The sequence below is a fragment of the Dermacentor variabilis genome, chromosome 2 (assembly GCF_050947875.1).
Source record: "Dermacentor variabilis isolate Ectoservices chromosome 2, ASM5094787v1, whole genome shotgun sequence".
NCBI classification, from domain to species: domain Eukaryota; kingdom Metazoa; phylum Arthropoda; class Arachnida; order Ixodida; family Ixodidae; genus Dermacentor; species Dermacentor variabilis.
Window position 1 is genome coordinate 142,123,329 of NC_134569.1, and position 121,896 is coordinate 142,245,224.

At 46.1% G+C, this 121,896-nt stretch overlaps 1 protein-coding gene across 1 annotated transcript; it reads left to right on the forward strand.

Annotated features, from left to right (window-relative positions):
* The first annotated feature begins 26,657 nt into the window (after positions 1-26,657).
* Positions 26,658-120,362, forward strand: Myo31DF (Unconventional myosin ID). Its single transcript, XM_075682139.1, has 22 exons — positions 26,658-27,094; positions 69,486-69,694; positions 72,006-72,099; positions 72,577-72,742; positions 75,683-75,832; positions 79,165-79,284; positions 80,539-80,736; positions 81,466-81,608; positions 83,668-83,893; positions 86,913-86,972; positions 89,519-89,664; positions 91,676-91,730; positions 92,231-92,308; positions 97,515-97,681; positions 98,419-98,626; positions 101,856-101,977; positions 104,246-104,347; positions 106,519-106,663; positions 107,890-107,991; positions 109,516-109,629; positions 111,684-111,838; positions 114,636-120,362. The coding sequence occupies exons 1-22, from the start codon at positions 27,006-27,008 to the stop codon at positions 114,808-114,810; spliced, it is 3,024 nt and encodes a 1,007-aa protein (XP_075538254.1). The 5' UTR covers positions 26,658-27,005; the 3' UTR covers positions 114,811-120,362.
* The last annotated feature ends 1,534 nt before the right edge of the window (positions 120,363-121,896 follow it).

Consider the following 121,896-nt stretch of genomic DNA (forward strand, 5'->3'; position numbering starts at 1 on the left):
CAGATCCAACTTATGCATGTTGTTAGGAATGGCCGGACGGGGTGACAACGTGCCAGCTTTCAGCCCGCTGCACGTGTTCCAATCCAACCGGACCGGGCGCACTTCAGAGAACTGCGAATAACCGGCAGCCACGTGGCGCGGGGTCAGCTCAGGAATGTGGTACTCGGCCACGCCACCCGGGACGAAGCAGAGTTCTACGAAGCCCCTCTGACGTCGGCTCCGTACCTTTACACCCGTGTGTGTGTGTGCGGCACTGAAACTTGTGCAACACGTGTTTGTGAGCCCTCCTCCAAAAGGGCGGGTCACCTACGGTGACGTCGAACGGTGAGGTCGAACGATGACTGGACGAACGTTTCCGTCCACTGGGAATCAAGGGGGGATCAAGTGCTTATAAGCAGCGTTTGCCGGCTGCTAGTGTGTGCTCGTCGTAGTGAGCTGATTGCTCGTTGTCATGCTCGAAATGTACTCGTGCGCTGTGCGCTCGTAAGCTGTTTGCTGTATGTTAGTCTTGCAGACTCCATATGGGAGTCACGCTAGGCTGTCGATGTATGTCTTGTCTAAGATGTAAATAATGTAAATAAATCCTGTTCACCGAGTTCCTCTCTACGACCTTCAACTCCTTCAAATGGTGGCAGCGGCGAGATCATCCGACGACTCCTACATCTGGTTGACAGCGGTGGGGTCGTCCGACGAATCTAATAATGTTGGTATCTATGCGAAGCTAAGCTTTCATCGGTGTTGACGTCGCTCTCGCTGGGGTCTGGCGTGCGCAGGCTAGTAAGTATACGGCATCGGGTGAGGACTACCGGCGCCTGTTACGTCGGTATCTGCAATGCGACACTTGCGTACATGCCACTGTTGCATGAAACACTCACGCTGGAATTGTTTTTTATGCGCATGCGCCGGTGTATACCTATTCGTAAGTATGCCTGCTCTTGTACTTCATTCTGCACTTACGGACACTTTTCTATGGCAATGAAGGGAAATCCACGGAGGTAAAATACCGGACTCTTTAAGAGCGCTCCTGAAAGAAGTCCCACATTCCCGTTCGCGTTAGTTTTAAGCAGGAGAAGATAACGCATAAACGCCCGCCGTGGTGGCGCAGTGGGTTTGGCGTTGCGCTGCTATGGGCTCTACGTCGCGGGATCGAATCCCGGCCGCGTTATGGCCGTATATCTATATAAGGGCCGAAGTGCAAGAAACGCCCGCGTACCATGCCTCGGACGCCCGTTGAAGGACCTCGGGTGGTCGGAATTAAAATGGAGTCCCCCACTATGGCATGTCTCATAATTACATCCTGATTGTGGTGCGTAAAACAGAAGAATTTATTTTTAAAACATGCGTATTTACAACAGCAACGTTCCAGAAAAATACCCCACTGATTCTTCAATCTGACGTTGTTTTCCTTTTCCTTTTGGTCATTCGCGCTTGGGTAAGTGCGAGCTAGGCTATGGAACATTGAAGCTGCGCTGATTCAGCATATGTTCCCAGAGACCAAAAGCACTGACTAGGTACACACAGTAACACGTGGATCCACGCATGTAACTTTTTTTTATTATTAAAATGCTTTCCAGGCCTGACGACATTACATAAAACAGCGATATGCACAAACAACCAAGACCTACGTGTTTTCCTTTCATTGCCACAGAAAGTTGCCCGCAAGTGTAACGCTTCACCTTCATGTTGCAAGTGAGCAGCGCCTACAATGCGAAGCCCTGTTTCAAGCAAACGTTTCATGCTGCGGATGTAACATTCACCAACTCCGCACAGTGGTGCTAAAGACCACGGGTTCCGTCAGCCAACCAGAAAAGAGAACCTAAAGAAGGGATGTACTCCATAAGCGCTGTGTTGCAATATACGCAGTAGACGGCAAAGTTGACGGCTAAGCGGACATCGGCCATCTTAAGTCCCGTTCAAATCCTGACGAAGCCGTCACAGAAGAAGAAAGCCTCGCGAAGACAGCATCCAAGTCAGAAACGATGCAGGTTGCTTTGCTGTGCAAACAAGATGGCGGCTGAGCATGGAAGCTCGATTCGAAGGACCTCTGCGCGCAAGGAAACGTATAGCCCCGTTTTCCTGTGCGCTGAATGGAAGCCACGCGTTGTATATTTAATAGGCGCACACATGCTACGAGGTAAAATTTAAAAAAGAAATAGTATGTGCTGTTCTCAGCTTTTCCTAGTCGCCGTGGAGTGGCATCTGGTCACAGAGACATATACATGCCCGAGACGCGCTTCCAGAGACGCGTTCCGTTACTTTGGCTCGAATCTGTCTCCTTAGCTGTCTACGGAGACTGCCTCCGATACTGGCCAGAACTGAAACACACCCGCTGTCAGCATCTGATCGCCGTCCGCGTGACGCCTAAGGAGTGGAACCGTCACGGAAGGATTAGTCGTGTGCAATGGGGGCGAGCCCTTCTCCCTTCCCTGGAACAAATAGCCGGCTCCAGTTGTACTGAGTGGCTGGCAGAAGCCCCATATAGCGTTCGTACTGTTGTAAGTTGTTGGAGAGACGCCGCTCATCGCGGCTCATCGAAATTACTATCAATTCAGTGTTGTATATGTGTGGTCTGTGCATGCTCCCACGCTATCTGATAATTAAAATCACAAAAACTCTCGCGAGTAATTCTCTCCCTCTTATATTTTCCCGTGCCAAATTGTGGTGCAATTTCAACATACTGAAGAATGCCAAGTCAATCTACACGGATGAAGTACTCTCTGAAACCTCTATTTTATGTTGTTGACTGTCGCCGCGAGACCTTCATTAACATGCAGAGAAAGTCAGTCTCAGCATTACGCGTCACGAGTCGAATATACTGTCACATTGACATCATCAGTTTTGTCAGGCGGACGGGAACGTTTGTCACCGCGACGAGACGTCAGGTCTAGGACACGTATTTTAGTGCCTTAGACATTGCCCGTTGTCATTTTGCTTAATGTCATTCGTTCATTCGTTCCTTTATAGTGCAAGCACCCATTACAGCGAAGAAGGTGGGTGTGTGTCCAAACTAGAAAATGGTGACGCGTTGTTTGCATTTTTCCGGTGACCGCTTTTCACCGGCTAACCGCTATTATAATATAATCGCTCGGCAGAAGAAGCGCCTACATGTGTCGGAACTTTCCCGAATGCTGTCGCTGATTGTATGGCGAAACAATCTTATCTAATCGAATTGCGTGGGCGACGCGCATTAGGGTGCCCATTCTGGAACGTACGCGGGCACCAGAGATTACGATGGAATGTACAACGACGAGTCATATGTATAATAGCCGTCGTGCTTGACGCGTAGATAAGATTTCTACAACTTCAGCCGCCGCTGTGATTGTGTTATGAATAATACATGTTTTCCTGGGCTCACCCAACAAAGAGTTATCTTCTTAATTCGCGCCTTTGGCAGCGTCTTATTCTTCACCGTGACGACGGCGTAACAATGAAATGAGCAACGTGATATACATTCAAACTACGACACCACGGTAAACATGCTTGTAGCGAGTCAGCATAACAAACCGAAACTAATAACTGTTAGAAAGATGCGAAACAGCCAGCGTCCCTCCTCCTCACCCCACCCCCCCTTGGTCCATGGGGACATACTAGAAAACTGGAGTCCACGTCTGCAATACAGCAAATAAGAGACTCATATTACGTGCAGAAAATGGCTACCATGTTCACACTGCATGGGCAACTTTTTCCAACAGGCGGTTGTGGTTGGACGAAGGGACCAATATTTGAGGCTGGACAAACGGGTTAAAGTGAAAAAAATACTTTAGAGGGTCAAATTAAAGGAAAGACGGCAAATACGGCCTCCCGCATAGCCCATTCTGCTGCTGGCGATCGTCAAGCACAAAAATAAGTAGACTCCAAAAATATCTTCGGCATGTATTGAATGTCTCTTTTTTTTTCCTTCTGAACAATTTACATGTGCGCTAAAGCTGAATTGCAATTGCCTAGATGCCCTGATATAGACGGCGGACACCACACTGTAAAAAAAAATCTGTTCATTTAAAGAAAATTTAGAGAAATTTTCTGTACCGCAAAAGAAATTTTCTGTGGATGCTCTATGACAGAAACCTGTTAAAAAATGAAATTTTCGGTTCTTCTTGATTTCTAGCCTATAAATCGAGTCAAAACTAAAATATAACCGTTTCACATTATTGTAACTGCATAAAAAACAATAAAATAGAATTTAAGTTTTTTTTCCTTCTCATACACGCGGTTCTTTGCATATACCACGCACGACGCACTGTTTGCGGTACCGCTTTGATGTCCCGTGCCATAATCAAGATGGCTGCTGTTCGAGTCAACGCATGCCAGTACTGCTCCGTTTCTGTTTTAAAAAATCGTAAGAGGTGAGCGATTTTCTTTTCAAGTACCTTGCACACAATGCATGACGTATTCTTTTACCCAATATTTTCCGCGTGTTGATGACATAGAACAGGACAATGTAGCCCGCCAAAAAAATTGAGGCGGAGAGTGACAAAATTTAGCAACTACGTGTTCCGACATTTCAGCGTACGTTGTGCCTTGTGAGGTAACGAGGGATTTGGGTACTAAATTTAGCTTTAGTTTCTTTCTTATAGCACACGTATGGGCTAGCCAGTGGGCTTGACAAATCTATTATTGTCTATTCTTGCGTTTTCGTAATGTACTTGTTTTTGCAGTGCATGAGAGGAAAATAAAAGCATGCGTAAGCTCTGAACACAGCTCACTCAGCGACGTTAGCTCTTAGCTATGATCAAGTGTTTAGTTTATTGAAGTGACCGCCAAGTGCGACTTTTTTTCTGTTGTGTAATATTTTATTTGCTTTGATGCTGGCATATGAACCCGCCGCATGCATGCGAGGGCACATGGCATCCGGTATTGATTTTGTTGCTTCGTTAGCTGCGGTTCGAGTGTTAGTGCGTTACCGTCGGGAAAATATTTTGCCTGGTCACTGTTAAGAATGGCCTGCTCAGGTGCAAGTTTTGCCAGCCAGTTGCGACAGCGGCGGCAACCTTTGCTTGGAACGCCACCGTTACGCTCTAGCCTCGTCGCCATTGCGACTAAGCGCGGTCGGTGGACCAACTATTGTTACTGAGCCCGCCACCGCCCACCTGGTCGGCCGCGATCGGGGGAGTGCCCGCGGGAACGTCTACTGATGCCTCTTCCCGCGCGCCGTTCGAGACGCAAGACAATGGGCTACCGGCCGCGCTGCGGGGGTCAGCTCCGAGTTCTACGAAGTCCGTGTGACGTCGGTTCCGGACCATGAGCCTGTGTGTGTGTGTGTGTGTGTGTGTGTGTGTGTGTGTGTGTGTGTGTGTGTGTGTGTGTGTGTGTGTGTGTGTGTGTGTGTGTGTGTGTGTGTGTGTGTGTGTGTAAGCCGTCCCGCGGAGCGGCGGCTTGTTTACGATGACTGGACGAACGTTTCTGTCACCTTGGAACCGAGGGGGACCGAGCGTTTATAAACCGCTGTTGTGCGGATGCTCGAGGTACTTTCTCAAGCAGTCATGTTAGACTGATGCACTTTCTCAAACAGTCATGTTAGACTAATGCACTTCCTCAAGCACTCATGTTAGACTGATGTACTTTTCTCTCGCAGTCATGCTAGACTGATGTACTTTCTCAAGCAGTTATGTTAGACTGATATGAATACTGTAAATAAACCCAAAATCCTCGTTCTCGATGAGAAGCAGCCCTTCCCTTCAACATCCTCAGCGTGGATAAGTTGGACGACGGCATGGGCCAGCTACCTTCTAATTCATGCCCGACTCCAATCTTGACAACTGGTCACGAATGGTGGGATTGAGCATCACTAAATCACTTCATTTTTAATATAGCGAGAACACTGGACTGCGTGGCTTTGTGTACTATATGCGCATTTTAAAAGCACAGCGCGGAAGGTGGTAGTACTCGAGCCGCGAAGATATGCTGTTGTCACGCTCGTGGCCACTAGTAATTCCTTGCATGTTGTCTGCTAGCCTGAATTCCTGACTTTTACAAAGAATAACAAAATGTATGAATAGTGGAATGCTACAATCAGAAACAAACGGTCAATATTTGCATAAATTGAGCTGCTGCAACACATTTAGTAAAAGAAGTAAAAAGGCCGCATGTGTCATTGTTTCGCGCATCTAATACTATATAGTAGAGAATTTTAGTGCGTCCGGTATTCCGGCAAGCGCGGGTGGTTTGCCGGATGAGCGGGAGCGTAAACGTGAGCGGCCAGATTGGAGGCGCCAGGTTGTGGTGCAAAGCTCAACCACACAAACACAAAGCCAAATACTGTATTCTGCTTGGCTGCTGGTGTAAATTTTCGACTTCGGCGTAATCGTGTTCACAATTACGCCGCTGCCGAAAATGTGCACCAGTAGCGAAGCAGGATATAGTGGGTTACTGCAATTTTAGCTCTGTGTTTGTCTGGTTGAACTCTACGCCACCAGGCGGCTGCACCGCTCCGGCCGCTCACATTTACGCCCCCGCAAATCCGGTAATCTGCCCAAACCGCCCCCATTCGCCGGAATAGCGGAGGGGCTAAATAGAGACGTTTAGCGTGTCCGCTATTCCGGCAAACTGGGGTGGTTTGGGCGGATTACCTGATGGTCGGGGGCGTAAACGTGAGCGGCCAGATTGGTGGCTCCAGCTGGTAGTGCAAGGCTCAATCACCTAAACAAAGAGCCAATTACTATATTCTTCTTAGCTGGGCTGTAAGTTTCCGAAAGCGGCGTGATTGCGAGCACAATTACGCTGCTGCCGAAAATTTGCACCAGCAGCGAAGCAGAATAAAGTAGGTTACTGCAATTTTAGCCCTGTGTTTGTCTGATTGCTCTACAACACCAGGCGGCTGCATCGCTCCTGCCGCTCACGTTCATGCCCCCGACCATCCGGTAATCCGTCCAAACCGCCCCGGTTTGCCGGAATAGCGGACACGCTAAATGTCTCTAATGTTACAGTAACGTAATGCGTCCACCTCTTTCAATTATCAGGACTATTTTCTACCTTGTGCCATTCTGGTAGCATTGTTACGAAAATAGCTGACGCGTGAATTTGTTTGCGACTGCTCATTTCACGACCGGGCGCAAGAGTAACTGACGAAGGCAGCGCGGAAGGGAGGGTAGGCGGCTTCGACTCCGCCAAGTGCGTACATACTTTGCGCGCGCGACCGCGCGCCGTATCTTGAAAGCGATCTGTAGACGTCTCATGCCTTTGGGCGCGCTGTCATCTCGCCGCTCTTGCGTTGAACCGAGATAGATCGCACGAAGGTCGCTTCGCTCGCTGCTGCTGCCGCGCTTGCTCACACCAGCGTTTGGACAGCGACTGTCCGCGCTCATCGAATAAAATGTGTTCATGTTTTCATGTGCGCGCTGACACCGTGCTTGTTAATTCAGTTAGTAAGCGAATGTTTCCAAGTTTATACTTCCGATAAATCTTGTATCCTTACTTCTTATAGCTGTCTGCTAATTTGCAATCAGAATCGATGCTTCGCCTTTCGGGCGAAAGTGCGACTATTTTTTAGTTCAAAAAATAAAAAGAAAAGCGCATGGTGCGTATAGGACAATTCGGGCTATCGATATGGATTACATGAACAAGTGGACTTTACTTGAGCGACAGATTGCAATGTTTAGGTGTTTAAGTAAAACAATTCACTGAATAACTTCATAAGTATTCTATATGAAGCATATGTACAGATTCCGAAAGTAAGGCCCAGAAGTAATCAAGTCGTTGCATCACTTCTCCACTGTGCGGCTTCCATTCAGCAATTTCAACTTGTGCTCTCAAGCAAATAGTAAGATTAGTTTAGAAGTGTTATAAAAGAGGAAGTCATGAGAGAATGTGCATATTCGTTTTTGATATCACGTTCTAACTGGCTGCATGGTTTAAAAAATGTTTCAACCATAGTGGCACAGACGGTATGTTAATATTGTCATGAATAGGTGACACGCACAAAAATAACCAACAAAACCACTAAGATGGTGGCAGGGTGGCAATTACACTTGTAGCTGAACCGATGGAGACTAACCTGAGATCATTCTTTCTTTGTCTTCATTGACTGTTCCTTTAAAATGAAGCAATAGTCATTCTGAGTGTGTCCATTTTGTATGCTTAACTGTGCTTTAAAAAAACACAGACGCCTCAATTAACCTGAGCATATAGCTTAGTGCATATTGGCGATAATATAATGAAGCTTCTCTGTGCAATGTTTTGTATAGGCTTCGACATTTTTTAAACAAACAGCGACCACCAGCACGGAGTTGTGTGTGCGTTGTATGTGTGTGTGCGTGTGCATGAGTGTGTTGCGTACGTGTTGTGTTCGTGTGCGTTGTGTGCAAGGGGGGGGGGGGGGGGAGCACGTGTACACCACGGAAGGCGACGCGCTCCCGAACCTAAACGAGACGGCGCACCGGACTGCTCGAGACATGACCCGCCGCGCCGAACAGGGCAACGCCTCTCGCACGATAGCGAACGCTTCTCGAGCAGAACGGGACAGGCTCACGAGATACAACGACATAACCAGTGCATATTTGAACGCCAGAACGATATACCCACCACCGAGTCCCAAATTGAACAGGAGGCAGGCCGTCGCCTGGCGACAACTCCAGACGAACACCTTCCCTAATCCATTCCGTCTGAAACGTATCTTCCCAGATAAGCATCAGGACGACACGTGCAAATTGTGCCAGGAAGGACCAGCAACACTCAAACACATGCTGTGGGAGTGCAGTGTAGTTATAGGAGGGATGGCAGTTACTCCGGAGACCCTGTCGTCAAGGTGGGCCGCCGCTCTGCGCAGCTCATACCTCGGAATCCAGACGTGGGCAGTCCAGCAAGCCCGTGAGGCGGCGTTGAGGCAGGGCCTTGACGTTCCCCTGTGGGAGATCTGAGCCCGGTTCACGTCAAACCTTGCCGGACGTACAAGAAAGTTGTATCCATCCATCCATCCATCCATCCATCCATCCATCCATCCATCCATCCATGGTGAGTGCTGTTTGTTTCAAACTGTATACGGTGCCACTGACTGACCACGTACTAATATTCTGCAGTTAACTGAAACGAATAGTCGTCTGGCTGGAATAAACATTATTTGGAAGTGACCTCCCACACGGTACTCACATATGCACACAATGCAGGGTATTGTTGATCACTCTTCCAAAAAAAAAACAGGTCTTGTACTTCACTGAGCTCTGTACAATGATGCTACTGCCATGTGCATATTAAAGCACCCCTGTTCTTTTCAGGTCAGTCCGCAGCATGACACCCTGAGAGAGGAACCAAGGTCCAGCGCCCAAGCAAGCAGCACGGCCTCTCACCAGAAGTTGTCTCCATAATCAGGTGTATTCATGGTTGAGTTCTAAAGCAAAAGTCTTCACCAACGTAATGACGAGGTCACTTTGAGTTTTTTTTTTTTCTTTTTTCAGCACCAGTATGGTTTGATATATAAGCTGGTTCTCTTGCGCTGTAGTAAGAAGTTCGCTGTTTCTGTTTTGTCTTCATGTGACCTATTTAGCTGTGATTTTTACTTGCTTTAAAATAAAACGCCTTTCTATTTTTGCACGACACAAACTATAGCCTGGTTCTTCTTTGTAGCATCGTTTACCACAGTGTTAGTGCTGCCACGTGCTCTTCGTCACGCATGTCTCCATGAAATATCTGGTTCCTTGTTTTATCGAGAAAAGAAAAGAACACCCGTCGGGACGGTGGCTAAGCGGCTATAGTGTTGCGCTGATAAGCACGAGGTCGCGGGATCAAATCCCGGTCACGGCGACCGGATTTTGATGTGGAAAATGGGAAAACACCTATGTCCTGTGCATTAGGGGCACGTTAAAGACCTCCTGGTGACCAAAATTAATCCTGAGTCCCCCACTACGTCGTGCCTCGTAATAAAATCGTAATTTTGGCGCGTAACACCCCAGAATTCATTCATAGAACAAAAAATCGTTGGAGTGAAATTTGAGTAAACAATGTTCAGGTGAGAACAGCCTTGCTATTTTGCGGCTCAGCTACGATGGTTCAACCAATATCTGACTTTACACAACAACAGTTCACATCAAAAAAGCATTCCGTTGTATCTGCATTCTGAAAATACGCACATCTCCTTCAATGTGCACTTCACAATATCTTGACTTTATGGCATAATGCACACCTACCATGATGCCTGATACACACTGCACGCCCATCTTGAGGCTATTGTGTGTCGCAGATTTGTACATGAATGCATGCCGTGAGTAATTCAAAAGAAATTGACTGACAGGGTCGGGGGAGTTCCGTAACTTGGCCATCAGTGCCTATTATACGCAAAGATGTGCGTATTTCTTTACTTCGCTTGCCTTGCATTGAAAAGGCATGTACTTCTTTCTGTTCTTCCTTCTCTACGTACGCGCGCGATCCATAGCAAGCGGAAGCTTATCTATAGCCTGGGAAATTGACTTTTGAGCTGTTATAACACCTGAAGGAAAAGCGATGCTGCTTGTTTTTTGAACCTAGTGCGCATAAGCAGTTTTATTGATATACCTGTTTCCATATTTATCCAGCCAGTGATTTTTGATGTAAAATAAAACAAAAATTCATTTTCTTCTATTACGTCCTAAATTACAAATTATCTCTTACAGCCACTGAGAGAAAAAGTGCGGATCATATTTAGCAGCAGCGCAAGAAAACTGAGTAAAGTAAAAACGGAGACACGCACAAGCGCTATGTGTTGCCTTCGTGTTTTTGCGCTACAGTTGGATATTTTCAGCTTTGATCACGCAGCCTACATTTGGTTTTGAGACCAGCTGCGTATTTGCATGATATTTGTTTTCTTTTAATTCAAACATGAGAGAAGTCCGCAAGGAAATGGAGGCTAGAAGTGATAAACGCTGGTCGAAAAAGGAAAAGCGACTGCAGTCAACGTTTCTACACAGAAATTTCTCTTCGTGAGGGCAGTCGCCGCCCTCATGAAGAGAAATATGCCCTTCCAAAGCGTTGGCTTCAGCGACAGTCCTGGTTCGCCCATTATTTACCGCCACAGAAAATTGTCTTTACACATGACACTTCTGTACAGGGGCACAGAAAAAAATGCGAAGTAACGGGAAAATTATGACAGAAAACAACTTTTTCTGTGCTTCAATGTGGCTAATTGTTTTACACACACATTTGCTGTAAAATAAAATGGAAAATATTATTATAATAACAGAAAAATTTTTAACAGGAAACAGAACTTTTCCTGTGATAGAAAACAGATAACTGTCATTAAACACAAAATTTATCTTAATGTAAAATAGAAAGAACTTGTTAAATAACAGAAAAAGGAAAAATAGAGAACAGAGCTTTGAGAAATTTTTATGGCAAAACAGCTGCCACAAAATTAGTTTTTTTTTTTAAGGAAATTTTTTTACAGTGCAGCGTAGGCCAGAAGACTCGAAGTTTTAGAAAATACCATATTGGCTATATTCCATATTTATGTAAATGAGTTTCTCCTATCGCTCTGAGTTCTCCACTATCCTTTCCCTCTGTCGTTTTCCTCCCTCACCCTCAGTCACCCACCGCTGACTGCCGTCCAGGCGTCAACAGACTGCGTTGGACAAAGGGCGGTTCAGCAGTAATTTCCTTTCATTCCTTACAGCGTAAACATAAAACTACAACTATTCAAAAAATTAATGCGCAACTGTGCGTCGTCGCGTGGCGTCTCACGCAATTGGAAATCGGCATCTCAGGTATGTGCGCACGTGCTTAGCACGCGTACGAGGCAGGTCGACGAGCACGGACCCCCCACGTGACCTCCGCGGTGCTGAGGTCACATGCCATTCGCGTCGCCTTGCACGCTGCTCGCACATGTGCCGCCGCAGCGGCCCATGCAAATAGAATCGGGCCCCCGCAGACCCGAAGCGGAGAAGGATAAGACCGCGCTCCGACAAGAAGTTCCTTCATTCGACTTTCTGATGACGCTCACGTTCATGTTTGCAGCGCGCGTTTCGTAAACACTCACGCAGAATTAAAGGCACAAGCACACTGGACGAAAGCTGGACATCAACTGAGTTTACTACGCAGTTGCACACAAATGCGAACGTGAGCTCATGAATGCGACATGAAACGTGGATGTGGGCACCAGCAACCAACTAGCCCGCCTCACCGCACTGACTCCTCCTGGTGACCTTGCGAGGAAGGCGAGTTGGGGAGCTGACCATATTGTATAGCAGTCCAGCTACGAAAACAGACGGCTTTAGTATAGCATTATAGACAGATGATGATGATGATGTAGACAGCTACGTACTAAGCGCCACCCTGCATGACCTTGGGTTTTGCAGTGGCACGACGTTTGCAGCGGTGCGACGTTCCCACAAGCGCGGCCGACCGCAGAACATGCACCGAAGGGTAAAAGGCGAAGAGTGTCAGGCCGACACGGCGTTGGAGCGCCGACACACTGCCCCTCCGAAGGCACGGATCGAGAAGCGTTCGCATGAGAAAAGCTGGAATAGGCGACATCGACAGTTTAAGGATGGGGATCTATAACGACGTACCTCCTTTGAAACGAGGCTGTGACTTGAGCTATAGTCGAGTTTTGCGACGGCGGCGGGACGGCGCTCTCCCGGCCCGTTATGCTTCTCGTCGTCATTTCTAAACCCCTACCACCATACACTTCCATACAATAATTACCAGAGGGCGCTAGTGACTACGGCAGCTCAATGTTCCTCTATTAGGGGTGAGCTCCACCACTGGAGAAGCTAGCGCTGCCGTCGGCGTGACGTGGTATGAGGGATCACGTGGACACAACGGCCACATCGGCTGCTTCGGAAGCACCGAAGCAAGTCCCACCTGCACTGCGGTTCTGATGAAGGGGGTAGGTTTTCCCGCTTAGGGTGTCCACTTGACAACACTTCAAGCACGTAATAAGTAGCGGCGGCTTTTGAAGGCGTCCAACATGGCAGACTCGGTGCCGCAGTGCCGGACGTAGGCAACGGAGCCCGGTGTCAGCCTTCACGCGCACCCGTGGGACAAGAAGCTGCGTGAAGCTTGGATAACGGAATTTAGAACCGGCAAGCAGCCTTCGGCTACAACTCGGGTGTGCAGCAGGCACTTCCGAGACGAACATTTCTGCTACGGCGTCGGGGCAGCGATGTTCAGAGACTAGCAGAAGGCGCGCACTGAGAAGCTCGCCCGCTCGCGCGGCCTGGCCAATGTCATGAAGCTTTGATCTGTGAACTTGTTGATGCTAGACAGTGGCAAGTTCACTGAAATTGAAAGGGAACGGTAAGAAGCACGTTAAAAAAAGGCATGGCATATGCTCATGTTTCGGTTAGCACCAGACAATGAATTGGAGACTGGGTTGAATAGAAGCAGCACAATATTGTTCGCTGAGAAAACCGATAAACGCACAGCGCGATGCAAATTGAGAAATAATTATGTTGAAACATCCAAGAATTTAGAAGAAACGAAAAAAAAAAAGATTCAATCGTCGCGACGGCACATCCCAAGTCTCCGTAGGCGTCGAAGTCCCAAGTTAAAACGAAATTATTTTTGAACAGCTCTTGTAGCACGCACGCAACAATGGTTGTGTGAGTACAGTCATATACTGATATGCTACATACTAAAGCTGACGGAACGATGCGAAAAGGCGCTCGCAGCTAAAGCGAAAAATTGTGCGCGGACATGCATGGAGACGCGCAGTCGGTCGCTGCGAACCCTTGCGATCGCTGCATTGAGGCTTCATTCTGTTATGCTCCGTTTCATTATACAGACAGCACACTGTAAGAACATATTTCACACAGTTTGCTCTCAGCGACTGCCCACCTTTCACGCAAGAAACCGGTTCGGGGGTCTCCATCGCGGCGACCGCGCGCAGTGGGCGTTCACTGTACGTATTCTGTAAAGAGATAACGTCTGTAAACTATTCTGCGCTTTCTGTTTCCCCAAGATTATTATTTTAACAGTAAAGAACTTCAGTTGTTTCGATAGTACTTACAGAAATGTCCAGGAGGGCTCCCGCGTAGTGTTTTTATCGTGCGCCTACAGCCAAACCTATGAAGAGCACACCGCGTTATCCCTCATACTACACAAGGAAGGCGCTTCCGAGACATGGCGACTCCGTAAGTCCTCGACCCCAACATGCTCCCAGAGAGAGCAGATGCGGTAGAGCAGAGTTACGCATATATACTTCCGACTTGTAGCGTGGACAGGGAGCAAGGACGCGAGAGGATGTACTCTTTGTACTCGTGTACTCGTGCGTACTTTGTACTCGTGCGTGTGCTCCATAGGAAAGTTTCAAATTTACGGGGGGGGGGGGGGGGGGGCACGGGGGCCCGACCAGCTTCCCGAACCATATATATATATATATATATATATATATATATATATATATAATAAATATGCACCTCATTCGACTCTCACACTCCCAGTGCTAATGCTTTAAAAATGTGTCCTCCACTCAGTTTAAAGATAGCTATTCCTGACGCTTCATTCGTAGCTGTTCTGGTGTTTCGTACTGCTGTCATATAGCATCGTTTCTGAAGGCAACGGCCCTCGCATTGTCGACGTCGTTTGGCGTCGGCGCTGACCCTCCGAGTACGACGTCGATTCTGTACAGTCGTTGTCTTTCGACCTTCCGTACCGGCAGCGTCATCTGCCTCACAAAAGAGATTGTCCCATTGTTTCCGACCGACATCAAAAAACGCGTTTCGCATCATTAGGATTGTGTTTTGACAAACAAGCTCTGCGGAGTGAACAGGCTGGCCGTTTGGCGCAAAGTCTGTCACTCGCCAATTGCTGACTGAACAACTCCTCTGCGCTCACCTCGTTACGTCACCCGGCCGCATTTAACGAAACATGCCGCTACCTCAATGTGTAAGGCTGTTTCGTGGGGGGAACGTTTCATGTTAGAGTTATGCTGTATTTTGCTATATACACACTGAGTTCCTTCGAACTAACTTGCGATCAAGTTTTATACTGCTTCTGGGCAGATGTAACGCAACAATACTTTTTTTTCGGTTATATCCGTATGTTATGAATTGCCATGGCCATATACGCAGTTGTCAATAGCGCCGACAAGGTAGCACAAAAAGGGAAATGTTGGGCCCAGTAGGTCCACCTATAGTGAACCGATAGTCGATGCAAAGTGAAACGATAGTCGATGCAATTAATAAAGCGCAAGCCGGTAAGCGAGAACAGTATCTTATCACATTCGTGAGTTCATCCATATATACGTGCTTCACAATAGAATCGCCCACTCCAAGCAACATGGATGAGGTCATGGCTCCGACCCTCCAGCTCATACGTAATCTCAGAGGCATCGCTGGCAGATCCTTATAGGTTAACATAAACGCGCGACGGAGCCACAGAAGGACTTCAGTATAAGTTGCCCAAAAGTTGAGCGTTGGACTTCTTGGTGCTTCAGTGGCCAAGTTTCTCAGCGCATCGAACGCAAACAATTCGCGACTATAAGTAATCGCTCGCCCCCTAGTGGCTGCGCCGAGGACCAGCCGATCCAGGTTCAGGCTTGCAGCGAAAGAGAGTCTCCTATGCACGGCATCTACTGAATGCCCCGTTGTTCTCGAAATGCCGAGATACCGCGGCGCACAAGCCCCAAAAAGAAAGAAAGTGCGGATGTCGAAAGATTTTTTGCTGTATGCCATTAATAATTTTATTTTATTTATTTATTTTATTTATACATACTGCAGCTCGGTGAGGCTATTGCAGGAGTGGGCAGTGAACAAAAAACAAGGAAAGCAAGAAAACGAGATACAGGCACAAAAAATATGAATATCAAGTATAGGTAATTGTTTTCAAAAATTCTTGCGTAGGTAAAGAGCGGATGCTTCCAGGCAGTGAATTCCAGAGTTCAATGGCCAATGGAAAGAAGCTGTGCTTCAACATCTCCGTTCGGCAAAAGAAAGGGATAAGGTTGAGATTATGAGAACTCCTAGTGATAGAAGGTGGACTAAAGTTCAAATAATTATTTAGTGTGACAAGGCGCTCAGAATGAACCAGAGTGTGTAAAAATTTCATGCATTCTAAGCGGCGGCGAGATGAAAGAACTTTAAGACATGTAGCTGTATAATGGGAAGAAGGGGAAAAATCTCGGCTATAGTTGCGAAAAATGAAGCGCACTGATTTCTTTTGGACTGATTCTAACTTTTTAATATCAGATTTCTTGTGAGGATACCATATGATGCAGCCATAATCATGAATGGGGCGGATAAGTGTTTTATACGTCATCAGTTTGGTATCCTTTGGAGCCTTACGCAATGAACGATGGAGGTAACCGAGACGTCTAAAAGCTTTGTTACGTATGATGTCAATGTGTTTCGACCATGACATGTCATGGGAGAAATGAAGCCCAAGGTATATAAATTCGGTTACTCTTTTTAAATCTTGACCATGGAAAGTGTACGTGAAAAGTGATGGAGATGGGCGTCTGGAGAAGGACATGGAAACAGTTTTAGAGAAATTAATGTTCATTTGCCATTCCTTGCACCACCTACAAAATTTTGCAAAGGAGTCATTGAGTAAATCATGATCCATTGGTGTGGTAATATTATGATAGAGGACGATTATGCGTGTCATCGCGGTGGAAAGACAGCAATGTAGGATTTCATGGTTTGCGGAAAGCAGTATAGACGACGTCCATCGGAGAGCGAAACTTACGCATTGGGCAAAGGAGACTGGCGTGTTTGAAACATTTCATTCGGAACGACTTCTTTGTTCCTGACGACTAGACCATTGCTTTCTTTCTATGTATCTTAAATATCACGAGGTCGTTTCAAATCTCGGAGTGTACATTTGTTTAGGCAGGCGCTTTAATAAACTATAATGATGCACGCTTAAGCTTAAGTTGATTTTGTTAGTCTAGTTTTCTGCCCCAGAATTGATGTTACTGATAGCATGCTTTAGCTTGATGAAGTGACTAGCGCAAGAGCGGACGCGGGACACTAAAAAGGCGACAAGGACAAGCGCAGAATTCCAAATGGTGTTTATTACAAACAGGTATGTATATATATTTTCGCGCACTTCATCATAAGCAGTTGCACGATAATCTTGCATGATTACAACTGATTATGATCAAATGCGCGAGAGTATATATACATAACTTTTTGTAATAAACACCAGTTGGAAGTCTGCGCTTGTCCTTGTCGCCTTTTTAGTGCCTCGTGTCCACTCTTGCGCTAGTCACTTCAGCATGGAATACCAACTAGCCCGGTCTCACACCCCGCTTTAGTTTGACGGTGTAGGTAAAGTATCGGGCATTCGCTTGATGCCCTACCTTATCACAACAGCACGAACACACTCAGTGCTGTTGACTGTTATCGCGCTCTTGCCTATATAACTACATGACGATAAACTCCCTGCTCATTCTTGTTCGTGCCCCCCATCATGTAGTGCCTCAATCTTTTGCTAACAATACAAGCAATACTGCTTTCTCATTCAACGCAATGAGTTGTCAGTTTATCTGCTCGCAAAAAAACTAGAAGTAGCTGCGAACAGCTCTGGTTCCCGCTTTGGAACATTCGACTTGGCCACAGCGCTGCTAGTTTGCTCTCCGTCATGGTGCACACAACTAAATTTCATCACAACTGGTTCAAGTCATTTCCAAGTCATGCATTTACACCATAATACTAGTGAATTTGCTCAAAAACGAAACTCGCTAAATTTGGGGAACCCGCTGGAAGAAACGCAACTTTGTCCGAATTGTTGTTATTCACGAGAAACTCGACATCATCATCAAGCGAAAGAGTTGCCGTGACACTGCATGTCGTAGCCATCTTTGTTTATTTGGACAGCGTTGCCAGCACAAGGGACGGATTCTGGACTTTCCAAGAGGAACAGACAACGCACAGCGCAGAGCGCAGTGAGTACCGGTTGTCCCTGTCTCGTGCGCTAAGAAACTTCGGCATTTCATGACAACAGACATCCCTAGGATATGCCTCGCACTGGTCGCTTGCTGTGAAAGGAACACACACACACACACACACACACACACACACACACACACACACACACACACACACACACACACATTTGAAGATTTGTACATTAACAAAGATTAACATTCTCTCTACACGCTTATGTAAAGGCGGTCTACAATCGTCCAACAACTGCGTAACATCCGCGTGCAGTCGTAAAGCTTCCTCTTTGTTGAAAGAGAAAGAAAAAGAGCCAAAGAAGAGCGAGCTGAACGATGCTACACACTTTGCTGCATCGTGTCTCGGCGACTTCCTCGTTTCCTTTATTTATGTTTGTTTTCTCTCTTTCTGTTTCACTTCGCTTTAAATGATACGCGCCCGCCGCCATATTTTCTTCTTGTTCTTGGCGCAGCTCCTAATCGCACACAACACAGTCCGAGCGCCACCGACGCGCTCCTGCAAGCGAAGAAAGTCCCGTCGCCGCGGTGCTTCTTTTCTCCCCTCCACCCTCCTCCTCCCTCCACCAGCTTCTTTTCTTTTTCTTTCCGGGACAAAAGTAGGCCGCGCCGCCGCCGTGGCTTACCGTAATACCGCCGTGCCACGGCACCTCGAGGTCCTGCCGGAACTACACGTGCGGTGGCGTCATCTCGTGGCATTGCACGCGGGGCTGCTGCACCTTTCGAATGGCCGAAAGTGCGGGCGCGCGCGCGTGACCGCGTTAAAAGCCGTACGAGCATAAATAGCGCCGCGGTGCGCCGAGGTCTGGAAGCACGCGCCGATTCCTGGCGCCGGTAATGGCCGCGCGGTTACTTTCGCCCGACGTGACACGGATTCGCTTTCTGCTGCGTGGCCCAGCCTTTCTTTTTTTATTTCCTTCCTTTCTCGAACAGTTGGTTAGGCAATCAGGTTAGCGTCTCTTTCCTCTGCCCATCCATCTTCTCTTTCTTGCTCTCAATAAACAGTTTTAGTATAAGGGAGGGTGCTTGCCTTACAGCGTTAGCGGGCAACGCAGCGCTAACGCTAGCGCACGCGGCAGAGCAGGTCGCGCACGAATGTTTTAGAGTAGCGGAGCCTGGCGGAATGTTAACGCTGGCGCTAAGTCCTTTCTTTTTCTTTCTTTCTTTTTTGCTTTTTCTGTATGTGCTATACTAATATGTTATAATCTGTCTATTCTGCAGGCATGAAACAGGGAAGTAATTGAAGAAACTAAAACCTTTTGCAAACCTACGACGATGCGCCCTGAAAGTGCGTCGGATAAGCAAGGTGATGGTTAGTAGTAGTAGTAGTAGTAGTAGTAGTAGTAGTAGTAGTAGTAGTAGCGAATATTGCTTCATTGGAGAATGTCAGAGGAGTGCCGACACGATATTTCCGACTTGTCATTTTGTTTTGCGTAAACTTAAGGTGTCAAAGACCCTCTAAGCCCTAAAGAAAACTACGGACAAACGTGAAGGCACTCTACGCGGTTTACTATAACACTCGTTTCTACGATCCAGTTTAGGTATCGGTATACCCAGTCAGAAGATGAATGCGTCACTCATGACGTCATGAAACACTGACTCATTCCATACCTGCAAATGCTGCGGCTGCCATCCGCAAACATAGGCAGATGAAAACGGACGCAGCACGTTTTATTATTATTATTATTATTATCAGCAACAACGACAACAACATTTAAGAACGCCATTGTGACATCTAACCTTTTTAGTACATGAAGTCAGCCAATTTTTCTCTGTGACATGACGTCACGATAATGTCGACGATAAAAGGTCCGGCGCTTCGAGACCAACTTTGTTATTACATTGAAACATGAGTGTTTCCCAACCTGCGTACTTGCTGAGGGTCATCTTCTTGCATGCAAGAATCATCTGGTAGAGGTTTTACAACTTCTAAAGTATGTCAGTACACTTTTCCGAAGATGGCAGGTTGCCGAGGTTCGCTGTCCATGGCCTTGATTGTAGTTTCTGTTTTAGTGTTTCATGGATTAATTATTCCATGTATGCCTATGGTTCCGTTCTGTTTCACGTAGGTCAATGGTAGCAAAAACGAATGCCAATAGAAAGGACCATTAGAAAGACATAGAAAAAAATACAGTTGTTTCTTTGTCTTCGTCTACATTATGGGCTTTCTTTTTCCTCATTTCCTTTCTGTTACCATAAAACTAATAAAGCAAGCAAGTTGTTACCATAAAACTAATAATCACACAGTCAGCCAGACGATTCATTTATCAATCAATAAATCATGTAATCATTCTATCAAATAATCAATAAGGCCCCTTGGATTCACTCAGTCTCAGCCTAACCTTATATGAATACATAGGCTTTAGCGAAATCAAAATATTAGGCTCGCAATGAAAAAAAAAAACTGTTGTGCGATGAGTAGCGCTACGGACAAGGATACACGTACCAGTGACAATACAGCGCCCTGTGTCACCGTTCGTTTACGTCTGTCCAATTGTCCATTTAGCGCTACTCACTTTCCCAGTCTGGCACACCAGCTAGCCCGAATTACTCCTTGATCACTGGCTCAATAAGGCGACCACCTATTGAGCCACGCTTCTTGAGCGTTATGCAACCTTATTTGAATTCAGCCCGAAAGATTCCCCGCCACATAACGGGCTTATGACGTCGCCACAACTGGAGCTGTTGACGCGCGCCATCTTTATGCGAAGTGCGCAGAGATGCTCCGCAGGAAGCCTCAACGAAATTAGGACGCGAGCAGCAATTAGCCTATTTGGCCACGCAAACGAAATGAATGCTCCGTGCTGCGCCGCAGCTCATGCATAAACTTGGGCGTCCACACGGCGTGACTGCCAGCTTCAGCGCAAGTTTTTTAAACTCTGATTTCCGTGGTGTGAAGCGCTCGACAGCCGTAAGTACTGTGTATACGCCCTGCGGGCATACCCTGTGAGTCATCTACACAAAAAAAAAGAACGAAAGAAAGACAGAGAAAATAATCACACGCACGCACTGTAGCTGACCTTGTCCCCTCCTCTGCAACTTGCTTGCTTCGGTGCGCGTCAATGTACGGGCCTCAAAGTAAAAAAAGCGAGTTAGCGCCACCAGCGCCCCCAGCGGCCATCCTCGCTTAAGCGAGCGATTGTAAGTGGCCCGAAACGCGAGCGTGACCCGCTTGGCCTCGTAAGGGCGCGGCGGGCGGCTTCGTCTCTCCCGTCTCGAGACCCGAGCTCGCAACGCAAGCGGATAGCTAGCTCTTCGAGACGTTAGTATAGCGCACGATGGAAAGCAACTTGTATTCTCTGTTTTCGCCGCTCTTTCTGTCGAGTATATCATGCATCCTGGAAGTGTCGGCTAATGATCGGGACCGGAAAGTGTAACGATACGCCAAAGTAAAATGTGAAAATCTTTAAAACTGGCTTGCGTGAGCATACACAAAGGGCCCGGCGGTAAAAGTGGAGCACCCACTTCGAACGACACAAATGCTCATTAACGCCGCGGCCCTCTCCCACCGGGTGTACGTAGCTTTCAGCAGCTGTGACAAACGTGCAGTAGAGTGTACCAGAATGGGAGAGTGGGTCCAACGGAGGCCAGGCAAGCGGTGAGAGTGAAGCAAAAAACGTTGAACATTGCGGCGACGCTGCCGTCGCCTTCTTCTGAAGTTCCTGTCAATCCGGTGCCTTGGCGGCCCGGCGGAAACGCGCGTACCGCCGGTGGTTACGACGGCACCGAGCTGTCGTCTGCTCGACGCGCCGTCGTCAGCTCGACACACCCTCAAGCTTCTGTTCTTTCGTGACTTTTTGTGTGACTATAGCATTATAGTTTGTCTGGTAACTCGGCGCCTTTGCAGAGTGTTCGAAGGATGAGAGGATGAGCACACCACGGTGAAAGAACTACTGTTGTGTAGTGGCTTGCAAAACCGTATACAGCAGATTGAAAGGTCAGGCCAAGCTCTCGCTCTTCGGAGTCCCTAAAGGCGCCGGGTGCAGGAGCTGTTACGATTGGCGTGTAACATCCCGGGCAAAAAGGATGCTCAAAGACCATGCCTAATCGAAACGGAGGATGGATCCCTAATTTGCTATTGTTGTATCGAGTGGTTGTTAGCCTGGCAGGCGCCTCCCAGTGATGAAAGGCCTCCTTTGTGTGTGTGTGACTCTAGGGGAGAACCCTTTTCACAAACTGTGCGGCTCTAAGGGAGCACCCTCTCCGCGAACTGTCCGACTCTAGGGGAGACCCTTTCCGCGAACCAAACAGGGCCCTCGGGCGGCAGCCAAAGGAGGCAAGCACGTGCATCGTCGCCTAGGAGAAAGGATCAGCCGCCCATCCCCGACCAGGCTCAGTGCATGTCACGTGACGTTGACGTAAGCAAGATCCCTCCTACGATTTTAGCAGGTCTACTTAAGCGGCCGCGCAATGTATTTTTTATTCATTCTCTTCTTCACCAACCATTGAATAAACAGTGCAAGTTTCGTACTACAAATCGTCTCGTCCCTGCCTGGTCGCCATGGTCTAACGGACGCCTGCAGCCTGCCGACAACGCCACGCTACCCAATAGTAACGGCGGTCGAGGTTCGAGAAACAGGCGTCGCAACAGAGCTCAATATTCGCCGCACCGATCGGCCCTCTAGAAGCAACCGACTCCATTTGTGAGCTGCACTTTGATGCAGAGTACATACATACTGAGGCATTATGTGCATATCATTGAAGGTCAGGAAGCATCTACACAGCGTGGAAAGCCTGCGCTTCGGTCCGATGCAGTACCCACAATCTTTTGCCGTATCTTCCGGAGCATCGTACGAGCAGCCAACGCGCGAGCAGCCGATGCAAAAGAAAACGACCTCACATGCAACCGATGAAGGCCGGTCATCAAAGAGGACGCCCCCGCTCTTAGTTGAACCGTCATTGACATTGCAGGCACGTGACAATGGAAACCTGCGCGAGCTCGAAAACATAGACAGCCGATAACATGCTTCCTAATTCAAGCAAATATAAACAATGTGTTTTGTTTTATTCACCCAGAGGATCTGGAAAATCAACTACGTCTGAGGTCTATGACGCATAAATATAGGGGAAGAAACGGCTGTTCCGTAAATATCTTCAAAACACACAATTAACCTACAAAAAAAATTTGCAGCACGTAACGAATAATGTGGCCTATGTTCTCCCTAAATGTCGAATTGCTGCCGTTATCAGGGCATCGGGGAAATTTTGTTAGCATTCAATATGGCGCCTTGAGAAACGCAGAAAACGACGGTTTACCAATTTTTATTTAACACCTAATTAAGCCACACAGTTCATTTATTCCTGTACCTCATCCCGTTCCTGTAGATGAACCCCATTTCTTCCCAATATGAGCTCTGAATTTCGTTCCCCTCACGACACAGTGAAAACACACACATAAGGTTCAAAAAGGCAAGCAAACTACATACGCGATCCATCCGATTGCAGTCATGCTCGAGCGCAACTGCAACGCTGCGTTCGAGCGCAGCCGTTCGGCACGCTCCGGCGCACGCGGCCGTGGCGTTCAGAAGGCGATGGTGGCGCCATCTGGAATTTCAATAAAAAAATGCTTAACGCGGAGCCCTCGTTGGACTCACTCTAACTTCTAGTACATTCTACGTGCGGTTCCGAATAAAGAGAAGAAATGCGAAAATTTCCCCAGATGTCACTCTTCTTTTTTCCTTAATTTTCTTCTTTTTCTTTTTTGACAAGCAACGTTGTTTTCAGTTTGATCGCTTGCTAAAACCGCTTATAACGAAAGCCAGTAATCTTGTTGTCGCTTATATATTTGCAATCGTAATACTCACGTGCCTTACTTTCGTATCGTTGTGTAGAAGAAAGAAGCCATTACTCGATCATGCATGGTTTGCGTGCACATGAACACATCTCGAGGGGCAGTCGACCTTTCTATTGTCTAAGGAGTTTTACAGCTTCCACAGGGCATGCAAGCAACTTGTGAGATGGAGTATAGGTTTCATGTCGTAAATTATGGATAGTAGATTAGTTTTTTTATTCGATTAACGATTAATCATTCATCAATTTATCCTTTAATCGATTAATCGCTTTCGATGCAGGGTTTTTCATCGATTAATTGATGCATGCAAATTCTTGCCGGCACATTTGAAAAGCTTGAAACACCGTTATCTACTTCTGTAGGGCCCTATCTTCATGTTTGACAGGGGGAACTAAGTTTGACACACAAGTGTATAAACGTTTGATAAAGGACGATATTTAACTGGTTAAACGCTAAATGTAGTTGGCACTAGTGGCTTTCGAAACGATAAACAATATGTTATAAAAGGGCACTTAGCGCAGAATTAAATAATATTCGTGACACTAGCGAATCCCTGTAAAGTACAGTTAAACAAGAAAGAAGAAAATTACATGGCAAAAGTGAAAGGTGAAGTCCAACTGAAATACGCAAGAAATTGCTTTACGCACAGGGGAAAAGGAAATTGCTGGTTTAGGCTTTGAAATCGCGTGCCTTTTTCTAAAGAGCGAAGGAACAATGTCAACTGGACGTAACGTCTGGTTGAAACCGGAACGTTCTTTGAATGGCTACGCAACCAGCATGCGAGAATGGTCGCTCGGACGCTGTACATTTGCTCGAATCGACATCAACTGCATCGCAATGTCAAATACATGCTCCAAACCGGCTCGCATGCTGTACCACGTCTTTAGTGGACTGGGAGTAGCACGACGATGAACGACTGGGTTGCTCTTATAGCATGCCTTGAATTTTGCGGCCATTTCAAGGAAGAGAGGGGAAGCGCTCGGCTCGGCATCACAGGGACTAGCAGACGGCAGCCGCACAGTCGCTGCTCGTGCGCCGCCATTACAGCACGATTTCGAAACGTTTTCGCGCCACTACTGGCAAACTCTCGGAAAATAGTAATCGAACAGACCTAATCGATTAAGTCGATTAAATGAAAGGTAGACATCACTCTAAGAAACGTTTGCACCCTTTGAGTCGTATCGCTGCCACACAACGATAAACGTCATCTGTCTTACCCGCATTTACTTTCTTTAACGCGGCGAGCCCGGTACTTTCCAGTAACGAACGGCATGCGCGTTATCAGCATGACATAGCATTCCCGACAGGAAAGTAGCGGGCGCGGCGTTTTCAAGAATGGAAATGCAAGCAAGGCAGATGACGATTATCGTTGTGTGGCACAGATACACCTCAAAGGATGCAAACTTCTTTTAGAGCGATCTATTAAGGCAAATCGTGTTGCAGGATACGTTTAATCTATTAATCATTCGTTGATATTGCCTATTCTATCATGAATGCGTTATTTAAATGACTCAAAACGCACAGCACGAACAAAAGAAGACCGGGGTCACACGAATGACGTCGTGGATTGTGACAGCGTCTACACGGGTAATTGGTTACCGACTAAGGAACTTCATTGCACCCTAACGGAACCAAAGACTCGGCATAGCAAGTTTTGACAACCTTTGCTGTACCGCACGGTGCAAATATAAACAAAAAACAATACCTCGAAATGTGTGACGTCGCACTGAGGCTTCGTTGCCGAGTTTACGGGAAGAAATCCGTAAAACAGAAGTTGGGCTTTCATTTCGCGTAAGCACCTTAATTATTTGAACGTTGTCAGCGTAAACTTGGTCACCAAAAGAAAAAGTAATAAAGAAGTCTGTATTCGACACGGTATGTCTACAAAGCCTCGAATTCAAAGTTTCAGCCTGTAGTAGCTTTTGGGGCTTAGAAAGGGACCTGTTAAATCAGAAGCATGCCAAAACATGGCAGGAATTCGCATACGTTTGTCTTGCAATCCATGTCCCATAAATTTTCGTGGCCGGCTATGCATGTATTACACCACGCCTCCTAAACGTGATTACTGCCATCCCTGTGCGCGCGTCAAGGCGTCTACAAAACAATGCGTTTATGCTGGAAAATGTAAGGCAACAGATGTAAGCGTCTTTCAAATTATCAAGTGGTTTTAAGCATCTCAAATCCGTATCCAATTCAAACGGTTTTACCTTATTTTCATTCATTCTTTGACACTGATAAGAGTGTGAGAGCGATAATGCAGCATGCGGTACATGAGATCGTGTTAAATTCCCGTTAAAGATAGAAACAAAACAGCCACTGCTTTGATAATAGTGTTGGCCGCAAAATGAATAGAAAGAAATAAGCGTTCTTCCTTCGGTGTCTGAAGCGGAATTACGATCTGTTGCGGCAGGAACCAGGGACTAAATGAGGAAGCCCGTATCTGCCACAGCGTGCGAGGGGCCTGCGGCGACGGGCAGTACAGTAATGCACGTCCCAGTTCATTCCAATTTCGCCGACAAAGTGCTGTCACAGACCGCTGGAGCGGTCGAGACAGGACGCGCAATAAAAACTGCGAACCGCGCGAAGCATCAGCCACGCGCTGACAGACGAAACGTCAGCTACTACTCAGCGGGTACTCGCACGGCGCCAGTTGTTGACTCGGTCGCTCGTTTCGAGGGAACGCCGCTTTGAAACAAATAGAAATAACACCAAACAAATCAACCTACGGGGATGTGTGACCTTAGCTGCGGATGGCGCGACGGTTTGCGTTGCGCCGTCGGCTGAAAGCCCCCCCCTATCCGCCGCGCCGCGGTCTCGGCGAAAAGTCGTAACGGCCGCTTAGTAGCGTTGCGGCATCAAATAAGGAGTTGCGGCATTGTGGTTGCGAGTCGCGCTTGTTAGAGGGCGAGGAAGCTGCGAGAACCCCGCCGATCGCAAGACCCGCCGTGCCAACACACTAGCAACTATCAGCAGTCAGCAGACGGAGCGGCGGCGGGGCGGGGTTGTTGAAGCCCCTTGAAGGCGACCAGAGAGTGCCCGCCCTTTCCTCTAAAGGAGAAGCGAACGGGAGAAAGCACAAGGACGAACCAGGGGGAAGGAAAGCAAATAAAAGAATTCGAAACGCACAACGCGCCAAGCCCCCCAGTCGTACGCGCTCGCAAGTTCAGTTTCATTCTTCCCCTTCTGGTTGGCCCGTTCGTCGATGGGTGGTGCTGCTGTCGTTCGCGGCGCCGCCTGACGTCTCTTGCTGTGCTGGCCACTCTGTTGAGCTGAGCGGGTTCACTAGGTTCAGATCGGCGCAGCGTGATCGCAGGCTGCGCGTGTTGAATTTTGCGGTTGTGCACCGGCGGCGTTGAATTCGAAAACTGCGTGTTTGTGCTTCCTCGTGAGTGTGCTGCCCGCGTGAAATGCGCAATGGCCGGTTTCGACGACGTCGGGATCGGGGACTTTGTGCTCCTCGAGAACATCACCACGGATGCGTTTTTGGATAACCTCAAAGTCAGGTGAGCACGGACGAGCAACGGCAAAACCGCGCGCGCGCTCTCGTCGCGGACCAACCAGAGTCCCGCGGCCCGTTTTCAAATCGGCCGGTAGCTCACCGTTCTGCCGGCACGCCGTGAGCGGGAAAGTTGGGCGTGTACGTGCCGTTTGTCCCGTCGCGCGCTTCGGACTTCACACGCTGGTTTTGTTTTGTGTTTTGTGAAACGTGTGAAGTGGGTTCCTGGTGTAGTACAGCCGAGAGTTCTTCGGTTGATCGGTTTTCTTTCGAATCAAACGGGCGTCAGCTGCAGCTGACGTCTGACGTTCGTATTGCAGGTGCTCCTGTTCCTGCTAACAAATACTTGTTGCCGTTGTGTTTTAGAACTGCTGTCGAGCTTTTTTGCCTTGGCTGCTTCGTTGTCGATGTTTGTAACGATCCGTCTCGGGCTGTTGCGATTGTGAGTCATTTGCGCGGCGAAGCTTTCGCTTCGTCATCAATTTGCGGCGCGCTCGTCGGCAGATGAATCGCGTTGTGTAATAACCCCGCCCGTTGCCCTCTGACTCACTCCAGCCGGGTTCGACTAAGCGGCGGGGAGTTTACTAGGTGTATGTGCTGGCGCGTGCTATATTTACGCTCTTGCGTCGCTGACGGCAGCTGTCTGCAATCGCTGCTTTTTTTTTTTTTCTTTATCGCGGCCTACTCGACCCGTAACAGCGTTCGGGGAGGTGTCGCTGGTTTAAAAAAAAAGCATTTCCATATAAGGTGTTAAACTTAGCCGCTGCAGACGGGACGTATCCGAAAGGCTACGTCGGCGCCGCCCAACTCCGCGTTCACGTCAATAGGAAGTTCAATGCATGTTCGCTTTGACTCAAAGGAAGCGCGCCGCTGAATACCAGTGATTGATAATTCACTGCGAGTGCAAAAACGGATCAGAAACGTCCGCTATACTTTAGATATACGTTTTTGTTTTCGTTTTCTTTTCTTCCCAGCCATATTCAGGATGCTGAGGAAGTTCCGTGAACTTTTGACGGGAGGAAACGCATTGACGTGCGGTATTGACGTGCGGTACCTGGCGTTCCGCTTCACCCGTTTGTCGCACTTATACAGTTTTGAACCATGTTTGCATACTCGTCTAATATTCAAAGCCTGCTTCGCTGCGAACTGCTTTTGTCGCTAGAAGGTGCGGCTGTTGAAAAAGAATTCACATCTGTGCAGTTGCCGTATCTGCTTGTAGCATCTAAAACTGGCAGCGACAGGTCTTTCTGTGGTGACGTACTATGTATAGCATACGCTTCGGGTGAAATACGTTTTCCACTCGTTTTTGAGACAACCTTTATGATGCGCGCTTGTTCGCAGCCGCTCTTGCGAAGTGAAGATGGTAAAATGTGGCCGTTGCTGGCCTTGTTCGTCATTGCCGAGTAGCTCGAAGCTTTTGGCATTCAAGCAACGGCGCTTTCTTTGGCTACTGTGATAACTTCGGAAATTGAAGTTGTACTATAGCTCTCATGCGATTAATTATTGCTTCACTAACGCATTACCCTGCAAATACAGAGTTATTTACAGTGGTGAAATTTTAACTAGCAGTTTCTCCGTTTTATATCGGTATCACACGGCCACTTCCGATCGCGACCGAGCCTGATCCGGAGAGAGATCCAGATCGAAATTCTCAACCGTGATTGTGATAGGCTGCCTTTCTCACCTTGCTCACAGATGCCGATCGCGACCGAGAAATGTGACACTCGTCTAACTGGGATCCATGGTTCTCATGGTTATAATCTTCCCACGCATCTGTAACCTTCACTCGTTCCTTTTTAGCATATACTTTGCCTGACGTTAGTGGTCCTCTGCTGCAAAACATGTTTATATGTGCATGCAGGCACGTTTTGAGTCAGTTGATCATCGGTCATTATCGGGGCTTGAAATGTTGTTGGAAACGTTACACAGATTAGACTTCATAGCGTTTTTCACTCTGCTTGTTCTCACGTGCACATCCTGTTATCTACAACGTTTGCGCAGTGGTAACGGTCTTTTATCGTTAGTACTTCCGATGCAGGGCCCCGTAATATCGTGTAAAATTGGTAAGTGGCGTATGTATACGTTCCAAGGTACACGTGCAAATTGGTACGTTGCCGGCTTATTGCGACCTCCGGAAACAAGTGACAGTTGACACCTGCACCATTATTTATCGCCAAAGACAAGTTCGCAGAGAACAGGCTGTATCGCATTGTTAAAGCTCTGGCAGTTATACAATATAACTGGCAGGGAGCGGTACGTAATCAAGTTCCATACGATCCTGCGCTCGTTTAGTACAATGTTCGCCCATGTTAGGGCTTATTTTTATTGCCGGCTGCCCAAGAGAGTAAGAGAGAGACGCTTTCATAAAGGTCTTCCAGACTTCTGTCTGGAGCGCCAAATCGGTGGGATGCAAAGAAGTCGATACCTTGCTGGCTGGTTTGAGACAAAATGCTTGCGAACAGCAAGCATTTAGTGGCATTAGTATTCAGTCCGGCACTTCGAACGTAGCAGCGGTAGTTTTATACTTTTCATTGCTATGCAGCGTTGGAATGCTAGACAGACTTCATGTAGGTCCGCCATGTGTGAAAGAAACACAAATGGTGACATGATTCTATAGGTTCGGCCGGGATCTTTTCTATATATATATATTAGCTTGACGTTGACATAGCTCCTTCTCTTCGGGAAACCTTTCAATTCACCGTAGCATATATTACCCTTGAGAATCGCCTGCGACTGAATGTGGCCTACGCTACAAGGCCGGTTCAAATGAGTCGCGAAGCTTCGCGCGGCAAGCGGTCCAGAGCCAGTTGCCACCGACACCAGCAGGGTGGTTATGGGAGCAGCGATTCAAGCGCGACTAGGTGATGAGACAAGAACAAACAATTTTAAAGAAAAACCGTTTTATTGCGATAGCAATTGTACGGACACTCCAGGCTCATTATTGCCGTCGCCGTGACATTCGGTATAAAGTTTCAGGGCGATAACACCATCGCCGCGTGTTGTATGCCTTGCGTGCGCGCGAAAGCGCACGAGGGAAGCCGACGATCGCTCGTAAAGTCTATCTCCTACTACACACGTCCCCTTCACATGTTGTTTTGCTCGTCAACGTTTGTCGAAGTTCTGGTGGCGTTGTGCGCTTGCGAGGTGTGTTTCGTCGTAGGTGACGCGTCCAGCCAAAAGTAGTGAGCTACGACCGCCAGATTTTTTTTTTTTTTTTTGTCTCTTAGATGCCTTCGTGTGGCTGCGCTGGCTAACGACGGGCTTGGCGTCCGACGATGCGACCATCGTTCAACACCTAAAGCTTTTTTTTTTTCTTTTTCTTCAGCAAGCCCGCAAAGAAACAATGCTCCGTGCACGAGTGTAATAGCCACATGGTTGGCGTTTGGCGAAGCTCGAAACGGCCATCGCGCCAAATCGCGGGGCACTGGAAGATACCGCCCGCAAGAATAACGAGCAAATATGTCGGGCCACCAAAATAAATTACGCGCGTTTGAGAATTAAAATGACGTCAATTATTTATTTTTCTGCCGGAAGTGCTACCTCGCCAAACATATGGTGCTAAGCCCCACGAACCGCCACGTTATGAACCTACGGGCTTCTATATGGAAGCTTCGCTACCATGTGTATGTTTGTTTACTTTGTATATGCCCTGTCTTCGGACCGTGCAACCCAGGCGTTCACTGAACGCTGCCGCTGAGTGCTTTTCCGCGCACGAACCACTGTATACGATTGTCTCTGCGAGGCTGCCTGCGTTCGAAGGCTAAGCTGCTTACAGACGCAAACGTGTTGCGTCGCTCGCCATTCGAGTAAAGGAGGACCATTCGCGTAGGGATCGGAGGAGCTTAAGCGCAACTTTCTCCGATCCCTCTGCGAAAGACGCGGTTGCCTTTCCGTGAGCACAGTGCAGCGCAATATTTTGTTCTATACGCAGAAGCTAGCGCTTTGTCCGCTTTGTTACGCAAACGGGAGATGAGACACCTTGACAGCAGCGTGTGTAGCTCCGCCCTAAGCACAAGTGCTACAAGTGCGCCATACAAGCTTGGTGTACTCTCTGAGCAAATCATGAATCCATTGTCACGTGGGAGGATACTTGGGCCATGGTCAATTGGTTAGTGGCCGTGAAAAGACAGCTTTCAGTGTAGTTTGTAAGTACGGGCGTCTGCTAAAAATTCCAGGGACGATTTTGTGCAGAGGCCCACGTTCCTTGTTGTTTTGTAAGTACGCATGGACCGCAGAAGCTACAGGGAATGCGCAGTGAGGAGAACGCTATTTCTTTACGTATTTACGCTGTGCGTTTACGTTTAGCTGCAAACGCTACTCTAAAGCTCTGTATTGAACCTTGAAATTTAACCTGTACGCATGGCTTCTTGCGTTCACTGAAGATGGAGTTTTGCTGTATGCGAAAATCAATGTAAAGATATTCGTCTCGGAGCTAGTTCCCTTGCATTCGCTCTGCGCTTTTCTTTTTCTTTTCGCGTACACTTGCATAGCGAAAATATTTCCTGCGTGGCACACGTTGTACAGCATCGCAAACAGAGCAAGTTATAAGAGTTCAATGAACGATATGTCCGGTATGTTATGCGTTCGCTAGAGTATTGCTACAACCGATAACGTTTTATATCAGTGACCTCTGAGCGTCAACTACGCCACATCCGAAGCGGGAAATCGCCAATGCAACGAATGCTAGGAATTAATATCAGTTATCTACGAATTTCGTGACACATGCTCGTGAGGTACGAACACATAACTCGGTATCACTTTATTTAAAGAAATAAACCACGCAATTTATTTATTTATCCATCATTGTAATAAATATGTGACTGAAAAAAAAACTACACAAGGGTTATGCATGGCGTTGACTGGAACACACTTGGTTTATTTCTCTACACGCGCGCTTCCTCTACATGGTTCGCGGTACGTCATCCTGATGAATTGCCGTAAACCGTCACAAATACAATGGAAAGAGAGAGCGCGTGTGTGTTGCGCGATATATGCTGATTGTGACGATACACATTTCGCCATTTGCGTGAATGCGACAAAAGGGGTGCATCAACGGTGGTAATGCGCTTGAAAGACGAATCGCATTGATGCTATAAGGGAGAGAGGATATATAACAGTTCGCGACGGGAAGTCGTCTCTGGCGCGCATGCGCGTAAACGCTGACGTAATCCGCATTGAGGCACGTCCGCCGCGGTGCGCGCATGCGCACTTGACGGCGCGACGCAAATACCGCCGGAAACGAGTTTTACCGCTTATTTCGGACGAAGGGAGATGCGCAACACGTAAATGCTGCTTTCACGTGGTTAATTACCCCGATGCGCCGAGCAATGCTAAACACGCCACTGTCACGTTCGTGCGAACGCGTTTCCCTTTCTTTTTTCTTCCTTTCTTTCTCGTTTCTTCTTCTTCATTTTTTTTTTTTTTTTTTTTGCCGCTGCACGTGAACGAGTTCCGTTGAACACGGCTAATGCACCACCGCATGTGTAGTGGTGGTGCGCCAATTTTTTGCTTAGCTCTGCCATAAGGATGAATAGTTGCATGCCATGGCCTCGACGACGTGATGTGAGGGACGAACACAGTAAAAAGCCACACAGTTCTTAACTGCTGTCGCAGTAAAGGTGCCAGCACAAAGCGGCGCAGAACGAAACAAAAGAACGCGGGAATGATTAATGAAGACCGGTTTGCGCCCGCGTGAGAACCGGGAAGAGCGTAACAACTGGTAACGTGCAATTAGCGTTGCCATGTCCGCTTCTCTTATGCAAAACCCGACTCAATTAGTCACTGTATAGCTCCGAACGCTCGCACCTAACGTGGACGTCAATATTCCCATAGTCCAGTTAGCTGCTGCCCCGTCTTTGTTTTCTGTTTTTTTTCGCAAGAGGGAGAACAGAACGCCGCCAGTCCCGAGTTTTTAAACTTTTCCGATGAACAGTAGTGAACTAACCGTCAGCTACACTACCGCTGTTGCGTGTATGGGCGGGGCCTCGACGAAATTGATAAGAAACTAACGCAAACTAAATAGATTGCTGGAGAAATCACTCCCCCGTGTTGTTCACGGATACCGTTCAGCACTGCGTGTCACAATTCCATCCTGTGTGGCCGGGCATCGTGGAAACCTAGCATTCTCGCGAAGCTGATTGGTTGGCGGATCATTGCGTGCAGCAGCCATTCACGGGCTGCTTTCGCAAACTATGCAGCGGTTAAGCTTTCCCGGGGCAACCAGCACCCTGGCAGTTTTGGAGTTCCCAGTGCATCCACAAATCTGATTGTCTAAAGTTTTCAATACGAGACCGGAAAAAAGAACAAGAAAGACGCCAACAAGCGGTGTCCGAATGCACACCCCAGTGACGCCTGTCCTTGGACAACAGAAGCTGATCTCTAAGGCTATGCTTTTGCTGGCTGCCGGCGCAGCTAAGCGATTCGAGACCAGGAAATACATCAGCGCCGCCATGTTCCATCAATCTCCCTGCCTTGGTCGCGTTAAGAGTAATGGCGTGACATTTACGACTTGCGCCATTTTTGTTGCGTGAAGAAAAGCTTCAAACCCTTTAAACCTTAGAAAGAATATTGGCAAGTATCAGAGCGCTATATATAATTTACTCTAGTACTCGTTTATACGAACTAGTTTCTGTTCCAGTACGCGGAACGCACTACGTCATGACGTCGTGATACGCTGGCTGGTTGCATTCCTTCGATCGCATGTCCCGGTAGAAACGCGCCCAGCGGTTTTCTTTTCATTATTTTTTTAAAATTAGCAACGCAATCATGCCTGTTACGCGAGGTCATCAAAATATTGGCGTCACGTCAGGGTACACTTTGGTGACGCTATATCCCCGTTTAGAGGCCAAAAAAATTAGTATCATTAAAACATCCTATAAGCCTTTCCCAATCTCTGCACACTGGCAAGATGGCTTTCCTTTACGTGTCAGGGAAGCTTACAAAATACGTGTCACGCTGGCTTCGAAACAAAAATAGGGGCGAGACCAGACTGCGTGCAGGAGAATCAACTCCCTTTGCCCGTCCCGCCTCACTACTTTTTTGCGTGAACGCTTCAGCAGCTTAGGGTGGGACTTACCTGCATTTTTTTTTTTTTTCCCGCTTCGTCGCGGTTTGCGCGACGAGGAGGAATGCTAGGCACGCGGCGGCCTCTGGCGGGGCTTCCGTCCGAAAAAAAACCGGACCCGCGGGCTGCGGCGGAGCCGATTGCGGCGCTCTATCGGCCGCCGTGTCGCCCGCCGTCCCAGCGTGGGAGGAGGGAGTACAGCCACTGTAGAGGGAGGCCGTGTTTGGCTGAACGAGTCGCGTCTGGTGTGACCCCGCTTCCGCCCTAGGCCGGATGCGGTGCGTCTGTCTGCAGCTGCGCTGCACGCTCAGCCCTCCCGCCTCGCCCTTTCCCCCTTTTCTTGTTTTTTGTTTAATTTTGTGATGATTTTTATAGCTACCAGCATAAGTAGCCGACTGCTGCCGATAGGCTTGTCAAGTTTCTTATGCAGCATTTTCCCCACATGCTGAACGGGCAAATGAGTAACCTTTAAACGTCAATTTAGGGCGCTCTGAGACTTGCCAGTATATATGTTCAGGAACTTCCAGGACCACGGCACTTTCATTTAGCGCGAACAAATGTGAGAAGTCTCAAATGTCGTCAGTAATGCCGGTACTCCCATAACGCGAAGCTTCCTTCTCGCCCGCTCAGTGCTTGGTGAGTACGTGGGTTTGTCACCGAACGGATGACTCATACTCACGATCACGTGCTCAGTGGGTGAGGGATCGCGTGCAGCCTCGAGCCAGAAACACTGTTTGCACGGCCGCAGGAATTGGCCACAGATCGGTGACGGAGAGAGAGGCATATGCAGAGACTACTTTTCCAGACGGAAATAAATGTCGAGTATGCATCGTGAATACACTTCGTTGCTGGCATCGCTGAAAGGGAGAAGTGGCAAGCACGGTTTAACGTACTCGGGACGTGTGACTTATTATGTTGGTTTATTAAACACTAACCTCGGAGGTTCTTCAGAAAGCCCTGTGGTTTGAGCCTTTGATAGCTTTGAACAGATTTAAGCTGTAATATTCGGCAAGCAACTAAAGCCTTCTTCTTAAAAAAAAGAAAGGAAAAACGTACTGTTCATTCGCATATGGAGCACTTCAAAATAAAATGCACCACATTTATTGTGATGCAATAAATGTTCTTATTATCCGAGAATTTATTGGCGAAGCTATACATTCTCACTGTATATAGAGACGCGTAATATGGTCGGTATCTCTGCGCAAAAGTAATCGGGAGAATTTAAAACGAACACATGCATCTGGCTTCGTAAAGCATGATGTTACTACGGGGATACGATATTCTTCTTTGTATGCTTTAACAAATATTAGTGCCTTGTGTGTTTTGTGCGCATCAGAATGATAAAAGCCCCTTATCGATATTTTTCTTGTGGAACTATTCTCCGTTTTGGAATTCACTTCTAACAAGCGCCTACGAATTACGCAGTCTGTGAACACTTTTTATTTTTCCTTGCTACACTTTTTTTGTTTTATTACCGTATAACAAATATTAGGTATATTCTTGTAAATCTTGCTCTTGCGAAACGTTCATTTTTTAGAGCGAAGTTCTGCGTAAACCTTTCATGACTGTTGCGGCTAGGGGAGCGTCATAAAATCGACCAAGCCCATCGACTACGACGTCAAGTTGTAGAAAATGAAGGAAAATGGTTTTATTAAGCTTACTTACACGGCTCCAGTACGGGAGCCCACTCCATGCAGGAGCAAGTTAAACGTCTCAGTCCACATCAGGACCTTCTGTCCTCACTCTCGAACAGTATCTGATTTTAATCCCGTAGTCTTCCCTAGGCGAGTCGACTAGGGAATCTGAAGACTGTCCTCCGGCAAATCACCATCGTCGACTCCGTTGCGATACCACGCTCATGCTCACCATAACCCACAGTAACTCCGCTTCGAAGAAACTGGTTTGGAATTTGTGGCGAAAAGAAGCCATCCGCCGACACCTGGCTGGTTCGTAGTGGCCCACCCCGTTCTTTGCACAGTCTGCAAGGTGAAGGTCGGACTGAGGGCGTTTCGTGGAATCCTGCAGCAGCCGATTTGCAGGCTGTCCTTCTTCTCTCAGCATGCCAGGTGATTTGACTCGTCAAATGACTGCGCTTATCCATTCGTCGACGCGTTCCCTCCCGTTCATACTTTTCTCCGGTTTCCAGGTAATGGGGGTGGGGAGGGGGGGGGGAAGCGTTTTTAGTCGTTGTCCACGCCGCGCTGACGTCTTGTTAGGAGGTGCGGTGGTTTGACACGTGGCAAACGTTCAATTAACAACCTTAGAACGGGTTGAGACGTAACATGACATGTACGCTGCAAATGGAGGCGATCGCCGTTATTCCATACACGCGTTGTGTCCTATACTGCTCTACGAAATAAGAGAAAGAGGAGAAAGAAACGCTGCTGGATGTGAAATGTATCCTAGTTCGAGAAAGAAAAAAAGGCCTCTGTCCTATATTGTTCCGGCCGAATGCCTCGCGTAAACGCTCGCTATTGGCACACGCAATAAGCTTCCGGTAGACCTGTATAGTGGCGGGCGAGAGCGCATCCGGTTTTGATATCCTTTTCGCTTTTGTTTGTTTATTATCTTTCCGATGTTTTCTTCCACTTCTAGCGCCCGAGCAAGCCGCGTAGCTTCGGCGTCCGTCGTGGACAGAAAGAAACGCTGACCGTCATTTAATCCTGCGGGGGATTAGATGTAAAAGGCCTGAATATCTCCGCTCCGAATCGGAGTGTGCAAAAAAAAAAAAAAAAAAAAATGGGCGCAACTGAACGCGTGGATCGAATTGAAACTCGCCAAGGTGACTCAATGGCTGTGGCGTTCTGCGGCTCAGCCCCAGGTAGAAGGTTCGATTCCCTGCCGCGGCGGTGCACATTCCGATGTGGGCGGTTGGCAAGAAGGCTCGTGTATCGCACTTTGGGTGCGCCTTAAGGGCAGCCAGGATGGTCAAAATTAATCTCGAGCCCTTCATTACGGCATCTATAGCTAGCTGTCCAAAACACAGTGCGACGTCTTTTGGACCGAGGAAGGAGCGCAGTAAACCAAAAAGTCTTGAGCGTACAGGATCTTACTGAGGCTGGTGATCAGTCTGCTGTCGCAACAACGAGACCGTGGCCTACCTCCCGACGAATGAAAATAGGGTTTCGCGTCCTGCATGTCCTGAACGATAGTCGAGTGTATAATCATATTCGCAGAGCGTGTGAACTTGGTACCACCGGGGATAAAGACGGCATCGCAGGGCTCCAAACGATAAAAAATATTCGCTTGGCGCCAACAATTGGATAATAGGAGCTTGACAACGGGACAGCCTGACTACGGGACGGTTTGAAGGGACAGTGAGGCGACGGAACAGTGACACGATGAAACAGTGACACTATGAAACAGTGACACTATGAAACAGTGACACTATGAAACAGTGACACTATGAAACAGTGACACGATGGAACAGTGACACGATGGAACAGTGACACGATGGAACAGTGACACGATGGAACAGTGACACGATGGAACAGTGAGGCGACGGAGCAGTCACACGACAGAACAGTCACACAGCAGGAGGGTTTGACTACGGGACGATTGCTGCCCTGACCAAGACAAGTGCTCTTGTCGAAACGTTGGCTACATGATTGATGCTTCCCTTGTTCGACCATTCTTTATGACTGCATTGCAGTGAGTCCTTTAAGACAACATACACCCCTAGAATTAATGTTTATGCGAAAGCTGGACTACAGGGTCACACGTTTCGTAAAATACGATCGGCCAGCCAAGTATATCGTTCGCATTCGTGTATGTCGCGATGTTTGGTCGCTGATTGTAAGAGAGAGTCTCCAAAGGAGGGTGGAGATTGTTGGTAATTAGGATGAATTTTGCATCTGTGAGCGTCTTTGATTAACGGCTGACTTGTAGAAACATGCATGTATCAGCAACGGGGTTTGACTCTTCCCTCGTTTGCTCCTACACATCTCAATCGACGCAACAAAATTGCGCGGTTCAAGTTCATCGTTACTCCGTATATGGTATATATCAGCGGTGCAACGCAATTTTTGCAACCGCCAAGTGTGCGCTTGAGAGGTGGGCCTTTCGATTTAGAAAGAAGGAAGAAAATGCATACCTAATATTGGAAGCAAGACAAAGGTAGGGAAGAAAAATAAAGACTAATACATGGTACGTCCTACTGATGCCGGTGCTCGTGCAGATTATAACTGCTCGGAGAAAACGGAAGAACAGGGGCGCTTAATTGCTGCATTACAGTCATGGCTAAGTGAAGGCATGACGTTTGCGTTCCGTCACCGGCCATTTTCATACCGCTCTGCCAGTGAAATAGCCACTGTTGTTATCCCGAACAGTTTCACGATAACAATGGCCATATTGGATAATAGTGCATAAATAGCTGTTTTTGGATGACGGAGTCTATTTCACTGGAACAATGTTCCTCATATTTAGGTACTGTACTGTACTCAAAAGGTAAGAGGTTCAAATATACGGAACGCCATTCCGCTTAGGTTGATAAAAAAAAAATATTTGCAAAAATTCTCCAATTATACCTGGAACCTAAGTCCCACTCACCGCGTAGTGCGCACAGGAACAGCAAGGGTAGTCAGCGCATTGTGGACACTGTTCGCATGCAGCTAAGTTCTGTAATAGGGGCCAAATACGTCTCGCATGGTTTCGAGCGAAATTTAATGTAACGCAAGTTTCGCTCGAAACCACGTGAGCGGTGTTGGCCACTGTTACAGAACTTCGCTGTTGTGCTGGCTAACCGTTCTGTTTTTCAATAAAAAAAAAAGCTTTCTCTCTGTTTTACCTAAGGGCACCCTTACCTATCGCTGTAGTTGCTTCGATATTTGTGCACAGCTCCGGCGTGGTTATCGCTGCCTCCGCGCACCCGCCTCCTGTCTTTCTTTCATCTTAATATTCTCCTTCTTCTGTCAGACGTCATGGTATGTCCTGCTGTGTCGCAGAAGTTCGTGACTCACCAGTATGCGGTGACCCGACACACAGTTCAACGGCCGGGACATGCGCCGCTTTAGCGGTGAAGCAGTTCGTTAGCGATAACACCTCGTTGCTCGTCACATTCTTCGCATTCTCGCGAGGATATCGATATCGGTAAGCAATCCACGTGCGACCTGTGTGTGCGTGCGTCGTAATTTAACAGCGCGAAAGGGGCTCGCTTGTATAGCTTATTTTCTTTTTTTCTAAAACACGCTGCTTGTCTTCGCCTCCCCATCAGTTTGACTCTCCCATTACTCCCCATTGCTGATTCTTTAAATTCGCTTCGTCTATCTGGTCATCGCCTTTTTTTTACAGCGCGCCTAAATAAAGTTCAGGTCTCAACCTTGCCCGAAGTACTTCTGTCGAGGTGGTCGGCCTCTCTTTTTATCCGAACCAACAAGCAGCCGTTTCTCCCTATAGATACACGCTCGCTGGCGCGACATGTAGATATGTACATGTCGCGCTTGTCTGTCACTGTTTGCCGGCTCCATCGCAGTGTGCGCGGGTGATTGGGATTTCGCGTCGCCCCGGCGAAAGGCGGTGAAATGCCGCGTAGCTTGGTTGCACGAACTGAACGTAACACGGCGCTGGATTGGGTAGACGTATACTATATGTGCTGCATCCTGCAGGTGTTGCAGTTCGCAGATAAACGCAGGGACGGCACTGCAGTTGAACTACATTGAAGTTGAACTGTAAAAAAAGAGGAAGTCATGCGTGCAAAAGAAGAAAGAAAAAGAAAATTGTCGGGAGCCAGCGATTGACTTATGGGTTTCTTTTGTAGCAATTGCTACGACTGGGTGGACGTTTCATTTTCCCTTTATTAATTACTCCTCTCCCTCCACCTTGCGTGTTTCTGCAGAACTATTATGTCAAACTCTTGCCTTGGCTTCGAGTTGTTGACGAGTTCGAATTCGCCCTGCCATCTGCTAGCCGCCTGGCTAGCTCAGATGGTAGAGCGGCTGCCCCGGAAACGTGGTGGGTTCGAGTCCCGGACAAGGACGAATTTTTCAATTGCGAGGCTTTTTCTTTCGAGTAACCCGTATGGGTTTCCTTTGTAGCAGTCGCTGCGATTGTGTGGACGTCTCATTTTCCCTTTATTAGCCAGAGATTGATGAGGCGAATTAAGTAGTTACACGATCGCGCTAACCACGGCCAAGGCACGACCTAGCGCAATTAGGCTTGGGCACACGCACGTGCATAAAATCTCGCCACGCTTAATTTACTGCGGTAACCGCTGTAATAGCATGTATTCTTCACAGCGGTTTCTTTTCGTTGTGCCGGCTTCATCGCGTTTTCATTTTTTGTTTATCGCAGAGTGTGCGAATATACTATTTCTGCCTTCTTTCGTAGCTGTGATCAGCGTGACCGCGAACGTTAATTCATACGTAAACTGTAGCGGAGGGATCGAATTCGGGTGTACTCCGTCGCAGATGGCGCACCGGTGACGTCAGTGCAGCAGTCACAACTCCCGGCGACCTCGGCGAGGGGGGCAACTCCCGGCGAGGGGGGCCGGTCGCGGCGAGCTTCGTTTCTTTCACTAAGCCTAGGACATTATGCACACATCGAAGGAATGGGCCACTGAAGTGCCCTGCGACGCAAGTGTCTCGTAATCCATGTTACTACAAAGATCAGAGTAGGGATCTTGAATTTCCCTGGAACCCCGACACTTCTGCAAATTAAGACAGCAAGGAGATACCCATTTTTTTTCCGCACCTGGAACCGCCTTCTTTGGAAAGCGCAGGCAAACACGCAAGGCCTCGGGCCATCGACAAACGCCTCTCCCTCTCACCCTCTCGTCACGGTGTAGTGTGTTGCTGTCGAAGGGCGCGGCCGATCTGGGTCGATCGCCCTTCCGATCACTGTGCACAGTGCGCGGACAAAGTGCTGCCGGCGCAAGCGGACCACCGCCGTTGCGCAAGTCCCGCACGGCCAATTGAAGGGAGTTGGCACACTTCATTTTGGCGGCGGCGCCTGCAGCAACGGCTCCCACCACTTCTGTAATCCCCGCCGCGCCTGGCCTGGCTGGCTAGCTGACTTCGTCTGGCTGTCGTTATCCAGGCCACGGCTGTTGTCTCCGCTCTCGTTTGCGAGATCGCCCTTTCATCGTCTGCCACACTGTGCCCTCTCCCTTCCGCCGCTCTTTCGCTTTCCGTGTCAGAGGCTATCCTTTCTCTCTCTCTCTCTCTCTCTGCACTTTCTCTTGGCGCGCCCCTCTCGCGCCGTGATTGTCGCGGCAGTCTGGTGTCTCTTTGTCTTGCGAACGCGCTCGTTTACACGCAAGCCCGTCATTCTTTGTTGTCCTTCCGTCGTGTTCCGTGTCCGAGTGCGATGCGTTGCGGTCACGCTTTGTCGCGCGCGCGGTTGTTTCCCTGTAATCTGCCGTTTTCTACGCATTGTTTCTTTTAGTATGACAGAATTAAGATAGAAAAAGATAGAAGATAAAAAAAACTACGAAAACGGTGCGTCCGTTTCGTGCACGCGCTCGCTCGGCTTAAAGGGGCATCAGCGGAAGAAACTTACCTATCGACTCGCCCTGCATACGCAGTCGAACGCCTCTACAACGAAATTGCTTGTATAGCGAATAATCGCACATCTCCCGGCCGAATTGTCATCTTTCACTACATTGTGAGCACCTGTACTGCAAAGTCCAATACAACGAATTCGCGAGTACAACGAATGAATTTAGGCGTCCCCGACGGCGTATTTGTTGCTTAAAAAAAAAAAGAACCGTAACCAGGTGGCGGTTGCCACTGCCCTCCACAGGATTCAACGCAAGCCAGGTTCTCAGATTCTTTATCGCGAAACCTTCTACGTCGAAGCGGCAGTTTCGTACCCGTTTTCGGGCGGCGATGAGGAGGCCGTTGTGCGACGGCGTGCTCCGTATCAGCCAGCAATGCAACCTGCGTTACAATGCCGAATTTGTGCTTTGAAACGTAATTGTCAATTGCTATAAAATAAATGTTGCCTACTTTGCGTATACCTCGCTCGAATAGAAACTTCGCTGCGCGTTTTTTCTAGCCAGTAATTTTTTTTCTTCCCACGTTGTGTTTTACCGGTTACACGTTGGAGGTCAGCTAGGAGTTTGTACGACTGCGTCGGTGGATACTCACGGCATCGACTGTGAACCAAAAACGTCGCGAGCAATTATGACCACGTAAGTTGTAGATATGTTGCGGGATCCGATATACTTTATGCTAGATACCTTAATACAGCTTCACGGCACCGTCACTAACCAAAATTTGATCCGCTTCTGTGGTGCAGCCAAAAAGAAAGCGACGTATAGCATTGTATTGACTGCTACATATTAATTCTCCACTTTCCATCTTGTTGATTTCATGGTGCCGACAGTTCTGCCTCTTTTCTAGTTATTGTGCGAGTGGATGTGTGTGCGTTTCTCTTCTTTTCTCTTGTCCTTTCACCTCTGGTTATGTGTCAGACATGTAGTAGCATTTCAAGCCTTTTTGTTCACCTAACCTCTCCACCTATCACCAATATCGGCGAGCACATCCTTTCACTACTGGTTGATATTACGCTTTTCTTGCGATACATTTTGGAATACGCAAAATATGTACGCGGAGGGTGGACTATATTGCGGCGTGAATAACGCGCGGTGGCAGTGCGCGTTCAAGACGCTATTGTCCTGGGCTATAGCGGTCGGCCGTAACGCGGCACCAACATTTTGAGCAGTTTACCTTACGCGACCCATATGCAAAATATCAAATCTTTTGGCAGGACAAGAGGCAAGACGTGCGTGGAGCGAGTTCCTGAACAACACGTTGTTTCTGGTGCAAAGTTTGGAACATAAAAAAAAAGAGGGCACAGGTAAGAGAGAGAGATATTGTCTCTTATCTGTCCCCTCCTTCTTTTTTTTTTTTTTTTCATGCTCCGTACTGCGTGCGAGAAACATGTTTAGCAAGCTTTAGCAAGGATCCGAGACCTCAAAGAGGTGCGGCGTGATGTTTACACATTTCCCTGTCGCATTCACCTCTAAATTGCCGCTGATATTTTTTGTCCTTTAGCGCATTGCTCATGGCATGTGCTCATCGGCGTGACACGGCGTTTCTGACGGCAAGTAGCGACTGCAGAGTGTTAAAGTAAGGAAATGCACGTGAGGTAGATTATGAAATTATTATTTGGGGCAAGATATATAGCGCCCTAAAGGCTGTGACAGTCTTTTTTTTTTTTAGAAATCCATTCTTTCACGCGTTTCCTCGCTAATACAAATCGACGTCTTATTTCTCACTTTCCACCATTTGCCTTTCTATTCCGAAAGGTTCATACATGCAGCCGTTGTTCTTTAATCGCCGAGGAATCGCGCGGTCGCTCGCTTCAAGGTCACCGACGGTGACCTGCAGCCATGAAGCTACGGGCGATCAATCAATTCTGTGGAAACTAAATTATCGAGCTGTCAGCCGGAAACTGTGTCATTGCCGATTCTGGCGAGGGCCCAATGGAAGCCCGCGAACGCTTCCAGGAAACGAGCGGCCATACATATACGCCGAGCACGCAAAAAACTCCTCGACACATTTTTCTCTCGCACAGATTTCGAGCTCACTTTCCGGAATTGGTGTTATTGGCATTCGAATTTCATAACTTCATTAACTTACCTTCATTATAACTTAACGGAAGGAAAGAAGCTTTAGGCGAGGTTTAGTCAGAGTAGTCCGCCAGCAACAAGGAACGTATACATATGTGTACGCCCGGTTTCGTCGATCAACGTCGGTCAGTTATAAGGCCGGCGGCAGCCTAACGTGTCCAAAAAAAGGTCCTCGTTTTGTTTCGTCATGTCGTCAACTGCGCCGTTTAAAACCTGATCGCTCTCTCCGTTATGTTCGCAGCAAAAATGAAATTAGGCTCAGTCACACCGGCGACTTGAGGAGGTCGCGCGACCATTTGCGACTGGCGACCGAAAAGCGACTGAACGCGACCGATGCTCACAACGGCAAGCGCGACCTGCAAGTCGCAAACCCGGAGATTATCGTTCTCAGCGAGAACTCTAGGGATCTACGCAGCTCCCGCGCACATCGCTGGTTTCGCGTTCAGGCAACAGCCATGGATTTCGTTTCGAGCGAAGAGGAATACGTCGTCACCGTGCTGATTTGCTGTACAGTGCGTGGTGTCAGCTGTGGCAGCGCGGAAGCTTCCGAAAAAAAAAAAAAAAAAAGCTACGCTAGTGTGTGCGCCCGCGCCGCCGTTCGCGATAAGTCCACGGCCGGCCGCGCAATTAAGCCGCCTCGTTCCCGAACTCCGCGCGCGTGACGAGGAGTAATATATCGAGAGTAAGTTGTAATTCCTAGTTTGCGTTGCGTGGGAAATCGGTGCATAATTTTTGTGCTCTCTTTTTGCTGCCGTTTAGTGTTTCCTGCCAATGCTACCGCGTACATTCGACGCGTTGCTGGAACTGCTGCTGACCAAGCCAGCATCACGAAGCGAGATACCAATTATACATTCCTGTATATAGTCTGCCACAGTGCCGTGGACTTCGTAATTGGTGCGACGCAGGAGGAGGACGCCGGATGAAAGAAAAAAAAAAAGTGCTAACACAACTTTCTGCGCAACGCCGATTGGTTTAGCAGTTTTGCGACCGCGGTCGATCGCGCGAGTGAGAAATCGAGCAACGAGCGACTGCCCCCGAATAGTCGCTTTTTTCGAGAAAAGCGACCATTTGCGACCAACTTGGTCGCGCGACCGCTGTCAGTCGCCGGTGTGAACGAGCCTAAACACGGCGAGCGAGTAAGAAGACCCGTGGCCTCGCTCGCGTGCGCCGATTGTAGTGCTCCAGCTGCAGTCCAGCTCGTGCCACCGATCCACTGTCAACGCAGTGGCGCACGACTTCGGCGCCGTGTGTATGGGGTCTCGATACGTGAAGGAACGTCGCTGAGCAAAATTTTCCCAATGATGTACGGGCCTGCCTGTCCGTGATGTAGCGACTCGCCACCACGTTTGTACCACATCTCATGGGCACGCCAAAGCAGACCGCCGAATTTAAATGCCTATAATCTAACCAACACACTGGAGCAATGGCAGGCACAACTCGCCAGCTCAGACCCGAAGGTGCAGAAGGCTCTTCTTGGTCACGTTCGGCTAGCGGCTGAAGCCAGTGGAGCCCTCGACTCCCCTATCCCCCTTTCCCAAATTCAATATAGTTATTCTCTCTCTCTCTCTCTCTCTCTCTCTCTCTCTCTCTCTCTCATGTGTTCGGCGACGAGCCATGTCGAGCATGCGCCATAGGAGACGCGTATGGCGTTCGAGCGGGCATAGGCTCGCCTCGATCAGTGCGCGCTCACGAAGACTCGCGACCAACAGATTCGGTCGACGATGACGAAGCTGAACAGCGCGTTTCTCGCCTGGCCCGTCGTGTGATCCACGGCGGGCTTCTTTCACGCCCGGGGAAAAAAAATCACTTTAATGTAGCACGTCATGAGCGCCAGAAAGCTGTGTCGGGAGTTTTGTCGTGTTCCTGTACAATTCTCTCATTGACACGTTGCATCTAATTTAAATATGTTAGAAGTCGAGTAATTAAGTCTAGTTATGTAAGTAGGCGGAATGCAAAAAAAAAAAAAAATCTGAGTATCTCCAAGCGACGGAAAACGACATTACGTTGGTTCTGTCGAGCTACGTGGTATTTGCATATTTCTTTAAAGACTTGGTGTACGATAGTTGGGGTACGCTGTATAACATGAACCGTCTGCCGGGTCTACTATACATTATCTCGTCGACACGACACAGGCACCATGACTCGTGATCACTCCATGCCCTGGCTGCAGCTTTTCACTGACTATATCGCGCCATGAAAGCATTTTGACCAAAGGTCTAGACGTCCCAAGTGACGGCGTACATCCGGACCTTTTGTCGAAATTAAAATCCCCAAGCTTGCAAAAACGTCCTGCGGTTCATCTCTTGGCCTCAAGCAATTTACCCTGTTTCAAATTTCTACAATGTGCGGTAGCACTGATCATTGCTTAAGGACACGAGAGTTTGCTACCAGGTAAAATAAAGCGACGTGCGTATACTATTTCAAAAGCGTATACTATAGAAAATTGATTTTACGCTTACCACTGCTTTATTCTTGCAGAACGATCGCTTTTCATGGTCCGCATCGTTCAATATAAAACATGGCACGTATGCCTGGTTATTAATTTAAAAAATGCGCAGTCTTGTGGTCCACAGGGCAGCTAGCTGCTGTGAAGGCGGCGCTAGCATAAACTTGTGTCGCCGCCTGTTGCGAAAAGTAACACTTGGTTGCCGCATGTGTCGGTGCATAAAAAAGAAAAGAAAACAGGGAAGACATTGGTAGGCCAGATCAGCTACAGGCATAGGTAGAGACAGAGAGACAGATGTGAATAGCAACGAACTTAAACGGAAGATAGATATCAAGCTTGCTAGCCTGCACTGGGGAAGGGGTAAAGAGAGACTGAAAGATAAAGAAAAATGCACACAGGCATAATAATAATAATAATATTTGGGGTTTTACGTGCCAAAACCACTTTCTGATTATGAGGCACGCCGTAGTGGAGGACCCCGGAAATTTTGACCACCTGGGGTTCTTTAACGTGCACCTAAATCTAAGCACACGGGTGTTTTCGCATTTCGCCCCCATCGAAATGCGGCCGCCGTGGCCGGGATTCGATCCCGCGACCTCGTGCTCAGCAGCCCAACACCATAGCCACTGAGCAACCACGGCGGGTGCACACAGGCATAGGTAACTGTACAAGGTAGATAAAGGTTTTAAGGAGGATGTAAATATTAAGGAGATATAGGCAGAGTGTTAAACCGATAAGGGTGTATAGATTGCTGATTAACTCAAGGAGGCTAGGTGCCCCGTTCCGAAGGGGATGCCAATAAATCATCATCGCCATCACCCATACTCGCCGTCTTTGTTTAGGCTGTGTTCCAATACTCGCCGTGGACGGCAAAGCAGGCAGCAGCCATAATAAGTATCGTTCCAATTGTCACGAAGGCGTCAAAGTCGACAGCTTCGCGAAGACAGCATCGAAGTGAAGAACGATGGAGGCTACTTGCCTGTCCAAACAAGGTGGCAGCTAAGACAGCTTGGAAACTCGACGAGAAATTCGTCTGCGCACAAGAAAACGTAGTAAGGCTTTCCTGTGCATTCAATGCAAGTCACATTGTGTTTTAATAGGTTCGCAAGCGGAAGAAGCTTAAATACAGAAATAATGTGTACTTTCAATCTTTTTTTTTTCACCGTGAGGCAAAAACGCCCGTGTACCATGCATTGGGTGCACAACTTTAAAAAAGAAAGGGAGGGGGGGAGAGAAAAACCCCAGGTGATCAAAATTAGTTCGGTGTTCCCCCACTGCAGCGTGCCTCATAATGGTATCGTTGTTTTGGCTCGTAATCTTAAAATCAAACGGTCACCCATCGTGTAGTTCCCTTTCTCTCGTTCCCTTCCCACAGCGCAAAGTACGGCTACTATTAGATTCGTCGGATGATCTCGCCGCTGCCACCATTTGAAGGAGTTGAAGGTCGTAGAGAGGAACTCGGTGAACAGGATTTATTTACATTATTTACATCTTAGAGAAGACATACATCGACAGTCTAGCATGACTGCCATATGGAGTCTGCAAGACTAACATACAGCAAACAGCTTACGAGCACTCAGCTCCCGACGACGAGCGCGCAACGAGCACACTCTAGCAGCCGGCAAACGCTGCTTATAAGCAGTTAGTCCCCCCTTGATTCCCAGTGGACGGAAACGTTCGTCCAGTCATCGTTCGACGTCACCGTTCGACCTCACCGTTCGACGTCACCGTAGATGACCCGCCCTTTTGGAGGAGGGCTCACAAACACGTGTTGCACAGGTTTCAGTGCCGCACACACACACACAGGTGTAACGGTCCGGAGCCGACGTCAGAGGGGCTTCGTAGAACTATGCTTTGTCCCGGGTGGCGTGGCCGAACACCACATTCCTGAGCTGACCCCGCGCACGTGGCTGCCGGTTTATTCGCAGTTCTCTGAAGTGCGCCCCGTCCGGTTGGATAGGAACACGTGCAGCGGGCTGAAATAGCTGGCACGTTGTCACCCCGTACGGCCATTCCTAACACTACCTAGAGAAACGCGAATTCGGGGCAGTTATCGCAGAGAACGCGAGGCCAAGCACATCGTTGCCGGAGCCGTCGCTGCCGCACGACGCCAGAGGTCATGGACTCGTTATCTTATCGACGCATTACGCTTGGGAGCGACGTCCGTCCCGTAGTACGCGTTTCTCGGAGATGTACACACGACACACTGCGCGGTTTTTCAACTCGCGATCGCAGGTATGACGCTTCAACCGTGCTTCGTCATTTCTCGTTAACTGCAATTGTCCTCATTAGCGTAACTCTTCCTGTAGTTTCGGGTTCCGGAGCTTCTTAGTTACGTGCCAGACGTATGCGCTATTCTCAACAACAAAGTGTTGTAAGCGGCTGCTTACAAACTCGGCTTGAAAGCTTAAAGCCATAAGAACAACAACAACAACAAAAAAAGTCTGGTCGACTACACCAACTCTGCTTACTGTGAACAGCAGTTACGAGGTGGCTTACTCGTGGATCCTCCCGGTACGCTTCTCCTCGACCATCTGCGCCATCGTTCTGCCTCACGTTTTCGAGCGGCACGATCGCAGTCCTCCGATTATCGTTTTTTGTCTGTCTGTCTGTTTGTTTGACTGTCTGTTGTGTAGAATTTACTTCATTGAGGTGACTTGATGAAGTAACCTTAATGACGAGTGCGCAGTGTCTTAACACTGTGACCGGTCAAAAAAGAACGAAGACTGCAAACCGTAATACATACCGCAGAGAACTGCAACTTAAAGGACTTGAGATACCATGATTCAGGTCTGTCTTTAATGCGGTGCTGCCGGCGCACGTGTTTGTTTGTTTTTCTCATCAATCGCCGTTTCAGGTGCACATTTATGAATTAGCGCTGGCGATACACAACTACTAAACACTGTGGTGAAGCCACGGAGTTCATTAGAGGTGATGCCCCTAAAGTCAAGGCAGGTCACCGCCATCTTTCTCGGGGCGCTGTATATATAAATGTATATAATGATAGGAAGCGCTTCCCACTCTCGGCGTGTTCAAGATCGCTGATGTCTCCTTCAGACCCTACTCAGTGTCTTTGTGTCGCTGGTTTCAGTGCCAAACCTGAACGTCTTGGCAATTTTTTCGAGAGATTGCCATATCAGTACTTGACCAAGACTATGGACAACGAACATTTTTTTTTATCTATTATCGTAGCATTTACATTATTGGAGCTACTTCAGCTGTGGGCGGACTCTTTTTCAGCGGGTAAGCGCTAGTTTCACCTCTGCTGGTAAGAAGCTGCGGCGGCCGCCACAATTGTGGCGCCAACTCGAGCACGCACTCGTCGAATAACGGCTACTGCCTCGCAGATTTCGGCGCACACCATTGCGTCCTTTTCCCCCTCCTTCTTCCCTATTATTATTTTCCCTCTTTTCTATTTGTGAGATTAGGCACGTTACGCACAAGTGGCTTCAGACGAGGTATACAGTGCACGAACTAGCGTGAACGCTTGTGATCGCGAATAAAATGTTGCCTGATTACGCATTTTGGAGGCACGCATGTGACAAGCAAAAAGAGGCTTCACGAAACTGTACAAACGATACTTATATATAATAACTGGCTACATGCTAAGTAAAATGAGTTATTCAGGTTGATCTGATTCTCTTTCTCGTACCGAGTTTTTAAAAGAAACAGCTGTCCGTGCGCTCGTCCGTTTGGTCTTCTCGTAAGTTGCGCGTGCCGAATTATGCAAAAACAGGCTATAGAATCCGTGCCAACTCGCCCAGCTTTCCGTTCTACCGAGTTGTGGAGGTCGCGGCCATACATGGTCGCAGTGACCGCCGTCAGCGCTGCCTGTAACGGATATGCGCTGCATCTGATCAGCGAAAGCCCGTGAACGTTTGCGACACTGCAAGAACTCGCCGGATGACGCGGACGGCGACGATGCAGCAAACGCGCGTATGCAAATACACGCGGAGTGCGTGGCGGTTCGCCGTTGTCGTCCGCGGGCCGAGGCAATGGCGCGCGTCGGGTGCGAGGGCAGACGCGAATAACAACACCCGTTGTACGCACCGTGGGCGTATAAAACCAGGCAAAGAGGAGGGAGAGAGAGAGACCGCGATCCTGCGCGCACTGTCTCTAAGTGCATACCTGATGTACAGGTGCGGTGGCATTGGGAGGGGAGGGGTGCGCTTGCCGGCGGCGACGAGTGTGTCAAGGTTTGTGTGTCGCCGGCTGGCCTTGCGCTCTCCTGCGTGCGACGCCCTGCGCATGCGCGAAGGGCGGTATGCATGCGACTTGCGAGGCGAGCGATGGAGCCTTCGATCGCGAAGGCATCGAAGTGCCTTCTTGCATTGTTCGGGGTTCGTCGTCGCTGACGCGACGACCCTGGCGAACGAGACACTGTCGGAACGCTTCGCCGAGTTGAGCCCTGCAGCGAAGGTTGCCGTGCGTTGAGCGCCTTTCCCCACGACGTTCCCGATCGTTACCCACCGTCTCCCACTGCGAGATAAGCTGGAACGGGCCATCACCTCTCGTCGACAGCGACACTCTCCGGGGCGTCTGCGGCGTATCCGTTCGCATCTTGCGTCTGCGCGACTCAACGCTAGAAGGACAGTTCGCGCGCGTGACTTTCTCTTCGTTTTTTTTTTTTTATGCTCGTGCACCTTTACTGCCTATCTTGCCGTTGATAGAGAGACACGGATTGACGGTTATACACAAAAGTATAGACAATACCCGCCGCTGTAGCTCAGTGGCTGTGACGTCGTGCGGCCGAGCACGAGGTCGCGGGTTCGATCGGTTGGGGTCGGAATTCAAATAAACACTCTTGTACCGTTCATTGCGGCGCACGCTAAACAACACCAGGTGATCAAATTGATCCAGAGCCTGTCACTACCGACGTTGCCTCATAATAAAGATCGTGGTTCCAACACGTAAGAACCCAAAGTTTATATTTTTTGGGCGGTAGGCAAGACCAGTGTGATTTGTAAAATATTGCTCATCTTCTAATAGCTGTCTATTTTTCACCAACTAGCCGAACAAACCATATTCCTAAGATATTTGCTTCGGTGTTTCACCATAAGGGGCAGTATGGAAGCTCTGACGAAAGCGGGGGAAGGAAGCTATTAGCGTACACCTAGGATCCAGCCGTGCGCAGACCCTTACTTACGGCGATGGCGACAATCAGATTAAATGAAGAATGACTTTTATTGGAGATCACGAGCTTTTACAGAGACACGCCTGAGCAACAACGTGACCTAACCACACAAACCGAGTAGGGAACCACAGCCACTGCAGAGATAGTCCATTTACTGCCCGAGACATCTTCAAACACCAACGTCGCACAAGAGAGCGCCTTCCAGGTTTGACCCATAGCTTTTTAAAGAGCTGGTTGCACATCATGGTGATCCCCATGACGTCAGTGCATTCCGCTCGCAGAGCGAGCGTGGGTCAACAGTGCTCGCCTTTGAAGTGCAAATATTACAGCGTTTTAGGTCAGGGGACGCAAGACGCGTATGTTCCGCTTGTGTGCGCAATCACTTCGGGTTACAGCAAAACCTGAACCCTATTTGAGTCATTGGGTACTGAAGTCGCTTGCGTCCCGTAATCAAAATCTGTGCTATACCAGCGGGAGCGTTGACTGTCGCAGAGATAGAGAGCAAATGATAAATGAAAGGTAGCGAGGTGTTAGTGTACCGTGGCCATCGTATATAGCCCTCGCACCATGCAATACCCACAATACGTCGAGCTGTAACGATACGCGTTTCATCTCTCGAGACGCGGAACTCGTCGCATCTCTAACGAAGGTGCGCGCACCGCTCCCGTTTCGCTGGGAATGCGTCGAGATAAGGTGCGGTTCAGGGTCGCGATGTGTATGTATGTGCCTGAATGCACACGCTGTGTGACGCACACGCCGCTCTTTTGCTATCTGGAAACGGAGCACCGTACATGTGTGCGTGCGCGGCAGAGTGGATTGCTGGCGACCATGTAACGTCAGGGGATAACAACCGGGAAGAAATTCACGCCTGCCGGGCAGGCTGCTTGCACCGTGCTGTATATTTTATTGCGATAGCAATCATATATGGGCACTCTACGCGCATTTCTGCCGTCGCCGTGAGGTTCCGTATAAAGTCCACGGGCAATAAAATAGTCGCCGTGCGCTATATGCGCGAGCGAAAGCGTGCGAGGGTGAGCCGGTGATCGGCGCTCAATCTCGCGCACGCAAGCGTGGGAAGCGGGGAGGAAGCGCGCCGTCTTCTGTCGCGCGCGTGGTTCCTGGGGGAGGGTAGGAAGGGGGGGGGGGGGCGTTCTATACACCGGGAGGCCCGGGCGGCCGCCCACGCCCGCCCGGGCCGCTGCATCTTGAAAGCCATCTGCGACGGGGACAGAGTCCGGCCGCGCGCTGTGTTTTCGTGGCTTAGTTCGTGTTGGGGGGGGGGGGGGGGTTGCAAGACGCAGCACGCAGGTCGATTCGTTCGCTGCTGCTGCCGCGCTTCCTCGCTCCAGCGTTTTGACAGCGAGTTTCCGCGGTCATCAAGTGAGATGTGTTCAGGTTTGCTTGTGTGCGCGTGACACCATGCTTCTTAATTTAGTTAGTATGTCTATGTTCACAAGTTCATACGGCCGATAAAACTACTATCCTTCCTTACTTCGTATAGCTAGCCGTCCACTAATTGCTATCGCAATCGGTGCTTCGCCTTTCGGACGGAACTGTGACTTTTTTGGCACCGTGATAACGACGTATTTTTCGGAAACACAATTCACCGGAGCCGCGCGCGCCCAGGTTCGCCTGCACCTTGACTTTTCCGTCATCTGACAACACTAAGCACCGTGCGCGAAGCGAAACCTCAGAGATATGAGAACAAAGGGTGTTTGGCGACGCTGCAACGCCATAGATAAGAGCAAGGAGGAAGTGCACGCCCCGATGGATTACACGTGTTGCCGAAGCACGAAGAAAGACTGCTTCCATTTGTTCTCCATTTTTGGGCTTAAGTCAGCAAGCCACCCTTATCATTAAAGGTCCCTCTCTGGCTAGCTTTGTTTGGGTGACGAGATAGCGCGACGTATTTCTTTGCAGAAACGCAAGTTGGACAATTCTCGCGTTTTAATTTTCGCCACCTAGTGCGCGCCGAAAACTCACCGAAAGCTTCCCAGATAGTAAGCGCCGAAAATCTGCATATTGTTGTGAGCTTTTATTTCTCCGGAAAAAAGCTAGTAGATCACAGCAGTACAATATATGATCTACTCTACTGGAACGAGAAGTAGATGTCTCTTGCCGATCGATATATGACGCATACGGAATGAGAAAAACCACATTTCGAGAGAGAGAGAGATAAATCAGCTTTTTTGCGAGCGGATTTGCGTCCGAGCTGTTGGCGTCGGTATAGCATTTTGTCACGTGGTACACACGAAATTCTAGATTTGGTGGAGGTGTCCGGCCGGAGTGCTCCATACTCCACCCACGAGTGGGTAACGGATAGGATGGAGGGAGGGTGGAATGCTGGCGTTTGTGACGCCACCGTCTATAAGATGCTTGCACACACGGGTACACACGACACATTCCTCGGTAACTTCTTGAAACCCAAGCCATTTTTCGTTCTCGGTTTGTCGATATAGAGAAGCACGATAGCTATCGACCGGATTTCTTTAAACCTCACTGTACTATATGAGTGCCTCCTGCAAGAGGAAGAGTGCCACCAGCAGTGCTACATGTGTTATTGTTCAGGGGCCGTATTCTGAAACGATCCACTTCAGCGATACTATCGTCTCGGCGATAGTTCGGCGTCGAGCGCGCTCTGATTGGTTGTTTTAGCAAACTCGGATGAGTTGCACCACCCAAATTTGCTCAACCAGCCAATCAGCGCGTACCGGACGGCGAGCTATCGCCGAAGCGGATCGTTTCAGAATACGGCCCCAGTATATGACACTTTGCTAAACGAAAATCGCGTGTGTTCGTCGTCTCCAAAATGCACAATAAAGGGATTTCTGTTTTGCATTTCCGGTCTTTGGCGACTGTCGTCTGCTCGAATTCAGCCACGCCCTCCCAGAGCTGCAGCGTGATGGGGTGTGGGGATATCACCGTCGCTTCCGCGTGCCACGGCCCGCATTGCGGGCGCGTAGTACGTCTCGTTGGCCCCGTAATCTGGATCGCTCGAGCTGCAGTAAGGAGCTAGCTGTCCAAATAACTTATGCATTTAGCGCAGGGGCGCCGCTCGTGGAACGGTAGGCGACGACGCGCGCTGATTTCTCTTGCTTCCCGCATATATAGGTGACGCTAATTTACCGGCGTCCGACGTTGAAGCGGCCGGCGGGCCTTAAAACGCAAGCCCGTCGTTACTGCCAGCGTGTTAAGTAATTATCCGACGATTAAAGTACGATTGCATTCCTGTGTGTGCGGTCATCCGTTAGCGCTAACGCAACCGCAGACTTTCCCGTCCCGCCAGCAGTCGTGAACATCCTGGTACAGGTAACCCGAGTCTTTTCCCGCAAATCATTCAAAAAAGAAAGAATCAAAGAAAATCGCGCTTATCGCTGTTTCGTTCGTGCTCAAATTTCGCAGCAAAATTTCGTGCCTCCATCCGGATCGTTCACTAAACACCTGACGCGTTACTTGCCCCGTTTCTAAGGAAAGTAGTAATAATAATGGTGATAATAAAATATACGCGAAGTTACCTTCCTCTGCAACCCTAGTGTTGTCCATATCGTACCTGCCAGCGAGTAGTGGGAACAAATCTCGAATGTCATGTTTTGCCATGTTCTTTGCCGTACATCAAATGACGACAGCGACTATAGCTGGCGTCACAGCCGCCATGTTTGCGACGCCACTTTAGCGAGAAGGCCTAGTTGAACGACGGGAACCATTACGTTTCTTGAAAGCCAAGAAGCAACAGGGCCAAATGTTATATATTGAAAGATCCGTACCATAAAATGCAATCTTTCTCTCCGGTCACGCTGGATGACCGCACTATACTCAGCTCGAACCTGACAGCACAACTCTGGGCCGTCCAGCGAGCCGAGGAAGCCGCTTAGAGACAAGATCCGGGAACCGCGTCCGCGGCGGGTGCCCAGACCCACTAAAGAGACGCCGGACCGAAATCTTGTTGATCTTAAAATTAAAGTTTACGCTCTCTCTCCGATATTAAATCAAGAACAAAGAACTGGTAAGCGCGACACGTCCTAATATATATATATATATATATATATATATATATATATATATATATATATATATATATATATATATATATATATATATATATATATATATATACGGTGAAAGAAACGCAGGTCTCTGCGGAGACCTGCGTTTTCCATTGCAAATCATCTCATACCCGTATGCGCTTAATAGCAAAATTTAAGCGAACGTACAAAGAGAGCTGCGCCCTGCCTTTCCTTATCTGGTACATGTCTTGTTTTCTCGTGTGTTTATTTTACTTCATTTTCCACTCTAGAGCAACGCGCTTGTGCACAGTGCTATCGTCGGGTGATGGTTGGTAGACATCCTCGAGCATATGCATAATCGAGTCGACCGTGCAGTGAACAACGGCGCACGACTGTTTTCTTTGAGCGATACGTAAAGAAGCGTTGCATTTATTCCTTACCAAGGCGTGCCAGGTCACGTATACTTTCACAAACGCGAAGCACGGAGACGCGCGGCGGAGTACAGGCGATTATTTCAGACGCTGCAGCCCGCTCCGCCTTGCTGCGTGCTGCGCAGACGATCAGCGTTTGCGATTCAGTATATGGCTGGCCTTCAGCGCAGTTCTGTGTACTTCGTATCTGTAGCTCCGTTCTCGTTATTATTGCGATAGCAATTATATGGACACTCCAGGCGCATTTCTGTTGTCGCCGTCGCCCGAGGTTCTGTATGAGTGAATGTGTGTGAGGGTGAGCCGGCGAACGGCGGTTCAATCTCGCAAGGAACGCCGCCCAGATGCGTGTCTCCTCCTGTGGCACGCGAGGCAGGGGGGTCGGGCGAGGGATGAGGGGCGTTGCTAGGATGCCTCGATGTCCTCCTCTCCCGCCCCTCCGTACAGAGCGGAGACAACCGCGGCGCCTACTACGGCGTTGGACATGCGAATCGCGGACGCCGTAGCAGACGCCTTTGGCGGACGCCGTAGGGACCCGTCGCCGGCGCTCGTGTCTCTTGCTAACAACCTGCGACGTGGCGCGTAGTGCTGGTGGCTTCGTATGCGCTGTGATTTCGACGTTTCGTTCGCGTTGAAGCGACAGATGCACGAATGTCAGTTGTCTCGCGGTTCCTGTCGCGCTTCCTAACTCCAGTGTTTTCACAGACAGTTTTCGCTGTCATCGAGCGAGATGTGTTCATGTTTACGTATGCGCGCGTGACACCGTGCGGGTTAATTTAGTAAAAACACGTTGACGGGCTAGTTGGTTCGAATGCATGATAGAATATGTAAGCGCGACCGAACAAGGACGTAGAAAGAAGCAGACACACAAAGACAGCGCTGGCTCTGTGTATCTGTTTCTCTCTACGTCCTCGTTGAGTCACGCTTACACATTCTGTCATTGTCAATTTAGTTAGTAAGCGAAAGTTTGCAAATTCATACGGCCGATACGACTGTTGTGTTTACTATCTATTATCTATCTAGCTATCTATTAATTTGCTATCGCAATCGGGGCTTCGCCTTTAGGGCGCAACTGTGAATTTTTTTCACGGGTCGACAAAGACGCCCGAGGCAGAAAGATAGCGCTGTTAGCTTCACAATAACTTTTTCGCGGAGATTGACAGCTGAACATCATGCAAGCACAGTAGAGTCTGACGTAACAGGGAGAGAAAATAATGTTCACGTAAAAGGTAGTATATATAAATATGGTAGGGACAATGGTATGGCAAGATCCCGAGGGGGGTATATTGGTAGCCCATCACTGCGCTAAGTAGGCCATTTTCTACTTTGGGAACCTGCGGTTTGCAGACGACATTGTCCTGTTCGGCAACCGTGGAGATGACTTGAAACAAATGATTGAGGACCGTCGTCGACAAAGTCTTAGGGACGAAAATTAGTAGGCGGAATCCAAAGTAGTGTTCAACAGTCTGGCACAAGAACGAGTATTCTTGATTGGTGGTCAGCCCTTGGAATCGGTGCAACAGTACCTTCATCCAGCCCAATTCCCGCGGAAAATCGTAAGCCGAGAAATGAAATTTACAGATTAATAAAAAGGAGTTGGAGCATACGCCAGGCATTGTCAAGTCATGACCGACATCATTGCACTCTGGCACTAGCGTGCGGGGCAGAAACTTGGAAAAAAAAAATATTATGGAGTAGCTTGAGAAAAAGTTTCAGGTCAACTGCAACGAAATTCGGCTGCATTTGTCATCAAGTGGTATTATATGTACCACTGAACCAATCCTGCAAAGCCGCAGAGCTTGTACTCACGCGACGCGATCGCTTAGACTGGCGCCCGCCCGATTTCGCCACGTTCGCGCTGAAATCTCTTTTCGAGCGTGAAAAGGACATTATAGCCAAAATCCTGCATAATTTCCGGCGCCGGGGGCTGTTTTGGTCGGCGGCACATGACAGCACGAAAAAATTTCGGGGGGGGGGGGGGCTGAACCCCCATAAGCACCCCCCCCCTAGCTACGCCCCTGGTAGTGTGGGGGAATTTGGGAAATGTGCAGATGTAGGGTAATGTCAACTGGCGCGAGACATGGGGCATACTGAAGGTAAAGGCCTGCGTTATGCAGTGTACGTGAAATAGGCACGGTAATGATGATGACGGAGAATACATAGTACATAACTAATGTACAAGTGTGTACAATAACTGCAGTATAGCTTCTCAAGACTGTAAGCCGGTGGGCACAACGAGATCCACGCACTGCTCCCAGATTTGTGTCTGGTCTGGTCAGCCGGTCCGTGGTCACGCGTTGGGAAGAGCGCCTCCAGAGTATAGCTTGCAGCTGGCGAACGCGGTAGCAGCTATAATAAACATCACGCAACGGAGCGGATACTTATGCGGCTGTATACGTTTTAGGTGTGTCCGCACACGTTGTTTCCTCCTCGGGAATTTCCGTTGAGGTCGTTCATTTTATGCGTAGTAACCGTGTTGTTTGTTTCCAATAAGTGGGAAGTCTCTTCTTGCCGTGCTGAAGGGATAACAGGCGGATACGTGCATACGCGAGCCCCTGCAGGCAGCTAGCTCACACTGACGTGCGTAAAAAGCTTCTGCTCCGCAAGCCTCGTCTGGTCTTACTTCGGTGCACCACGTTACTGCGATCGACGGGGCATAAGTCGCCAAGTAATCGTCTGTGCGTGACTATACTATACACAAATCACGCCCTGCACAATACGGAAGTGCTTTTTTTTTTTTTCTTTTTCCTTCCGAGCGTACGAAGCTGCACCAGCACGCGGAAGGGCCGCTCCAGCGTCTGCACGCTCTGCAGGAATCGTTTCGCTAATCGGCGGCCCGGGCTTTCTTCGAGGGATCTAGAAAAGCCTTTGATAGCGCACCCAAGGTATAATAGATGCAGCCGTGCGCGCATATGCATAACCTGGAAAAAAAGAAAAGAAAAAATGAAAAGGCGTGTAAGCATTTCGTAAATGACCGGAAGCTGCTGGCGGAAGTCTGGCTGTAGATGCGCTTACTTGCGGTCGGCTTCGAGGGGACGTTTATTTGCAGTCGTCTACACTCATGGTACGACGAAGAATACAATAATCTGACGGCTTTTGCAGCGCTAACGCGCGCGTTCACTGCGGCCAAGGCATAAGTCCACCCGTATGGGTTTCTCTAGAAACTTCCCGTCTTCGCCGAGCTTCCGGCTTCTTCTGCTGGATTTCGTAACGTGCGCTGCGTCATGGGGCGGTGGGCGATGCTTCCTCGCTTGGAGGCCTCCTTCCTCCGGACGCGAGACCGTCGCGGTATATACCTGATGCGTCGTGCAAGGCCGGTCTGAAGGTCGGAGCGCATATTCTCTCACACCCAGTGCGGGCGCCTGCCGTGGGGGAGCGCGAGGTCCCGGGTTCGAATTCCCGCCCGCGGCAGCCGCATTTCGACGGGGGCGAAGAGCAACCGCGCTCGTGTATACCGTGCATTTGGTGCACGTTGAAGAGAGAACTCCAGGTGGGGAAAATTGGTCCGGACTCTTCCATTATAGGACGTCCCCCATTACCGTATCGTAGTTTCGGCTCGCAAAAACCCCGAAATTTAATTGTTCGTAACCCACTGTAGTGGCTCAGTGCTAGGCAGAGGGCGGGAGTTCGATTCCTGGTCGCAGCTAGCCGGTGTTCCTGCGGGGCTGGAATGCAAAAGCAATCGTGTATTACGCATTGTGTGCACGTTGAAGAGAACTCCAGATGGTCCAAAACTAACCTGGAGAGCCATTCGCTACGCTGCCGCATATAGGGCCGCGCACTGAGTATCAGCATAGCGGACGACCGAGTGAGCCCGCGGCCTGCGATCTCGGAGGCCATGGTGAGCCGGAGAGAGTGCCGTAACGACGCGATGTCTTACTCCCACTTGACCACTTTCTGGGTCGTGACGTGATGACGTGCACATCCTGGGAAAGAGAGAAACGAAATACGAAACTGGTTCGTAGGAAAAATTTATTATGGTAAATTATTTAATGCGCTCTAAGGCTTGTCAGTATTTTTTCTAGGGTTTCAGTTCCAGGACATAACTGAAGTCGAAAATCTCAAGTCAGTATGCTTTAAAGTGATCTTCATGTGTTGCTGAGATATAGTCTCCAAGTTGTGTCGGTTAAGATCCCCCCCCCCCCGGCCTCTCTCTCTCTCTCTCTCTCTCTCTCTCTCTCTCTCTCTCTCTCTCTCTCTCTCTCTCTCTCTCATATCTTCCGGTTATCGTAACGCTTGTGACTCGCAAACGGTTCCACTTGGTAACTCTGTTTGAATGCCTTTGCTTTGGAGCCACGACGAATAGTCAGTCTACTGAGCTGCTGACGCTGTCGGCACGCATATCCATCAGCGCTGTCCTATTTCGTTACTGAACGGCCTCCTTATTCTGTAACCCTTAACCGCAGGGCCATGGGTTATTACTTGGGTCGGTCATATAAACGCATGCATGGCGCAATATTCACATTGTTACAGTCTGTTTACGGTCAGGCTTACTTCGTGATCGTTTTGATGGCGTTTCTCGCAATTATGTAGAACCCCTCATTGTCTGAGCTGGTATATGGTGTTCCGCTGGGCACGAGGTCGCGGGTACGATTACCGTCTCGCATACGGGCGACCACATTCCTGTGCCGTGGGAAGAGGGCGCCCGGATTTTGGCGCAGGTTCGGGAATCTCTGTAGCGGAGTCGGCGAAACGTCTACGCATCATTGCGCTGTACGGCTTTTTTGAAGCCCATGAGTGTAGATCTGGGATTAAAAAATAAAAAATAATTATAATGAGGAATGTTGTAAGCGGTTGCTTACAACAGCTGAGTATAGACCCACTTGGAATTCGATGGTTGGTACACTATAGGAGGGGGGCACAGTATGAAATATTTAGGGGTTGACGCCCTCTTCCCTGGCTGCAGTGAACCATGTAGGTGGTTTAATTTACCCTCATGCAGTTCCGTGGCTTTCTTTTTTCCTTTGGACAGAACTGGAGAAACAGGTCGCGTACCCAAAATCGTACACGAGTCCTTGACTGAAGTCAAGGACGTAGCCTCCCCTTCCAACGTGACAGCAAACGGCTCAGATATCGTCGCTACAGAAAAGCGGGCGACCCAGGCGCAGTAACCGCTGTCTCTTGAATCTCGCGGTCTCTCGTGCATACACGTGCTCGTCTCGACGTTATTTCAACTCGCAGACCCACAGCCAGGATCACGCTTCGGGCGAAATGCGCATGCCGTCGAGACCTCGCGCATCGGAGGTGCGTCGCCCGCCCGTCCGTCTTTTGTCCTCCGCCATCTCCCATACTCGCCGCTCTTATATACTGTCGAGACACCCAAATATCGCGAACCCGGATTTAAGCGAATTGTGAACTTCGTGACCGGCGCTATAGCGTAAAATTAAGGACCGCCTCACGTTGGATATAATCGAACTCTGGGGATTCCGTCGCAGCATCGGGTTGTCGCTCGACGCTTCGGGATGCCCTTTGTGCGGTGGATGCGGTGCACAGGTATTACTGTATCAATATTGAGAGAAGTTGGCTTGGACTAGGTATGTACAGTCTCGATCATGGAGAACGCCATTCTCTATCAATGACTCCGAGAAATCAGGAACAGCGAAATGTGCTACCTATATTACGCGTTCGTCTCTGCCAACTATGAATTGTCCGCAAAGTTTCCAGATTAGGGCTCGTTTTACGATTTTACGAACGTTTGCGTTCTAGTTTTACGAAAAATAAATTCTGTTCGTTAAAATGTCTTGCTGGTTGGTCGCAAAGCCTGCCGTTTGAAGCTTTTCGATGCTGAAAAAGACACCAGAGGGGCACTTGCTCTTACAGAAAGCTTATACAGGCAAGTTCCTGAAGCAGGCGAAATCGGCAACAGCAAAGCCACTTAAGTCGGTGTTATTTTCTATATTATATTAAGATTGTATGGTGCTTCTCAGGGCCCGCTGTTCTAACTTATACGGTTGCTTAATTGTGTGCCACTTGCAAAAGTAAATCGTCGTTAATTAAGTGCGTGTGTATCCTAGAAGAGGCATTTGCTCGGCAAACTTTGAAAAATATTACTTACTATCCCCGCTCCCCACTCGCAGTTTTAATGTTAATGTTCCCAGTTTGGCAGGCATGCGCGTTCTGTTTTCAACAAGTGGACTTTTCCTTTTTGTTCCTGATCCGGGGATAACAAATTCACATATAACGAACGCATAAGAAAACGTCGTTTGAAGTTCGTTATGCGACAAGTTTGAGTGTATATAACTATATTGAGCCCACAAGCCTTCATCATAAACGGGTTTGACTAGGCGGCTCACGAAACACCATTCTGCATATCTTTGATGGCCTCGCTGTAAACTTGGTGTAAACAGGCAGGTGTAAACAAGCTTCGGACGTCAAATTACTGAAAGAGGAGGCGGAGGAGGCATGGAGAGAATAAGGGAGCCCTGAAGAATGGCACGAACAGTAAGCACTGTTGCAAAAGCCGACAAGTGCGTTTCCATCTTACGTTGTCGTACTTTGGGTGTGTCGGATTTTGCGCCCTTGAGAGAGACCACGGCGATGTCGATCATTAGTCTCCGGAATTCCTTTGAACGTTTCGCATCGGCAGCGATAGATAGCGGCTTCAGACCGGGGCTCTTCGCGAGGCTTTATCGCTTCCTGTTTGTGTGTCATCGGTAGCCGACGCGGATCGCTGCTTGAGAGAGAGAGAGAGATCTTTGCTGAAAAGCAGGGAGGTTTGCCGACGTAAAGGTTTTCACCTACACGCTACTACGCAAAAGAGTGAGAGAAAAGTCCTTAGAAGAAGGAGGGCTGAAGAAAGTGAAAAATAAACGACAAGATAAAACTTGATGTAGAGTCCGTGCAGTATGACCTGCGACACCCTTGCCCATGGTCGAAGGGGCTCCAAGGCTGCAGGGCTGCGCTGACATACGATACATTGGAGTACGGTAGCTAGCTGGGCGAGTCGGTACATCTGCATAATTATTATACAGCGCTCGTGTTTCGTCTCTATTCTTCGTGTTTATTGCGCGTTGTGTGTAATAATTGTACGATATATTGGCTTAATAAATACCACCAATTAGAACATGTCTAGGTCTGCAATTTTTCGTATATCGACGCAGCCGTGCTCACGTCTTGCGATCCCTTCGAAGTACGGACACCGATGTTGCAGGTCATATTGTACGCGACTGTATACGTAAGAGTCTGAATAACCGATGCCAGAGTTCTGAGATGCACCCGATCGATTCCGGTTAATCGAATAAGAAAACCGAGTGCTTGGCGTTTGCATTGGTGGAGAGCGCCGGGGAACCTAACATGCGCCCGGGTCTCGAAAGTGCGTTGATATATCGCTGCCATATTTTTCTTGTACATGACCCCTACATCACTGTATACGCTCTACAGCCATAATATGGTCGATCGATTTCATAGGGCCACACTTCTAGCAAGAGGTGCCTTGTATAGGTCGGCCAAGGCGGTAGATAGAGAAGGCTGTTTGCGTGTACGCCACGTTAAGTCGTAGCCGAATGGCTTCACATTCTCACGCCTCCGGCGGAGCTTGCGAGTTTGTATGAACCTTCCGAATGATGCGAATGAATTACACTCCCTTGTAAAGGGAAGGCTGGGAGGGGGAGACGAAGAACAAAACGAAGGCACCCCAGCCCAAAGAAAGCTAATTTCTTTGGGCCACGATGCTGTCATGAGGGCACAGGCGTATGCGCGGCCTTTGCCTCTGTAAGTGGCTTGCGTTTATTTGCCCTCCTTGTCTCGCGCATTTCGTTGATAGAGGCGTATCGCGCCATATGTGCATATGCGACGCTTTCGAGCGGACGTGTATACGTGTCGCTCGTGCAGGCCTTGCCTGTAATTTATAGCCCACACTCCGGTGAAAAACGACAGCAGGTCGCACGACTCCTTCATGAAAATGATACCATGCAGCCGACTGACGTTCTTTTTTTTTTCTTTTTTTTTTTTTTCGTATGACAGCGTTATAGTGGAAGAGGCAGCGGTCTCTTGTGCGGAGGTGCTCAATGCCGTCAACGCGGGCGGGCGCCGCAGACGTTCCTCGCCCGCTAATTTCCGGTCCTTATTGGCGCGAGGCTATTACGTAGGCGCTGCCAAGCAATCAGCGTACATCATAATCAACAATGAGCGCGATAACGACGGTTTAATAACGCGGCGCCATTGAAAGAAAGATCATGCGCTGCGCCGAGTGCACGAGTGTATGCGGCGGCGAGGTGAGCGCACCTGTGGGGGCGGTTTCAAGGTTTCGCCGCGAGAACGCTTATTCCTCTGTGGGACCTCTTTCTGTATAACTTCTACTGCATATATGTACCACTAATGAATGAAGCAATAAACTTGAACTTGAAGAACGCTAACATGGGGACGATGTATCTGCAAGGCTTCGTAAACGCTGCTCTTATTTTATATACTCCACTCAGCTTTTCCTTGTCAGTGTTGAATTCTCGTTGTGGATGTAGTCGGCTATATCGATAGAATTGCATGCTAAGTGTGTCAAATAATGGGATTTCGATGTCCAAAAGTAACGTATTGGCTGCTGTATGGGTTTTTTACTATATGTAGTTTATGTATACTATGTATAGCTTGTATAGCTGCACCATTCTTTTTTTTTTTTAATTACCTGCGGCAATTCTAACCCTTGACTTGTATTACTCGATGAGGTGGCCATTAATTCTACGAGAAATCAAAACGCCTAAGTCAGTAATTAACATAATTACACTTGATACCCGCCGCGGTTGCTTAGTGACTGTGGTGTTGGGCTGCTAAGCACGAGGTCTCGGGATCGAACCCCGGCCACGGCGGCCGTATTTCGATGGGGGCGAAATGCGAAAACACCCGTGGCACTTAGACTTAGGTGCACGTTAAAGAACCCCACGTGGTCTAAATTTCCGGAGTCCCCCCACTACGGCGTGCGTCATAATCAGAAAGTGGTTTTGGAACGTAAAACCCCATAATTTAGCTTAACATAATTACACTGATTAACGTCTTCATTACTTCGCGGCACGCATTCATGTCTACGGATGATGCGTAGTGAGTTCGCAAAGCATATATCCACTTGTAACGAACTCTGAGGATAGCACCGGCATTGAGATATGCGGCGTCAAAGAGGCGGTAAAAATGCACTGTCGTTTATGTCGTCTTATGCATTGAAGCACAAGAGTAACTTGAACGCCAGTGTATTTAGTCGGCCACTTTGAAAACTTACAACGCGAAACTTGTGTAGTCTTGAGAATTCGTTTCACATGGATACGCCTTCCATACTCACTATAGCTACAATTCGTAAATTGAAACGTGTGCCGCAAAATAATTAAACAGTTAATTAGCGTAATACCTAGCTATTCACTTAATCATTTTAATTTCTCGTACAAGTAATGGCCGACTCATCGAGTAATGTAGCTCAAGGGTTAGAATTATGCTATCTGCCACAGATTATACTTAAAAATTCAGTAAAGAAAGAAAAATTATATTACGTATACCGGGGAGGCAGATAAGCCAGCACCGTGCATTATGAAAGTACTTGTCGGTTGTGAATGCTGCTACGACGAAGTTTAGCCTGATGTAACGTGCTCAAAGATGCCATGTGCCCCATATTCCTTCGCATGCATGTACCAGTTCATAGCTCTTGCGCACCTACGCGGGTGTCGTAAAAAGTAGGAGAATGACCGGAAACAGGGGGATGTGTTGTAACGATGGGGCTGGGGTGGCAACGGTCACTTTACAGCCAATGTAGCGTTATGGCCAACGTCTGCAGCGGTAACCATTTTCATAACGGCCGGGCGACAGAACCTCCCCCCAAATGCCGCCTCCGCCGCCATCACTCGATCACGTGCGCTTATCGCGCAATGCTTTAAAGCCGTTAGCCATGTGTAAGTTGTACAGACGAATGAGTACCTTTGGCCGCGGCGCACGTTTGGAAAATCGTGATTTTACAACGCGTCTGCCTCGATCGTCTGCACGCGCGAGCAGACGAAACGGTTAATGAAGCGTGCTGGCTGCCACTTATTTTTTCTCGTCTTACGTTTTTTGTCGTTTTGCTTTTATCGCAATTTGCTTTTATCGCGTAGCTGCGCAGTTTGGCTTGCCGACTGATGGTGACACACATTCGCAGCTCGTGCCGCAGTAACGTCAGCCTTACGCAGTATGTGCAGCGCGCGATTTCGCACTCGCAACTGCGTGTGCATTCGTGGGTTGCGCGACATTAAGAGGGTGGCTTCTTCGAGCCAAGGTGGCGTCGTCAGAAAGTCTCTTTCATCTCTATGTGGTTTCTTTTCGTTATGTTTCGAGGCAATATCATTTATCTGGGCTGCTTAGGTTGCTCATCGGTTGCGCGTCGCCATAAATGACAATGAATCGTCATGTGGCAGCACCACATCAACCTATATATGAAAAAGAATGGTGATCGTGTTCGGTAATCGTAAAAATGGTAATCGCGTTCACTTAATCGTGAACGCAATTTTACGCCGCCGTCGAAAACTTACACAAGCGGTGAAGTAGAATACGCTTGTTGTCTGCAATAACATAGCTCTGCTTGTCTGACTGAGCTCTGCGCCATCGGGTGACGTCACCACTCCAGCCCTCGCTCACCCGACAATCCGCCCAAACCGTCCGCGTTTTCCAGTATTCAGGACATGCTAAAACTCTCTTGTAACTCTGATTCAGCAGTTCAATATCCTCGCAAGCTGTCGGCGGTTACCTGACAAGAACCGGCTTCCCTGCAGAGTCGCATGCCACGCTTAAACGCAAGCGGACTGGGCATTTTACCGGATGAGCGAGTGGAGGCGCAAACGAGAACGGGCTTGTACGGTGCACATCTACGGTGGCGCAGAGCTTAACCCATAGGTAGAACAGCTTCGTCAATTGCGCCAAATTGTGCCCAGAGTGGTCCTTTGCCCCATCCGGCGCCAAAATGGCATTTTAGCTAAAAATTGAGCCGAGCCTGCGCCAAATCGAGCATAAGAACGCATCCCTCCTTTCGTCGATGCTTCGCAGCTAGCGAAACTGAAATCAAAACCAGCAGCACGTTTTCATCATCATCATCATCATCATCATCATAGAAGGAAGCAGAGGCCCGTTCATAGTTTCTCAGAAACTTGGAGCCGCCCGGTTCGTCTTTTGCGCATTCTTTCTCTGGCGAAAGTACAACGTAGTGCCGCTGTAACGTCTTGCTGCCGCTTTGTTTCGGTGTTCATCGAACCTGCGTGGTACCGCGGAGTTTGCCGAAGGAGGATGTCACATTCTAAGGTTAAAGTTAAGCGTTTTCGATGTTTATGGGTGATACCGGCGCTTTGCAAAAGAGCCACTGCAGTCAGAATAACACGTGGTGCACAGTTAAAAAGGGTATTAACGAACCAGACCGCATGTTTTACACGGAGAGAGCCGCCACTTCGATGGGGGACGACATGTTCGTTGACGCGAAAGTTATCGTCGAACTTGGGGCGCTGCGTTATTTCGGTGAAATAGTCGCTGACGTAACTGCGAAACCCTGTTTGTGTCTCGCGCATGCGCAGTGGCGCTGGCGCTTTCTTTTTTTTTTTTTTTTTTTTTTTTTTGCAGCCGCAACACTTTTTCGGCTCCTATTCTTAAACTCCCTAATGTGCATGACATGACACGAGTATATTGCGTGACGTGCGGCCTGCACAGTTCAGTGCAGGCGCTCTCAGTAATATCGGTCTTGCGGTGAGCCTTTGCGCACAAGCCGTAACTGTCGCACTCTGTTACATCGTGGGTTAATAAACACGCGTTTGTTGACGAGTGGTGCCTTCTATGCACCGTATCGGCGAACGCGGCCGTAGCGCCCTCTGTGCGTTGCGGTGTGGAGGAGCGTCGCGTTTGCAGCGCTTGCAAGGTAAGCCTGGCGCAGACCGTCTCCGCAACATATTGACTATATCAGTTAAAAATTTGCTTGGTATATGGTAAGCACACGTGCATTGGACCCTGTGCCAAAGTGCTTGCTGCTGTGCCAAATCGGCTTTTTGCCTGCGCCAGGACCTGTGCCAAAAGGTGAAATGGCTGTTCCACCACTGGTAACCAGACAAACACAGAACAAGTTGTCAATTGTTTTATACGTGAGAAAACAGCCAAATAAAGGGATGTCAATGACACTGGCAGAAACAGAAAGCAGTGTTGTTGTATAGGGGCATATATTTCAAAGCAGCACGCTGAGCCACGATGGCAACAGTCCGCATTTGGGTCACATTTGGGTCTGAAAATTAATCTGCAGAAAACTAAAGTAATGTTTAACAGGCTCGGAAGAGAACAGCAGTTTACGATAGGTAGCAAAGCACTGGAAGGGGTAAGGGACTACATCTACTTAGGGCAGGTAGTGACCACGGATCCGGATCATGAGACTGAAATAACCAGAAGAATAAGAATGGGCTGGGGTGCGTTTGGCAGGCATTCTCAAATCATGAACAGCAGGATGCCACTATCCCTCAAAAGTAAAGTGTATAACAGCTGTGTGTTACCAGTACTCACATATGGGGCAGAAACCTGGAGACTTACGAAAAGGGTTCTGCTGAAATTGAGGACGACGCAACGAGCTATGGAAAGAAGAATGATGGGTGTGACATTAAGGGATAAGAAAAGAGCAGATTGGGTGAGGCAACAAACGCGGGTAAACGACATCTTAGTTGAAATCAAGAAAAAGAAATAGGCATGGGCCGGACATGTAATGAGGAGGGAAGATAACCGATGGTCACTAAGGGTTACGGACTGGATTCCAAGGGAAGGGATGCGTAGCAGGGGGCGGCAGAAAGTTAGGTGGGCGGATGACGTTAAGACGTTTGCAGGGACAACATGGCCACAATTAGTACGTGACCGGGGTAGTTGGAGAAGTATGGGAGAGGCCTTTGCCCTGCAGTGGGCGTAACTAGGCTGATGATGATGATGATGATGATGGGAGTATCAAGTCATAGCATGGGGGGGGGGGGGTCGAGCACAGTACAGTTATTTTTGCTACAGTTCTACGAGTGGTTGTGGCAGTGGCTAATGGCACACCTGCTCACAGGGACAGAATAGGGACGTCGGACAGCGACTGCCAATTTTATTTTAGCCAGTCATATGTTGAAATTTCATATCACAACCGCATTTTGAACACATCACAAGGACTTTTTAACTTGATCGAAACCAGTCTACCAGAGTAACAATGAAACCCACTGTGCTTCACGTTGCTCAGGCCGTTGGCAGCATGCATGACTGATGTAGAGCCTTTGTGAAATATAAATACATGGCCCACTCATTGTTTTATGGCATGTCCAAGTCTGCAGTAGTTGGTTTCCCGTTGGCTCTACAAAACTGCAAAATCCTAGCACTCCCCCTTATTACAATTTGGCTTCTTGGAATATGCAAGCAGCCCACAAAAGCTTTTGTAATATGCGAAAGTCGCAGTAAGATTCAGGTACTTTTTTTTTTAAATGTAGAGTGGAGGCCCAGGCCCACTGCTGCACTGCAGAATGCAGCAATCACTTGAAAACTTTGCAGTTAAATTTCTACATTTCAAAATGTGAGACTGGTCACGTGGTCACCTGCTGATCCATAGCCAACTTTTGAAGAAGGCTCTCTCCCTTTTTTTTTTTCTTTTTGCATTGCTTTACCATATGACGTCAAAAGATGCATGATCACAAAGCCCTGTTTTCCTCATGAAGCCCAACAAGAATGTAGTCCATGAATCTGCAGTTGTGTTCTTGCTCTTCTGATTCTTCGCGAAGTGTTCGTGCGCGAAACTCATCAGCACCCTTATTTATCTCGTATGTGCAGGTTCAATGCAGGCCGCGTGTACACGTACATCGGTGAGGTGTGTGTCTCGGTCAACCCGTACCGGACGCTCAACATCTATGGCCCTGACCAGGTGGCTGACTACAAGGGCCGCGAGATCTTTGAGCGACCCCCGCATGTGTTCGCCATCGCAGACGCCGCTTACAAGGAGATGAAGCGCAAGGCCCGCGACACCTGCATTGTCATCTCTGGTGTGTCCTCGTACCACGAATGCTCGCACTGTGCTCACGAGCTTAAAGAAAGATTTGTGCATGTGCTAATGTGCTGTGCGCTAGTTGCCTTAATCATACACAAGCATTTTTCTTTTCCTTTATGTCTGCCTGCCTGTCTGTAGTTTCCTTTCTCCGTCATTCGTTTCAATTTTCCTTGCTGCTCATTGAATTGTATAGAAAGTAATATACATTCCTATCTTTCTCTTAATTTGTCTTGTTTTTAAGGTCTTATATGCGTTATATATTGCGCTACGGGAGGTGCGTGGTTCAATGCCCACTGTCGGACACCTATCATTTTACAAAATGGGTACAAGTGGCCGCCCGGCCAGGTGGCCGGCTTTCCAAAAGTGCATTGCTTTAGAGAGGTTCACACAGAGAACTTCTCTGACAGCATGCTTGCTGTGGGAGAACTAAGACAAACAAAACACCACACAAATCTTAAAAGGAGTCTGGCAGTCCCATGCCGCCAACTTGCCATCAGCGGCTTTCCTTCCAAACGTCTGAAACTCCAGTAGTTGCTGAGCACCAGGCCAGGAGCATGCTTGTACCTATTTTACCGGCAGGTACAGCCAACCACAAAAGTTAGCCTAACACGAGATCTGAGAAAGAGCCAAATATCCGCACAGCCTCACAATGCGGCCTAGTATTTGCATTTACAGCCTCTGCTGGTATATGTTAACAACATTGTGATGTTCGGTTTTACTGACTACTGTTACAGGCTGCTCGGAAATTTAACGTTTTCCGAGATCCCGTGGTCCGTAAACTTTTGTGGTCGACCATACCTGGCAGCGACACTTGTATGTATCCCACAGCAGTGTCGGATGCTCAGCTACTTCACCAAAGCTCTGATAGGACAATCGGCTCCCGAGACCTTCGTAACTCTATATAGGGCTCCTTTTCGAGATGAGAACCCATATAAACAACTGTGCAGCGAGTTGTGATACACCTGCATCCATTAGAAAAACTGATTTGTTTCCGGTGGCACCGGGAGTGGAGCCCAGGACCCGCCCGCTACGAGGTGAACACTCAACCATTTCACCACCGCTGCAGTAACACAGATAATCCTTCCTGCTGGTCACACCCATTTCTACTTAAAATGTGGCCCACTTTCAACCCTGCTTCTTTTTAGAGCGCAGCTTTTAGGCACCCGTTCCTGTGTTGAGCTTCGGCGTGACTGAGCAAATGAGCACAGCGAAGGATGAAAGAGCAAACGCTGAGTACAGTGGGGGATGAAAGACGGCAATAGGGAAGAGAGTGCGAGGAAGAAAGCTGAGGAGGAGGGTATGGCGAAGCCATGAGAAGAAAAGCGTAGTGCCGTGCAAGATGAGCTCTGCGGCGACGACCGCTGCGAGATGGCGCCAGAGTAGCGCGCCGCTGTTTGTTCACCAATGACGCGCCATCGATAAGGCATGCGGCGAGTGCGCCCGCCGATACCATATATGAAAACAAAGCACTGCATGAGTGGAGGTCTGTCTGCAGCGGCTGCTATGAATTGCGTCCATGCGTCACCCAAGCGTCACCCATGAGCTGCCTATCGCGATCTCCTGATTAGCAAGGCCATCGCACCACACTTTGCTCCGTTTGCAATGTGCCGCACGAGACACTGTCTATGCCAGCCAATATATTGCGAAGAGAAAACACGTATAGAGCTGCACTCAAATTTTTCATTAGGGAGTATCATAATCATTTATGAATCTTTTTCTGTTTGCTTGTGTAAAAGAAAGGTAGAACTTGTGCTGTGTACAAAATTGATGAGCGCAACATATTTTTGAAAAAAATTTGCTATTTTCTTCTTATATTTTTACTACTAGCTTTCTTCACTGGATGCCTCATTTCTTTGTTCTTTCTCAACATGCATGACCCTCTTTGTATCTTACCCACCACGGTGGCTTAGCGGCTATGGTGTTGCACTGCTGAGCACAGTTGCGAGATCAAATCCCGGCGGCGGCCGCTGCATTTCGATAGGGTGTGATGCAAAAACGCCTGTGTCCTGTGCATTGGGAGCATGTTAAAAGATCCCCTAGTGGTCAAAATTAATCCAGAGTCCCCCACTATGGCGTGCCTCATAATCAATTTAAATCATGGGTTTTTCACATTAAACCCCATAATCCAATCCCTCTTTGTCTCGAGCTCCCTACATTTGTTTACAAGTTGTGCTTACCCTGTTTTCTCCTCTTCTTGCTTTTGCCATTTCTGCTTCCACTTGTCTTTCTACTTCACAGTCTCTTCTTCAGGCAACTTTGTAAGCCCTAAGCCATCTAAGTGTACATATTCATCTTTTCTTATATAGGCGAGAGTGGCTCCGGAAAGACTGAAGCCTCCAAGATTATTATGAGGTATATAGCGGCCATCACAAATGTCACAGGCCAGCAGGAAATTGAAAGGTGAGTGCTTGTTTCCATAATTTAAGAGACTTTACACTGTAAGCATGATTTTGAACTCTTGTTTAGATGTGCGTAGCATCATGCACTTGTTTAACAGCAAATGTGTCATCAGTTTTTTGCAGTATATTATTGTTGCTTCTCTTGCTGAAGAAAGTTCGTTTGGAATGCATTCTTGTGGCAGATGGTTTGCTTTCAGTGGCAGCTGTCCTTTCTCCCGTTTTCATTGGCAAAAAACACATTGGCATATTGACGTATTAGCTATAGAAAGGCACTGTAACCATGCATTACATTTGACAGGATGCGCCACTCAAGACCACCCCTGTTCTTAATACGAGCAGGAAAAGCCAGCAATTCAGCAAAAACTTTCGCCTATTGCTGATACCCAAAACACTACACAGTGTAGCACCTACTTGCATCATACAGCATGTTTGTCTTGGCTGCTGATACTCACTGTGACCTGACTTAATTTTTCGACAGGGTCAAGAACATCCTACTACAGTCCAACTGCATCCTTGAGGCATTTGGCAATGCCAAAACTAACCGCAATGACAACTCAAGTCGATTTGGAAAGTACATGGACATCAACTTTGACTTCAAGGGAGACCCTTTGGGAGGACATATCAACAACTACCTTCTGGAGAAGGTATGGTAGGACGATGCTTCTGTGGTTACCTTTATTCCTTTATTTTCGATTTTTCGCACAGAACGATAGTATTCAGCAAATTCGGGACAGTGTATTAAGTCACGTGATATTCTGTGCTCCAGGCACATGCATTTACAAAGTAGTCTACTAGGTAGACACTATGCAAATGGTTCTCAAATTACGGACATGTGCAATAGTAGGGAAGCTTGGGTGAGTTAAGTGCTTGTGTTGTGATCCTCTTTTCTTCATCCACATCTATTTAGCGCTACTGCTTGTCAGATATGTAGTGAAGTGAACATGAACCTTTCAAGTGCAAAGCAAATAGAACAGTTGCACCTTCTTATAACAGTCACATCTGGCATAACATACCTCCGTTATAAACATTATGATCGTTGTGTGTTGATATTGACCGGAACATTTTTATATTTTGTTGCATCAGATAATTCATTATATCCATGTTGTATAAACAATCGAGGTTTGACTTGTAACACAAGTTCACTGGAACAGAACAGAATGGCCTTTGAATATCTTTATATAAAAATGATTTGGAAATTAATGTTGCCTCCAAATAGAAACGTGGATTTATTACACTCTGTGTTTGCTGGTTCGAGTTATCTCATTGTTCCCGAGTGTTGCAAATGAAACCAGCTGGTCTTAATGAAGAGCAAACTTTTGAGTTTATAAGTATTGTGCCTGTTTCAGGAATCGAACCCCCAGACCAACATCTTAGCAGGGCGTGCAAGCAGTATATCACATTGCTTTCTTCTAGCTTTCTGGTTTGCTCACATATGGTGCTTGACTTCCCCAGTCAGGCTTTTGTGCTGAAATTGATTCCTGGGTCAGGAATATTTTTGTCAACACTCAAGTTTGCCCTCACTGAGGGAGGTCCATTCACTTTCTTGACGCAGCATTCAGCTACAATTACCGTGAATGACAATCTTTGCTTTTGTTGATCTGAGGTAAAGATATCCATGATGTTGATATTTTTTTATTCACTTACTCAAAAGGCCCAATAAGGCATGGGGGGAAACAATAAGAGGAAATTACATTGTAACTTGTTGGAGATAGCGAAGCAATTGCAAAACATAAAAGCAAGGAATACAATACGGGGCAATAAATCCAGCAAACACTGCAATAAAATTTGTCGGGATCACCCAAGGATCTAAGGAAAGCAATTTGAGTTCTTGAAATATTTATATGAAAGAGCACATGTTAAATAACACAGCAAATATTTTGCACTTTCCTGTCTTGTATGTACTATGAAAGCAAGTTTCTAATGTGACCATATATACAGGTTATCAGAGTCCCATATACTGTAAAACTGTTCGTTTTCGTGTGTCCTTAATTTACGTGACTTTCACATTTGGAAAATGTCACAATATTTAAGGTCTCAAAGTATTCAGGGAGAAAACATGAACACTGTGCTATAAGCTAAATACTTATTTTGCTGGCTAGTACTGCAGGCTGTGCCGCCTCAAAAGTAGTGCAATTGGTTTACTTGTCTCCGCGAGCCTGCACTAGACCAGTCCTGCCAAATGTTGTATAGTGAACTTCCAGCCTCACAAAGAGAGTGCCATACTTTAATGACTTCAATGAGTCAGACAACATGCAGTGCTTTCATCAGTGAGGCCGTTAGAAGCACTTTGTCATCTTTGCCCAGCTTCTGCTGCGTCGCGATTGTGTTTGCAGACCACATCAGTTTTGTAAAAATAGAATTGCAAATTCGCTAAAAGAATTATTAAAATAAATGCAAAGGAGCTCATGTGAGCCATAAAGCACAAACCCAAAATTGCAAAGTTTAGCACCTGTGAATATGCACAAATTCCCGAATTCACCTAGTATTAGTGCTGCAGAATTACGTGCTTCTACAGTATGGTCCGGAAATAGGGGCACTCATCTATTCTCGTTTTTTCTTGGTACTAAACAAAGGTACTCGGTAAACATGCTAGCCACAGTTACGGAGAGGTACCCTTTGAAACTCAGGACCACAGTATGGTTTTTAATATCGATGAATGATTGATTGATTGATTAAAAGTATCCCACAAAACAATTAATATTCATCACTTTCCACATGTCATTTAATTGACTTAATTAATTAGGACTATTTGATTAATAATTTTCAAGAGTTTGACAGGAATGGCGTGAAAAGTTAGAAATCGTACTGGAATGGTGGTGCGCAAGCCGTCGGATGACGGCGAAAATGCATGTTGCTGGCCGAGCGCTGCCGATGAGTTAAAGAACGCCCGGCCACTTTGTCGCCAGTCGCGATGCAGCCGACCTTGTCCACCGAACGTACGCTTGAGAGCAGCACAATACCACTGTGCAAACACTCCTTCACGTGGCTTTCTTCATATTTCGCAGGCTTTCTTTGCAACCCGGAAAAAAGGACTATGTGAGATGTATGGTAAAGGAAACAACTCGATGGGGGGCGTCTGAAGGTGTTCTACAATCCTGCGTATCATACTTGGGGTCCTCAGCCAATAATTAAAAAGTTGAGTAATTAAACTTTATTAGTGAGTCAAGGGGAAAACAAAAATTGTCTGAGTGACTATAGGCTATTGCGAATAGTATGCATTCGGTTCAATTCGCTTCTGACATGCCTTTCATCTTTAAATTCTTGGCTCAACTTGTGTGGGACACCATGTATACGTATATATATATATATATATATATGTATTTTTCTTTTTCTTTGCAAGGCAGCTTACTTATGTAAGAGCCTTTCACAAAACAAAGAAACAAGCCAATTGCCTTTTAATGTAGTGCCTAGTTGGCAGTCACATGCTGCCTTTTTGTTTTGTATGTTGCCTAACTATGCTGTGTGTTGCACTAAGCCAACAACGAAGGAACTATTACGGTATCAAAACCTTGTAACAGAGTGCAGTGGAATTATATTTAATTCATTACTCTTTTCCTGCTTTTTTTTCTTTGATGTTTGTGCAGTCCCGTGTGATCTACCAGCAGCCTGGTGAGCGAAACTTCCATGCCTTCTATGAGCTGCTGTATGGAGCACCTGATGCGCAGCTGTCTTCTTATGGCCTCAAGCACGAGCCCCAGCTGTACTTTTACACCCGGCAGGGAGGCTCGCCCAAGGTACGTAGCGACAGGTTGATAGTATTGAGTTTCGTACTAAAACTATACTATGTGGAATCTGGCACTATGTATGTCTACTTGAGCTGCTGGTAGCACACTTCATCCAGCATGAGAATGATGGATAGATGGGATTTATGATGGATTTGTCTAAACTTTTTCCTTTTAGCTTTGAACAACCATCTGGTAGCTTGCTTTAACCTAATATTATCATCTCAAATTTGTTATGTGGCAATGGTTAGCCTAAGAGGCATTCTGGCACATCTGTCTACATGCGCCGCCGGAACAGCCCTTCGTCCCGCGTGGGAATTACGTTTTTTGTCTAACGATGGGCTAATGGGATAACTTGTTTGTCATAATGCGGAATTATGTTATTTGTTTAACGATGGGTTGTTGGGATGACTGATTTGTCAAACTTTGTCCTGGCTTCGATCGACCTTCTGTTTACGTTAACCTAATACAGTAGATCTCCGTTAGTACGATACGGTTAATTCGGTCCCGACCGAAGGTCCCGGTCGGCAACCATGCATCTTTATAGGCCCAAGCTTTCGTTATTTTGATCTTAAAATTGGTCTTCGCCTAATAATTTGAACGTGACTAATCAGCTTCGCCGCAATGCAGTGGTGTTATGCAGTGTAGCGTACCAAAAATGCAAAGGGGCGACTTTCACGAAACATGGTACGCCTTTCCTAATTATATAGGCGCACACGTGCCGTCTCCTGTGCAAGCACCTAGACGCCTATTCGGCATACCGTCAACCATTCAGAGCTGTTTGTGACGTTGCGGGGGCAATTTGAGTCCTCGTTTGGCCCCCCATGCGTGTCTCGTATGTGAGACCGTTAATGGGGTCCTGTGCGCGTCCCTTAACTTTACATGCGCGCGCTCGACGTGCTCCGACAAGCAGAGAAAAACCATCTGTGTTTTGGGAAAGTTGGCGAAAAGGAAGGTGGCGAGATGAAAAAGCTTCGAAAGTCGAGGGTACGTTTAAAGCCAGCAAAAGTGCGGCGGTCTGTCTAAAATTCTGAAGACCTGCCAGCAAACTTATTAGGTGTCTCGGTGCTCGTACTGTGACCAGAAGCGGCGCATGTGTGTGTGTAAATTAAGGAACACGTGTCATGTCCTGCAACAGTGTCACCTACCCGCCCCTCCCCCCCCCCCCCCCCCGCCGCTTAATATACTTCGACGCATAACAGGGCTGTATTGTGGCGAAACGAACTTTAAAGGCAACTGCTGCCAAGTAAACAAACGGCATGTTTCGTCGTTTTTTATGCTTTCTATTTAATTAGACCCGCCGGATAATTTGACCAGCTTCGTTGGTCCCGTCAGGATCGAATTAAAGGAAGTCGACTGTATTGCCATCTCAGGTTTGCTATGTGGCAACGCCTTTGCTTGGCTTAATTTATCCTCTAAATTTTCAATATCGTATTGTTCTCAGAACAATAAAAATAAGGAGAACTCTTCAAAATATTTGAAATATTCATTCATTTACTGACCAGTAGCCATCCTATTCTGACGACACATATGTTCAGAAGTGTCAAGATGCAGCTGAAAATATGTAATGGAATATAGTAGCTGCAGTGTCAAAGTAAAAGATTACATTGCTCTAAAAATGTTCAGAATAGAAAATAACAATAAAAGAAACTTGCAGAGTGCTTTCTTAACAAAGCCATGCCTAATCAAGAAATGATGCATGTATTACCCATCAATCCTAAGGTGGTTGAACAACGTCAATGCCAGGTTTCCCTCCAGTAATTTTAGTGGGAAGCTTTGGATGGTACAGGGACGTCGAATTCACAAAGCTGGTGCAGCGAACGGTACAAAACATTGGCTGAAAGGACAAAGTGCACCTTTATTATGATACGAGAATTTAAATGGGAGAAAATGCATGCAACAAGCCAGAACATTTTTAATGAAGGTGTTCTAGATGTTAGGCTTATACAGTTGAGATAGAGAAACCTTTTGTTGGAAAGCAGAGATTTTTGCCACTATGCATATGACTGCTAACACGCTGCTTTGCATAGGGAGGGGGAAGGCGATGAAGAGATTCTAGGGGAGAGTGGAGAAAAAAAAAAGAAAAAAAATGCACAACTAAACCTGACAATGACAGATGGCAAAAAGTTCAGGCCTTTCTATATCATGAAACAAAAGTATATGCTTATGAAGAAAATGGTCGCCTCTAGAGTCTGCTGCTTCACCAAGAAGCAAACAGTTGCCTGCAGTCAGTTGACACCAGAGCAAGGTCAAGAGTTCTGTGGCTACTTCCTCTTCAGTCAGAAGAATATACTACCATCGATTAAATGTAGCATTCACAAACAGTTATCTTTGTCATACAGGGCGAACCTCCAATCCCTACTGTGATAACTGTGGCACTTTAGAGAAAATGTTACTTGAATGACCCTTGTACCATGTTGAGCGATTTTGTCGAACTCCAAATTTACATAGTTTGTCACACTCTGCTAATGGTAGGTCCTCTGCCCTGTACTTGAAAACAGTGGTGAGCCTTAAATTCATTGTTCACATATGTTTCAGGACTTGTCCGGAAGTTTTGGCCATAGCTCACGTCTGATACACTGTGGAGCTTTTCTCCCGTCAGTGATAGGAGCGCCTTTTCGAAGCATTCTTCACTGCTCATGCCATATATGCATACATGCAGTAGTTTGCTTGTTGTCGTGCTCCTTTGCTGTTTCTCTCTTTAAATTGTCATACATCCATAAAAACTAAGTTTGCAAGTCGGCACTGGTGTTGATTGCCTTGTCTTTGGCTTCCCCTCTTTCATGCTGTTAGTGATGAGCAGCCAGCTAGTCATGATAGCATTCTCCGTTTGTTGGGGTGGTCAGTATGCTATACTTGATGTGACACTGACATCCTGTCGAATTGTTTCTTTCTTCCTTACTTTCTGTCTGTCTGTCTGTCTGTCTGTCTGTCTGTCTGTCTTTCTTTCTTTCTTTCTTTCTTTCTTTCTTTCTTTCTTTCTTTCTTTCTTTCTTTCTTTCTTATACTGGTGGTTAACTTAAGGGATATGGCATAGGCTATCACATTTACAGAAGTGCATCATCTCTCTTAGTTGGTGGCCACTAGGACTAAAGAAATTAGCTAGTAGTGATTACGCTCACGTAATCCTGGTCAATACGGGAAAGAATACCTAACTGGCATATGCAGGACTGACATCTCTGGTTTTAATTCACGCTGTGGTGGAGGGTATAAGTGCACTTTTTTAGGCTAATTTCTAACAAATATGAATTGACTTGCAAGACTTGTGTACTTGCTCATATGTAGTTTGTATCTTGAAGTTCAGAGGCCTGCTAATGTTGCACCCTTGCTCCCTGTAATTAAAGGTGGAGACTATCAACGACCGGGCCGACTTCAAGCAAGTCTGCTCGGCATTGAAGCTGCTTGGATTTTCACAGGCCGAGTGTGACACACTGTGGAAGATTGTGGCTGCCATCGTGCACCTGGTACGTCTCTGTTTCGCTCCTGCCGTGATGCAGCAATGCCCAGTAACGTATATACTTGAAGGAAGTCAGAATAGCAATATGGTACCCTAGTTAGCTTCTAGATACTAAGCTTTCAATTTTTTCCAACCTTTCTTTTTTTTGGGGGGGGGGGGGGTATTATTTTTTTGCTTTTTCACACCCACATATTTATTCCGTCTCTGGAGTTCATGACTGATATCAAAAAGACTCTCCTCTCATACCAAGTTGCAAGCTGATGCGTTGCTGCTGCTCACTTGAAAGGCCTCTTTCTCACCCTTATTCTTATGTCATATTTGTTGAGAGTAATACAGCTCATCTACTGCAGTCAAATCTCAATAGTATATTGAACGTGGACATAATAAGTGAACAAATATAAACAAGTGAATCTGAAAAATTTCTTCCCTATACCAGCAGGTAACAAATGTATGCTTATATAATGAATGCCAAATATATATAATTAAGGTAGGTTTTCAGGTCATATGCAACTTTGTTATAACAAGATTTGACTGTATTAGTGGGTTGGGGTTTGTGTGTTTAAACAGACTACATCTAGTAAAAAATTAACAAAGGCATTGTTCTGGGAATGTTGTGGCAAGATTTCTATCGCTTCCCATCATTTTTCTTAGAAATGTCCTACTCCTCACACACTGACTAAGCCTAAACACTCGATGATGAGCAGCTGCTATAATTCGCTCCTTGTGTGTGCGTCCTTTGTGTTTCGCTGGTACCCCCTTTTTCAAGTTCATCATGCATCAACTGGCCCAAAAGCTTGTGCTATTGCTATAATTCACTGTAAAATTGAGTGTCTGCATGCCACCTGCTATGGGCTTTAGGTCAGTGACCAGGAAATGTCAAATAGCTGTGTATCTGGGAATAAGTGATTAACTGTTGGCTAATATTTAATATTTGCTGGAATGTTATTTCTCTTGATGTAACATTCCCATGCCCTATAATCATTGTAAAAACTTGAATCTATAAGTGCAATACAGTGGACTGTCTTTAAATGAAAATGGACTGAAAATGGAAAACACCCAGAAAGGCAGTCCTAGGTTCAATCTGTGAACCAGGAGGAATTTTTCTTCAACTGTGAAGGTTTTCTTCAACTCCAAGAAACCTGTATTGAGTTTCCTCTGCAGCATCGTGCTACACTTGGATGGATGCTTTCCCTCACCTGAGTAATGCAACACAAGCCAGCTGTAAGCCAAATGTGTAGTATTACTAAACCTTCTTTCCCAGGGGGAAGTGAGCTTTGTGGTCGAGGAGGACCAGGCCAAGACCAAGGGCAGCCTCAAGCAACTTGGTCAGCTCCTCTCTGTGTCCGAGAAGGACCTGAGCCAGGCACTGTGCCTCCGGGTCATTGCAGCTGGCGGTGAGGTCATGCAGAAGGGGCACACGGTCACAGAGGCCGTCTATGGGCGGGACGCCTTTGCCAAGGTGAGCCTTCCAGTCTTCGGTGTCAGCTTCGAATGCTACTAGCACAAATAGAAGTGCAAATGACTGAAAATAAATACAGAAGGTTTCTGCTTTTCCACGTGTTTGTCAATGCATGTTGTATATACCGTGGTTCAGGCTTCAATATGGAACGCTTGGGTTATAGCAGCATATGTGAAGAAACGGTGTTTTTGGATAGGATAAAAAGGGAGGTGACAAACACGTCCCGTTCAAAAGTGCTGTTTCTTCACGTAAGTATGTACCAAATGGCCCAAGTTCGCGCTTTGTTATCAGCATGTTTAGTGGACCCAGCTCATAATACACCAAATAAAACATAATACTACCAAATAATGCTACCATATTTGCAGCTGTGCTTTTGTCGGATTCAAGTGCATATCAATGGGTGCCAGGAGATAAGAATTTATGCACTGCTCTGCACTTGGTTAATAGACGAATTCGTACATCCTTACTTGGTATGTTGTGTACTGAACCGCTTCAAGTGGGGGGACATATTTTGACAAGTCTGAAGTTTTCAGCCATAAAGAGCTCTATTGAGGAGTAACCTCTCTTGCTTTTGGTGTGGCTTGTTTGAAAAGGCCTGGAAGGGTATTCCGATAAAGCTGCTCTGTGTGACCTCTACTGTTTTTGATTATAATCCCACATTTTTTTGTTTTTTGATTGATTGATTGATTGATTGATTGATTGATTGATTGATTGATTGATTAAAACCAGGCCATCTACGAGCGCATGTTCTCCTGGATTGTGGGCCGAGTGAATGAGGCTATTGAGGTACGCACCAACGGTATACTTGGTCGCAAGAACACAGTCATTGGAGTCCTCGACATCTACGGATTTGAGATCTTCGACAACAACAGGTGCGACAATGGGCCGCTGTGCCATCTATAACTAACCTCACAACTCCATGCATTTTATTTAGTGACGGATATTATGCGCGTTAAAACTGAATTTTTGTGATTCAGCTGCACAACCCTCTAAATGTAGTTTGGACCCTAGGTGTATGTGCAGTCAAACGTTGATATCACGAACGCGTATATAGCAAGTTATCAGATATAACAAAGTAAATCGAATGTGTCTTTTGCCAATAGTAGCAGCGTGTAACAAATATATGATTAGTATAACTAATATCGGACTGAACAATGCTATTTCTGTATCAGATGCAATGTCATTGCAACAACGCTCGACTGCATTCTTAAAGGGACCCTGAAATGCTTTTGACGATTTTCTACAAACGTATTGAGTCGTTAGAGTAGGTCCTTCTGACCAATAATTGACACATCTAAGTGCTCCGCGTAAAGCGTGTAATTTATTATAAGGTTTTAAATATGCACATCGCTGCTGATCGCAGCACACTGCTCGGCGGAATTTTAAGCTGCCCCTACCCATATGACCGAAATCACCCATACGATGTCAGTGGGGCGAGCTATCCGATTGGCTGACAAGGGCGCGTGATCGATAATTTTTCCAACTTTATGGTAAACAAATGATCTTCGTAATAGTTGGAATGCTAGTTAACTTGTTTTTATGAAAAGAAAGTAACATAAAGAGAATGCACAAGAATAATTTTTCAGTACACTTAAGCACTTCCGGCACACAGCATGTGTCGTCTGCTTGTGTTACAACGTACTCCATTTTGAAGAGAGCTCCGCGGTCAGAGTCGGTCTCAGTCTTTTCGCGAGCACTATGATTCGACTTTGTTGCCTTGTGGACTACAAATGTAGCGACTGGCAATATGTCAAGCTGCAACATCGTGTCCCTCTGCAAGGCAGCGTACGAGCGAACTGGCTGCTGCGCATCGGACTGCCGCTATCCGATCGGCGCCAGGATTTGCGCGTTTGTGGCCGTCACTTTACACCGGAAGATTACTAACGCAATAGCGTTTCCAGAGTCCGGTATTAGGGAAAACGCAAGCGCAAGGGGACAGAGTCTGGCCGCTTGACTTTGCCGTAACGGGATGAGCCATGAGATGAGCAGAAGGGCAAATGTGAATGGTCTGCACGGTGCAGCCACCTGGTGGCACAGAGCTCAACCATACACAGTAGCAGCAACGAAGTGCATTCTTCTTTGCTGCTGGTGTGTATTTTTCGCAGGCGTGTAATCACGAACACGTTGTTTTTATAAATGTTTAAAATCTTTTACACTTGGTTAGAGCAATATTAGCGCTTTGTTTGGCTGGTTAAGCGCTGCACCAACAAGTGTATGGACCGTGCAGACCGATCAGGCCGCTCACGTACGTCTACGCTAAAGTTCCTTCATCAGCTTGAGTTTATGCCTACAGTCATTTGCCGAAATGACTAGCTTGCCTGTGGTTACCGGAACACAAGACACGTTCGGCGCTACGACAGAATGCTCGCAACGCACGCTGCTTCGATAGCTCTCGCTTGGGGTCGACGGCCAAGCGGCTAGCGAAGCGGTCTCGTGCGGGCGGGGGCGGGCTCCAAAACAACCGGAAGTGGACGATGTGACGTCGCATCGTGACGCTGAAACAGTGAAGGCGGAGCTTAGCCCCGCTCGCTCGGCGAACGAGTTGAGGAGGAAAAGCATGGCTAGGGAGGAGGGTAGCTTCTAATCGCTTGTAGCTCCATTAATACGGAACGCTTCACTTAAATTTTGGTGCGAATGTTCTACTTAAGCTGTACCCTACGCGTCTACAAAATTTGTCTGAACCGTTTCAGGGGTCCTTTAAAATTCACAAATGTAAATTTCTCAAGTTGCTGCTGTGGCATATCTTGACATTTTGTTCTAGTCATGAGTTCATACAGTTCATACATTTCTCTACGTCTTGTCGTTACACGTCTTACCGATTTTGCAGTGAAATATTTTAGTTCATGGACTCGTGTATTCTGTATACCGCAGTTTATCCTCATATACGGTCACAGCTTTTCTTGATGTTTCGTTGCCTTCATGCATTTGCAGTTTTGAACAGTTCTGCATCAACTACTGCAACGAGAAGCTGCAGCAGCTGTTCATCGAGCTGGTTCTCAAGCAGGAGCAGGAAGAGTATCTGCGGGAAGGAATTCAGTGGCAGGATGTCCCCTACTTCAACAACAAGATCATCTGCGACCTCGTTGAGGAGCCACACCGTGGAATCATTGCCTTAGCTGACGAGGCGTGCCTCAACGTTGGCAAGGTTACTGATGAGGCAAGTGTCCGAGGAGAAAATTTCTTGCATTCACCATTCAGACTGAGGATAGCTCACATTGATGAAACAAATACAGTAATGTAAAAAAAAACTTCTGAGGAACCAAGATTCTTGAGCACTTTTGCTAACACGTCTCGTCATCAAGAGTGCTTGCCGATTGGCTTTCTTAATCTAAAATATTTTTTGGTGTTCAGTTTGCATGGGGAATCGTGGCTGGTGATACGTTGTGTGTATACATTGTTCTGTAGCACGGATGAAAACAGTAAAAAAGGTGAAACTTCTTAGTTGTACGCATGGCTGATGCAATGCAAGTGTGGCACCTTCTCACACTCTCCTCACCAACTCCTTGGCATGTTATATGATTGTCGATGGTACAATGATCATCATCATCAGCCTGGTTACGATGCCCACTGCAGGGCAAAGGCCTCTCCCATACTTCTCCAACTACCCTGGTCAAGTACTAATTGTGGCCATGTCATCCCTGCAAACTTCTTAATCTCATCTGCCCACCTAACTTTCTACCGCCCCCTGTTACGCTTCCCTTCCCTTGGAATCCAGTCCGTAACCCTTAATGTCCATCGGTTATCATTACATGTCCTGCCCATGCCCATTTCTTTTTCTTGATTTCAACTAAGATGTCGTTTACTCGCGTTTGTTGCCTCACCCAATCTGCTCTTTTCTTATCCCTTAACGTTACACCTATCATTCTTCTTTCCATAGCTCGTTGCATCGTCCTCAATTTAAGTAGAACCCTTTTTGTAAGCCTCCAGGTTTCTGCCCCATACGCGAGTACTAGTAAGACACAGCTGTTATACACTTTTTTCTTGAGGGATAGTGGCAACCTGCTGTTCATGATCTGAGAATGCCTGCCAAACGCACCCCAGCCCATTCTTATTCTTCTGATTATTTCAGTCTCATGATCTGGATCTGCCGTCACTACGTGCCCCAAGTAGATGTATTCCCTTACCACTTCCAGTGCCTCGCTACCTATCGTAAGCTGTTGTTCTCTGCCGAGGCTGTTAAACATTACTTTAGTTTTCTGCAGATTAATTTTTAGACCCACCCTTCTGCTTTGCCTCTCCAGGTCAGTGAGCATGCATTGCAATTGGTCCCCTGAGTTACTAAGCAAGGCAATATCATCAGCGAATTGCAAGTTACTAAGGTATTCTCCATTAACTCTTATCCCAAATTCTTCCCACTCCAGGTCTCTGAATACCTCCTGTAAACACGCTGTGAATAGCATTGGAGAGATCGTATCTCCCTGTCTGATGCCTTTCTTTATTGGGATTTTGTTGCTTTCTTTATGGAGGACTACGGTGGCTGTGGAGCCGCTATAGATATCTTTCAGTATGTTTACATATGGCTCGTCTACACCCTGATTCCGCAATGCCTCCATTACTGCTGAGGTTTCGACTGAATCAAACGCTTTTTCGTAATCAATGAAAGCTATATAGTATAATAGTTGGTTATATTCCGCACATTTCTCTATCTCCTGATTGATAGTGTAGATATTGTCTATTGTTGAGTAGCTTTTACGGAATCCTGCCTGGTCCTTTGGTTGACAGAAGTCTAAGGTGTTCCTGATTCGATTTGCGATTACCTTAGTAAATACTTTGTAGGTAACGGACAGTAAGCTGATCGGTCTATAATTTTTCAAGTCTTTGGCGTCCCCTTTCTTATGGATTAGGATTATGTTAGCGTTCTTCCAAGATTCTGGTATGCTCGAGGTCATGAGGCATTGCGTATACAGGGTGGCCAGTTTTTCTAGATCAATCTGCACACCATACTTCAACTATGGTGCAATCAAGTTAGTATAATTCGTGGTTGCTGAGCAGATGAGCATGACAGTGCCAGTGGGTGGGCCTGAAATAGTGCCTCATTTTTGTGTGCATATGTACATTTTGAGACCAATTAATGAAAAGAAAATCCTTGTGGAAGATGAGTAGAAAATCACAGTACGGAATTGGCTAATTATTGTTGCTCTAGTTAAGCTTTTATTTAATTACTTCGGCACACTTGCTGCAACTGTACTGTTGAAGCCAGCTAGCACTATAAGCATACACTTTTGTTAAGAATTCTGAAACAAGTGTTTCAAGATTTATGCCTTCAAAATTTGCAATAAAATATGGGATTCCACTTAATTTTGTTCCTAGTCCATTGGGCAGTCTTATATAAATTTTATGTACTATTTCTGAAAGCTTGCACAATTTGTTTGATTCCAACTGAATGGGCACATCTTTAGCAGTGACCAGCTTCAATTCTACAATTGCAGTGTATGTCTCGAAGTAATTAAATAAAAAGTTAATAACTAGAACTGCGTCAACAGGGCAGTTGCACATATAATTTTACCATGAAAATAATGTTTGCCTTTGCATTTAATTCACTTGAAGAGACAAAAGTGAAGGAAGTTTTTAAAAACTTGTTCAAGATAATGACAGGCAATAGGTACATTCTATCGCTGAAAAGTAAAGGCCATTCGGCTGTGTCCTGTTGTGGCCATATGGTCCTTGCCTTTTTTTACGAATGCGCCTGTGTAATGTTTTAGAGGTGGGTATTGAAGTGCATGTTGCTTGTCTCTGCCTATTTTTATACTGAATATGCTGGCCGCACTTCTTACGCGATTGTCATCTCTGTTCAGTTGGGCACAATTTCCCTTTCTTTGTCGTAATCAACAATGGGTTGCTAGACAGTTGCAGCTGATGAATTGTACATAATTCATGTAGTGAGCAATTATTATGGAAGCTTTAAAGTGTGGATTTGTCCATTGAGTTTGCTGACTTGCCCCATTGATGATATATAAACGAGCAAGTTGGATGCAGACATCTTGTAAAGATATCACGTGGTGCTCTAGAGCAAACTTATTGGACAAAAAAAGAAAGTACCTAGTTAGAACAGTATGTTTGCCGTGCCTTGCTTTTTACAATTTGTTGCCATATTTGCTTTTGCTATTTGGAACTGATTACTCAGTACTCTGAAATCCTGAATAACCATGCACTATCTGCAATCTTTTCATTTACAGATGCTTCTGGAGACGCTGGACAAGAAGCTTGCGAACCATAAGCACTACACCAGTAGAAGAGTGAGTCATACTTTTGCAGATATAAACATTCCTGGCTCATGTGCTGTTCTTTCTTGGACCGCAGATGTTTCATGTGGCAACCATATTGTGATGTGCAGGAACTTGAAACAGCTGTGGGCCTGAGCCACCACAAAATAAAGCTAGTCGAGTGACTGAGGAGGCAGATTAGGTGCAATGTGATTAAGGAGTCTATCAGCCTCAGATGAGTAGCTTACAAAGATCTCGCACTTTTGTTAGCAACAAAAAGTGCCGGCAGTGTGATAGGGCTAGATGAGACAAATAATGTTTGAATAGGTTGTGTAATTTAGATTGTGAAACATATCGCTGCACAAGAAAGATGCTATCAAAGATGGATGCTTGTAGACCGTGTGAGCGTTAGCCAAAGCACATTGCTGAGTAACCTGACCCAATCTGCACTTTGGCTCGGAAACTATGCTTATTGTGTCCATGTCAGGATTGTGTGGGCAACCAGCAGACTGCTGATGTGCATTGTCCATTGAGGTGAAAGAGTTTTGCGCTGCTTTAGGTATAATAAGGTTTCTTAATTGCCAGCTCTCTGAGCTGAAGAAAAAACTATTTTGTTGTAGGCAATCGAAGCGCATTTTTGCAGATATGAAACTGATGGGCCAAGTGCTGTCCAAAAACCAGAGTGTTGGGTTTCAGGGTGACATAGTGGTGCATTTTGGCAGACACTGGCATAGGCTATGGACGTATGTCCCCAACAATGCATTACACTAGGCCTGTGCTAATAGTAATATTTTTTTGTTCACACCAAGTTCGAAGTTTGTAGTAATTAGCCTCAAATAATTTCTAACCAAATAGTTCTAGAATTTTCTTAAAACAACAGCCATTTCAGCAAATGTTCTCCAAAAGTCAGCAAATATATTTTTTTTAATGCGGCCTCTTCTTACAGAGATGAAAACAGCTTCATCTCAGAGTATAGTTCATTTTCAGAATGCGATTATACGGATATCTTTAAGCAAAAATGCAAGATCTACATAGTCACTGCCGGCTCTGTATATAGAAAATTCGCTTAGGCTTTTGCTCTGTGTTGTGGTTCTACTTGAAATTGTATGACAGTGGAGGATGTGGGAGATTTGCATTTGCCCCTCGTAGAGACAAGATTTTAACGTCATCATCGTTGTCGTCATCATCATTGCACATCTCAATGCGTACCGCGTGTCACAATACCGGCTATGCCGTGAAGTGCACCCGTCGCATGCAGCCTTAACTTTGCGGCGTCAGAAGTTTAGGCTGTGTTATGCTAATTCAACTAGCTGTTTTCCACCCTTATACACGATTAAGCTTAACTCGTTCTCTTCAGAAAGTGTACCGACGAACTTACTATAGGCACTGTATAGTTGGCTCTCTATAGTTGGCTGGTCACTCGCTGACCTGAATGCTACCTCTACGGCCTGGCCCATGCTTGTGATGTCAGGTCCAATCACAGATGAGCCGCTCGTACAAACAAGATGTCTACCATCTGGGAAAACCTGGAATTTTCGCCTCGGTTGCTTTGAATCAACAAAATTGGTACCTACAGGGGTTATGTCAAATGTAGTGGTATGGCAGAAGGAAGCAGTGGTTTCAACCAAACGCATGCAATCTGCAAATTATGGTGTCTTTTGCTGGTTTCGGGGGTGTGAGCCTGGCTGGGGCTGTCTTAAAAAAAAAAATCAGAAAAAAAAATTTTTTCAGCTGGCCTATAACACAAGTATGGAGAATTTTGAAGGAAAGAGACCTACAACATAAAAAAAAAATGTGCAATTGTGCTGATTCTGACAAGACAAGTGGCGTGATAGCTAGTAGCCATGGTAAAGAAACCGGAACTGCAGGTTTGGACTGAAAATTATTTGGTTGTACATATAACATGAAGTGCAAATTTGATATGTTTGAATCAGGAAAAGAAACCTGAAATATAGTTGGGCTTTTACAATACTCTTTTAAATCATGAAAGGTGTGGAAAGATTGTGCGACATTGTGAATCTTACTCTGTGTGTGTGTTGCCATACAGCTTTAGTGGGGAGGATGGTGCTAGTTACAGGCAGATCTAGGCTTGCAGAGGCATGCCAGCAATTACTCTGCCCGAGCTTCTCCCTTTAATGTACGGAGATAGACATGCATGGAGGGGACAGAGAATTAATCGCAGCATACAGAAGTAGAATGTTACCACTCAACCAAGCTCACCCATGCCCAGTAAGACTACTGCGTCACAAACAACTGAAGAGATTTAGCAATGCTTGTTAAATTTCACCACTCATTGAATTTGTCAGTGTCATTAAAAAAAAGAAAAAGAAACTTGAGGGGGAGGTAAAACACCTCTCTCCTGAAAATCCATGTAAGGATAGCGATTCCTGCACTGAAGCGCTTGGAGCCACTTTCTGTGTTTCTGTGTGTTTCCAGTGTTAGTAATTGCCACGTCTCTGGTTAAAGAAAAGACAAAGGCAAAATGCTGCTTGTAAGTGCGCTTCACAATAATCTGCGCTGAACTTTGCGTTACTCTGCACTAGAAAGGAACAATAACTTCTCACCTTCCGCATACCCAGCTCACACCAACAGACAAGTCACTGGAGCACCAGAAGCACTTCCGCGTTCTCCACTACGCAGGCGAAGTGACTTACTCCATCACAGGCTTCCTCGACAAGAACAAGGACACCCTGTTCCAGGACTTCAAACGCCTCCTGTACAACAGGTAGGTGACAATATTAGCCTCTTTCAAGTGTTCTTAAGGTATTGCTTCACTGCGATGCTGTCAAACTATGATGCTGTCAATGTCTTGCAGCAATGTTTCAAACATGGTAGACCAGTTACATTATAGAATCTATAAGGCAGTTCCTTGTTGGTATGTACAGTTCCTGCCTCTTTTGAGTTGAGAAAAGTGAAGCCTGCTGTGGGGGGTTATAAATAAATGCCTTTCCATTTGAATTCATTGAACATCTCAACTAAGCACTCTAAGCCAGATAGCTATATCTGATTGTAACTTTCCAAATTGTGGATATTAAACAACCAAGTAAGGCCATGTTATTGACTCGGACCTTCTCCAAGACATCATCCTGAAATCGAGAGAATTAAGTGCAGTCTGATGATATTTGCCACCCCTGCTGAGGCCTTTGAAAATATATGTCCTTCAATCAATCAATTTAATCCTTACTTTAACTCTCACTTTGCAAGCTAACATAACTGCATATTTTTGTGAAGATATGTTCGATTGGCTCGATCATTTATTATACGTATTGAATTTGCAGCTGATGTACATGAAATTTATGTTTGCACGTTTTTCTCTCTCTCTCTTTTTTTTAATGGATGCTGAGATTGCAATTCACATATGGTTTATCAGCACTTCATGTCAAGTTCTGTGCAGTGACAGAATGGCTGCCACTCCTTGGTATGTAGCTCGGGGCATAATGTTAATCGATCTGACCTAGTGTGGTGAATAGAATTACAAGACAAGGCAGCGGTTTGCAGTTAGTTTCAGTCAAGGACTTGTGTCACCACACGTTTGTCAAGTATGATCCACACAAGGGGTGTTGCATCATATGATAAGGGAACCAGTATGAACAGCTTTTTCAACTAAATGGACAGTTAATTTGTGCCAGAATTTTGGACAAAAGTTAGGTTTTGCTGTCAGTTCTGTGCAACACTATGCTTGTATGCAGTGTACTACCTGCCTTTTTCATCCACAATAAAGTCAAAAGCACATGCTGATAATTAAGTAATTCTAGGCAAAAAATATTGATCTTCTCAGTGGGCATAACAGTGGCACTTCGTTTGTCAACTCGGCAGCAACAGTGTACTGCACTATGTCACCTCTGGGTGACATTATGCCTTCCTAGGACAGTTGACAGCTCTGTTCCTTTCGCTGAGAAAATCGCTTTTTGTTCAGTGTCACTGCCATATGACATAAGTACTTATTGTTTATTCAATGTTTAGCATGAAACGGAAGTTCTGTATGCAAACATTGTATTGAAGGCCAATGGCAACGAAATTTTACTTTGGCTATATTGGTTATAAGTGTGAGTAGTATATACAATTGAAACTATCTTGGCAGAGCTGCAGGGCTGGTAATTGTCTCATTTTTTAAAATAAGAGCCTTTAAATGGCACCTAAGCAGATAATGTATGTATATGGAGGTTAGTGAATACGACACGAACCCAAGACCGTGGCCTTAGAGATTTTAAATGTGACACAGGCATCACCTTATGTCGTAGGCCATTTCGAGGGGCTGCACTGGATCTCAACATTCTTAATTGTGTGTCGTTTCTGTCAATGTAATGCACTTTTCTTTTCGTTTTTTTATCAAAAACGTCTATTTTAGCAAGCTTTCTGCAACTTGTAGACTCATACTTATGATGTGCAGTTTTGCACGAGGGCTTCTCTGTATGTACAGTATCAGGAACAACGCTTTTTAAAACATAGTTAAAATATCATTGCAGTTGGCCTTTAAGCAAAACTCTATACAAACTTTTGCAAACAGTATAAGCACAAATCAAGCCTTCGAGTGAGATGGAAAAGCTGTCTATACCTGACTCTTTTATTTGACTCAACATACAATAGGATCATGTCATTCCTCAGAGCACTGTCTTGACAAATGCATTACCAACTAGCCCAAGAGTGTAGCCTTCTACATTAAGTACAATTACGATGTATGTTGCCCCTTATAGGTACCATAGATAGACTTTTTCTGCATCACACCTATTTTTCAGCTCTGACCCACTCATCAAATCCATGTGGCCTGAGGGTGCAAAGAATGTGCATCAGGTGAGTCAGCATATGTTAGTAGTTCAAACAACACAATGGCCTCAACAAATGATTTATAATCACTCTGATAGAGCTACTGCTGAATGTGGGATAGCAGTCATTTTCATTTTTATGATTCAGCGAGGACAGCTTTTAAATAGAAACCCCAATTCAAAACAAGTGCAATGTGCTAAGGCACGTTGTTCCGCGAGAAGAAAATGAATGGATCTTGTATAATTATTTGTATACTATTCCATGTTTGTAAACTCTATATCCGTATACTGTGGCTAATTTTCTTTCTCGTTTGTATTACGCTCGCAGTGTTGATTAGCACAGCTCATTTAATTGTGGCATACTTGGCATTAGCTGTAATCTGCGTAGCCTCCAATAATTTGCAGTGGGGGCATTGCCAAGTGTGGCAGAAGACATGGCTTCAGGCCACATCGTTGCTGTGGCCTGCACTAGGGGTTGCTATGGTGCCTCACGGTGTTGGTAATATTGTCCTTTTTTTTCTTTTGAAGGTCACCAAGCGCCCCCTCACAGCAGGCACACTGTTCAAGAATTCCATGGTGGCGCTTGTGCAGAACCTTGCTTCCAAGGTAATGCCAGCCATGCATCGCAAAGTGCCGGTCTGAATACCATATAACAAAAAAAAAAATGGGGGGGGGGGGGGGTGTTCCACCTTGAGGTCGAACAGTAGTGGTAAACAAACTATATTTTAAAAGGGGTCTGGAAGAGAAGCCCATTCCATTACTTTTCGTTATCTTTCTTTATTTATTTGTGTACAGTATGAGCTGGGCAAATTACAGTAAACCCTCGTTAACTCGAACTCTGATACGTTGAAACATTGGTTAAGCTAAAATTTCTTTCCGGCCAAGATTTCAATCCCTATGTTGTTCACCTCTTACCTGGAAAAGTGCACGCCGAGGTCCAGATAACTTGAAATCTCGACTTTGAAAATACCAGGTAAAAAGGCAGCTGGGCAGTGTCAGCAGCGTCGCTTGCACTTACTTTTTACTCAGCCGCGGCTCGCTAACCGAGCCAGATGCCGCACCAGGCCATGCTCTCCACTTATCGTCTCCCTTCTTTCTATCTCTCACCGCTCATTTGCACTTGCTCAGCTGCTCGTGGCCACTTGTCATAGCGTCACGCAGCAGGGGTGAGCTGGGAGTCAGTCCTCTCTCTCTCTCTCTCTCTCTCTCTCTCTCTCTCTCTCTCTCTCTCTCTCTCTCTCTCTCTCTCTCTCTCTCTCTCATTTAGGACACTGTCAGTGATGCATCAATGAGCTCACAGTGTATTAACCGTGATCTTGGGAAAAATAATTGTCACTTTTGAGTAGGCATGACCAGCCAATGCGCTGTGCCCAAGAGAAGCCAGTATGTGAGCCTACACCATTTCAGCAAGATTGTGGTTTGATAAGAATGCTCGCTTTCATGCTCTTGCGACGGGGAGGCACAAATGCTATGTTACTTGTGGGCGTCTGCTAAAAGCATGACAATTGCGCTCTTCTGCGGTTTCCGTTTTCTGAAAACGGTTATGCTCATACTCGCTTCAAATAATACCATTAGGATCATGCATGAGAAAGCGACCGAACATATTACTAGTATTTTGGAAAGGCTCCATGTGGTCCTTGCGTGACCAGAGAGCTTTTATTTTCACGATTTTGCTTATCTCTAAACTCCGCTTAGTTTTTCCAGTTTTTACAGCTTCAAGTTACTGGAAGTTTACTGTACTGCCATTTCCACGTACAATCAGCTCTCATTAATTCGACACTTGCTGGACTGCAAGTTTTGGCCGAATTATCCGAAAGGTTGAAAGAAAGAGTGGCAGCAAAATGAATGGATTGAAATGTTTTTTGTACCTTGAAGTATAGTCTGTTGTTGTCCACAGACTAGTTCAAGACAGATTACAATAACTGTACATGTTGTCATCACCTCAACACTTTTTTGGCTGCAGTGACAAAATACACAAAAGAAACATTGCCTATGGCACAGTGCAAGTGATCATCACTGCAGAATAAATTGCTGCCCTCACTGGCATCACGTAGGGAAGCATTAGTGCCGTCTGCTAAATTTTTTCGTTTTCAAGCTTTCAGTAACTGCCGCACACATGAGGGGGCGCCACTGGGGGTTGATGGGAGTCGAATAAACTGAAGCAGCATGCTTTTTTGTTTTAACCAGTCAAGTTTTCCTTCCATGCTAATGTATGCTTTCTTTGCAAGACTTTCCAATACATTCAAATTAAGTGAAAAGTTGAATTAACCGAACTCACCTATTACTTCCGCGATGGAAACAAGAAGTGTAAGTGACTAGCTTTCACTTGCCGAGGCAAGATAGAGCATGCCATTTCTGCTTGCAAACATAAGTATGGCATATCTAAAAAAAATAACTCGGTTTAGCGGTCACATTTTATAGCTTGAATATGTGATGTCTTGGAGATTATGGCATCTACTTACTCATCTGTCTCAGCTTCACAGCCCAATCTTCGCAGATTTTAAATTCACATGCACTATCATGGAATTCTAAATTTACACCTTAGTATCTATAGAGTGCATGTACGTTGATGCTATCACATTAACTGGCAATGGCTGGAACACAAACACATTGAACTGTTTGTCGATGTAAGCACAGGCATAAAAAATTATGCAGGTCCCATGTGCTGTGGGGATTGAAGTTGTGCTAAGCATTTTGCAGGTATGGCATCTACCCTGTGGGAGCACGCCTCGACTGGCTGTTTGACTCTCTCAATGACTTCAAGAAGGCGCTGATTGTGGAGTTCAGCCATGCTGAGGATCAGAAAGAATGTGGGCTTGCCTAGCTGCTCGATCATTGCATATACATTCTCCTTCCTCTGCGCCAAGTAGTACCCAATAGTACGCCATCCTCGAGCTGCTCAAGTAAACCTTTGAGGAATGTGATGTCCAAGTTGACGCATTTCTCAATAAAGCTGCAGTCTTCCAAGAGCTTCTTTGTGAGCGTCGGGAGCCGGTTGGCGTGCACAGAGTGGAAAGCTTGCTATTGAATCACCGTTCATGCGGAGGCAACCACGAACCGCTGTTCCGCAGCCGACATACCCGTATCTTCTTACATGCTCTATCTGACTCAGCATAGATAGTACACAATAATCAGAGGCAAGCGTTGGATGACTGAGCTCGAATGGCGACAATGCCACAACCACACCGGCAGCCCAAACATGAGCGTATACCCAGCAGTTCAAGTTGGTAGGCACCTCCAGTCCCACCAGCTCAGAAGGCTAGATAGATAGATAGACACACTCAAAGTGCCAGAAGTTTGGAAAGGATGCATCACATTCAAAACTAGCAGTGCATAATACAGTGTAGACCGCTTATAACATAAGTCGCGGGAGTTGTAAAACTCCGCGCTATAAGCGGTACCCCATCATAACCAAAGCATGCTTTTTTCAGCTTTTGCCTGTGACAAACGGACCACCCACCTTTCAAACACAATTTATTACATATGTCTCTCACACACACATGCAACACAATCGCAACACTGCACAGAAACCAAGTTCACCTGACAAGTGCCGCATCAGCGGAAGAACGCTGTTATTTTTGTCTGGAGAATTTTTTTTAACAGCGCTTCGAATAATTTCGTCCTCTACAAGGCTTAAGCACTGAAGCGCTTTCTCACTCAAACTGCTCTTCGCGCAGTACATTTTCGCTTTGCTGACGTATTTCAAAGCGTCTCTGCACGGGACATGTGGGTCTGGCGTCGGGTCGACATTGTCATTCGACTCGTCTTCGGTTGCAAGCTCTGCGCTACTGCGCAGCGCTGCGACGATCGCATCATCCATGCTCGCTTCTTACAGACAAGAAGCTCCGACTTACTGGCATCAACATATTCTTGGAAGGTGTCTGTGGCGGAAACAAACTTGCTTTCAGCGAGGCCGGACCACACGTCGTCGGTGTTGACCGTCTCATCGACGTCAAGAGCCTCTGCATTGCACACGAAGCCTGCTTTGTTGAAGCACTTGCTTATTGTAGTGGCTTTTACCTGCCACCACCAAGTGGCAACCATATCAGTTGCGCCCCCTAAATTCACTTTAATAGGCTGCTGCGTGCTCAGCAAAACTCTTTCGCAGATTCATTTTTTGTAAAGTGCCTTTATGGTTGCGATGACACCGTGGTCGAATGGCTGACATTTTGCAGTCGTGTGTTGGCAGGCAGAAACTTTAACTTGACTGCAGTCAACTTTGGCTTGATGTTGTTGGCTGTGCAATTGTCAAGAAGGAGCACAACCTGTTCCTTCTCTGCCACCATGTCTTCTTCGAACTTGCAAAGCCAGCTTGTGAACATGTCTTGCGTCATCCACACCTTTTTGTTGGATTTATATGTCACTGGCCGGCACTGTCGCTTTATAACGCAACATGGAATCGCTGATTTTCCTATGACAAACCGGCAGTGCTTGTCGCTTCCATTCATGTTAGCACAAAACAACACACTTATGCACTCTTTTGAGGCTTTGCGGCCAGAGCAGGCTTCGCCTCTCAATGCAAGAGTGCAGTTGGTCAGAAGGTTATAAAATACGCCAGCTTCGTCGGCATGTATACGTCTCTGTCCTCCGTATATGTGGACAGCATGGTTTCCAAATTTAAGCGAAGCCAGACTTCGATGGACTTGTCATTGACATCACCACTTTCACCGCACACCACTTTGCAGCTGATGCCATGGCGATCCTTGAATCGCTAGATCCATCCATTAAGTGGGTTGGAGTCATCATGGCCTAAAAGAGCACCAAGGGACTTGGGTTTTTGTAGGAGCATGGGGCCACTGGTATGCTCTGAGCCCTAACTTCACGGAACCATCTGTAGAGCGCTGCGTCCACGTCCTCGTACTTCGACGTATGTATTCTCTTCCGTGACAGGGAAGGCCAATCTTGCTGCAGTTGCGGCTGCAATTTCTCCTTGTTCTTGTATATGGTTGCCACCGACGCAGTCTTCAGCCCACTTTCTATGTCCCTTATAACGCATTCCTTCGTCTCCAGTGATAAGGCATGCCTCTTGCTCACGCCGCTTGAAGATGCCGCCGATGCCATGGTGACAAAAGCCCGACAACACACGTGCACAGAGGACAATTACGACACGACGAGATGATAATGTGCACACACCAAATGCAACAAACAGACTGAAAAAAAAAAAAAAAGGAGCGCGCTGTCGCCGCTATCGCTTCTACCCGCACTTCGTGCACCGTGCACCTTCATTGGACACTGCTATAGTGACGAAAACATTCGCCCTCCTTCCCCTAAAGTCTCCCGCCCTTCTCCTCCTTTTAGTTTCGCTTTTCGCCTCTGGTCTCCACACGCGTGCCCACGCTCCCACGCTCCCTCTTCTCCACGTTTTCGCGCCTGGCAACCGTGCAGCCGTGTGTGCCGTGCTCGGTGCGTCGATTTCATGGTCGCGTGTTTAAAGGAACCGTGCTATAACCGGTATTCTGCTTCTCACGCCTACGCAATAAATGGTCTGCCTATACATTGAGTTCTATGGGAGATATATCGGTAGTCAAAAAACCCACACTATAACTAGTCCTGCGCTAAATGTGGCTACGTTATAAGTGGTCTGCACTGTAAAACAGTTTGCTTCCTTCCTAATTGAGGCATCACTGTGATGGTAAGTGGGCCTTGCTTTGTGCATGATGCTGGCTGTGAGAAAGAAAAAGCCTGCCATTGCACATTTCATGTGTTAAATAAGCTCATCAGATTCAGGTATGCATGCACTTGGATGTTTAATAGCTTTCACTAATTCTTAGCTCATATTGCCTCTCCTTGCATTCTCTCTGCCTTTTGACAGGAGCCTTTCTATGTTCGATGCATCAAGCCCAATGAGCACAAGTCACCGATCCTGTTTGACGAGCAGAGAGTTAGGCACCAAGTGAACTACTTGGGACTGCTTGAAAATGTCCGTGTACGACGAGCAGGATTTGCCTACAGGCAGGACTACACTCGCTTTCTTCGAAGGTGAGAAGATGTTTTGTCTGTTAGAGATGCATGGTGGGCCACAGGGTGAGATATGTCTGGAAGGATTACTTACACAGTTGACCACCTTCAGTGTCATTTCTTTCCGGAGGTGACACACCCCCAGCATTCAGTTTTTGTCTTGGATACTATAAAACAAACACAACGCTTTATAATTGGCTGTGCAGAAATGAAAAGAAAATGACACAGATAATCATGTCAGGGCTGTTAATTCAGTGCACACAGCGCTCCTTTGCATTAGGATGAGTTTGCACAGATATGGTTACAAAATGGAAAGTCTTCAAATTGGTGGTGGTGAGCCATTGCTTTCCAGTCCATACAGTAAAAATTAAGGCACCCCACGTATTTTATATACACAACTCCTGATTACACTTTATCGGGCAGGTGCACAAAGCTTTGATAGCCCTACATAGACAATGTTTCAGACAACATTGGTGAAAGCAGATATTTAATTTGTAAAGGAAACAGCAAATGTTTGCAATAGTGAGCACTTGTGTGCACAGCTGTTGTACAGTTTACAAGCTTTATTTAACTTGTTTGGACCCTAGAAAAGTCACTGAAAGGTCATCTAAATTTAATATAGAAGCAGGAGATGTGGTATATCTATCTGAGATGACACGATATGTAGTCTAAGCTTGAGACCCACGACTAGACATTGATGGGGCTTCTCGAAGGAAGTGTAGTCACAATCACAGTGGCCTCTCGGCATCTCCATGCAGGTACAAAATGATAACGGAATACACATGGCCCAATTACCGCGGGGGCTCGGATCGTGATGGCTGCGAAGCCATCATCGACAAGATGGGATTTTCGGACGATGTCAAGTACGGCCGCACCAAGATTTTCATCCGGTCACCGCAGACACTCTCACGCTTGGAGAATGAGCGCCTCGCCATCATCCCTCGCATTGTTGTGTTCCTCCAGAAGGTAGGCATGAGCATTATTTTTGCTCACCAACACTTTTGTTCACTCACCTGTGCACATAAAAATACCAATAGAACTTTCTGTTCGTCAAATAGAGGCGTCCTATAGGTTCTGTTGGAAATGTATTAGCACTCCATGGGCATTATTGGAAGTCTATTGGCATCAATAGAATTATATTGGTACCAATAGGGTTTGTATTGGTACCAATATGGTTCAACAAGCAGGAGCTATTTGTTGCCTATTTGCTTCCTCTTGGACTGATATGACTGGAAACATAAAGCTGAAAAGGCACCTATCAGCACAATTTCGCAAACCACTTCATTGTACAAATTGGAAAAGCATACGACAGAACGATGGTGGTCACAGAACTCATGTGCTGAGAATTATCAGTTTCCTATAAGATTCGCTGGTAGTCTCCTCCACTTCGTCGTGCTGGCATAGCCCCAGTATGTGCAGTAGCATGGATGGCATTCCAATAACATGGTTAAACTACGGTAAGTCAATCTAATCGGTGCTTGAGTGCGACTACGCAGATGAGTCTACGAAACTCTGTGCGGATGTCAGCATTGCACCATGGCAGGAGACACGCAATCGACAAGCGTTGGCAGTGGGCGCTTCAGCTCCTGTCTTTTAAGTTTTTTTGCCCTGGATTTTCGATATAACGTTTTCTGGGATTTAGGTCGTAGATTTGCAATTGTGTTGCGATTTGCGGTGTTGGGGATACTGGTGACAAGCACACCAAGTTTTGTAGCCTCGTCCGCCCAGTTGCACTCGTACACCAATTTGCATGATTTAGCATAGTGGAATCGTGTTCTTGAAACACTATTGACGCTACGTGGTTTGTGGGTAGTCCCGTCTACAAGGAAGTGGAGGGGCATACCGGGGAATCAAGTAAACCTTATACAAAACAACTCATTCTCAGTGCAAGTTCTGTGACTACCACTGCTGTATTGTATGCTTTTTTAGACTTGTACAATGAAGTAACTTAGGAAATTTACCTGATGTGTGCATTTCCAGCTGCATCATTCGTGTTTGCAGTCCCTATCGGTCCAACAGGAAGCAATTATGCAACAAACAGCTCTTGCTTATTGAACCATTTGGTGCCAATGCAAACCTATTGGTCAAATAGCTGCCACTTGTTAAACCTTACTGGTGGCGATACAATCTATTGGTCCTACTGTAGGTGACAAATACATGTCACCTGTCGGACCCTATTAGTACCAATTGGTACCAATACAACCTCTATTGGTACAATAGGCATCAAATAGACTTCACCTATTGGACTCTACTGGTACAAATAAAATCCATATAGAACTCATAGAGTTCCAATACACTTCTAATAGAAACTATAGGACTGCTCTAGTGAACGAACAGAACATTCTGTTAGTATTCTTGCTAGTGAATGGTGCCTGATAATAATTAAATAGGCTTATGATTACTAACACGCAAAATCTGGTAAAAGCTCATTAATTTGAATTCCCTGGTACTGTAAATAACATTTGAATTATCTGAATGCCAAATTATTAGACGTGCATAAAATATAATTAACAAATGTTTACTGCATTTGCATACCTTTTGTTTAAGAAGAAATTGGTGCTTTTGTCAACAAGACTGAGCCTGACAAAATCACTTAGTCGCTAAATTGCTAAGCTGCACCCATGAGATTGTTTCTGTCTCGTAAGCAATCGATTGAGCATTCGATTGCACAAAAGATTGATCAAATGTGTAGTTTCCATTGGGCAAAGAGAAACTAGAGGATGAAAGAGCACTTCGGATATGAAAGACTGGCAGGAGATGCCAGTAATACCTGGAGTGACATTCTCAAGCAATAATTTTCAAAGTTACCGTTCTGCACATGACATGCCTAGTTGTATTGTAACATTCGGAATGTTGACGCTGATTGTGACAGTAAAGAACCAGACATTAATAAAACTGTGGGTCAGTGGGAGTCACGAATTTAACTTTTATGGGGCAAACTTGTGCCCAGAAAAACAAGTGACACTCCAAGCGCGATAGTTGTGAGGTGAACACAGTGGTCAGTTGTTGGAATCTGATCTGTGGGTCAACAACGTAACAGCATAGTCAATAGCGTTCCTGGCTCTGCGCGAAGGTAGCAAGGTTGGCAGAGTGCCAGAAACACTGTTGGCCACATACGTTTGGGGCTGAGTCACCCGAAATTTTGTGAGAGTGATGGTGTCCCCAAAAGTGATCACTCAAGAATATCGCCCCTGTACATACAAGGTGGCTACAAGGTGATTGCAGAATGTTGGCTCACATCTGCATGCTTACTTATAAGCACCTTCTATCATTCTCTTGAGTTGGTCATAGTTTCCTTATTGTCTCAAACTATCAACCTCACAGCCCTTAGAAGCACAAGGAAATTGGTGTTTTCGAGTAAGCTCCAGCACTTAAGACAGCAAGTGCACAAGCGTGGCTCCCTATGCATATACAAACAAGCAAAGAAAATAAGATATGTTAAATAGGAATGAGTCTGGTGGTCCTTTATCTTTTTTGCCTAGCAATAAATGGTACAGAAAGACATGCCAAGTAGCGTACTGAGGAAATTCACTTACACAAGCATTCTAACAATTTATGACACTTGGTTTACATTTTGTTTGCATATCCATACAACTCACCCCTGCTTTCTTGCATTTGATTGCTCTCTGGGTGAACAAGTGGTTCGGTACCACTTGTTCGCTTCAGAGGCTACTCGGCAGATTGTTCATCTACTCGTTGAAGTTTATTTCAGTCAAAAGGTATGGCCACTTGCTGTTGCAATACAAGGCACTAATTTGCTTGTGCCGGATTTACTCGGCGGAAACTGGTTGGCATTTCAGATGTAGCTATAAGAAGAAAACTGGGGTTAAAACTCAATGTACATTATTTGCTATCCTATTAATGTGCTCTCGATGGTAACTGAGAGTCGGAATTTAGTATTCCTTTTAGAGCCAAAGCTGTGGTCTCAGTTTACTACGTCGGGATTTGGGGCCTATTTTGCCCAGATTGTGCAGTATTGAAATATTGCTTTGTTAATTGATGGCCATCAATAATCTAACGCACAATGGTACTCTTTCAGTCTCTCTTACACCACAATGACATCGGGACGTGTTTGTCATGACAGGGCATGAAAACGTAGCAGTGGCTCCTAAATGTTGCCAGACTTCACGACGGGCATGACAAAAAGGAATCGCGCGATTTTAAACAGCGGCCCTATTTCTCTGATTGGTTTTAGATGTGGCGCGGTGCCATTGCACGAATGCACTACCGCAAGACGAGAGCTGCCATCAAGATACTTGCTCACTACCGCAAGTACGCCGCTCGGAAGTACATCTCTGACCTGAGGACGGCCTTCAGGTAAATGAACTCTCAGGTTACGGTTGCAGTGGACACCTTCGGCTGTGCTTGACTTCCATGCAATTTGAAATTGCTGTGTACTTGAAAACAACAAAAGAATTTGATAGATGATTTGTGGTTTGAGTCATGTTTCTTGCAACATGAGCACGTTTGGCTTGTGACTGAAAGAAAGTGATACACACTTTTCTTTCAGGTGCTTGGTTACTAACATCCAGCAATGGTTCACTTCTTGTGACAGCTGTTGTTAACTGCTGTACCCCTACTTGGCTTAGTTGCTTGCTGCCTAAGGTTCAAACCACATTTAGGAAAAATAAGTTGGGCTGAGAGATACTCTAGTTATGTACAGCAAGGAAGACTCTCAGGGAAAGCAAATTTGGCTGAGAGCTACTTTAGTTAATTACAAGGGAGTCCCTCCGAGAGAGCAAAAATTAGGCCTTATTGAAGCAGCTTTACTCCTGTTTTAACGGATGAATATTTCCAGTCCTGCCCTATCATTCATTTGCATGAACATAGGATCTGGTTATGTGACGAGAAATATTGAGTATTTGCTTAAAGGTCTGACTTCTTTATATATTTTAAAATTGTAAAGCTATTGCTTTCACTTTCCAAGACAGTGCATGGTGAATTTATGAACAAAAACATCTTGCTGTTGTAATGAAGTCTTCAATAGCTATTTTCTATTTTTGCATCAGCACCAGTTATTTTCCACAGAAAGCAATCGTCATTGCTTCTTTGATAAAATGCTGCAGCATAATACGAGACCACACATGTAAAGTAGTGTTTTAAGTAGGGGTGTGCAAATACTCAAATATCACTGAATTGAATTGAACATTGAGTGTCTGAATAATTCGATTCGCAAATCAAATATCTACTATTTGAGTTTTCAAATATTCGGTGTAGAGACCTGCGCAGTGCCACATGTCACGTGCGCCTCCCCGGGGAGCCTGTCGTGCTCAAAGCCGTCCAAGCGAGCATTTCACTTCGTTTTAGTGCGAAAGGAGTGCCGAGCGCACCGTGGGTGGGCTGCCCATGCTGACACAATAGCGGACTAAGATCCCCGATCTCTGCCCGACGTGAGGATCGCACACGCATTGGCCGAAAGCTGCCTCTGTCGGTACAAGGTTCCTCCAGGGTTGACAGGACCCCGGAGGAACACATTGTCATGATAATGTGTTGCAGACAAAGGGAACGGCAAGCAAAGTAGTCCATATTCCGTAAAGTGCGACAGTCGGGCCAATTAGCCGCTGAATAGGCGCACAGATTGTGTTGGATGCGTAGCGACTAACTTCATGTCGCTTCGACAGCCTTCGACCACTAGTGAGCCACCTGTACAAACATATCGGTGATAGTTTTTTGATAGTCGATATTCGATTCCATAGTCTGCTTTTATTTCTTGATTCAATTAAAGATCTACTATTCAGTATTCACACACCCCTTGTCTTAATGGGAGGGTGTAAAGAAATTAGAAGTTGGCCAGCACATTTAGAATGCTAAGTAGGTTAATATCACCATTGCTGGAGTCCTAGTAAACCAAAAAAGATGCCAATATTGGAAGACAGATGGCAACACCACCATTATATTCCCACACTCAGCTTCCAATGACATCAGAGACTTTGACAGCATCTGCTTGGGGACTATAATTAATTGCTTGTCAGTAAAAAAAGAAGATTACATTGCATGGAAAAATAAGGAATAAAACTGCTAACTTATGCAACCTTTTTCTATGTAAAAGCTGCCAAAATAAATGAATAGTTAAATCACTATGACACTTATAGTCTATAGCACTTAACAGTGCCATAGTGTTGGCATGAAGTTGTCAAAGCTGAAATTTCAGCCTTCATTTTTTTTTCTCTGCCAGTAATTCAGCCTTTTGTGCAAAAAAAAAAAGAACCACGAAGCTAGAGAAGGTAGTTATCAACTATGATTATTTCTTTAATTAAAGCGTCGCCTTTTTCAGTGGTAAGTCTTCTAAAGACTTTGCACCAGTAGGCACTTCATCGTTCTGCATTAAAAGCAAAACAAATTCGAGCGTCTCGAATCATTCACCTTTTCCACAGACCTCAATTGGTAAAAAGCAGTTCATTGATGTGCAGGCATCTAATTAAGCAACAAGGAGCTAAGCTTTGAAATTGTTGTGTTCTTAGTGAGGTAGGTTCAAGTGATCCAAGAAGAATGTGCTTTCGCACATTCTAGTGGTGCCCGTCTTTTCGTGAGGAGTCTTGTTTTTCTGGGTTTCCTTTTGACTCCTCCACTTATTTCCTTCCTCAGGAACGTACACCAGACCAAGGACTATGGCAAGAACATTGCTTGGCCTCTGCCACCATGTTGCGTCCGGGAAGCTGTGCCAGGACTCAAGGCCATCTTTTCACGGTGGGCTGCTGATCCTTTGCAAACGTGTACACTTTCAGAGAATGTACCCGTTCGTGGTACAGTTTATATTTTCTACCTGCGAGCAGCCAGATACTCTGCTACTTGATTCAGGCTTTGCATCAAATAGGTGTTGTTATATCTGATAACTTTTTAATAAATTCTCATACGTTAATGATTAATGTGGGAATTGCTGAAAAAGAATCAAACTTCTTTCTTTCTTTCGCATGTTTATTTAATTTGATACTCTTGCAGATCAATCTGACTTTTATTCAGCTTTCCAGCTCTTTTATTCCTCTGTCTCAAGAACTGCAAACATCATTATGAGCCCCCAGCTCCTAGATACATTTAGACTCCTACTTGAGCGTCAGCTGAACTGCTCTCCTGGCACAGCTGCGAAACTGAAAGAACTTCAGTGCAAGCTGAAAACTCCTGAACGATTCCAGGGAGGAAGTGTCCCCACATTCTGAAGATGCATATGTGGCGTGCATACAGCAGCAGACTTGTATAGTACCATATTTACTCTACTGTAGCGTGCCCTCAATGGCAATGCACACCCAATTTTTCATGGCCAGGAATAAAAAATGCAATGCCCTTGATTGTTCCCGCACCAGATTTTCATGGTAAGAGAAAGAAACGGCAGTTCGTTAACACTTAAAAAAATAAAATTTATTGCATCCGAGCCGCTCTTAGCCAGGCATCACTCGTCATCGCCTTCCGAGACTTCTTTATTGCTGCCAGCTGCCCAGAGCATGTCATCTTTGGTTCCATCCATGGCACTTAAGATAACGCATTGCTTAAATGCCTTGCAGACCGTGGCAGACAGGATTTGCAATTCTGAGGTTGGATGTGGGCGCAACTTACTGCAGTTTCAGTTTCCGTTGCAATGTGCGTGTCATGTTATAGTGAATTTTCTAGGAAAAAATGTAGGGGCTGGAATTGAGTTAGTACAGTACTGATACTGCATTAGATGCCAGTAAAAGACGTGTTAGTGTCACCACTGTCATGGCACGACTGTCATCATCGTTGCTTCCGTCATCCTCATCGTCGTGTCACTGACATGGTGTCATTGTCGCCATGTCACATTTTCATCATCGTCTCGTGTTCATAGTGGAGTTGTCCTCCTTGTCATTGTGCCATCATCATCATTGGTATTATGCTCGTATAGTGGTCATTGTTGTTGGGGAGATGTCGTCGTCATCTTGTTGGCAGTCAAATCACATCATCATCACTTCCAAGCTATTGCTGTCCTCACTTCACTGTCTTTGTCCTTATGCAGTCATCGTCATTGCAGTTGTCACTGTTGCCGTTCCTGTGCCATTAACTTCTTCTTAATCTGTATCCCAAGTCTGAATTTTACCACAGCAAAATAAAATTGCATTGCACTTACTTCCAAAACCGGATGAAAAAAAAATGGGCTATGTCTAGACATCCCTCTCTTTTTGTAGTTCTTGAGAAGCGTATGTCTTTAAGCGAGTTCTAGCTGACAGACATGTAACACTGTGATCTCTTAAATTGTCAAACAGAATATTTATTTCAACATTTTCCTCCGTGTCGGCTTATTAGGGAACCTTGCTTTAGAGAAATGTAAAATTGCAACTTTTTTTGTGTCGCAGGTTGTGTCAAGGTTTCAGTGTTGCATACATGCTTCACACATAATCAAATCAAATCACTTTATTCCAGCATCACAATCTGAAAAATAAAGATGTTGAGATGCCGGGGACCAAAAGCCAAAAAATGGCTTGATGAGGCCCACGGTCCTTTTAACTTGGAGCAGATGGACAAGAACATAAATACAAAGCAAAAATATTGGTTACCATCTGTCATGTACACATCAAATTCATTGATGTTAAAGCAAAGTAATACAGTGTAACACAAAATGTAACTCATAGTAACTCTTACTGCTGAGGATAACGCAAAATGTCTGAATTTTAGCAGTGTCTGCAGACTGCAGTATATCTAGTTTGTGAAGTTCGAAGGTACCTATACCCATAATTTAGCACTAAAGAAAACCTCATATGGTGCCTTTTCTCACCTGTATTCTGGTAATCTGTGTTATGCTGTCTTCAATGGGTGTGCTCTTCCTAGGAAATATGCATATGAATTATGCCAGATGTGAATGCCACTGAATTAATGTAGTACAATGTGTTGATGCTCGATGCATACCTTTGCAGCTGGCGTGGCAGCATGATCCTCCGGAAGGTTCCACGGGAGCAGTGGCCACAACTGCACCTCAAGGTCACAGCTGCAGACGTGCTGGCTGGCAGACGTCGTGACTGGGGACAGTCGCGCAAGTGGCATGGCAACTACCTCTCCTTGGTGAGAGATGGGTTCTCGTGGCCACTTTGCATAATACAGCTGCACAGATGCGTCTCGCCGCTGATTGCTTCTCATTGCTAAGCCCCATTTTACATGTGAGGTGTTCATGGCAGGAGCCCAACCAGAAGCACACACTGAAGGAATTTCTTGTTCATGGAACTCCATGTATTTAGAGCATCAATATCGTGAAGTGCACTTATGCACGATTTCAATGTAATGAAATTTCACCGATGCCGCAAAGGAATACCAGGACAATAAAGAGAAACTTCCATAGATGCAGATGCTCAAATGGTTGAATTGCATGAGGCTGCTTGGGGCACATGATCACGCACCATGAGCACCGTTATGTTCCATGTAAAGCGTAAGTGCAATAAGATCCTATTGTGCCCCACACACTATATGCTTTAGGTGCAAGTGAAAGCATGCGAGGGTGAGCCAAGAATGATGGTAGATTGATGAGCACAGTCTTCCTGCACGAGGAAGGGGAAAAATAGGTGAGAGGAGCGAGTTTGCGGTAACAATCAAGTGCAACCGAGAGTGGGATGGGAAAGGGAGTAGGGGGCAATTTGGGGCGCATGTCTCCTTTTCTAGCGCGGCCCGGGCCGCGCATGGCTGCTAGCATGGCTGAGCATATGCAGCCTGTGTGCCCTGTTCTTGAGGTAACCTGCCTCGCGTGCAAAGACTGGGCGAGCTGAGATGTTGTGACATGGTGGGCTGTCTTCCAGCGCGTTTAGTACTGGAGGTTGCATAATCTCGAGTTTCAGAGATGCGTTGAAACGAGAGGCAGACGAAGCATTCACTCCCTACTGCCAGCGCTTTTCATGATAGTGTCATCCCACTGCTGACAACATTCATATGCCGGGTTGGAGTGTACGTGAAAGCATGGCTGGCTTCGCTTAATTCATACTGCCTATGTGAAGATATCATTGACATGGCATGCAGCCATATATTTCGTCACCAACTCTCAAATTCAACAAAACAATTTTTTTCCTCATTCGAATCGGCTTTCTTCGATTGCCTGATAATTCTGCAAAGTTCGCTGCCTTTTCTGTGTAAGAAAAATCAATCGGCGACTGTACTTATTCTCATAAAACGTCAAATTTCAACAGAACAGAATTTCGCTATAACGAAGCAAATTGACAACTTTACTAATTTCATTATATCGAGGTTTAATGTAGTGTTATTCATTGTATAAATTTTATATTCCTGTATTTTTACCTATGCAGACAGCCGAAAATGATGCCTGCCTGCCATACATCACATCTGTCACAGGACTGAGGAGCAAGGACAAGTTCCGCAAGGTCGTCTTCTCCAGCTTTGTGAAAAAGGCAAGTGTGGAATTTTGAGCTACCTAGGCCACAGCCTTTTTCAAGGAGCCCTTCCTGGTATTCAAGGGGCTCTGGAACAGTCTGCGACATTTAGTTACAACATGGGCGGGGGGGGGGGGGGTAGTTAACTCACTAGCATTCCCATTCGGATGCTTAATGTTGTGTAGCGAATACAACAGCGGGCAAAGAGGAAAGGCTGACTCACAGGGCAATGCGGTGCTGGAGTGCTCAGCACAAAGTAAGAAACAGCACGCAAAAGTTGGACTAAGTGACCCGAGCCAGAGATTTATTGGTTTAATAAACAGGTGCACGAGTGACAATGGGGCATGTAGTGATGATGATAGCTGTACATACTCTCGAAAGAGAGATGAGACTATTTCATAACAGAAGATGTGCAGTTTTGCAGCTTTATACCACTAATGTGCACAGCTGTACGCAATGAAACCACCATCTGATATCTTCACAAACTGTCATGGATGGCATTAATAAGATTTTTCATTCATTTATGCACTGCTAAATTTGTGTTTTGCATAATCATAATTTTGCAGAGGCCTTCTTCTCTTTAAGACAAGAAGTGCTCTCCAGTTGAAAGAGTACAGCATTGAGTAAGCACAGAGATCACCTATTGAAAAACATTTTCCTGCACCTGCTATCACGCCCAGAAGCTGCGGTGTGCAAAAGCATGGCATTCGAGATCAGTTTTCATTATACTGAAGGAGTCATCGCTGGCGGCTGCGACATGGACACCACCTGTCGCATTTTATTTTACATGAATGGTTAACCGCCTCTTTCTCGAGTTTGTCGTAGCATTTTATTGCGCAGGATGGTTCACCGTCGCTGACAGTGATCCCTTGCGTAAATTCTGCATTCTTTTCCCAGTGAAATTTGTTGGGAGCCACTACTGTGTATTTTCTGCAATGCCTTTTTGTTTTGCATTTCCACGCTACACAAAATAATCATGCCCTATCAACTAGTCCTGCTGTCTACTACCCTGTGCAGTTGCCAAGGGGGATATATACTTTTCAGGTGTCCACCTTCAGGAAAAACTTGGAAAATGTAGAATTTTCAGGGGATTTGTTAGTTCAGGAAGATTCAGGGAAAAAAGTGGGTTTTCACCCTGGTTGTCTTGAGTTAGTGTAATTTCTGCCTATGGTGGTTGTGGCAAAGTTACTGATATATATGCCAGAAGGAAGTGAAGTTTTCAACTCAACCTATTCAATCCACAAATAACAGTCGTTCGCTGCTCTTGTGAGTGTAAGCCTGGTCATGTGATTGGAATATCATGAAACATATGACTCAGTCAAATATGAATCTGGATTCCTCCTGGTTTACAGCATACTAGTTGTAGTGGCTGAAAATTATGGACTGGAGTAGTAACTTGGCAAGCTTCCTTGCGGCCTGAACGTCCAGCATCGTTGACTGCCCGAGAATATTAATAAATGAAGACTGGGAAAGTGTGTAAAAATTGGGGGAATTAGAAGGTGCCAATATAGTAGACGCCCTGCTTCTTTCACCTCTCTTCAGGTGAACAGGCACAACCAGGCGTCTGACCGTGCACTCGTTGTGACCGACACCTGCATCTACAAGATGGACAACAAGAAATTCAAGTCCCTCCGGTCGCCAGTGCCCATCAGTGATGTGAGACTGTCCCCTTTTCTCTCTCTCTCTCTCTTCTTACGTTTTCTCATTGCCACATACCTACTCAATTTGAGTTGCAGCTAGGCACACACTTTCAAGACACTTAAGCAAAAAAAAAAAAAAACAGTATGGTACTCGGTCACTATAACTGTGTTTCCTAAACTTGTAGAAGGAACACGTCTGCGGTTTCTTTACCTTTTTATTTCTCTAGTAGTACAGCAGCCCGCTAACATTTGAACATGCCGAGCCTTGTGTACTGTGTGTAAATAAAATGCAACTGAGGAGCTGTGAACTCGTAAATAAATACAGGACACAGAAGTTGAAAAGAAAACTTCAAAGACTTACAATCCAATACAATCCAACAAAAAGCTGCTTGTGTTCAGGGGGATGAAACTAAGGGATATTGAATAGACCTGAAATGATTCTTAAAGAAATTAAGGCTGTGGCAAAAAAGTGTACCGTTTTGGTAGGACATTGTGAAGAAACAAGAATAAGTTGAACAAGCATAGGGAGCTATGTGAATCTTGCCAACAAGGTACTGTACATTCATAGAAGGTCTGAAGCAAGTAAACAGTAGATTTCCTACAACTCGGAAAGTGCAAGGTGTTGGGTAAGCCACAATGTCTGGTCAAATTGGTATGTGCAAGCTGATTTGAATGGCTAGATGCTTCTTAATTAACCCTTTTAGGGTCAATGATGTTAATATACGGTGCTGCGAACAAGTTCAAAATGGTCGATGCCTTATATTTACAGCGCCAAGTGTACGTTTAAAAAGTGCGCCGATTCCTGAACTTGATCTTTCCTGGCATGTGCTGCCACTATGTGGGAATACACTGAATTTTTTCTAACGTCTCCCTCTTTTGGTTTTCGTTACATGGTTTGTTTTAGAGCTAGTTTGTCTGCTCCGGCGCATCTACATACTACCGCTCTCGCATTGGTGCGCGCGAGGGCGGGCAATGGTTAGCTTGAGTTTTGTTTTGCAAGTGGTTTTGGCTTCTTGCGCTTGCAAAACTGATGGCTATCTTGTTACTAATTGCTCAAAGGGCGGTCGGCCATTACTCGCTCGTTTATTGCTCACAGGGGGCGCATACGAACGATGCCGCTGTGCATGAGTTTCCCTCTCTCTCTCTTTTTGAGACTCTCGAAAACAGTTTGCCTCTGGTTGGCGATAAGATGAAGATTAGCAGAAGTTTGTCATGTGTTTTGCTTTTTTCACAGGCACACAACCACGCAGTTTTCTTGAGTGCTCTCACCTACACAGTTCGATTAGGCTATGGACGTAAATATTAGTATAAGAGCAGGAACGTTTGAGCCTTGCCAAATGTTCTCGTGTCCACATTTTCTAAGCCTTGAACTATGTGTATAACAATGCATCAAATTTTTCATTCTTATAAGTTTACTTCCTTTTTTATTGTTGTTATTCACGAATGAACAGTACATATATACGAACGCAAAATATTTTTTTCTCACTTTACGATCACCCCAGGAAAATTACAGAAAATTTTTGTCTAAATAGGTCCCTCTGAAGAATTTAAATCTGCAATAAAAAAAAATCGACCCTGGGTGGTCGCACATGGCAAAAAAAATCTGTACATTAACCCTGAAAGGGTTAATGGTGCAGGCTGTGTGAGGAAAATGTAGCAAGTGGTCGTTGGTCAAGGAATTATCTATGCATACCTGCCAACCCTCCTGAATATTTCATAAAGTTTATGAATTAGGGAAAAGTAAGTTCTGTTCTCGAAAAAGTTTCGCTCGTTGATCTCCAACTCTACCGTTGGGAGTTTTCTAATGCTAAATGGAGGTGCCAGTGGGGTACTCGTTTCGAGGAAGTTTATACAGACAAGTTCCTGAAGCAGTCAAAAGGCAAGGGAACGCACTATGACTGGTGAAGCCACACCTTAGAGACTGACTAGGTGCAGACCTTACTCATTTTTGGAAAGCTGGAGTTTCTTTCACAGTCCTTATTGAACAAATTGTAGCAATATATATTAGAAAAGAGAAAGAAATAAACAATTAGACATAGTTGTAGCTAATCACTCTTCTTTTCTGTGCAGCTCACAGGCATCAGTGTCACTTCTGGCCCAGACCAGCTGGCCATTTTGCACCTGCGCGGCAACAATGATTTGGTCGTCTGTCTGGTCACATCCAACACTGCAGACGGCAACAGAGTCGGGGAGCTTGTCGGTGCTGTCGTACGTCAGTGGCAGAGGTGGGTGGGACATCTGTCTCTGTTTTGTGCATCACAATTTTAGATTTACGTTTTTAAGTTCAATTGCAGCTTACTACTTCAATGCTGCTGATTTAGAGCATGCTTCTAGGTAAGGGCGTGCGAATATTTGAAATTTTTTATATGAACCAAATAGTGCTTGCTATATTCGATTGATATGTGATTTGTCAAGAATTCATTATTTGGTATTGTTGACTATTCGTTTCCGTTCTAACAAAGGGATAACGACGCGCATTCAAGTCTCGAGGGAGAGAGATTGATGCATGTGAGAGGTGCCTTATTTAGTCGAATATAATGCGACATTGATTGTAACGCGAGGGTCCACTTTCCACTCACGTGATATAAAAGAAATAAAAACACGAATGTAATGCCAGATGAACAGAAAAGGAAATGGCACGTTTATTCAAGGAATCGCAAAATGGCACGTTTATTCAAGGAATCGCAATACTGAAACGAGTTTTCACTTATCATGGGCGTCTGAGGAGGAGACAGAGCTTTCCTTGAGCCGTATTCTCGAGCGATCACTTTCGAAGATACTTTGCTTACTCGTGAAATTTCACGTGAATAGACACCGAAAGCGCCCCCGACAAGGTTTCTGGCGCTGTGGAAAGCTCGCTATCAGTGCCAAGAGCACTGTTGTCTGTATGCTTGGAGGGCTTTGATGCAGCGATGAGCCGAGTCTCACGAAAGCAAGACTATCTCTGAAAGTGCTTACGAGAGAGTCCAGTCATCTTCTATGCCTTCGAGCTTGTTTTAGATTGAGTACTTCTTAAAAAGGACTGCACAACCGTTTTATTCGGGCACGATACCAGACCACTACAAGGTCCACGGAGCCCTTCCGGCTGGCTCCGCAATTAAAGAGGGCCCTCTGCTTGTCCTCCGGTTCGCCTACCCGTTGACGTCGAGCCGCCAAGCCACGGCCGAGTTTCCCAGCTCCTCGGCCATCAAAATTGCTTGTCTCTCAAAGCGAATGTCACTTCGAACTTGCTGCGTCGCCATAACGTCACAAATGAATGGAGCCGAAGCGTGAATGGCTGCAGGGTACTGCAGCAGTGTAACCACAACACCAGTCGCACGGCGAAAATGGCGTTGATTAAAAAAAAAAAAAAAAAAACTAGTTTTCACTTTGGTCAACTTGTCTACAGATTTGATCGAGACGTAAAGGCAGAGACGGTCGTAACGCCAAGAACCACGGAATTTAGAATATTTGTTTCAAAATGGTCGATTTTGCCGTTAGTAGAATGTAACGCAAGGGTCGAGTTGAAACAACGAAAATCACGAAAAGAAAACTTGCGTTACGATCTGGAAAGTACGGTGCTTGAGTGATTCTGTTGCTGGAGATCCACAGCTGTTATGCAGAACCAGAATTCCTGAGCAAACACACAGACATGGCAGATAACTTCTGCTCAATTATTTCCAGTCATTCAAGAAGAATGCTTTGCTTTTCTCGTTTTAGGCAGAGCTGTCTATTGTTGAATAAGCAGGCTCACCATATTTGCATTCCTTTAAGTAAATGTTCTGCATTACATGTTGCACATACAAAAATGTGAAATTATTTTCACGTTTAATTATTTCCATGTGACATCACGTGGAAGTTGAATTCTCTGCTACTTGCAGTTTGTGTGAGTTTCGCGAGCCAGCAAAACCAGCGCAACACTTCGCGATAATGAAACTACAGAAACGCAAAAGCGTGGGCGGCAAGGAGTCGAGTGAAAACGAAACCTTTTGACCGCCCGCATCATTGTCAAGAGCAATTTCAGTGAGTTGCTTTTTCTAAAAATGAAATAGAACTCGACAAGTAGCATTTTATTTCGTCTTATACAGTACAAGAATGTTTTATGCAAAGAGTGGTTGAGTACTGGTGACAGAATTCAACTGAAGAGTGCTTTTGTCATCGGACAAGTACTTGAATTTCCGGGGGGAGTCTCTAATCAAGTCCTGCATTTACCTAAATTTCTTGATGTTTAAGGATCTGTTCGCGATAATATTGACGTCTTAGAGATTCTCAAGCACTAACCTTTCACTTTAGCTTGACTTAATATTTGCCTTTGGTGTCCCTTTAAGCACTGTTCTTGCCTAATAGCACTTGCAAGCTCTCAAAGTGCGGTGCAGACTACAAAGCTGTAATATTCGAATACATATTTTTGCGATTTCTTTTTTCATGTGAATGAAGTATAAGTGGGGCTATATTTGCTTGTCAATATGGTATGCTGGCATTTGGATCTGACATCACTGGATGCCAATATCAATAAACCTTTGTCAGTGTATTAATTCATGTGTTAACAATGCATTAAAAATGCTTGCTACCAAATACAATAGAGGTAAGGGCCTTTGGCAAGCCACTGGAACAGTGGCTTTTTACCTCTGTCCTGGCATTTGTACTTTTCTTTTTTGTAAAGTACGAACGAATTAATTAAACTTATATGTGTTGTGAGTACTTCAACTAAAGAAAGAAAATACTTGCCTAGGTCCTCACATGCAGGCTGATGTAGATTTGGTTCTCGCTGCTTGATAAAAACTCCATTAAATCAGTAGCATGAAGGATTGAGTTAGTTGCTTTTACTTATGACGTTTAGTGTGCAGTGCAAACTGAGACATGCACAAAAGAACGAACAGAAGGACATTTCGTCACTGCTTTTTTTTTTCCTCGTTCACACTGTATATTTGAGATTGTTTATATGCTACCCAAAAAGGGTCCACGTCAGGACCTCATCATATTTTCTCTTCTCTTCGGCATATCTCTCATTCCATTACACTGCGCGGCATCTGCACTTTGCAGGTCTCAGAAACGGGACCTACGTGTCATGGTGGCCACGCAGTTGCAGTGTATGCTGGGTAACAAGGCCCGCACCGTGTCAGTGGAGAGCACATCCAGCGTCTCGCAGCCAACTTTCAAGAAGGCACCCAACAACGCCCTTGTGCTCCTCTGGCCCAAGGACAGGGCGTCTGCTTAACGAGCAAGGCCCATGGGACGCATTTGTCTCCTGAAAACAACGCCTTGCATCTTCAGCGACAGACGGGCCTGCCAATAGATGGCGGGGGCTAAATGATTTCTGCAAGTAGGATTCTCCACATGCCTTCAATGCCATCACCAATGATGCGGCACTTGTACTACAAATTTAAATGATAAGGAATACCCTTGAATAATCCTTGCTAGGACTTTGCAACATCAATTATGAGTTCGACACTGCCCTTATAATTAATGTAACATAAGGTATTAGAAAAGGAAAAGTTAGTATGATCGCTGTGGATTCTCATAAAATATGGTTGGAGGATCGGCACTATGAATGGCGGCAAGCAGAGCTATTCATTACATGTCAGCTTTGGTTTTACATAACTGCATTAAGAAAGATAATTACGGGTTTGAAAATCTGTCGTGCAGGCTCAGTTGTTTTGAATGACAAGCGTAAGCATAAAAAGAAAAACAAAGGGGGGAGGTATCATCTGCAACCCCATCTTTAATAAAGACATGCTGACTTCCTCCATTAATCAGACCAGCAGATTCGAAAACGAAAGGAAAGCACTGACTTCCAAATAAGGTGTTACTTTAATGCAATGCACGTACACGTGAGTCGGCATACCTATATTTGCAGACGACTTTCTGTGGCAGTAAAGAGAAAGCCACAGGGACGAAGCTTTTGCGCCTGTGTTTACTGTGCCAAGCATTTCGGCAGTGTTTGACGGCGCTTTTCGTTTTTTGGAACAGATACTGAACCAGCGTGGCTTCCACATGTAACGGTTTCGCAATTGCCTAAACGCTGAAGTGAGAAGCAGGAAAATAATTTAAATTTAACACTCATGGGTGTACTTTATCTTATTTTGCTGTTGTAAATAAAATGCTTATGCTTTCTCTTTTCCTGCTTAAGCTAACACAAACGAAAATGTAGGATTTTCTTCAGGAACGCTCTTGTGTACACTTTGCCTTCTTAGCTTTCACTTCATTGCCACAGAAAGTAGTGTGTGAGTATAGCATGCATGTGGTGTCCCAACACAACTGTGCAGAGAATGCCAGTTTTCATGTGTGCGGCACATTGAAATGAAACTATTCTTAGAGATCAGCACTTTGTCCACTTCGAATGTGCGCTAGTGATGCACCGATTACACTAGAGACGTTGCAAGCATGTGGAAAAAATCCTACTTGTGGAATTTTGTAAATTGTCTACTGAAAGGACACCAAGCACAGAGTGACCAAGCTGACAAAGTGCGAAACTTGTATCCTAGGTTTATATACATTGTTGCTCTCTCATTATATAGATATATATATTTGTTTCTTTTCCGACACTGCTTGTAAGCGAGGTTTATGCTACAGACAGCAATAGAGCTATTGGCGAGTTGTTTTGTGACTGCAGAGTTCTTTAATGTTAGAATGTTAATTCAGCCCCAGTCTAAAGCCCACTTTATGTACTTTAATTGTCATTGTTTTTGTAAGACGGAACAAGTGCAGCGTGCACCTGTGGATCAGTATGTCCCACACACACCACAAATGTGGAGTGATATTTTTTTTTTTTTTCCTTTTCTGCTACTTGAACAACCGTGATAATGAGGAACTGTCCTGATCATTACCACCCTGGGATTTCCTCCTCTGCTTTCCTTCTTGTTATTAAATGGGGGCAAAAGCACCCAGTATATAGTCTCAAACTTTATCAGCGCACTACGAATACCTGGCGAATGCAACAGTACTGTATTTCCATCCATCACGAACTTGCAGTATAAGTGGCACCGAAACCCTCTGCCAACTGTCTTGTTACTGCTGGCTAAACTTCAATCTCCAGGTTTATGGTGCTATCGGCAAAAACGTTGTCATCTCTTGTCTTGGATACTAAGTCACCAGTATCCACGACGTTCCTGCTGTCATCGAGACACAAGCTACATCCCACATATTCTCCTGCCCATCGAAAGTAAATTTTATATCGTAGAACAAACTTAGCCACGACAAACACATATTAACAAAATGATCTTGTGGCCAGCTCTGTGGTCCCATTTGCAGGCTCTTTGTACTTCCTTTCAGAACGGAAAAGTTATCGTTCGTGCCATTGGTCATGGCTTCTTTCTCTTGTCTGCAGCGATGGTTTGACTATAAATAATGGTGTATAAGCTAATGGTAACAAAATGCTTAAAGGGCCCCTCACCAGGCCTGGCAATTTTGAGCTGACAAATGCAGTATGTACAACACATGCTAATGATTGTGTCTGCTAATTATTACATCCCTACACACTGTGGAAAGAGCTTAAATTTAAAACCAAATGGCGTTTGCCCTTCTCCTCGTGAGTGCCGCGCTCCCAGCAGAAGAGTCAATGTCAATTGCACGATTTTGCCTATCTACATGGCCGTGCTGTGACATCAGTCGTAGTGGAACATGACTTCGAGAATTATTCAACACATCAGTTATTTGTTTAATCTGTTGCTTCAATAAGAGCATTAAAGTTTAGAGAAATAGTAAAACATAGAAACCAAATGTCTGCGTGTTCTTGTTTTACTTCGTATTGAGAGATGTACTTCGTATTGAGAGATGTAAGAGAGATGTACTTTCGTTTCGTCTACTTGTTCCCACATCGTGCAGTCACGTGCGCAAAGAACAAAGCTACGTCATTTTCTACCATGTTCCAGCGCCGCGACCATGCGCTTTCATCCTCTCACGTCTGCTTCAGTCTTCGTGATTGTGGCGCTGACTTATACCGCTAATTAATCAGGTATTCTCTTGCAGTGCGTGCAAAATCATCCGCTGCGCGAAACGAGCAAACACAGCAGCTCGCACACAACACCATCCCCAGAAATGCACCGCTCAGCCAAAATGCGAGAGATAAAAAATAAAAAAGGCGAGACCGATGACGTATTCATCACTCGATCTTAAGCTGCAGTCTGGGAGAACTGAGAAAAGGAATTTCGCATTGCGGAGGCTAGACGTGACCAGTGGAGAGGGTGTCTTTGTGGGCTGGGGCACTCCCCTCCTGAAATCGTCGGCTCGCGGCACTTCAAATATTTCCATATCTGCTATTAATGAACTAATTTGAAATTTTTTTGCATTAGAGCACTCCTTAGAGGGCATGTAACAACTAATGTTTGCTATGTGGCCTGGTGAGGGGCCCTTTAGTAACAGCCTGACAACACGTTGGTGCCTCCCTTCTCACCACCTGTATTAGCTCCTTTAACCTTGGCAGTTCCATGTTGTACAGCTGTACGGAGACAGTCGTGTGTGCGAACAGAATTAGCATTGCTAGCTTTGCTTCGATTGGGACAACACCTTGTTTTTGAGCCAGCATGTTGTGGCAAGGTCCCAAGTTGTGCTATACAGCTTCTAGCAACTTCTAGCTTTTTGCATCAAACTTGCAGGGCCTGTTTGGCTATATCTTCACATCGCGTATATCGGACGTTGCATTCATAAGAGAGTCCCGGTGTAAATAACTCTTGTGGCTGAATCTTGGGCTAGATTGTGCTCAAATTCTTGCCCAGACACGGTATTTTGCCTGGCAGCATGTTTAGGTGTAGGTGGTATCTACTTCCTGTTTCATCCGGAATAAGTGCAGGCGTGCATGTTGTATCGCACGTGGCATTTCCGGATAGAAAGTCCAACTTTTTTTGGTGTGAGAAACAGTGGGTGCATCTGTTGCCAAGAGGATAAAACCATGGCGGGCATTAATATGCCCTTCTGTGATTTTAGCGGCATTGTTTCTTTCACTGAGAAAACGCTACTTTTCTTCGTTCAGTACTGCTGCTGATGATGTGAGTTCGCGACTTATACTAGAGAAAACAGGCAGGTAGTGCATCTAAATGTAGTATTAAACAAAATTCACATCGCAATGTTACCTCTGTGCAAAACCTTAATGCTAACAGAAAAGCAGTTTTACTCGAAAAGCCTTTTGAACTTCATTGATAAAATACTTGATACATAAAACAAGTGCCTTGTACAATTAGATAGCTATCATTGAACAGAGGAAATGTCAGTCTTCGATAAAGATTTGTGCTGTAACGTACATTTCGGGATTCCAGAGCAATGTGACGAGTATATGCTTGCTTCATACTATTTGTGTACATTTTAGACGACTGAGTGCTGAAGATGGAAGTGTGTTCTAGTTCATTGCAAAGGTAGAGGAAGGCAGAAGGTTCAGTTCTGTCATAGAGAAGCACATAGAATTGTTTAATGAGTAATCACCCCAAGCAACTGTTACTGTTACTGGATCTTTATTATCCTAACTTTTGGTGCTAAATGTCATTCCGAAAATATTGGGGTTCCTACACAACATTGTAAATAGTACTGTTGTTTAGTGTGCTGCTGAGTGTTTTGTTTTATTTTTTTATATATACGAGACTGTCCAAATGAGTGCCTTTAAGCACACTGTTGCAGCGTGCCTTAGTCAACTATGTGAGCTTGTGGCTTTTTAATGCAAGTTTAGTAGCAATGTTAAATGGGGGGGTTATGCAAGCATGAAACGCAATTTTTGTCGCTGTTTCATGACCAATATTTTCTTCTTTTGAAGATTTTCTTGTAGTTTTAACCGTGCATTGTATACCATATTTGTGCTGAACAAAGTATTTCTACACATAGCTGTATAAAGGTATAAAGTACTGCGATGACATGTGCAAGTCATAGTTGTAGGTATTGTTTTTGTGTCGCTGAGGAATGCTTCAAGCTATGCAAAGTGAGGGTCGAGTGTCTGTTGTTGAGTGAGTATGCATGGAAACAGGCTCGTAGCAGGCATAGAACAAACTGAGCTACTAACTAAACAAATAAAACCTTTAGTAAACTTTTTCTTTATGGAGAAATGGACGTGAGAACAGCTGTGCTTTAGTGATAAGCTTTTCCAGTCAATAAAATTTTATGCACAGCAGTACCCATGAACAAATAGAGTTGGACCTTGTTACAACACTCATATTAGACAAAGAATGCTCTCATTATATTCAATATTAGTTAATAAGCATATGTTCATTGCATGCTGATATCGGTGAGAAAATGTCATACTTCATTATTCCTGAGAATTTGCTCTATCCATGTTTGTTATATCAACATTCAACTGTGTAACAGTTCCTAATCCTGGAATGGATTAGCATAGTCGACACTCGTGTTTTCGAGTACCGTTGTTTGCTTGAATCTTGACACAAAATTGGAAGAGCTCAAAATCTGAATTCAGCATGTATTCGCTTGAAAATCTTTTGTTTCTATGCAGACAAATATTTTTGGATGTTGTGTGTAACGGTTGCAGCTTGGGTCCAAAGTTGTGCTCATCATGTGATGCTAACGAAAGGACAAGTTGAGAATGCAAAAGGCTGCAGTGTGTTACATCGAGGTTACGAAAAAAAAAAAAGAAAAATTTTTGTGAAGAACAGTCTGTCTGCTTTGAGCGCTTTGTGCCTTTTCAACTATGCACTTGTACTGTTTTTCTAGCTCTGTGATGCTGTCATGCTGCCTACTAATGTTTCGTAAATTTGGATGCTGTTGGTTTTCGTGTTGTTGATCAGCAGCCAATATTTATCTGCCCTGTTGTAAATAAAGAATGATTTGCACACTCGCCAGGAGACTTGAAGTAGTATGCTTGCACTGATACATAGCATTTTTCTTACTTGTTGGTTTGACATAATAGTTTCGTGTTTTGAAAAGAACAAAAATTATACAGATCTGACGCACATTTTGAAATCTATGTGAAGCAAACTTTTTGTGTAGCTGTAACATGTAACATGTTTTGCAGCATAACGATTATATGCCTGCCCGGGAAATCGGCAAGACCCAGAAACCCCCACCACCTGGCCCACATTATGCACATGACCGCGGATTACACAGTCTCCAGGATGGGTCCATTGTTGGCCGTGTCACCTTATCGGCCATAGTTTACTAATGCGCAATTTCTGGGCCGGCCCATCTTACTCAACAAGAAACTGACTGAACCACACCCTGGGAAAGGAGGCATAGGAAGCTTCGCTTCAATAAAGGAATTATGCCTTTGAAGGTGTATATTTGTTGCACTGAGGATATTTAGGTACCAGAGTTGTGGAGTGGGTCCCTAGCTCCCTCCCAATCCCACTGAATTCCCAGCAGTGAGTAGCTTCCGTAATTCCGTTCCTTTTAACTACTCGTAATTGTGAGAGGCAGTCATGGAGGCATTACGGAATCGGGGTGTAGATGAGCCATATGTAAAAATACTGGAAGATATCTATAGCGGCTCCACAGCCACCGTAGTCCTCCATAAAGCAAGCAACAAAATCTCAATAAAGAAAGGCGTCAGGCAGGGAGATACGATATCTCCAATGCTATTCACAGCGTGTTTACAGGAGGTATTCAGAGACCTGGATTGGGAAGAATTGGGGATAAAAGTTAATGGAGAATACCTTAGTAACTTGCGATTCGCTGATGATATTGCCTTGTTTAGTAACTCAGGGGACCAATTGCAATGCATGCTCACTGACCTGGAGAGGCAAAGCAAAAGAGTGGGTCTAAAAATTAATATGCAGAAAACTAAAGTAATGCTTAACAGTCTCGGGAGAGAACGGCAATTTACAATAGGCAGCGAGGCACTGGAAGTCGTAAGGGAATACATCTACTTAGGGCAGGTAGTCACGGCGGATCCGGATCATGAGACGGAAATAATCAGAAGAATAAGAATGGGCTGGAGAGCGTTTGGCAGGCATTCCCAAATCATGAACAGCAGGTTGCCGTTATCCCTCAAGAGAAAAGTATATAATAGCTGTGTCTTACCAGTACTCACCTACGGGGCAGAAACCTGGAGGCTTACGAGAAGGGTTCTACTCAAATTGAGGACGACACAACGAGCTATGGAAAGAAGAATGATAGGTGTAACGTTAAGGGATAAGAAAAGAGCAGATTGGGTGAGGGAACAAACGCGAGTTAATGACATCTTAGTTGAAATCAAGAAAAAGAAATGGGCATGGGCAGGACATGCAATGAGGAGGGAAGATAACCGATGGTCATTAAGGGTTACGGACTGGATCCCAAGGGAAGGGAAGGGAAGCGTAGCAGGGGGCGGCAGAAAGTTAGGTGGGCGGATGAGATTAAGAAGTTTGCAGGGACGGCATGGCCACAATTAGTACAT

Excerpts from the sequence above, each read along its gene's own strand:
- Myo31DF (XM_075682139.1), top strand. The coding sequence starts at position 27,006 with ATGGCCGGTTTCGACGACGTCGGGATCGGGGACTTTGTGCTCCTCGAG. Across the intron at positions 80,737-81,465 it reads GGCGGGACGCCTTTGCCAAG|GCCATCTACGAGCGCATGTT; the intron begins GTGAGCCTTCCA and ends GATTAAAACCAG. Across the intron at positions 107,992-109,515 it reads TCTCCAGCTTTGTGAAAAAG|GTGAACAGGCACAACCAGGC; the intron begins GCAAGTGTGGAA and ends ACCTCTCTTCAG.